General features: G+C 35.2%; 9 protein-coding genes and 1 pseudogene across 11 annotated transcripts; 8 read left to right on the top strand and 2 right to left on the bottom strand.

The window, feature by feature from the left end:
* Positions 1-39,997: 39,997 nt before the first annotated feature.
* On the bottom strand, positions 39,998-41,652 carry LOC114758896 (aspartic proteinase CDR1-like). The gene is made up of 2 exons (XM_028947999.1): positions 40,764-41,652; positions 39,998-40,546 (listed from the first exon to the last, which is right to left on the bottom strand). The coding sequence occupies exons 1-2, from the start codon at positions 41,650-41,652 to the stop codon at positions 40,125-40,127; spliced, it is 1,311 nt and encodes a 436-aa protein (XP_028803832.1). The 3' UTR covers positions 39,998-40,124.
* Positions 41,653-56,317: 14,665 nt separating this feature from the next.
* On the top strand, positions 56,318-65,040 carry LOC114758907 (histidinol-phosphate aminotransferase, chloroplastic). Its single transcript, XM_028948014.1, has 11 exons — positions 56,318-56,426; positions 59,683-59,749; positions 60,411-60,615; positions 60,930-61,013; positions 61,222-61,376; positions 61,533-61,630; positions 61,922-62,030; positions 63,173-63,330; positions 64,134-64,276; positions 64,385-64,525; positions 64,673-65,040. Exons 3-11 carry the CDS (start codon positions 60,418-60,420, stop codon positions 64,802-64,804), a joined length of 1,218 nt encoding a protein of 405 aa, XP_028803847.1. The 5' UTR covers positions 56,318-56,426; positions 59,683-59,749; positions 60,411-60,417; the 3' UTR covers positions 64,805-65,040.
* Positions 57,047-57,853, top strand: LOC114758895 (pentatricopeptide repeat-containing protein At1g05750, chloroplastic-like). The gene has a single exon (XM_028947998.1). It carries the CDS (start codon positions 57,047-57,049, stop codon positions 57,851-57,853), a length of 807 nt encoding a protein of 268 aa, XP_028803831.1.
* LOC114758894 (putative pentatricopeptide repeat-containing protein At1g68930) lies at positions 57,880-59,418 on the top strand. The gene has a single exon (XM_028947997.1). The coding sequence runs from the start codon at positions 57,880-57,882 to the stop codon at positions 59,416-59,418; it is 1,539 nt and encodes a 512-aa protein (XP_028803830.1).
* Positions 65,041-70,173: 5,133 nt separating the features above from the next.
* LOC114758906 (probable serine/threonine-protein kinase drkD) lies at positions 70,174-79,213 on the top strand. Its single transcript, XM_028948013.1, has 9 exons — positions 70,174-70,446; positions 72,156-75,112; positions 75,202-75,282; positions 76,351-76,503; positions 76,898-77,061; positions 77,369-77,516; positions 77,579-77,701; positions 78,331-78,418; positions 78,815-79,213. The coding sequence occupies exons 2-9, from the start codon at positions 72,356-72,358 to the stop codon at positions 79,006-79,008; spliced, it is 3,708 nt and encodes a 1,235-aa protein (XP_028803846.1). The 5' UTR covers positions 70,174-70,446; positions 72,156-72,355; the 3' UTR covers positions 79,009-79,213.
* Positions 79,214-82,917: 3,704 nt separating this feature from the next.
* Positions 82,918-84,510, top strand: LOC114758890 (peroxisomal 2,4-dienoyl-CoA reductase-like; annotated as a pseudogene).
* A 2,246-nt stretch (positions 84,511-86,756) lies between these two features.
* On the top strand, positions 86,757-90,146 carry LOC114758891 (peroxisomal 2,4-dienoyl-CoA reductase). The gene is made up of 5 exons (XM_028947993.1): positions 86,757-87,145; positions 87,546-87,705; positions 88,533-88,702; positions 88,777-88,999; positions 89,740-90,146. The coding sequence occupies exons 1-5, from the start codon at positions 86,816-86,818 to the stop codon at positions 89,892-89,894; spliced, it is 1,038 nt and encodes a 345-aa protein (XP_028803826.1). The 5' UTR covers positions 86,757-86,815; the 3' UTR covers positions 89,895-90,146.
* A 2,508-nt stretch (positions 90,147-92,654) lies between these two features.
* LOC114758902 (guanine nucleotide exchange factor SPIKE 1) lies at positions 92,655-110,819 on the bottom strand. 2 transcript variants are annotated; one of them, XM_028948006.1, is made up of 30 exons: positions 110,454-110,819; positions 110,180-110,342; positions 109,818-109,945; positions 109,582-109,685; positions 109,422-109,477; positions 109,188-109,285; positions 108,941-109,078; positions 107,786-108,097; positions 107,213-107,494; positions 106,449-106,616; positions 106,162-106,353; positions 106,009-106,052; positions 105,147-105,216; positions 104,493-104,654; positions 102,484-102,591; positions 102,307-102,344; positions 101,477-101,621; positions 100,364-100,490; positions 99,312-99,505; positions 98,245-98,375; positions 97,770-97,845; positions 97,494-97,604; positions 96,950-97,132; positions 96,681-96,824; positions 96,327-96,500; positions 95,783-96,130; positions 95,358-95,690; positions 94,847-95,032; positions 93,364-94,338; positions 92,655-93,198 (listed from the first exon to the last, which is right to left on the bottom strand). In XM_028948006.1, the coding sequence occupies exons 1-30, from the start codon at positions 110,511-110,513 to the stop codon at positions 92,944-92,946; spliced, it is 5,505 nt and encodes a 1,834-aa protein (XP_028803839.1). In that variant the 5' UTR covers positions 110,514-110,819; the 3' UTR covers positions 92,655-92,943. The 2 variants fall into 2 exon arrangements, with proteins under 2 accessions (XP_028803839.1, XP_028803840.1); XM_028948007.1 differs by having other exon boundaries at positions 96,687-96,824.
* An 8,084-nt stretch (positions 110,820-118,903) lies between these two features.
* LOC114758904 (phosphoglycerate kinase 3, cytosolic) lies at positions 118,904-135,798 on the top strand. 2 transcript variants are annotated; one of them, XM_028948011.1, is made up of 7 exons: positions 118,904-118,908; positions 132,336-132,538; positions 133,201-133,278; positions 133,398-133,658; positions 133,749-134,066; positions 134,413-134,571; positions 135,233-135,798. In XM_028948011.1, the coding sequence occupies exons 2-7, from the start codon at positions 132,344-132,346 to the stop codon at positions 135,425-135,427; spliced, it is 1,206 nt and encodes a 401-aa protein (XP_028803844.1). In that variant the 5' UTR covers positions 118,904-118,908; positions 132,336-132,343; the 3' UTR covers positions 135,428-135,798. The 2 variants fall into 2 exon arrangements, with proteins under 2 accessions (XP_028803844.1, XP_028803843.1); XM_028948010.1 differs by lacking the exon at positions 118,904-118,908 and adding an exon at positions 132,137-132,238.
* Positions 125,180-128,225, top strand: LOC114758903 (phosphoglycerate kinase, chloroplastic). The gene is made up of 6 exons (XM_028948009.1): positions 125,180-125,710; positions 126,269-126,346; positions 126,459-126,719; positions 126,862-127,179; positions 127,332-127,490; positions 127,781-128,225. The coding sequence occupies exons 1-6, from the start codon at positions 125,273-125,275 to the stop codon at positions 127,991-127,993; spliced, it is 1,467 nt and encodes a 488-aa protein (XP_028803842.1). The 5' UTR covers positions 125,180-125,272; the 3' UTR covers positions 127,994-128,225.
* Positions 135,799-144,179: the final 8,381 nt, after the last annotated feature.

Below are 144,179 nucleotides of genomic sequence, written 5' to 3'. Positions count from 1 at the left end.
CTTCTTTGATCCATAAAATAATTTCTCTAAACATTTTGGGTCAAAAATTAACTCATAACTATTTTTCTTGAATTTTCCAAGAAAATAACTCTTAATTCCAGAAATTAATCCTTAACTCATTTTAAGGATTTTATGCCTCAAATAATTTCTTTACCTCATGAGATAATTTCCCTAAAATTTTCTAGTTAATTAGAAACCTCTAAGTATTTTCTAAGAAAATAACCCATTTTGCTATGAAAATAGCTTTAAAATCATTTAAGCCAGTTTTTGGGGAATGAACTTTTCCAAAATATTTCTAAACCTTGAAAAATCAATATTCCATAATTTTCCCCAATTGTGATTGAGCTATTAAATAAATTTAATGAATTTTCTCTTTTCTACTCATCCTAAGTCAGAAAATTCGGAATGTTACACCATACATGAACTACCTCCATCAGAAAATACTCTTCTTGTAGGTTAGGATCATTCTTGTAGTTAAATTAAAGATATCACCCTATATTTCAATTTAAGAAAAAGATATCACCTTATAAAAATCACGGGTTAGAATCTCTCTTCTTCCCTCCATTTTCTTTTCTAACTGTTGAATTAACACATTTCAACAGTACTGAGATTTTAATTTTTATAAACTATTTTAAAAATATTTAGTGCATTTGCAAGCCATTAGAATTAAATTTTCATAGAGTTTGTAATTTATTATTTATTTATTTTTATAATTTAATATTTTAATAATTGTTTTAAAAAGATTTAAATCTCAACTATTCAAATATTAATCTAATAGTTAGAAAAAGAAAAGGGGGGAAAATGATGGGAAGGAAAGAGGATGGGTTACGAACCGATAGTAATAGATAGATACTCTTCCTGTTATATAGTTCTCATTTAATTTAGCATCGTTTTTTAAGTGTTCTTTCATTAATTCAAATGCTAGTTATTAGTCTCAGACGCTCATCGGACCCTTCCAAAAACGCGGAGTGTCTGTGTGCTGTGTGTTGGGTTTACAGTGCCTGTATTTCACTTGAGCTAGATCACCCAACTGCATGACTCATAATTAAGCATATAACCCTATCGATGGGACTTGGAGTCTACTGTTTAATTAGTACAGTCACCGGGAGCAAAAGAAACTTTTCTCTAATCTACGTCAAAGTCAATCTGATCCACGTTTCCATAAATGGAATTTCCATTTGTGGGAGACATTGCAAGGCACAGCACATCGTTGGATGCAAGAAGGAATGAGTGCTGAGGTTTTAAGGAAATGTTGGCTCCTGTAAAATGAACCTCAAAGTTTGGAACATTCTTGGTGGAGTTAACATTGGTGTAACACAGATTGAATTCAGGGTTTTGCAGTATCCACTGCTCGTAAATACTTGATCGAAGAAGTGTCAATGTTGAATCAGTCTGTTGCTTTGATCAATCTGCACTATCTGTTGACCGCAAAATAAAGATTCATATATAATATCCTATTTCAAGAATCATTTGAATTCCCAAGTTCAAGAATTTAAAACGAAAATACGCAACAACAAAAAAACATTAATCTCGAAGTAAAACAGATATATACCTTCGAGATTGAGGTGGTAAAAGGTGGGATGATTAGGATTGGTGATCATGCATGGGAGTGGACACGACCCCATTTGCTGATACGTCGGCTTCATCTCCGAATCTCAACTGAGTTGCAGCCTTTTCGTCTAAAGGAGGCAAACAGTGGGAAAATATGTGACCAATCTGACTGCCAAGTTGTGAAATTAGGGACAAATCAAAGGACCATTACCTCATCCAACAAGTCCTGCCATGTGCCTATTGAACTTCCCAAGATTGTCATGTCGGCATCCAAACACTGATTTAGGGGACGAAACAGATTTGCCATCGCTAGTACCAAAACTGATTGAATCTGTTGTCAAATCTCCCACCATGTAGCCTGATCTCCTTATAAATAAAAGTACAAACACCGACTTGAGTTTCCGCATCTATGTTGAAGCTGAGGGAGAAAAGCACAGTTTCTTGAGCCACAAGACTTAGACTTGAAAGTGCAAGATTTTGTGGGATCATATAATGACACATCTTGAAGATAGCATTAGACAAGGTGAGCATTGGACGACCCAAATCAAGTCGCTTCGTGTGTCTGCAACACTCCATCTTTCTACAGGTGGGCTACCAAGGAAGATCTTCATAAGATAGCTTCCATAGTCTGGGATTATATATATACTACCTTCGTTCCTTATTATAAGACTTGTAGTCTACAAACGAAATCTCTAAATAGGACCCGAGTTAGTATGTGTGTATGTATATATATCCGTTTGAGCCAGCTGCTCTCTTATTTCAGCTGCATTTTGGGAAGAAGATTGGGAAAACGATTGACTCGAGCCAGGGACTGATTATTTAGTGAAAGATTATGCATTTTTGAAGAACAATAAAAGTGGAGAAACACAAAGGAGGATTGATGAGTGAAGAAGGAGAGGTTGAGGGTGAATGAACGACAATGATTATGGAGCTCTCATTTTTTCCCCTTTATCTTTTTTGTTTCTTATCCAAGCTTAATACTTTTCTCCATAAATGAAGCAAGTACTAGCCTGTGTGGGTTGTGACTTGTTAATAATTAGTGTTGTCCATCGAGTGCTTTTTGTTTTCTCTTGGCTCAAACAGTTTTGTACATTGCGTACACTGTTAGATATAAGACTAAGTGGCTTCAGCTAGAAATATAGTAATATATAGAGAGAGAGGTGAGTGAGGACGGGAGGAGTTGAAAAAAAATATATGTGCGCTGCCCCCATATATTTTTCTTTCTTTTTCTTTTCATCATTAGGTTCTATATAAGATGAATGACATTTTAATATATGTTATGGATAAAAAAGATTGGTATTTCTTTAAAAAAACATAAAAGATTCAAAACTACATCATTTTTTGTCCGATATTAAAAGAAATAAGAAAAAAACAGAGTTGAAAAAAAAAAAATTAAGGGTCGTGGGGACAACAAACACCTCATATCGAAGTATGCATGTGTGGAGAAGAATGATGGATCGCGTCAAACTTTTGTGGAACTTTGTGTTTCTTTATTTCACATGTCTGCATCTTACACTCTTGACTATTATGAGTAGTTCCATTGGTTAATTAAACACCACTGGTCCTGTAACGCAATTTGAGGAACGGTAATCTAAAATTAATTTGGGACGCAGATGAAACATCGATTGGTTGAAAATGTTCTAATACAGAAGTAAGTTGTAAATTAAAAGTTTTGTTTTGTAAATAATAAAAGATAGGTCGTAAATTATTGATAAAAAAAATCAGTTAATATACGATGGGAAACTGAGTTATGAATTCCACAAATTAATTTAGTTATAAATTGAGTTAACTTGAGAAAAATAGGTTCTGATTTAAAATTTTTTACATCTCAATGGTCACGATTCACTCCAATTTAATTGATTGTTATTTACAACCGATCATCTTCCAAGATCTATATTATGCTTTGGTGACTTAGTAAACCATTTTGTTTATCAAGTATTTCTTTTTCCTTTTTCTTTTGGTGATCACGTTTATGAAGTTTTTTCTTTTCAAAACATTATTCACCCTGAAACTATCATCTGGCAAATTCGAGCAATAGATTTATAATTATCTTCACTATAGGGGTGCCATCTTCTCAGTTTCATTTTTTAAATTCTAATCTATTTCACAACTCTCTGCTGCTATATTCATTTCACTCATCTGCATCTGGACACTGTGTGTGTGTGTGTGTAGAGAGAGATTTGTATCGCTAATTAATCACTCTTTCTTCATCCCAGTTATCATCAATCAAATTAATCCTTGTTAAGCGTACGGACCACACCTCTATATATAAAAGTTCATGGCCATCTTTATGAGATTTCTCATAACCCTGGTCCCTTCCCCATTAGTTGCCTCAGAGTCCATAGGTCCATATATATTAAGATATATATATATATATATATAATTAATTACATATATATTGTGGATTTGGGGTCCCCACTGCTGACCCTCTAATATTCTTCCCCCTTCCAAATGTTATTTTTTTTGTTTCTTTTTATTATTATACTCTATATAAAATAATGAACTTTTGATATATTATGAGCCAAAAAATGGTGCAGTTTTAAGTTTTTCTATGATTAAAAAAAACTCTAAAAAAATAACTTTATATCTGACCTTTTGAAGGTCACTAACGGAGGGAGAGCTTCATGGGGCTGGTCAAGTATCTTAGAAGGAAGAGATATTTTAAAACAGAATCTCAGCTGGAGGATTGGGGATGGCAGGAGAGTGGAGGCTTGGGAGGACAGGTGGGTTGGTGAAGGTGCGTTTAAAGATTCTGTGGATAACGGTGCTACCAATTCTGAGCTGCTTGCTAGTGATATGTTAGAAAATGGCCAGTGGAAAAGAAGATTGATTGATTTGGAGAGGGAGTAGAAATGGTGAGTATTCAGTAAAAGCTGGATATAATTTTTTTGTTTTTTTGGGTGAAGAAGCTGGATATAATTTTTTAAAGAATGGAAAAAGTGGTCCCAGGAGATTGAGACTTGAGACATCTTATATGATACCTGAAGGTATATGGAATGAAATTTGGAGTTTGAAGGTTCCCTAACAAAGCTATGTTTTTACATGCATTTTTATATCTTTTGAGTAGGTTTTTGTCATTATTATTGGTCCTTAGTTGTATTATTTGAGTATAATCCATATTAGAGTGCTTTAACTTGAATTAGTGCATAATAGGGGTAAATTTATCCTAATTGCAATGGATTGATCTTTAAGGACAATTAATGCTATCTTATTCTTGAATTTTGGTTGCAGGTTTTTGGGAGATTTAAAAATGAAAATGAAAATAAGAAAAGAAAAATATAATAAAAAATAAATTAAAAAATAATAATAAAAAAGGGCCTACCCTAAAACATTCAGATTCATCATCATCTTCAGTCAGTCATGAGAAGAGACCAGTGACTGCAGAGGAGAGAACGAGAAGTCCGGGGGAGTGACAACACAATCACAACCTCCGTTATTCTCTCCGTTCGCCACTCATCTTCTTCTCCGCGTCTTCTTCCTGGTGGCAGAGAGAGGACGGTATGAAGGAGACAGAAGTGTGATGGGAAGGAGCAGACCGAGAGAGGGAGAGGGGAGACCAGAGATGGCGTGAGAGGCAGACCAGAGGAAGGTTGACGAAAATCACCATTTTCTCCACTCCCATTCATCCGATTCCTTTTTTCCATCAATCTGAATCGACCCACCATCATCATCACCATCGACTTCATCTTCTTTTGCTTCTCAGTGTGACTAAATGAACAGAAAACCAGGGAACAGAAGTGTCGCGACAGAAGCAGAGTAGTTGAACGGAAAAATCAAACCTCCACAGTCACGACTTCACCTCTCCTCTCTGTCTCTCATCAACTGAAACACATCCTTCACTGTTCTTCATGGCTGAACCAAATTGGAGCTTTGTAGGAGCTGCGGTGATGATTAGGTGTAGCTAAATCCTCCAATTCTCTAGAGCAATGTTTATGGCTTGAACTTGGAACTTCAAAAGGAAGTTTCAGCTCTTCCAATCTTTACTTCTTTCATTGTAATTGTAATTTCTAGGTCTTTAAATGAATTTTACGATGTTTAAATATGCTGTGATGATTTATATTTGTATTGAGATTGGTTGTAATTATTGAATCTTTTATTAGGATTTGATATTATGCTGTGATTAACATTAATTTCTTTATATTGTACTGATCAGACTATGTTTTGAAATTATTGTGAATATTCAGTGGTAATTCAAGGTGGCTTGGTTATTGGACTAAAATGTTAATTGCTTTTCTTTGATTCTCTTTAGCTAATTATGCTTAAACAGTTTAATTGTGAATAATTAATATTCAAGGTGGCTTGGTATTGATTATTCTAATTAGATTGAGTCTAAGGGATGGCCCTTAGAGTCTTTTGAATTTAGCTAATTAACTCCCAAATTAAATGAAGTAATAATAGTCTTAATCATTGTGCTGGAGGATTGCTTTTCCATTTACTATCACTTGTTAATTCTATTTGTTTATTTCATTCATATCCATTTTATAAACTAAAAATCCAAAAAAAATTATTTACTCATTTTGCATCCTTTTAAATTTTGCCAATTAGTGAGTTAAAAAGAAAATCAATCCCTTTCTAAGTCAATTTTCTCTCTTTTGCATACTTAGTTACTTAAGATCTTTTTGGAGGCTCCCTAAAGTGAATACAACCCGGATTGTGCACTATACTATATTAATTCAGTTAATTTTTTAAGTGGACCTAAGGTGACTAACGGTTTGTTCTTCAAATGGTGCCGTTGCCGGGGAGCCAAGAAATTGGTTTCCTAGTAACTAAGTGTCAATCTTTGGTTGACTTGGTCCCTGAGCTTTTTAGTTTTTGCATTTAGTTAGTTTTTCCATCTTTAGGTAGTTTGCGTAGGTTCATAGTTTTTCATAGCATTTTCTTATTTGCATAGAATTTTTTTTTTCAAAAATACAACCAAATATCTTGATTTTCTAGATTTTAGTTTTGGTTTTTAGTTGCAACTGCTTGAAGTTTGTTGGATTTTACATACGCATTGCGTTTAGGCATGCTGCACTAAATTTTCTGCATTTCGTTGAAACTCACTGTTCTGTTTTTCATATGCATGCTTGCTGAAATTTTGCTATCCTTGTGAGTTCTAGCTAGTGAACTTTGTTGTCGCTGTTATTGTCTGAATTTGCTGCTATATCTTGCTGTCATTTGAAGCTTCTTGCCGTCCAAAAATTGAACTCAGTTGCTGTTATAATTGCAATTAGATTTTCTGGTTTATTTTGAGCATTATCATTTTGAGTCTACTTGAAGCATTGTTGGACTTTTTGTTAAACCTTCCAGATTTGAAAGTTTCGTGAATTCTTGCATGCTTGAGCTTAGCATTTCTGTGAATTCATTACTGTCACAAGCTTTATTTCATTGTCAAAAAGTGCCGTCATTGACTCTTTGCTGTCAAATTCTGTCATTTCGCTTGCTTGGGCTATTTGGAAGAGCAAATCATTGGTTTTTGGCTAAGTTTGTTGCTGTGCTTACTGGCTTGCTTCTCTTGTGTGTTTTTATGTGCTTTGTGTGTTGGAATTTGTGTGGCCTACATCCAAAATTTGGCAAAAATCTGAGTTTTCAAAAAAATCAGTTTGCTGGAACTAAAAAAGTTTTGCCCAGAAAATTCTGAAAATTGGTATTCCAAAGGTTTTGGGCATTCTAAGAAAGACTAATAGCAAAGCTATTAGCCCCAGCAAAGTTTGGCTAAATTCAAGCTTTTTCCCAACTTTTTCTAATTTTCTTTATTTTCTGGCATTTTTTCAGATTTTTCTGTTTTCGTGTTTTTGTATTAGTTTTCTGATTTTTCTAGCTTTTTAGGATTATTTTGAGTTTCTTTAAGTTGGTTTTTTTTTGGGAAGTGCTTGGGACTCATGGCTTGGTTTAATAGCAATCATGATCTACCCTCGCATTCTCACTTTTTTGCAGGAAATAGTACATGGAATGAAGCACCTTCTAATTCAACTTGTTCTTAGGAGATTGAAGAGTTGTTACAATAGTTGGACTCCTTCCAAGCTCAGCTAGAGTCTAAAGCGCCTTCTAATTCAACATGTTCTTAAGAGATTGAAGAGTTGTTACAATAGTTGGACTCCTTCCAAGCTCAACTAGAATCTCAAATGCTTAATCACCTCTATACCCATGACCCCTCTTGGATGAACCATCCTCCACATCAATCACCTAACCCATTACTCCAACCTCACCAACCATACTTTAATCATATATCTCCACCATATACATACTACTATGAGCCACCCACTTCATATTACCAAGAGCCTTCATTCCAACCCCGTCATTGATACCTTACACCTACTTACCCTTCACATAAACATTTCTCCTCATACCATAAATCTCTACCCCAACCCCTTGTTTTGAAACCTTCTGGACTTGATGCTTTCCGTACATTACCAAACATGGATGACCAAATCCGTGATCTAAGATAGATGATAAAGCAAAAATTCAGCACAAGAAGTTATTCATGCACAAGGAAATGTACGGAAGTTCAAAGGAGATAGAAGAGCAATTAGAGGATATAGTATACTTCATCAAGGCATTTGTTGACCATGTGCTATGGAAGAGAATAGGAGGAGGAGAAGGAGCTTTATGGCTTGAAAATGTACGGGTGGGATACTTAGAGAAAGAGTCAAATGCTACCTCACTTGTGGAAAATTTTTTAAACTCTATGGCCTATATTCAATGTAATCACACAAGATTCTAAAGTGAAGCAAGAGCATCTTCAACTTTTAGAGGAGCCATCGTATACTCTAGGTAACAATGCTCCTACTCTTAAGGAGATTAACCCTCCTCTTACTATTGATATGCCTTTAGAAGCTTTTGATCATGTGAGAGATACTGAGGTAGATGATGAAATTGTCTGTGAATCCCCTTAATTGTTTGAAAATGCTAATACTCAACATGTTCCTTCTAGTGGGAGTGATTTGGATGAAGATGTTGTTTTGTGTGATGATTCCAATACCAATCAAGCTTCTCTTTGTAGTGTTGGAAGTGTTGCTATTGATAAGCATGAGAATATTAAAAATGTTAAATCTTGTTTTAGCGCCACTGTTGATGATAAGTGTGAGAATGATTATGGCCTTGAGAGTCAAATGCATGTCAATTCCATTGAGTTTGTTGATTCTAGCCTTGCTGAGAAAGATTCTGAATTTTTAATGGACAAAGTCACATGTGTTAATGAATCTTTTCAGCAAGTTTTGTCTTGTGACTTCCTCCTGACTTAGCTAGTTGTGTAAATAGTATTATTTCATTATATGATCATATTTTGCATGACTCTTCTTCTGCTTCCACTCTTTTACCTCTTGCCTCTTATAAATGTGATAGTGATGTGTTGTTCTCCAATAACTATCAATTGGATTCTCCAGTTTCCATGTCACATGAACCTAAGTGTTTTGAAACTCCAAATGATTGTTTGGCTCCTATTGATGAGAGTATCATTGACTTTCTTGGATGTGATAGATCATAAAATATTTTTACTTTATTTGAAATCTCTCCATGTCTTTATTATTAGATTTGGTACTGCTGTTGGCTTGTTTTTTGTGCAGGCGCATAATTGGAAGGGACCTCCTAGGCACCAAACATCACCATATGCTCTTGGACCTCTTCCAATTGACCCTAAGCCACTGCCAAGAAAGTGCAATCATCTAGAGCAATCCTTTTTGCTAAGCTTTATGTTTCCCATTATTGATGAGAATTTCTCTTTCAAGAGTCTAAGGCGCTTTAAGCTCAAGGTTGTCTCTTTCCTTACTTATTTTCTCTTAACTTTGTATTGATTAACTATGCTTAATTGAATTATTAAAGAGGATAAGTGTGGGGGAGCTAGTCTAGTAGAAGAGGTAGCCCTGTTTTTGTTTACTCTCCTATCAAGTCTCTTTTTCTCTTGTCATTACGTTGCCCTTGGGTTTTGCATTGAGGACAATGCAAAATTTAAGTGTGGAGGAGGGATTGTTGTTGAGTTGAGCTAAAATTTAGAAATTTTTTTAAAAAAAATTTTGCCTTTGGATTTGCTCCTATTTCCTAGGTATTGCTACTATAATTGCTCTCTTCTTTGCCTTATTGGTTATTTTTGAATTACATCGCATGATTTGAGAGTAATTCTTGCTTGAGAATTTTGCTGCTGGTTTCTGCGTCCTCCTGTTTTCACTCGCCTTAGTGTTCTGCACTACTGTGTGGGCGATTTGCTATTTTCTCTATTGCTGACTTGGTTTTTGTAATCCTAGGGCTTCTCTTTTAAAATCCTTTTCCACAATGCTTGTAAATATTGCATGGCTGAGTTTGATTGCATTTGATTTGAGTGATTTCTATTCTTAGTTGGTTAGCATAGTAGAATGCCTTTGTTGCAGTATTATTAATCTTGTTTCATAGCTTGACCCTTAAGGAGGAAACATCTTGGAGAAAGCCTTGATGGAAGGCACTACAAAAGAACAGCTAATTATCGACGGAATTAGTAATGGAATAATTTCCGTCGCTTATTTCTGATGGATTACTCACGAAAATTCTGTGGCTAAACTTAGCCACGGAATTAGCAACGGAATTCAATCCATCGCTAATTAGCCACGAAATTTTTTCCGTCAAAAAATTCTGTGGCTAAACTTTTATAATTAAAATTACCCATGGAATTAGCCACGGAATTTTTTCCATCAGAAAATTGCGTGGCTAATTTTGTGGCTAAACTTTTATAATTAAAATTACCCATGGAATTAGCCATGAAATTTTTTCTGTTAGAAAATTCCGTGGCTAAAATTTTATAATTACGATTTGCGACAGAATACTTTTCTGTGGCTAAAATATAATATTTAATATAATATAATATAATATAATAATAAATATATAATTAAATTATATATCTTATGAATATTAAATAAAAGAATTAAATTTAAAAAATATATTTTACTATTTAAAATTCAAAATTAGTGTCATTGGAAATTAATATTATATTTAAAATAATTTTTTTAAAAAATAAAGCATTATAAAATAAATAGTAAAACAAATATCTAAAAATTATTTTGTTACAAAAGTAGTTATGATTAAAATTATCATATAGTTTATTTTTAGTTTCTAATTATATTATATATGTGTGTATATATAATTATTTGTGTAAGAGAATATTATATATATTTAATTTTGCATAGTAAGTCAGTAAGTTCATTGTAGCTCAACTGGTGAAGTTGCGTGAGTGCACAAACAAGGTCTTTAGTCCGAGCCATGGAGAAGTCACTTTGAGGAGGAATTATATGGTGGCGATATGTGGCAATACAAGGTGGCATGTGAGATAGCGACACGTTGCAATAGAGATGAGGTGGTAGGAACATGTGGAGATGAGGTCGTGACACATGGCAGTAGAGTTGAGATGGCAGCGATACGTGGTGGAGGAGGTGAGGTGGCACTGACACGTGGTGGCATAAGTGAGGTGGCAATGACATGTGGTGGCGAAGGTGTGGTGGCAACGACACGTGGAGAAGAGGTGGTGACATGTGGCGGCCAAGGTGAGGTGGCATTTTAATTTTTTTTAAAAAAATATATTAGCGACAGAATTGAAATTCTGTCGGTAATTAGCAACGGAATAGGAATTCCATCACTAATTACCGACAGAATTTTGATTCTATCAATAATTAGAGACGAAAAAATTGTCAGTAATTAGCGACAGAATTGAAATTCTGTCACTAATTCTGTCAATGATTACCAATGAAATTCTTATTCCATCACTAATTCTGTCAGTAATCCAATTAGTGACAAAAAAATTAGCAACGAAACCAATTCCGTCACTAATTATGTCCGTAATTTGATTCCGTCGCTAAATAAAAATTTTATTGGTAAATTCCATTGCTAATCAGATATATTTTGGTAGTGAGGATTGTTGAGCTGTGTATTCTTTCTCACCCTATGTGATTTTCACCTAGTTTTGGTTAACCTCTTGACAAACTCAATTATTTTTATATATTTTGATATCTTTTATATGGGTTTTGTCAACTTAATTAGTCCCTTTTGACCTTAATTGATTGTTAATGGATTTAATATGTTTTATTTTGAATTATTATTTTATAGGGGCAAAATTGTCATATTTTGGTTTAATTGTGACTAATTGATTTTTGAGGACAATTAATGCTACCTTATCTTTGAATTTTGTTTGCAGGTTTTTTAGAAGATTTAAAAATAAAAATGAAAATTAAAAAAAAAAGAAAAAGAAAAATATAATGAAAAAAAAAGGGAGCAAAATGTTGCGTTTTGCTCCCCAACCTAATATACTATTATTCATCTTCTTCATCTGCGGGACACACACGAGCTGAGGAGGGAGAAAGACGCAAGCGGCGTGGAGGGAGAAGACGCTGGGCGGCGACTGAGAAGGAAAAAAACAGAGCAACACAGAGGGCGGCACCATCCATCATCTTCTTCTCCTTCTCGACGGCACCAGAGGAGAGGTGCCAGAGAGCTCGCCATTGCCGAGGGAACCAGAAGGAGTGAGACAGCGAAATCAGTTCCCTCACTGTCGAGCTTCCATGGCAAACCGTAACAGAGCTCTGATTATGGCATTTTTTATGGCAAACCAAGGCTAGATTTCATAATCTTCCAATTCAACAATAATGGCAGGAGCTTGGATCATCAAAGGGGAGTTTTAGTTGCTTTAATTTCTTACTCAATAATTGTTTAACAATTACTAGGTCTTAGGATAGTTTTTCTGATTATTGAGATAATTGTATTGCTTAATCTGATTATATTTAGAGATTATTGTGACTGGATTATTGTTTAGCATTTGACATTGGGTTGTTTATAGCTTTGATTTCAATTATGATGTTGTGGTTATGACATTTGTATTGATTTTAGAGTTAATATATTGTGATTTTCTAAGGTGGCTTGGAATTTTGGATCATATTGTCTCTTGCTAGCTATAATTCTATTATTTTGGATTTAAGAATTCTAATTAAGCATTGGTTTTTAGCATCCTTAATGCCATTTTACTATTCTGGTTGCAGTTAGTAAGTTAGGATTTTAGGAAAATATTTTGTGACAACTCGAGATGGCTCGGTTGTTGGATTAAAAGCTTAATTATAATTCTTAATTCATTGTTTTAACTCCCACATCTTTTAGAGTGATGATTGCCTGCGTTGTTGAATTGGAATTTGTGTGTTCATTTTCATTTCTTTTATCTTCATTTATTTCAATCATTTCTATATATAAAAAAAAGGGTTTTTTAATTTCAATTTAATTCAAGGCATTTAATTAGCAATTTTTCAAAATCAAATCAAAAATCCTTTTTATAATTTAGGTTACTTGCATTTATTTACTAGGGTTTAATTTCATTTTCGGCTCCTCAAAGTGAATACGACCCGGATTGTGCACTATATTGCATTAATTCGATTAATTTTTGGAGTAACCCCAAAGCGACAATTAAGGGCAGTTAACTTCAAGTGGCGTCGTTGCCGGGGAGCCAAGAAATTGGTTCCCTAGTAATTAAGTGTCAAGTAGCCTTGATTGGGGTTCATTTGTTGAGCCTTTTTAGTTTTCATTTTTGTTAGTTTTTGCATTCCCTTTAGTAATTTGCATTTATTTCTTTTGATTTTTCATAGCATTTCTTTCCTTTGCATAGAAAATTTTTCGAAAACACAACTAAATATCTTGATTTTTCATTCATTGCATTTTTCATTCTCATACACATACACTTGCATTGCATTGCATTCATTTGTTTTCTTTTGCTTAATTGCTTCTGGTTGATTGATTGTTTATGCCAAGAAAGGGTAGGTCTAAAACCCTAGTTCCTTCCAATCTTGAGCTTCAAAGTTCTTTAAGAGAAGTTAGACAAGACCAAAGGGTAGAAAGGACTAGTGAGGTTGAACTAGACAATTTAACTGATCTAGATTTGGTGGTTGACTTAGGTGACATAATGGAAACAGTTAATAATCCTAATGGTAACAACAATGGTGGTAATGACAGAGGGGGCAATGGACATAATGGGGAGCATGATAGAGTAGGAGAGAATAATGGAGATAACCCTAGAAGAAGAACCATTAGGGAAGCCACTACTTCTGATGCAAATTATGATCCTTTTAATGTTGCATGCCCTAATGTTGATGTTAATTTTGAGATTAAAGGTCCACTGCTTAATTATTTGCCTAAATTTTATGGTTTGACAGGTGAGGACCCGTACAATCATCTGAAATCTCTCTCTATGGTATGTGCTAGCATGAAGCCGGTTGGGGCTAATCTGGATGAGGTTCTTTGGAAGGTATTCCACTTGTCTCTGGAGGGCAAAGCACGAGAATGGTACATGAGCTTGCCTAGGCATATGGCAGATGCCTACCATAACTGGAACAACCTCAGAAAAGCATTCTTGGAGAAGTATTTCCCTGCTTCCCGACTTCTACATTGAGAAAAGAGATCTACTCTGCAAAGCAAGATTATGATGAGTCACTTTATGACTACTGGAACCGTTTTCAGGACTTGCTTTCTAGATGTCCACACCATCAGATTCCAGATGAGCAGTTAGTCCAATACTTTTATGATGGACTTAAGACCCAAGATAAGGGGATGTTGGATGCTGCTTCTGGGGGTTCTCTTATTGATTTAACTGCTGAGGAGGCATGGGAACTTATCAAGAAAATGGCATTGAACCATCAACAGTATAGCATCAGGGAGTCTAAAAATATCAATGCAATGCATGCTAATCCTTCTTCAGTCCACATTCCTCAATTGGACACATTCACTTCTCAAATTGCTGCTTTGACTACACAGTTGAATAAGCTTGCATCTCACACTCCCCCTACTGATACTCGGAATCCTAATTCCATGGAGATGACTGCACCTAGTTGTGAGCATTGTAACTCTGTTATGCACATCTCTGCTGCTTGCCCTCATAGATATGAGGAAGTTTCTGCCATGTATCAAGGAAGGGCCAATCAATCTAAGCAATGGAACCCATACTCAAACACATATAATGAAGGATGGAAAGCTCATCCAAATTTCCGATGGGGAGGAGGTGACAATAGGCAGGTTCAAGAGGGGTTTCAAGGGAATATGGTTCCTCAAGGGCAATCTTACTATGGAGGGTTACAAGGAGAATCTTCTAGAGCCATGTCTACCCCACAGCAATCACAGTCTAAGGATGATGAGCGGTTCTCTCGAATACTCAAGGGCATTGAGGCAATGACTGAGCACATATCTAAGTCTGAAGCTAAATCTGAAGCTAGATTTGCAGCCCTAGAGAATAGGATGGAGCAATGGGAAACTAGAACCTCTAATTTGACTTCTTATGTCACTAAGTTGTCAAATGGTGTGAGTGAACAGCAAGCTAAGGCTAGTGGTTCAATGCCTTCCAACACGGTGATAAATCCTAAATCTTTGAATGCAATTACATTGAGAAGCGGTAAGGAAATTGGTGCTAAGAAAGTGCAATTCAAAGAGATGAAGAGGATGAAGAACCGATTGATGAAGAGATAGAAGTTGAGTCTCCTCCTTCTAAAACCACTCAAGACATTCCCAAGGCCACTCAAGAGACCTCCATTCAATCCAAAGAGCCAATAGAGAAAGGATCATCTTCCAAAGGTGATGAGGTAAATATTTCTGACTTGCCTTTTCCTCATTCATATTTCATGAGTAAGAAAGTTGTTGAAAAGAAAGATAATGATGAGCTTTTTGAAATGTTTAGCAAACTTGAGGTTAATGTGCCATTACTTGATTTGATTAAGAAGATGCCTAAGTGTGCTAAGTTTCTAAAAGATCTATGTACAAACAAGAGGAAGTATAGGCATAGTGAGAGAATCCAACTGGGGTCTAGTGTTAGTGCTATCTTCAAGCCACAGCTACCTATTAAGTGTAAAGACCCGGGTTCCTACACTATTCCCTGTACCATAGGCAAAACAAACATTTCACATGCCTTACTAGACTTAGGTGCAGCCATAAATGTTATGCCTACCTCTATCTATGAGAGTTTGGGTATTCATGCCTTGAAAGACACCAGTGTTGTGCTAGGTCTAGCTGATAGGACTGTGAGACATCCTAAGGGCTTTCTTGAGGATGTTCTTGTGCAAGTGAAGGGTCTTGTGTTCCCAGCTGACTTTTATGTGCTAGATATGACTGATGAGATTAAAGCCGATAGCACTTTGATTCTAGGAAGACCTTTTCTTAGAACAGCCCAAACCATAATTAATGTGAAAGACGGGGTCATTACCATGGGCTTTGGGGACCAACAGATTACCTTCAACATTTCTGATGCTATGAGTCAAGGTTATGCAGATTGCTCTTACTTGGGTGTTAATTTGATTGATTGTGCTGTTAATGATGTTGATGATTTGCATGAATCTGAGATGCATGAACATGACTGGTATGGTGAGATTGTTGAGCATGATGATGCATTTACTTGTTTATCTACCCCTCATTCTTCTTCTTTTTGCTCATGTTATGGTGACGTGGTGTGTGTTAACTGTTTAGAAGTTGATCACCTCCTTTCCATCTCTCATGATTTTGATGCATCATCTTGTCTTAACTGTGATTCTGCCTTGAACATTACACTTGATGATAGCCTTGAGAAAGGCGAGTTTGTTGATTCTGCAGGTACTGATGATAAAGGAGCTGTTACACAAGCTACACCGGTAGCTTCTCCTTTGAGTGGTGCTGGAACATTAGAAGAGGCTAGCAACAAGCTTGCTACTGACTTAGTCACTTCTAATCCCACTCTTTCTTGTGATTTACTTGATGTTTCTGTTGATAAAATTGATACCGATCCTTCTTTTTGTAGGTCATCCAAGAATGGCACTGAGTTGGGAAGTGGAGGACATACACATCATGATGAGCTTATATCTCCTTCCCCAAGCCATATGGACATGCCGCTTGCATTGAATGCACTTGACATAAAAGAATTAGTTCCTTCTGTTGTGCAACCTCCTGATTTAGAATTGAAACCCCTCCCCTCTAATTTGAAATATGTCTTTCTTGCTGCTGATTCTAAATTGCCTGTTATTATTTCCAGTTCTTTGAGTAGTTCTGAAGAAGAAAGATTGATTTCTGTGTTGAAGAGTCATAAAGGGGCTATAGGATGGTCTTTAGGGGATATTCCAGGAATTAATCCATCAGTTTGCACACACAGGATCCTTTTGAATGAAGGGTCCAAGCCAGTTAGGCAACCACAGAGGAGACTGAATCCTCTCATTCTGGATGTGGTTAAGAAGGAAGTCTCAAAGTTGTTGAGTGCTGGGATCATCTATCCCATATCAGACAGTGAGTGGGTAAGTCCGGTACAAGTAGTACCAAAGAAGAGCGGTATCACAGTAGTGAGAAATGAAAATGATGAACTGATTCCAACTAGGGTTCAAAATGCTTGGAGAGTGTGTATAGACTATAGGAAGTTGAATGATGCTACGAGAAAGGACCACTTTCCATTACCTTTTATAGATCAGATGTTGGAAAGAATTTCAGGAAAGTCTCACTATTGTTTTCTTGACGGTTTTTCTGGCTATTTTCAGGTGCCTATCGCTCCTGAAGATCAGGACAAGACTACCTTCACATGCCCTTTTGGTACCTTTGCTTATCGAAGGATGCCATTTGGGTTGTGTAACGCTCCAGGCACCTTTCAAAGGTGCATGATGGCGATATTTAGTGATCTTCTAGAGCAAAACATGGAAGTTTTTATGGATGACTTCACTGTTTATGGTGAGAGTTTTGATGAGTGCTTGAATAGCCTAGAGCAGGCTCTTGAGAGGTGTATTGATAAGAAATTGGTTTTAAACTTTGAAAAGTGTCATTTCATGGTTGATAGAGGGATAGTCTTAGGTCACCTCATCTCTCAAAAGGGGATTGAGGTTGATAGGGCCAAAATTGAAGTTATTTCATCCCTTCCTTATCCTACTTGTTTAAAGGATTTGAGGTCTTTCTTAGGGCATGCAGGTTTCTATCGGCGCTTCATTAAGGATTTTAGTAAAGTTGCTCTGCCTCTTTCTACCTTATTGAAAAAGGATACTGAATTTAAATTTGATGATAAGTGTAGACATGCTTTTGACACTTTGAAATCTATGCTTGTTTCACCTCCTATTCTCACTGCACCTAACTGGAATTTACATTTTGAGTTGTCTTGTGATGCTTCTAACTTTGCAGTAGGTGCCATGCTTGGACAGAAGGAGGAGAAACAGTCTAGAGTCATCGCATATGCCTCCAAGACGCTTGATTCTGCTCAAGTGAATTATACCACTACGGAGAAGGAACTGTTTGCTATTATTTTTGCTTTGGATAAGTTTAGACAATATCTTATAAACTCTCGAGTGGTTGTCTTTACAGATCATGCAGCGGTTTGATACCTATTTAAGAAGCCTCAGTCTAAACCTAGACTACTGAGATGGGCTTTGCTGCTACAGGAGTTTGATATCGAGATTAGAGATAAAGCCAGAGCGGAGAATCATGTAGCTGACCACCTTAGTCGGTTACCTGAAGGCACACAGGGAGTTGACTCTTCTGATCTTGTTATTGACTTATTTCCTGATTCTGCACTTTTTGCCTTGGCTGTTCATGAGCCTTGGTACTCTAATATAGTTAATTATCTTGTCACTGACCTTGTACCTCCTTCTATGTCTAAATTTCAGATTGATAAGCTGAAGAGGGAGGCAAGATACTATATCTGGGATGCTCCAATCCTGTGGAAGCAATGCAGTGACCAGATCATCAGACGCTGTGTTCCAAACAATGAGATCCACTCTATCCTTACCTTTGCACATTCTTTATCTTGTGGGGGGCATTTTAGTGCTAATAGGACTGCTAGGAGGGTTTTAGAGTGTGGTTTTTATTGGCCTTCTCTATTTAAGGATGCTTATTCTTTCTGCAAGTCTTGTGATAAGTGTCAGAGGTTTGGGAGTTTGGGTAGGAAGCATGAGATGCCTCTAAGACCTATGCATTTTTGTGAAATCTTTGATGTGTGGGGCATGGATTTTATGGGTCCCTTCCCTTCGTCTTTTGGGTTTTCATACATATTACTTGCAGTAGATTATGTGTCTCGATGGGTAGAGGCAGTGCCAACTAGGAAAGATGATGCTTCTACTGTTGCCAAGTTTTTACGTTCTCATATCTTTTGCAGGTATGGCATTCCAAGAGCAATCATCAGTGACCAAGGAACACACTTCTGCAATAGGACCATCAAGTCTCTATTGGCTAAACATGGAGTCAATCACAAGCTGGCCACTCCTTATCACCCTCAGACGAATGGGTTAGCTGAAGTCTCTAACCGAGAAGTGAAGCGAATACTTGAGAAGATCGTGAAACCATCACGTAAAGACTGGAGTGAAAGGCTTGAGGAAGCTCTTTGGGCTTACAGGACTGCCTACAAGACCCCTATAGGCATGTCCCCCTTTCAGTTGCTCTATGGCAAGGCTTGCCATCTGCCTATGGAGATCGAGCACAAATCTTATTGGGCAATCAAGGCATGTGATGCAGATCTCGAATCTTCACTTGTCAATCGGAAGATGCAACTCCAGGAACTTGAAGAAATGAGACTTGAGTCCTACGACAATGCCAGAATCTACAAAGACAAGCTGAAAATGATTCATGACAAACAGATTCTGAGGAAGCAGTTTTATGAAGGTGACAAGGTTCTGAAGTTTAAAGCCCGGTTGAAGCTAATGCCCGGGAAGTTTGTCACCAAGTGGGAAGGTCCGTTTAGAGTTACTAAAGTATATCCCTTTGGCACGGTAGAGCTCGTAGATAAGGAAACCGGTATAACTTCACAAGTCAACGGCCATCTGCTGAAGCACTACCATGAGGATCAAAGGCCTCCCTGATCACACGGTTGTTCCCTTCCACCCTACTCTTTTACTTTCTGTTATATTGCTGGTGATATCTGTTTGCTGAGATAGTTAGGAGTAAGTGTGGGGAGGGAACTTTTCCAATAGTTGTAGTTGTAGCTGTTTATTTCTGTTTAGTAGTTGTTTGTCTTGTTTCCTCTTGATTCTGCCATCTCTTCTGATCACTTGATTTATACTTGTCTATTTTCATTTCACATTATCTTATCCTACCTCTCCCTTCTCTCGTCCTCGTGATAGTGATGTGTCGTGCTTCGATTTCAAATCGGACTTCACAACTTCCACTTCACTCGAGAGTTTGGGTTAAGATAATGTTGTTTTTCTTACATTGAGGACAATGTATTGATCAAGTATGGGGGAGGGATTGTTGTTGAGTTGTTGATCTTTCTTTTGGAAAAAAAAAATTTGCCTTTGGATTTGCTCCTGTTTCCTAAGTATTACTGCTATAATTGCTCTCTTCTCTGCCTTATTGGTTGATTTCTGAATTGCATCGCATGATTTGAGAGTGATTCTTGCTTGGGAATTTTGCTGCTAGTTTCTATGTCCTCCTGTTTTCATTCGCCTCAGTGTTCTACACTGCTGTATGGGCGAGTTGCTGTTTTCTCTGTTGCTGAATTTTGACTTTTGTAATCCTTGGGCATCTCTTTTAAAATCTTTTTGCACAATGCTTGTGAATATTGCACGGCTGAGTTTGATTGCATTTGATTTGAGTGATTTCTGTTCTTAGTTGATTAGCATAGTAGAATGCCTTTGGTGCAGTGTTATTAACTTGTTTCATAGCTTGATCCTTAAGGAGGAAACATCTTGGAGAAAGCCTTGATGGAAGGATTTTTGAGCCATGTATTCTTTCTCATCTTGTGTGATTTTCACCTAGTTTTGGTTAACCTCTAGAACTTGTCTAGATTCTTTTTCAAACTGCATTAATACCTAGATTTGTGAAGATGATAGGGGCATTCATTTCTAAACCTTTACCCAAACACAAACCACTTCATTTAACCTTTGTTCACCCCTTTGAGCCTTCACTTTCATTCCATTCATTTTTTTTAACAAGTGTTTTGCATGAGTTACATTTGGTTTTTCATTTTGAAAAGTACATCATTAATGTCTATATCTTTGCCTTCTTAGGTTTGGATGCCAAAGAGAAAAAAAAGGAAAAAAAAAGAGATAGAAAAAGGCAAGAAAGAGAAGAAAATGTTTAGAAAAAGCCAAAGAAAGAAAGTTATAAAAAAAAGAAGAGAAAATAAGTTGTAACAAAAGAATAAATTTGAAATAAGGCATTCCATGGTGGTTTGAAGAGCAAGGATTTCTGTCTCAAAAGGTTAAAATTTGCACATTGGTGTTGTTCATGATTGTACTTTAGCTCACTTTGAGTTGATACTTTATTACTCATGCATTTCACTTGTTAGTCTATTCATTCATTTGGCCTTGTTTTTCGACATTACAACCCTTCAAGTCCCCTTGATCATGAGTCTAAGGTATGTTAGTGGTGGAGATATTAGAATATCTACAAGCTTATGGTAGGTGCTAATCTAGGTGGATTGAGTGAAATTTTTCCCATTTGAGAGATGAGTGAAACACTTGTACCCTATGTGAGCTCTATTATGTTTCTCTCCCTTTATCCATGCTATGTTTCAAGTGTTAATTTCTTTGCACTGAAGTATTCTATGATTGTTGATTAATTAGGAATAAAGATTACTTGAGTTAATTGCACATTCATGCTTAGTTAATTTTATGGTTGCTTGCATTGAATCTCTCTATTGAATTCTTCTTTAATGAAGTTTTGCCCAGGAGTGCAAAAGGCTAAGTGTGGGGGAGTTGACAAACTCAATTATTTTTATATATTTTGATATCTTTTATATGGGTTTTGTCAACTTATTTAGTCCCTTTTGACCTTAATTGATTGTTAATGGATTTAATATGTTTTATTTTGAATTATTATTTTATAGGGGCAAAATTGTCATATTTTGGTTTAATTGTGACTAATTGATTTTTGAGGACAATTAATGCTACCTTATCTTTGAATTTTGTTTGCAGGTTTTTTAAAAGATTTAAAAATAAAAATTAAAATTAAAAAAAAGAAAAAGAAGAAAAAGAAGAAAAATATAATGAAAAAAAAGGGGAGCAAAATGTTGCTTTTTGCTCCCCAACCTAATATACTATTATTCATCTTCTTCATCCGCGGGACACACACGAGCTGAGGAGGGAGAAAGACGCAAGCGGCGTGGAGGGAGAAGACGCTGGGTGGCGACTGAGAAGGAAAAAAACAGAGCAACACAGAGGGCGGCACCATCCATCATCTTCTTCTCCTTCTCGACGGCACCAAAGGAGAGGTGCCAGAGAGCTCGCCATTGCTGAGGGAACCAGAAGGAGTGAGACAGCGAAATCAGTTCCCTCACCGTCGAGCTTCCATGGCAAACCGTAACAGAGCTCTGATTATGGCATTTTTTATGGCAAACCAAGGCTAGATTTCATAATCTTCCAATTCAACAATAATGGCAGGAGCTTGGATCATCAAAGGGGAGTTTTAGTTGTTTTAATTTCTTACTCAATAATTGTTTAACAATTACTAGGTCTTAGGATAGTTTTTCTGATTGTTGAGATAATTGTATTGCTTAATCTGATTATATTTAGAGATTATTGTGACTGGATTATTGTTTAGCATTTGACATTGGGCTGTTTATAGCTTTGATTTCAATTATGATGTTGTGGTTATGACATTTGTATTGATTTTAGAGTTAATATATTGTGATTTTCTAAGGTGGCTTGGAATTTTGGATCATATTGTCTCTTGCTAGCTATAATTATGTTATTTTGGATTTAAGAATTCTAATTAAGCATTGGTTTTTAGCATCCTTAATGCCATTTTACTATTCTGGTTGCAGTTAGTAAGTTAGGATTTTAGGAAAATATTTTGTGACAACTCGAGATGGCTCGGTTGTTGGATTAAAAGCTTAATTATAATTCTTAATTCATTGTTTTAACTCCCACATCTTTTAGAGTGATGATTGCCTGCGTTGTTGAATTGGAAGATTGATTTTTATCGGTGTTATTCGTGTTTTCATTTTCATTTCTTTTATCTTCATTTATTTCAATCATTTCTATATATAAAAAAAAGGGTTTTTTAATTTCAATTTAATTCAAGGCATTTAATTAGCAATTTTTCAAAATCAAATAAAAAATCCTTTTTATAATTTAGGTTACTTGCATTTATTTACTAGGGTTTAATTTCATTTTTGGCTCCTCAAAGTGAATACGACCCAGATTATGCACTATATTGCATTAATTCGATTAATTTTTGGAGTAACCCCAAAGCGACAATTAAGGGCAGTTAACTTCACCTCTAGAACTTGTCTAGATTCTTTTTCAAAGCTGCATTAATACCTAGATTTGTGAGGATGATAGGGGCATTCATTTCTAAACCTTTTACCTAGACACAGGCTACTTCATTTAACCCTTGTTCACCCCTTTGAGCCTTCACTTTTATTTCACTCATTGCTTTTTAGTAAGTGTTTTTCATTAGTTACGTTACATTTGGTTTTTCACTTTGAAAAGTACATTATTAATGTCTATGTCTTTGTCTTCTTGGGTTTGGATGCCAAAAATAAACAAAAAAAAAGAATACAAAAGAAGAAAAAGAAATAGAAAAAGGCAATAAAAAGAAGAAAATATATAGAAAAAGTCAAAGAAAGAAAGTCATAGAAAAAGAAAATAAGTTGCAACAAAAGAATAAAACTTGAAATAAAGCATTTAATGGTGGTTTAAAGAACAAGGATTTTTGTTTCAAAATTTTAAAATCTGCACATTGGTGTTCTTTCATGATTGTACTTTAGCTCACTTTGAGTTGATACTTTACTACTCATGCATTTCACTTGTTAGTTCATTTGATTCATTTGGCCTTGCTTTCCAACATTACAACCCTTCAAATCCCCTTGATCATGAGTCTAAGGTATGTTAATGGTGGAGACATTAGAATCTCTACAAGTTTATGGTAGGTGCTAATCTAGGTAGACTAAGTGAAATTTTTCCCGTTTGAGAGATGAGTGAAACACTTGCATCTTTTGTGAGCTCTGTTATGTTTCTCTTCCTTTTTCCTACTATATTTCTTGCGTTAGTTTCTTTGCACTAGAGTATTTTATGATTGTTGATTGATTAGGAATAAAGATTGCTTGAGTTAATTGCACATTCATACTTAGTCGATTTTATGTTTGCTTGCATTGAGTGTCTCTGTTGGATTCTTCACTGATATTTTGCCCAGGAGTGCAAAAGGCTAAGCGTGGGGGAGTTGACAAACCTATGTTTTTACATGCATTTTTATATCTTTCAGTGGGTTTTTGTTACTATTATTGGTCCTTTATTGCATTATTTGAGTATAATTCATATTAGAATGTTTTAACTTGAATTAGTGCATAATAGGGATAAATTTGTCATAATTGTGATTGATTGATCTTTAATGACAATTAACGCTAACTTATTCTTGAATTTTTGGTTGCAGGTTTTTGGAAGATTTAAAAATAAAAATAAAAAATATAATAAAAATAAATTAAAAAATTAATAATAGAAAAGGGTGAGCAAAACATTGTGTTTTGCTCCTACCCTAAAGCATTCAGATTCATCATCATCTGCATTCAGTCATGAGGGGAGACTACTGACGGCAGAGGAGACAACGAGAAGTCCAAGGGGAGTAATAGCACAATCACAACCTCCAGCATTCTCTCCGTCTGACACTTATCTTCTTCTCAGCATCTTCTTCTTGGTGGCAGAGAGAGGACAGTGTGAAGGAGATAGAGGCGTGATGGGAAGGAGCATACTAAGAGAGGGAGAGGGGAGACAAGCGATGGTGTGAGAGGCAGACCAGAGGAAGCTCGACAAAAATCACCATTTTCTGCACTCCCATTTGTTTGATTCCTTTTTTCCATCAATCTAAATCCATCCACCTTCATCATTACCATTGACTTCATCTTCTTCTGCTTCTCAGTGCGAGTAAATGAGCAAAAAAACCAGGGAACAGAGGCATTGTAACAAAAGCAGAGCAGTTGAATGGAAAAACCAAACCTCCATAGTCTTGACTTCGCCTCTCCTTTCTGTCTCTTATCAACTAAACACACCATTCACTGTTCTTCATGGCTGAACCAAATTGGAGCTTTATAGGAGCTGTGGTGATGATTAGGTACAACTAAATCCTCCAATTCTTTAGAGCAATGTTTATGGCTTGAACTTGGAGCTTCAAAGGAGAGTTTCAGCTCTTTCAATCTTTACTTCTTTCATTGTAATTGTGATTTCTAGGTCTTAGAATGAATTTTACAATGTTTGAATATGCTGTGATGAGTTATATTTATATTGAGATTGGTTGTAGTTGTTGAATCTTTAATTAGCATTTGACATTATGTGTGATTAACTTTACTTTCTTTATATTGTACTGATCAGACTGTGTTTTGAAATTATTGTGAATATTCAATAGTAATTCAAGGTGGTTTGGTTATTGGACTAAAAATGTTAATTGCTTTTCTTTGATTCTCTTTAGCTAATTGTGCTGAAACAGTTTAATTGTGAGTAATTAATATTAAAAGTGGCGTGGTATTGATTATTCTAATTAGACCGAGTCTAACAGATGGCCTTTGGAGTCTTTTGAATTTAGCTAACTCCCAAATTAATTGAAGTAATGATAGTTTTAATCATTGTGCTAGAGGATTGCTTTTCCATTTGCTATCACTTGTTAATTCTCTTTTTTTATTTCATTCATATCCATTTTATAAACTGAAAATTCTAAAAAATTATTTACTCAATTTGCATCCTTTTAAATTTTGTTAGTTAGTTAGGTAAAAAGAAAATCAATCCCTTTCCAAGTCAATTTTCTCTTTTTTGCATACTTAGTTACTTATTAGGGGCTCCCTAAAATGAATACGACCTAGATTGTGCACGGTACTGCATTAATTCGGTTAACTTTTGAAATGGACCTAAGGTGATTAATGGTTCATTCTTTATTCCCCCTAAAATTTAGCACTTCATTTGGAGAGCTGTGAATGGAAGTCTGGCCACTAAAGAAAGCTTATTCAAAAAGAAATGCTACAAGGATCTTATTCGCAAAATTTATGGCAGAAGTGATGAGACAATTGAGCATTGCCTGCTTCTTTGTGATTGGGTCAAAAAGATCTGGTTTGGCTCCCCCATTGGAATTGTGTTGAATGAAAGAGGCATTTCCAGACTTGATGACTGGTTTTGGAAGATGAGTGGTGAAGGCAGAAAAGGTAATGATTTTTAAAAAGCCTTGCTTCAATTTGTTGGAGTATTTGGAAAGAAATGTGCAATGTTATCTTCGAGGACATCGAGTTACAACCAGAAAGGGTCTTGAAAAGTGCTATCACTTTAGTAAATGAATTTTGGGTGGCTAAGGGAATGAAGGAGAAGGATGCTATCTTTTCTAAGGGAGAGAGGTGTGTTTGAAAGGCCCCTGAGCAAGATATCACTAAGGTGAATATTGATGGTTCTTTCAGGAATAAGGTTGGGAAGGCTAGTATTGAACTGATTTTTAGAAATGGTTTTGGTGAAGTAAAGCAACTACAGACTGAACAAGTGAAGGCTTCATCTGCTTTTATGGCTGAGGCACTTGCTGCTAGGAGGGCTTTAGACCTGATAAAGCTAAGTGGCAGTGGTAAGTTTTTAATCAAGACTGATTGTGAAGTTCTTTATAAGGCTGTGAAATGTGCTTCAAGTGATCATTGTGAATGGCAGTCCTAAATCGTAGTGGAGGACATTGTGATGGCTTTGAGATCTTTATCAGATGTCCCTTTTGGTCTAGTGTCTAGATCCTGCAATAAGGCTACAAATTGGTTGGCAGCCTCAGGCTCAGGGGGGTGTGTTTTAAAGGTTGTCCCAATCAACCTCCACCCTCTCTTGCCAAGCTTTTGTTTGATGATAGGTCTCGAAGTATTGCTGATGGTGATGCTGGGATTTGTCAGGTAAGGACTGTTATTGGCTAAGGTTTTGTCTTGTTTGGTTGTGTTGCCTTTGTTGACTTAATCTGTTCTATTTCCTTTTTTGTCTTTAGGTTGTACTCTAGGTGTTATTTGCTTTTGCTCTTGTTTCTTTTAGGTTGTACTCCAGGTCTTTTTGCTTTTTCTTTTGTGGGCTTCAACTATTGGTGACATGTAATATGTTTTTTTGGTTATTAATAATATGGACTAATGTTTTCTGGTAAAAAAATTTAATTTAGATATAAAATTTTTGAAAAATCATTAAAAAAAAATCCAAAACTACTATACCCTTTTTATGCTAGTAAGATATCAAAATTGTACTCATCTTATAGAGAATTTAATGATAAAAAGAAGCAAGAAAAAACATTTGGAAAGTAATTAAGAAAAGTTTAGGGGCAGCAAACGCCCTATATATTATTGTTGGTAGTTGAAGAGTCTCTCTACTGTTTAGTACAATGGGCTGGAGCAAAAGAAACCTTTTTCTGATCAAGATCATACTCCACGTCAAAGTCAATCTGAGCTACGTTTCCGTAAATGGAATCTCCATCTGTGGGGGACATCGTAAGGCACATCACATGGTTGGATACGAGAAGGAATAAGTGCTAAGAGGAAATATTGGCTCCTGTAAAATGAACCTCAAAGTTTGGAACATTCTCGATAGAGTTGACATTGGTGTAACACAGATTTAATTGAGTTTTGCACTATCCACTGGTCGGCTCCAATGGCTTTCTTCACCAAAGTTTCAACCTGGTTATAAATGCTTGATCGAAGAAGTGTCAATGTCGTACCAGAATCAATTATTATGTTTCTGTCACTTTCATCAATCTGCACTTTCTGTTGCCTAATGGTGATACCTGTCAACGACCATTTTACTTAGGTAATTCAAACCGCAAAATAAAGATTCATATATAACATCACTATACAACATTTAGTACAAAATACTTAAAGCTTAAAGTACTGAATTCTCCCACTTTATTATCCGATTTCAAGAATCATCTGAATTCGCAAGTTCAAAACTTTAAAATGAAAATACGCAAGAGAGAGTAACATTAATCTCAAAGTTCAACACATGCACATACCTTCAAGATTGAGATAGTAAAAGGTGGGATTATTAGGATTTGTGATCATGGGAGTGGACACAACCCCATTTGCTGATATCTTGGCTTCCTCTCAAAATCTCAACTTAGTCGCAGCCTTTGCATTGAAAGGAGGCAAACAGTAGGAAAATTGGCGACCAATCTGATTACCAAGTTGTGAAATTAGGGACAAAGGACCATTACCTAGTCCAACAACTCCTGCCATGCGCCTATTGAACTTCCCAATATTGTTATGTCCACATCCAAACACTGACTTAGGGAACGAAACAGATTGGCCATCACTAGTACCAAAACCAATTGAATCTGTAGCCAAATCTCCCACCGTGTAGGACTGATCTCCATATAAGTAAAGGTACAAACACTGATTTGAGTTTCTTGAGCTGCAAGACTCAGACTTGTAAGTGGAAGATTTTGTGGGATCAAACAATAAGACATCTTGACGGTAGCATTAAGGACAAGGTGAGCATTGGACCCAAATCAGGTCACTTTTTGTGTCTGCAACACTCCATCTTTCTACAGTGGGCTGCTAATGAAGATCTTCATAAGATAGCTTCCATTGTCTGGGATTATATTAGTTTGAGCCAGCTGCTCGCTTATTTCAGCTACATTTTGGGAAGAAGATTGGCGAAAATGATTGACTCGAGCCAGGGAACGCAATGCAGCATTTTGAACTCACCCCCACTTGGTCATTCAGGAGTTGTACAAAGGTGACAATGGCGAGTCACAGTGAATGAGATCGATGCTGAAACCTTTTGGGAGCTTATTTGTTACAGTGAATTTTTAAATAAAATTTAGTTGGAAAAAAATAACCATGGCTAATTAATTCAAAACACTCAAGAAAGATATGAATTAATTTCCACTATCCTTGAACTTCCATCGTTTCAGAAAATAGAGCATGATAGACAATCATATACAGCCTAATTTATGACGAATGAATTGACTCCAAGTCAAGTCAACCAACACATGGCATATGAATCAACTTAACAGTACATATTTGGTCTACATATAGAAGAGGGTGCCTTGTGTCTAGGAAGAGCAGTCACAAGTAACAAGTGTCGTATTTATCTTATACATCAGAAACCCTATTTTCATAGTAAATTCAGACATATTGAGAACTAGGATGGTTCTTGTACTTAAATTAACGGCATCACCGTATAAAATGACACATATTAGTAGTTACTCTTCGTCTTGACATTCTTTTACTATGCCTATGTACGTACATTTCACTTGAGATACATCAGCCAATTGCATTATTCATCAAGCGTATAACTATATTATTGGTACTTAGTTTGGATGATAAGAAAATTAGAGAGAGAGAGTTTTTATTCATAGTATTCTCTCCCCCTCTATATTTTCCTTTTTCTATTATTTTTTCATCCAAACCAGGTCATGGAATCTCTACTGTTTAGTACAATCGACAGGAGTAAAAAAGACTTTTTTCTGATGAAGATCATGCTCCACCTCAAAATCAATCTGAGCCACATTTCCATAAATGGGCATGCCATCTGTAGGAAGCATTGCAAAGCATATAACATTGTTGGATATGCAACGGAAAAAGTTCTGAGGTTTTAAGGAAAGGTTGGCTACTGTGAAATGAACCTCAAAATTTGGGAAGTTCTGGATGGAGTTAGCATTTCTGTAAGACAATTTGAATTGATCGTTCTGTAGTATGAATTGGTGGGCTCTAATGGCTTGCTTCACTAAAGCTTCAACCTGCTCATAAAAGCTTGACGGAAGTATCTTCATTGTCGTCCCAGCATCAATCATGTTCCCATTGCTTTGACCTGTCTGCACTGTCTGTTGTCCAATAGTGATACCTATGGATGAAGGGCCATTTCACACAAACAATTTAGACCATGGAACAAAGAGTCATAAAATTAAACTGCAGAATTAATGAGTGGGAACAACCTTTTTGACATGTAAATAAAGGGACAACCTCAAAGTAAAACGTAATACAAGTAGTACCTTCAAGGTTGAGGAAGTAAAACGACGACAAGGAACCAAGTTTGGCGATCAACGGAGTGGACACAACCCCATATCCTGATATGGTTGCTTCTTTCCTGAACCTTAGTTTAGTTGTGGTTGTTGGACCGTAGGGATGAAGACAATACGAGAATTTGCGACTTACTTTGCCCATTTGTGAAACTAACGACAAAGCCCCTTGATTAAGCCCAATAATCCAGCATTGTTCATGAGGCACTGTCCTATGTTGTTGTGTCCACACCCAAATACCACCTTAGGAAACGAAGCAGCTTGGCCGAAACTAACTGATTCTGTGGCCAGTTCTCCCATGGTGTATGAGTGATCCGCGTACCTATAAAAATACGTACACCGGTTCGATGTTCCACATTTAGGATACACCTGGCCTTGAACAAGAAATTAGGCAGAGCTTTACAAGGGTCTGAGCCACATGAGAGAGTCGTATAAGTGGAAGAATTTTTTGGATCAAAGAGCTATGCGTGAGGGGGGCACTGGGGACAAGGTTTGCATTGGAACCAAACAAGGCCGCTTCCTGTGTCTGAACGACCCATCTCTCTACAGGTGGAGTCCCAACAGATATCTTCATGAGGTATGTTCCATCGTTTGGGAATAGATTGGTTTCTATTAACTCATTTGTTTCAGCCATGGAAGACTGGCCAAAGCGATTCGCTCGAGGCATGGAGTGCAACGCAGCCTTTTGAACTCGCTCCCTGTGGGTCATTGAGGAGTTGTACAAAGGTGACAATGGCGAGTCACGATGAATGGGATCGATGCTGAAACAACCTTTTGGGAGCTTATTATTTCTTGCAGAGACATTAATGGAAAAGGTTGATAGAAAGAGAATAAGGGCAAAAGAGAGGTAATGATGAGAAAGCATGTTTGAAGCCAAGAATAAAACTGAGAAGATTTGATGAGCAAGGAAGGAGGTTGAGGTGCTTCTTTATATAGAAAAGTTTAGGTGATCCTTGGGTTGCAAAGCCAGAAGTCACTATCAATTAACAATTTCTCAATTTCTTTTAGATAAAAGCAATATATTTATTGATTTAACGCTTTTCTGATCGTTTTTAAGATAAAGTCGTAAAACTAACTTGACTCGAAATTATTAATTATCGTATTCGTAATTGCCTCCAATATTCTTTACCTACCTACTTACAAAATACTTTCAGCTATATTATACAATAGGGTATTTGTAAAGTGATTATATCTTTCATGCTTAATCAATTACATAGTTTTTTTTTAATTTTAATGAAGCTCCCTTAATTGTTTTTCTTCTGGAACTGCTAAACTCCTCAAAAAAATTTCTCTGCACTAAAATGAGTTGTCAATGTCTCAGAGCGCCCAGCAAGCTATACCTTCCATCTCAAATATAAAGCCTAGTAAAAGGATTTATTTTGATTCTAAATATAAAACTTCAATTCTCTTCGCCTCTTAAATTTATAACATTCTTCCTAAACTCTACCTAATAATTATACATGCCAAAGGATTTTCTGTCAAGGGAGTATTACATAGTGTAAGGGCTATCTTCAGTCACTAATATAAAATCTAGATTACCAATTTATAAAAATTAAGAAAAATAGTTCATTAATATAGTTAGTTGTAAGAAAGGAATGTTGTGTCATTGTTAATCATGTGCGTCATATTGGAGTCACTTAATGAAAACCTCTTAACCAGCACAATCAATATGGGGACTACCCACAAAAAATGAATAAATGTTAGAGATAAATTAAAGTAGATTGGAATATTATATTTAAAACCAAATTGAATTTCTGATTAATTCTTGTATTAAGAACCGGAGGTGGTATCAAATAAGGAGGTATTTTAGAATATAAGTAATACACATTTATTACAAACAACTAGTTTAACTAAATATTGCTTAATATCTATTAATTATTAATTAGTTATATAGATCTTAAATTTATGGTTGGAGAGAGTATTTGTCATGTCATTATTTTACATTTCAAATCCTTTCACTTCCTGGCCTGCATGGAACTTGAGTCTTGACTATTCCGACGTCGTTCCAAAGCTTAACTCATTTTCCACCACCTGCCAATGGCCCCATAACTCAATTTGTTGATGGCATGACTGAAAGTCTGAAAATTCCAACCTAGGCTATCGCTTTCGCTCTTAAAATTTTGTGTAAACTCAACACCAATGAAAAAGGACACATATGGACAAAATATATAAAATTTTGTGAAGAAAATTGCAGTGAGTGGTCTTCAACCAGCAGCAGGCTGCCTCCTGAAAACGACAGCTTCATGCTCATTTTCGCTGTGCAACTCTACTCATAACACCTTCGCCAATCACCACAACACCCTCTTAAGCCACGGTCTGGCCAAATTGCAGGGAAGAAGCCAACGACAATTCCAGCTTTGTCGTTTTAGACCTCTTCCTCAGTTTCATGTCCGCGCCGAACCATCCCTGCACCTATAACATAAAGAAACTGTTCAAGCCTTGTTGCGTTGGGATGGGCAGGCGGTACGATTGTGGAAGCGTGGACGAAAAGATCATGGCCAAGAATTACAAAGTGTGCGACAATCCTAAGTTGGCTTTTTTCTGGGATTTGGTGCATCCAAAGCAAGCTGCTTGGCATGCCGTTTATAATAACTTGCGTTCCGCCAATGCTCTTCAACAATCTCTTCAATACTAGCTAGCCTGATCTCTTTCCCTCATACAAATCAAATTAATAACGTTGCAGGTCTGTGTTTGTTGCCCACTTCACAGACATGTCATGTGAGTGATAATGCCAGTTCATGGACAGTATCCGTTTGGACTTGGAAATAAAACCACTGGGCTTGTTTGGATTAAGGTTTGCAAAATTGAATTTTTTTTTTTTTTTGCTGAAAGGCAAAAAAGAGGACGAAAGAAAGAAAAGAATAAACCAAAAAAAAAAAAAACCAGCACAACACCTCCTATCCCACGCCCGTCGCGAGTTGCGCAGTTTCACTACGTAGCGTACCCTTTAGAAAATCTGGTGTCGACAGCAAGGGAGTTACTCCCATCGGAGAGCTCAATGCTTTCTTGGCCAGGCGATCTGCCACGTTGTTCGTGTCCCGCCTACAGGTATTAATGGATACTTCCCACTCTCTTTCCAGTAGCTGTTGCACTTCATATAGGATCTCCAAGTTTTCGTTGCTGATAGTATCACCCTGTTTAACCCATTGGACCACCTCCTCACAGTCACTTTCCAACTCGATGACTCTGAATCCAGTATCCCAAGCGATTTTCAATCCCCAGTAAATAGCCCATAACTCAGCATTCACGCTGCTCCCTCTTCCCAAGTTCACCATAAAGCCGCTTATCCAACTCCCCTGGAAATCTCGAACCACACCTCCACATGCTGCTATCCCTGTATCACTGCTTCGTGCACCATCCACGTTGACCTTTAACGACCCCATCCTTGGTGCTTGCCATGCATCCATGTTGTTTTGGATTCCCTGAAGATTACTCATTCGTGTATCCGCCCATCTCGTACAAGCCATCGTACGAGCCTTAAAGACCAGTGGCTCCTCCGTCCTTGATTCAAACACCGTCATATTTCTACTTAGCCACAAGTTTCTGCATGCTATAGCGAACAGCCACCTCCATTCGCATTCGCCAACCCTATCCTTTCTTCTCAGATTCCACTCAACCCATCGTGGAACATCCCTAATGTGGTAAAAGCAACTAGAGAGATCCGTGGGCAGAATCAGTTGCCACCGTTGCTGAGCATGCTCACACAGACATAACACGTGATGGACCGTCTCCCTCTCTTTCTTGCAGATTGGGCATAGATCAGACGCCACCATTCCACATTCGTTTCGGTAAACATTAGTCAACAACCTGCCTCTAACCACGAGCCACAAGAATGATCGGTATCGCTGCGGCACTTTCATCTTCCAAACTTGTCTCCAGAGGCCCCTCAAGCCCCTATTACCATGGGGTACCGAGTTCTCATAAGCCGTCTTAACCGTAAAACCCCCATGACTAGACCAACGCCAGATAGGGATGTCAGAGGTAGATACCTGATTAGTCGACACTCTCCCTATCGCCCCCAACACCTGAGGTGGCAGCAGCTCTCGTATCTCAGACCATCTCCAATCACCCGACGGGGATATGAAACTCGCAATCTTCAAGTCTAGCATCTCCTCTGGGATTCTTTTTACTGCATACGTTTGGAGCTTCTCATAGTTAGGTAACCAGCAGTCAGTCCAGAACTTGACTGAGTTTCCGTTACCAATCTTCCAGCCTAGCCCACGCAAGATATTAGTCCAGTTCTTTTTAATTCCCCGCCAGGCCTGAGACCCGCTTTTTCTCTCATTAATCACCGGTATGGTATCGTTCCCACATTTGTATTTCTCGCGCATGAAACGTACCCATAGCGAGTCACGTTTCTGTATCAAGCTCCATCCTAACTTCATCATGTAGGCGTTGTTCTGTTCTCGTGCCATCCTGAACCCAAGTCCTCCCTCATCTCTTCTCTTGCAAATATCTTCCCATGCCACTAGATGAGGTTTTCGGGTTTGACTATGGTGTCCCCACAAGAAAGACCGACACTTTTTGTCGATTTCCTGACAAACAGAAGGGGGAAGGGGATTTGTTTGCATGATATAAGAAGGGATTGAGGAGGCCACCGAGGAGATAAGGGTACTTCGCCCTGCAAGGGAGAGAGACGAGGTCTTCCAACTAGTGAGCCTTTGGTCCATGCGATCTAATATGTACTGATAAGTGCGCTTCGTCACCCGTTTATGGTGCAAAGGTACCCCCAAATACCTTCCTAGATCTGATGTGAGGGTAAAACCCAAGAATTCACTTATTTCACGCTTTCTTACGTGGTTAACATTTTCTGAAAAGAAGATGCGTGATTTCGAGGCGTTTACCATCTCCCCCGACACGTCACAGAAGTCATCCAGACACGCCTTGATGGTCCCCGCCTGTTCCATATTGGCCTCGGCAAATAGAACCAGATCATGAGCAAAGAATAAATGAGAGATACTCGTACCCCTCTTGCTTAGCCTGAACGGCAGCCAGTTCCCATTAACCACTTCTGCCTGAATGAGATGAGCCAGTCTCTCGACCGCAATGACAAATAAATACGGGGATAACGGATCTCCTTGTCTCAAGCCACGTGACGGTTTGAATTTAGTGGTCAATTCACCATTCCACCTAAGTTGCATGGTGGGTGACGAAATACACTCATGTATTACATCGATCATCCAGGTGGGGAGACCTAAATCTTGCAAGCATTGGATAATGAAATTCCAATTAAGGCGATCATAGGCCTTCTCAAGGTCAATCTTTAGAGCCATGAAACCTTTCTTCCTTCTACTGCTACGCATTGAATGAATAATCTCTTGTGATAATATAATATTATCAGTACTCTGGCGTCCCTTCACGAAGCTGCTTTGGTTTGGGGATATAATCTCTGGCATAATGGCCTTCAATCTGTTCGCCAAAGTCTTCGTAACAACCTTATAGACCACATTACACAAGCTAATAGGACGGAACTCCCTAAAGGTCTCAGGTGCTTCGACTTTAGGTATGACGACAATCGCAGTATCATTAATGCTTCTTACCTGATCAGGTTGATTCATCACTAGTTGCACCACACGAACCATAGAGTTTTTAATTGTACTCCATTGACTTTGGAAGAACAAAGGATTCAACCCATCAGGCCCTGGAGATTTAAGTGGCCCCATATCAAACAAGGCATGCTTTATCTCCAGCTCTGTGACTTCAGCGTCCAATCTCTGCAACGAAGTCTCACTTAAGTTAGGGTAGGTGAACTCGAACCTCAAAGAGTGAGATGGGCTCCCTTCCTGCTGATACAACTTCTTAAAGTACTCGATTCCCACGTTCATAATCTTTTTTACATCATAGCACCACTCTCCGTTTTCAAGTCGAATTGCCTCCACTTTATTTCTCTTCCTTCTACTATTAGCCATAGAGTGGAAATAACGTGTATTACGGTCACCAAATGAGTACCAATTACACCTAGATTTCTGCAGCCACATAAGTTCCTCCTGTATAAGCAGCCTCTCTAGCTGTTTCCACTTCTCATCACGTTCAGCGAGCAACTTGCTATTAAAAGGGTCACGGGCAATGTCCCGTTCCAACCTTCCCATCGTACGAGTAATCTGCTCCTTTTGGTAGCCAATATGCCCAAATACTTCCTTCCCCCACTGTTTCACCTTAGTGGTAAATTCCGCTACTACCTCAGTCCAACTCAAACTGGTGTTCCAAGCTCCTTTCACGAAGTCTGAAAACTCCTCGTGGGTGACCCAAGGGGCAAAGAATCTGAATATATTCGATCTACTTCTTCTGTCGTTTACCTTCTCCAACGTTCTTAACAGCAGTGGCGTATGGTCCGATTTGAACTTCGGTAGATGCATGACACTAGAGCTCGGGAACTTCTGCCTCCATTCTTTGTTCATTAATGCCATGTCAATTCTGCTAAAACACCCGTTATTACTCCATGTGAACCGTGGGCCATAGAACTCCATCTCTGCCAATTCCAAGTCATCCACTAACCTTCTTAATTGCATATCTACTCCCATGGTGTTTATGTTTTTCGAAACTCGATCCCCGACATGTAACGTTGCATTAAAGTCCCCGATAATGCACCACGGCTTAGTGATATGAGTAGAAAAAGACCGAAGATCACTCTAAAGCCTATCCCGTATACATCTGTTCGGTTTCCCATACACAATCGTTAGGCATATTTCATTTGACGACCCAGCGTTAAAGATTCCATGCAACGCCTGCTCCGTCTTAGCTAGTACTTGAAAGTTAATAGTAGAGTCCCAGAAGCACCAAATGCCGCCACTGAATCCCTGGGCCTCAACCACTTCGCACTGTTCAAACTTCAAGCGTCTTGCCAATGCCCTTGCTTTTGAGCTCTGTTGTCGTGGTTCCAAAAGAGCCATAAATGCAACCCCATACTGCTTCTTGAAGTTTTGTAGTAGCCGAGGGAGAACTCGACCCCCAGCCCCTCTTACGTTCCACACAACACAATCCATAAAATCATTCGTCATGGGACCCGTAAAGCGCAACTCTAAACCTCAACAATCCATGGCCTCAACCGAGACCTCATGGTTAATGCCCAGAGCTTCATTTTCATCCGTCGTAGATAACGGGTTCTGCCTGACCATGAAACTTCTTCCTATTTCACTCCCCCGATCTCCTGGGTCATCAGGAATTGACGCCCCTAGTGCCATCATCATGGCGTTATGGGTAGGCGTACCAGGCTTTATTGGGGATCCTTGAACGAGGTCTCCCATCGTGCTGTCCTCTCCATTCATGTCCCCACGCTCCAGCCCACTGCTCAATCTCTGCCCTCCTTGCAAGTTCTCATTTAGGCCCAACTTTTCTTTGACCGACAAGTAGTGATCCATTTCCCCTGGTTGAGGGTCCGCCCTTCTCGTGATATTCGCTTTTGGGCCCAACCTTAATTCCACCGCCTTTTTCCTTAGCCCACTACCCTTTGTTTCATTGCGTCCTCCATTTGTGACTGTGTTGGTAATTTCCCCAAGTGTTGCTCGTACCTTCTTTGTGACCGGTTCAGTATTATTGCCCCACATAGAATCTTGGTTTAATATTGCAAATCGGGATCCCGAATTTTTCTCCCCGATATTTCTCCTAGTATCTCGCCTGCCATTACTCCCCCCAGAATCTCGGTTATTCCCCCTTCTTCCTCTGAACCGTTGCACGGTCATCCAATCACCGTATGGGCGGCCGTCTGTTGCCGGTTGAGATGTGGCCGGCCCTCCACTTTCTTTCTCACTTCCTCCCATCCCGTTCACGCTCGTCATGTCATGCCTACCTCCATCGTGGGAGGTCTTCCCATCGACCGACGCCGGTTGAGCTAGGTGATGACGCGGGCAATGATCTTTGTCGTGTCCATACCTCCCACAGGCAAAGCAGATAAGATGGATTCCCTCGTACTCCACCTTCTTTTCCTTTCCGTTCACAAGGAGAACAGGCAAAAGTGGTTTCTTCAGGTCCAGTTCGATACATAGCCTCGCAAACCTCCCTTTTGATTGCTTAGCGGTAGTTTTGTCCACTTTGATCACCTTCCCTATCTGACGTCCAAGGACATGTAGGAGACCCTCATCGTAGTAGTCTAAGGGAAGGCGGGAAATACGAACCCATGCAAGGATCCTATCAATAACCTCACTCTCGGGGTCGAAATCCTCCTTCCACGGTAACACAGCAAGATAATGGTCGAAAATTAGCCAAGGTCCTCCCGTTAACACGTAATCATAATCGTTCTTACTTTTGAAACGAACTGTATAGAATCCCGAACCCACATCGATCACGTCGATATTCTCCTCACTCACCCCCCAGATCCTCTGCAACTTCTCAACTAAATAGTCTTCCTTGATCATTCGGCCAAGCAACTTCACAATAACAGATCTCCTCCACTTCTTTCTCAGACGTTCCTTGGCTTCTGGTAAAATGATAACGTTCGGGCCTCGCTCCGTCTCCTCTACCCGTATCATTGATTCCCACTTCTTCCCATCCCACCATTCTTCTTCCTCACTCTCGTCCCCTCCTTCCGTATCCCCTCCCGTCTCATTTACACATGCTTCTTTGTAGGACAGCTTTTTCTGTTTCTTCCCGCTACCCTCTTCAGCCTCCGCCGCCAACGACTCCAGGTCACCTTCCTCCACACCCATCATCTCCCCTGCCATCCACTCCTCAACCCTAGGAACCATCGACAGGTCGTTAGAGAACTCACCCTCCACCTTCCTCACCTTCTTTCGACTCCGATCCATGGCATCGATTTCTTCTTTCGTCAATGGCCGTCGCTCCTCCTCCTCACCACTCGCCATCTTTTGCTAGGTAGACCGCGTCTTGCAAAATTGAATTTAACTTTACTCTAACTCTATAGTATTTAGTCAAATAAACACTATATATAAAGCATGCACTACTTATGCAACTTCTCATAGTAGTACTGTAATTGCATCTTGCAAGGTCAATAACAAGGCCAAAGCCAATGAGTGTGGATTGTAATTTATGGTTTAGTAACAAGTCAGTTTGAATACCCATTTGGTATTTGTAACCCAAAAATGTGACTTCAGGTTTAATATTTTGCCTCAAAATTAGCTTTTGAGCTTTTTTGAATTGGCTTTTGAGAATCCAAACAAATTCTAAGCAGAGTTGTGAATGGTTCCCTCCACACGAAGGAACCGGCCGGATCGTCGTGTTTTCAAAATTGTTTAGCTATGCATGAGAGTTAGTGGAGCGCATTCGGAAGGGTGATGATAATTTATACTTGTCTGATCCTATTTATTAGGCAGAAAAAAAAATTTCAATCTTATTTATAAGTCACTCAAATGAATTTTTAATGTGAATGTATTATTTTCTTTTTTATTTATTATAATGTAGATTTTTTGGGAAAGAATTATATATTAAATAGAGATAAAGTTAAAATATTGTTATATTTTAAAGAAAAATTAATACAATTTAAATTTTTTTTTGTCTGTGTAAAATATGTTGAAATTACCTATTTAATAGGACCATAAATTAACATTTTAAGCTGTTTTATGTCATTTTTACATTTCAAGTCATTTCGCTTGAGTCTTGATTATTTGCGACGTTGTTCCAAACCTTATCTATCGTCCAACCTAGTGAAACCTAGTCAACTATTATTTGACATAATCATTCACATAGCAAAATAAAGATTCATATATAATATCACTGCAAGAATTTCTATTATACTATCATGTTCCTTAGTATAAAAACTAGTTTAACTTTTAATTTAGCTCTAAATATAAGCTCTTGATCCAATTTGTCTCATATTTATCTATTTTTTAAAAAAAATTCTTATAATAGTTGTACATATTAAAAATTACTAGTTAATACACATAATTAGTAAGGATATTCTAATAAAGATAATACATATTTATTATAAATAACCAACTTAAAAAACTTTCTTAATTTACTCAAATTAGTCAACTTGTCTTATATTAAGGACCGGAGGTAGTACATTCATGTCATTTGTTTGGTATAAAATATTTAAAGCCTAATAATTTATACATGATAAATGCACGGCAAGCTATAAACTAAAATATTAAAAAAAAATACAACCTCTCATCCTTAATTAATATAAGATCTACTTAACTAATTTGGATAAATTAAAAAAATGACAATACTTACATCAAGTTTCTTATGTCCATTATATCAAGTTTTCTAATCACACATGATCATGTGTCATATATTTTTTTAAAATATTAGTATTTAATAGTGTTTAATTATAAACAAAAAAGGACACATAGTCATATGTGATTGGAGAACTTGACATAATGAATATAAGAAATTTGACTTAAGTTTTTTTTCTAAAGAAATTAGTTAAACAAATTATTTGTAAAAAATGGGTTTCTTTTAGTTAAATTATCCATATCACATTATAAAATGACAAGTATTACATACTCTTCGGTCTTGTCATTTAATTTAGTTACGTTTTTTAAGTCTTCTACATTCTCAAATACTAATTCATAATTACAGACGTTCTAACTTACATACTTCAGAAAGCACGATGTACATGCGCGCGCGCGCACACAGATATAGAGAGAGAGAGAGAGGGTTTCCATGCCTATGTTTCACTTGAGCTATGTCAGTCAAGTACATTATTCATCAAGCGTATAACTATATTTCTGGTACTTAGTTTGGATGAGAAGAAAATTAGAGAAAAGTTTTTATTCGAAGTATTCCCTCCCCCTCTATATTTTCCTTCTATTTATTTTTTTTGTCATCCGAACAGAGTCATAGAATCTCTACTGTTTAGTACAATCGACCGGAGCAAAAGAAACTTTTTTCTGATCAAGATCATGCTCCACCTCAAAGTCAATCTGAGCCACATTTCCATAAAAGGGCCTTCCATCTGTAGAAAGCATTGCAAAGCATATAACATCGTTGGATATGGGACGGAAAAGGTTTTGAGGTTTTAAGGAAAGGTTGGCTCCTGTAAAATGAACCTCAAAATTTGGGAAATTCTGGATGGAGTTAGCATTTCTGTAACACAATTTGTACGGATAGTTCTGTACTATGAATTGGTCGGCTCCAATGGCTTGCTTCACCAAAGCTTCAACCTGCTCATAAAAGCCTGATGGAAGCATTGTCAATGTCGTCCCAGAATCAATAATTATGTTCCCATTGCTTTGACCTGTCCGCACTGTCCGTTGTCCAACGGTGATACCTGTCAATGATCATTTTACTTGGATAATTCAGACCGCAAAATAAAGATTCATATATAATATCAGTACAACGTTTAGTACAAAATATTTAAAACTCAAAGTGCTGAATTCTCCCCCTTTATTATAGTATTTCAAGAATCATTTGAGCTCCTAAGTTCAAAACTTTAAAACGAAAATACACAAGAGTAACATTAATCTCAAAGTAAAACAAATATATACCTTCAAGATTGAGATAGTAAGAGGTGGGATCACCAGGATTCGTGATCATGGGAGTGGACACGACCCCATTTGCTGATATCTTGGCTTCTTCTCCAAATCTCAACTTAGTCGCAACCTTTGCGTCGAAAGGAGGCAAACAGTAGGAAAATCTGCGACCAATCTGCTTACCAAGTTGAGAAATAAGGGACAAAGGACCATTACCCAGTCCAACAAGTCCTGCCATGCGCCTATTGAATGTCCCAAGATTGTTATGTCCACATCCAAACACTGATTTAGGGAACGAAACAGATTGGCCATCACTACTACCAAAACCGATCAAATCTGTGGCCAAATCTCCCACCGTGAAAGATTGATCTACATATGCGTAACGGTACAAACACTGGTTTGAGTTTCCACATTGACGCTGAGGAAGAAGAGCACAGTTTCTTGAGCCGCAAGACTCAGTCTCGTAGGTGGAAGATTTTGTGGGATCAAACAATGAGACATCTTGATGGTAGCATTGAGGACAAGGTGAGCATTGGATCCAAATCAGGTCACTTCCTGTATCTGCAACACTCCACCTTTCTACAGGTGGGCTGCCAATGAAGATCTTCATAAGATAGCTTCCATCGTCCGGGATTATATCAGTTTGAGCCAGCTGCTCGCTTATTTCAGCTGCATTTTTGGAAGAAGATTGGCGAAAACGATTGACTCGAGCCAAGGAACGCAATGCAGCATTTTGAACTCGCTCCCAATGGGTCATTGACGAGTTGTACAAAGGTGACAATGGCGAGTCACGATGAATGAGATCGATGCTGAAACCTTTTGGGAGCTTATTTGTTGCAGTGACATTGCACAAAGTTGAAAGATACAAGAGGACAAGGCCCAGGAAGAGTGAAAGGTTATGCATATTTGAAGAAGAGTAATGGTGGAGAAACACAAAGGAGAACTGATGGGTGAAGAAGGAGATGCTGAGGTGATTATATTTACAGACAAGTTTGCGTGATCTTTGGGTTACATATTACGCCCTTCCTTCTACAAACCGAAAAAAGAAATATATAAATAATTATGCTGACTGTGATTATGAGAATATTCAAGTCAATGACAGGAACTCCTGAATGAGCGCCCGTGATTATGGAGCTCTCATTTTTATATTTTTCAGGTTTCATATCCAAATCCAAGCCTAATACTTTTCTGCAGAAATAAAGCAAGTTGGGCTGTGACTTGTTAATAATTAGTGTTTGTCGATGGAGTTCTCTTTGTTTTCTTTTTGCTCAACATGTTTTGCAGATTGCGTACACAGTTGTTAGATATAGGACTAAGCGATAGATATAAGTATAGAGAGATATATAGAGAGAGAGATGAGTGAGGAAGGAGCTTGTAAAAAATATGCGTGCAAATGTAGGATTTGCTCAAATTGTTTTTGTTGTTTTCATCGTTTAGTTTTTACGTAAAACGAGTGGCATTTTAATATTTTGTTAATAAAAAATAACATTTCTTTTAAAAAATCGTTAAAAATTTAAAACTATATCAATTTTTGTTATCTATAAGATACTAAAATATCACTCATCTTGTGCAGGAAAAAATTAAAGGGATACGCAACAAGTTGCGCTAGACACCCTAAATCGAAGTATAAGCAGGTGTGAACAAGAATGATGGATGGTGCAAAACATTTTCTAGAAACTTGACTTGCCAGTCCTTCCAATGCTTAATTTTGTAGAATGATGGATCGTGTAAAACACTTTGGGAAACTTTGTGTTTCTTTATCTCACATGTCTGCATCTTACACTTTTGACCAATGTTTTAAAAGCCGGACCAGAAATTGAACTGGAAAGAAGAGCGGTTCACGGCTCTCATGGTTCAACCAGTTGGATCGACAGTTGAACCGGAACATAATAATTAAATAAAAATAATATTATACTTCCTTAAATCTTATATATAAGAAATTTTTGTGGGGATGAAGGTCCATGCCACATTAACAGTAATACCGTATTTGAAATTTTTTATATATATTTTTATTTTTGTTTCTATTAATTATTGGTATGCTCACCTTATCCCTTAAATAAGAATGATTTTAGAGGATAAATTACATATTTTATATATTTTAATCATATAATAATCATTAGTAATTACAATATTATAACGTAAATATTTTTTATAGCCTTTTTAATGTATAGTATAGTAAATCTTTGACTTTTGCAATTTGTACCAGTAGATATAACTTTATCTCACAATTAATTTAATTTTTTCCCTTGAAAAATAACGTTAAAAAAGGTTTAACTAATACTCATTTATAGCACACGTCATCCTTGGTAAATCTAGCTTTGCTTGTTGGCGCCAAAACCCAAAAAAAAAAAAAAAAACTGCCCCTGCGTATACGAAACACGCTTCTCTATCTCAACTCCCGAGGTTTTATTTTCTTTTCTCCCCTACTTCATTCCATTACTTGCACGTCGTCTTCTTTTCTTCATTGTAGATTAGGAAGGTTTTATTTACAGTCCAGATTTGCAAATCGTCGGGCATCCAAGATGAGCTTCTTATCTTCTTCTAGCCTCGCAACCGTCTCCATGGCTATTCTTGAAAAACCCGTTTTGACTACTATGAGTAGTTTCCAATGCTTGATTTCACACCACTGGTCCCACAACGCAATTCGAGGGTTGGTACGGTATAGTTGATTAATGAGCAGTGAAAATTCTGAACTTTGCTTTCATTTCCCACTTAAAAGACAAATAACGGAAATCGGTCACAGATCGATTGGTTGAAAAATGTTCTAATTTAGAAGAAGTTGTAAATGAAAAATATTGAATAATTTGTAAATAATAAAAGATGAGTAGTAAATTATTGACTAAAAAATCAGTTAATATATGATGAGAAGTTGATTCATAAATTCCACAAATTAATTTAGTTATAAATTGAGTTAACAGGAGAAAAATAGGTTTTGATTTAAATATTGTTTTACATCTCATCTGTCACGATTCACTTCAGTTTAATTAATTGGTATTTACAACTGATAATCTTCCCTTGATAAAAGAGAAAAAAACTGATGATCATCTTCCAAGATTTATAATTATACTTTGTTTTAGTAAAACATTTTGTTTATCATTTTTTTTTCTTTTCATTTTTCTTTTGGTGGCATGTTTATCTAGTTTTTTCTTTTTAAAACATTATGCAACTTGAAACTAATCATCCGGCTAATTGGAGAAATTTATTTATAGTTATCTTCATTATGTAATCTTCTGAGTTTCTTTTTTTAAATTTCAATCTATAATTCTCTGCTGCTTTATTCATTTCGCTCATCTGCATCTGGACTCTATATATATATATATAGAGAGAGAGACTTATATCGCTAATTGCACTTTTTTTCCCAATTATCCCCAATCAAACTAATCCACGTTAAGTGTCCGAAACCTATTTAATGATATTATAGCCATTTTATTCAACAGGGAATACTATACAAGTTAAGAGTTTTTTTTTTCTTTAACGAGTTATATAAGAATTGTTAAAAAAATGTATCATAATATAAAATAAATTTTGAGTTGATTCCCAAGTCAATCATCTTAAAGCCTAAGTAATTTTTTAGTTTTGACTCCCAAGTCAATCATCTTAAAGCCTAAGTAATTTTTTAGTTTTGACTCCCAAGTCAATCATCTTAAAGCCTAAGTAATTTTTTTATTTTTGACCAAAAAAAGCCAAAGTAATGACTAACGACCAATCTATTCCAAGTCAAGTCAATCAATGCGGCCAAGGAAATCTTATTTTTTTAAATAAATAAATATATCTGCGTTATGCCTAAGGCATTGTAAAAAGTAAAAAAAAGACCATGAAAATTGCAAAATCACAAGTCAGGGCCTGTTACAAGTCTTGTATAGGTTTTGACGACAATGTAACAGCAAATGACAACAAATATCTGACAAAATACCTTATTTCCACTTTCACAATTTCTACAGTATTTTTTGTGATTTTTCCTTGTAAAAATCTTCTTACATGATTCCACTTATAATTCTAATAACAATTAAAATGTTAGCTAAAATATACTTTTGGTTTTTTAACTTTATATAAGGTTTTAATTTAGTTTTTTAATTTTAAAAAGTATATTTTTAGTCCTTTAATTTTAAAACTGTTAACAAAAAAATAATAATATTGAGATCTTAAATATTAATAAAAAATTTTAAATATTAAAATATTAAGTTTAATTCTCAAAACAATCATGATTGTTACAAAAAAAAGAGTTAAAACTGATAATTTTAAGATTAAAGGACCAAAAATATACTTTTTAAAATTAAGAGACCAAACTAAAACTTTTTATAAAGTTGAGAAATGAAATATACACCTTAGGGAATACTTAGGGTATACGCAACGCACGTTTTCAGGGTTAAGTTCATTATTAATTTTGTTTCTTCTTCTCAAACTGCTAGACTCCTTGAAAGAAAATCTTTGTAATAAAATATGAAACTCAATTTATAGTGTAAATTACACCACAAAATGGATCTTATATTTAGAACCGGATGAATATAAAAATGAAATCTTTGTTATGTCATTTTCCATTTCAAATCATTTCACTTGTCTTGTGCGACTTCGTCATTCCAAAGCTTATGTATTAATCTTCCACAAATCTCAGTGGCCCATAATTTGTTGGATGGCATTCCAACCACGGAGGCTTGATTTCTCTCTTTAAATTTTGTATTGAGTGTTGACTAAAGACTAATCAAAATATGTAGATAAGGACCGATTGAGTTGGATTTAATGGAAAGAACTAATCCCTTATAATATAGCGAATTATTGTTCGAATCAACGCTAAGAGAGATGCTTACATTTAGTGCATGACAATGCTTTGAACAGAATTATGTCTAATAAGATGATGCACATGTGCCTAACAACAAAAAAAACAAAAGGGAAGAATATAATGAGAATGTGGCTAAAACGTATTGGTGTTTTCTTAAAGATATTGATTTTTCTAAATTATTTACAATAATCCCTTAAAACAATATCGTTTATTGAATTGATATAAAATGTTTTCCTTAAAAATAATTTGTATTTAGATAATATTAATTTTCCGTAACAATTTTTTCTAAATGATTTACAATCCCTTCAAGACTTCACAAAAAGTCTAAATTATTATGTTAATAATAATTTGTTCTTTAAATTAGATGCTTTGATTGTATTGCTGTCTAAAATTAGTGGGATTTGCAACACCTCACTTTTATATACTAATAGGATCATTTTAACGTCTGTGAATCACTAACGCAAGGTTTCCGTCCTGGGAAAAGACAGGGAAATTTTTTTTTTATCTTTCCTTTAACATCAGAATCCGTTGATCAAATATTTCAAAGCTTTAGATAACTGATGAGTGATCCAATATCAACCCTGCTTTCAACTTAATCTATTATCATCTAAAATAATTTCATACTATACAATCTTATAATATTATATTAAAAATAAAGCAACGCTCTTGGTTGACAGCATATACGTGCACCTGGCAATGCTCACCTCCTTCTTCTAAAGGATACAAAATAATATTTCCATAAAGCAAGTAAAGTTACTTGCCCGAATATTTTACTATACAATTTACAGAATTATAACAGGTATCTCTGCTCTTCAATCAGCCCACCTTCTTCTTAAATAACCTCCTTGTCCTTCTAGCTACTAGCCTTCACTGTTCATCATAAATTGGGGGTGAGATTCCGAAGAATCCCCGTAGTAGTAATTTCCATCAAACAAATGTGCAGATCACGTAAAGCATGCAAAACAAGCCAAAGTGGAACATAACCTTGCAAGCTAATGCAATTAAGCATTTATGCGCAATGACAGATAGACAAGCTGATTAAATAATGCGCAAATAATTGGCAATCACTGCCGCGCAAATAATTGGCAATCACTGCCCCATATCTATTAGACAAGCTGAATAAATAATGCGCAAATAATTGGCAATCACTGCCCCATGTCTATCAGCTGCACATGATCACGGCTAAATAATCCATGCAAGGAATTAAGGATTACATGTTCTCATGCTTTTTGAATAGCAATATGGCACAAACAGACATGCAGCAATCATACACAAGTGTAAGGGAGGAAAGAACTACTACCTGGTCCGCATCCCTCCAAATCAAACCTTACCGTTCTCCTTTCTTTCTACTTCTTGGTGGGCTTGAGCAGATATAAAAACCTATCATATTAGTAAGGATAGATTAACGCTTGATCCAACTATAATTCATAAATTAAATAGCTCACTTAACGTCCTAGATCTTCTTCAATCTCTACCTTTACTTAGTAGTTGGTCATCATGGATTGTTTTTCTTATTCAACTATTCTTTTGGGAAGGCTTCCTTTCTTATCTCAACCCATATAGTTACTTTGCTTAGTAACTGGTCATCTTGGTCACAAATACTATTTCTATTTATTATATTTTAAGGACAACGTCGTGTCCTCCATTCAAAACCCCATGCTCAAGCCTTCAGTTCGCAACCCATAGTACCAAATTCCAACTTAACAATCCATTATTTTATTATTCACTGACTATATTCCTTAAACATTACTTAGCAACAAATCTGGAAATTTTCCAGATTCACTCTCACATATTTAATAGGATTAATCACCCTTGTTTCAACGACAATCCCTATGAAACTCAAATATACTTTCTCTATTCAGCTCCTCATTCAAATCTGGAAATTTTCCACCTTACAACAATAATTAAATCTTCATTTTATTGCTTCTAAATATAACTTAGAACATCCTTAATTCAAAGCTTAATCAATTTAAGTTCTTCCTAACATCCCAATATTTCAGTTCCCATGTTTAGAAGCTAAACTCATTTTTTTTTCATAAATATAAATTCTTGCTTTGAGAGTCATAAACCAGAAACTCAAATACATCCAACCAACCTCATTATTTTAATATTTCATGAACCAATTCGGCCTCTCTTGACAGCAACAATGTACATATAACAAACATATATGGATATATATGTATATATAGAGAGAGACATAATAACTATATTTTAATCATCCTTCCATTAGACCCCACGGCTTAAAATCCTCATGAACAACAATTTCAGACTTAAGGTTTGCTACTCCCAACGTCCACTAGTCAATGCCCACGACAATCGAGTATATATTCCTACATATATATACTTTCCAAAACCTCATTCTAAACAACCATGGCATCCGAGCGGGTATAAACGTATGTATCTCTTTTTGTATAGCTTAATTATTCTAGCATTTAAGCGTTCCATTTCCCTCAATTATCCTAAAACTCACACAGTAGCTTCAAGAAACTAACGGCCTGTCTTGGTATGTGTAAAACAAACTAAAAATCAACATGCAACTTCATATTCATATATTACATGTTTCTTCTCTCTTAATACCTCAAACCCGATGCCTTTTAACCCAGAAATGCCATGCTCTGTTCGGAAATCATGAAACAGAGGTAATAGTAACGTGTAAGCTGGAAGATTAACGCTAAGCACTTCCATCTTCTCACAAAACGCGATTCCATCACCTATCCTCCACTTTCCCTCACTTCCTCTCACTAGAACTCCAACTCCAGTGACTCAAAACTTGATATCTAACCATCATTTGCAGAAAACAACAATAGAAGAGTGCTTAGGAGGCTCACCTTGTCTGATTAATCGGCTTGCATGTAACTAAAACACCTCCGATCACTCCTCCAGCTCCGCCATGCTCTGCTTCTCTCGTGCTCTCTCTCTCGCCCTCCTTCTCTCTCTGTTTCAAGACTCGGGCGGTAATGGAATGGGGAAGAAAGTGAATTCTGATGGTTATAAGGATGGAGCAACACGTGGGTGTGCATGTGGCTGATTGTCTTGACCATTTTGCCCTTCACAATAAACGTTGTCTTCACTTTGATCCTTTCTATATTTTTCTGAACCTAGAGAATAAACACAGAAATTACTCCACCACGTTTTATATGGATTTTCCTTATCCATTAGCTTTTGTGACCCTGAAAATAATTTCTCAAAAAATTTTAGGTCAAAAATTAACTCATAACTATTTTTCTTGAATTTTCCAAGAAAATAACACTTAATTCCAGAAATTAATCCTTAACCCATTTTAAGGATTTTATGCCTCAAATATCTTCTTCACTATCTCAAATGATCATCCTAAAATTTTCAGATTAAACATAAATCTCTAAGTATTTTTCCATAATTTTCAGAGAAAATAAATCATTTTTCTCTTAAAATTATCTATTAAAAATATTTAAGCTATTTTTGGGGAAATACCTTTTCCAATATGTCTCTAAATCTTAAAAATCAATATTCCATAATTTTCCCCACTTTATTTTGCAAATAAATAATTTTAATGAATTTCTCTCTTTTCTGCTCATCTTAAATCATAAAATTCGGGGTGTTACAGGATTATTTCTGTACTATTAAAATAAGTCAATTATTTAAACAGATTAATTTTTGCATTTTTTTTCTTGAAATATTTTGTTAAAATCATTTTTCTGTATTCTGAGTAATTCTGAAAAAAGGGAGGGAACATTGAACATAATTAAACAAAGGTGAACTTTTGTTTTACCTAACTAGCATTCTCAAAGAAAATATCCAAGGAATTAGCATTGCAAAAAAGAGTTCATTGTAGAGTAAATATGCAAGAGTGTAAAGAACATTAACTTTATCGATAAAATGTGGATATTGAAATGAATAAAGCTCAATATTATATTATTTTTAATAAATACTCGTTACGCTTATATTGCAAAATAGAAAAACGAATTTCGGATTCAGTGAAAGTGTGAAATTTGTCAATTGGGAATTCTTTCTTTTCTGTTCTTTTCTTTTCTTTTTTTAAGGAGGGTTAAGAAAATAGCCTCGTTATCTCAAAGTATATCAACTAATTTTACCCAAAAAAAAAGTATATAAACTACTGTTATGATTAAAAAGAAAAGGAAAAATATATCACAATACAAAATAAATTTTGACTACAACTTAATTAAGTTAGAAGTCCGTATTGCTTTAGAGGAAAGTACGATTATCTAACTCCATTACTTAGAGATTTTGAGACGATCAAATACAGTTATGATTAATAAAGAGTTGACTCCAAAGTCAATCAACTTATAGCCTAAGTAATTAACGACTAATGACCAATTAAAGAGTTGACTCCAAAGTCAATCAACTTATAGCCTAAGTAATTAATGACTAATGACCAATTTACTGCACGTCAACCATCAATATAGCCAAGGAAATCTAATTTTTTTAATAAATATAGTAAACGCCTCCCTAACACATTTGTAAAAATCTGCTTACGTAATTCCACAAATTACAATAATGGTGGTAATTAATAATTAAAATTCTTTGATATTAATATTTAGGGCTTCACGGTTTACGTTCATTATTGGCGCTGAAGCTAATTACAACGAGATGTTTTGAGGTAAAATAAAAATTATGAGAAATAAGATTGCATAGAAGTGAGAAATATTCCTATATATATCGTAGTGAAATTCCAAATTTCACAGTAGATTTAGACGCGCTGAGGATTTAGTTAACAAAGATAACAGATGTATGACATATACCAAAGTCTCTAAAACCAACATATAAGTAAGGACCTTTAAGATTAATTTGCTATAGAAAATAAAACAAGGAATAGCAAAGTAAACGTAGGGTTTACAAAACCAAAGTTTATTATTCATCAAACACGCACACGACTCCTACTCCATGTATATATACTACCTCCAATATCTTATAATTAGGACCGGAGATAGTGTGTGTATATAGACAGTGCTCTCGGGTCTCTACTGTTTAATACAATCGACGGGAGCAAAAAAAACTTTTTTCTGATCAAGATCATGCTCCACCTCAAAATCAATCTGAGCCACATTTCCGTAAATGGGCGTTCCGTCTGTAGGGAGCATTGCAAAGCATATAACATCATTGGATATGAGACTGAAAAAGTTCTGAGGTTTTAAGGAAAGGTTGGCTCCTGTAAAATGAACCTCAAAATTTGGGAAGTTCTGGATGGAGTTAGCATTGTTGTAACACAATTTGTATGGATCCTCCTGTACTATGAATTGGTCAGCTCCAATGGCTTACTTCACCAAAGCTTCAACCTGGTCATAAAAGCTTGACGGAAGTATCGTCAATGTCGTCCTAGAATCAATCACTATGTTCCCATTGCTTTCACCTGTCTGCACCGTCTGCTGTCCAACAGTGATACCTGTCGATGAATGGCCATTTCACACAAACAATTTAGACCGGGGAACAATTCAAGAGTTTAAACTCATAACTTGAAATGAAAATAAACTAATAACCTCAGAGTAAAACATAATACAAGTAGTACCTTCAAGGTTGAGGAAGTAAAACGAAGACAAGGAACCAGGTTGTGATCAACGGAGTGGACACAACCCCATTTCCTGAGATGGATGCTTCTTCCCCAAACCTTAGTTTAGTTGTGGTCTTTGAACTGTGAGGAGGCAGGCAATAGGAGAATTTGCAACCAACGTTACCCATTTGTGAAACTAACGACAAAGAACCTTGACCAAGCCCAACAAGTCCTGCGTTGTTCATGTTGGATCCTCCGTTGTTGTGTCCACACCCAAACACCGTCTTAGGAAACGAAGCAGCTTGGCCGAAACTAACTGATTCTGCGCTCAGTTCTCCCATGGTGTATGACTTATCCCTATACGAATAAAAATACGTACACTCATTTGATGTTCCACATTTAGGATACAGTTGGCCTTGCACGTTGACTGGGGGCAGAGCTTTACAAGGGTCTGAGCCACATAAGAAGGGCGCGTTCTGAGGATAGCACTGAGGACAAGGCGAACGCTGGAACCAAATAAGGTCGCTTCCGGTGTCTGCAAGTGCCCACCTCTCTACAGGTGGAGTCCCAACAGATATCTTTATGAGATAACTTGCATCGTTCCGAGTGGGTCATGGAGGAGCGCCAAAGCGATTAGCTCTGGATAGGGAGCGCGGCGCGACGTTCTGAGCTCGCTCCGAGTGGGTCATGGAGGAGTTGAAGAACGGTGATAATGGCGAGTCACGATGAATGAGGTCGATGCTGAAACCTTTTGGGAGCTTATTATTTGTTGCAGAGACATTAACGAAAAAGGTGGAAAGAAAGAGAATAAGAGTGAAAGTGAGTGAATGAGGCAGCATTTTGAAGAATGCTAGAAAAACCCAAAGGATATGCCACTGAGAAGATTTGATGTGCAAAGAAGGGGCTTGAGGTTCTGTATATAGAAAAGTTAGGTTGATTTTAGGGCTACAGTGGACACGGATTTGCGTGATTTCTCGGTAATGGCCTGCATAGATTCATATTGCTATATTATCTCTCATAAATGTATACCATATAATAGTCCAGTTTGCCTCCAAATTATATTAGTTCACATATCATCTGTATGTCAAACTAAGAGATTTTGTTGTTTAATTATAAATTTGAAACTAAAATATCACTGTTTCTTTCCTTCTCTGCATGCGTTGGGAGTGTCAGCTGCCCCATAATTTTGGGCTCTTTCATAGATATTTTTTGAACTTTTTTTACCATTAGATTCTATATAAAATGAGTGATATTTTGATATATTATTTGTAAAAATGATTTAGTTTTCAATTTTTTTTTACAATTTTTCAAAAATTTAATACTCAAATTTTCTTTTTAACTAAGAGTATTAAATCTTTAAAAAAAATTGACAAAAAATTTGAAAACTAAACTATTTTTTGCAAATAAAATATCAAAATGTCACTCATTTTATGTAGAATCTAATGATAAAAATAAGCTAAAAAATATTTGAAAAGAGCCCTAAAATTAAGGGGCAGCTGACACCCCGGCTCCATATATCTATGGAGAGAAGAGACTCACATTTATTGGTCTCTCCTACGAAGAAAGCCAATCATGCTGTGGACGTTTCCTTGTGGAGGTGGTTGGGTTATAGAAAGAGCTGAGGAAATTAAACAGGAATAATAAATGAGCGAGGAAGGAACATGAAGGAAAAGAAGTGTGAACAAAAGACATGTTTGACGAATATTGGCAGAGAGAAACTGAGAAAAACGAGTAGAGGAAATTGAGAACCAAGAAAATAGGAACAGTTCGATGAGTGAGGAAGGAGTATGGGGTAGAAAAGAATTCCTGGAGAATAGTAGGAAACACCACCAAACCAAGTAATAAATGGGAATAGATGAGTGTGAAAAGAAAATGGATGTTTGAGAAACGCAAGAGAAATAGGAATAGCTGGATAAGCTTTTATAATAGAATGGAGTTTGCTTTGCGTGATTTTTGGGTTAGAAAGTTTGCATTAACGTATCCCATGGGCACATCATAGAACTAGAAAATAGGTTTGCGTTATCTTTGGGTTATACAGGTCTAGCTAAGTCATTGTCATTATCATTTTCAATAATCCAATCAAACATAAACTTAGAGAGCAATACTTATTTTTAATTTTGGATGATATGCAAATATAATTATCATGTTCCATCAAATTAAACTCATTTGCATTCATATTTTTATTCTCATTCTCTTTTTTATTGTTCACATTTCCATTAGAAATAATCCCGTGTAACCAAATAAAGCCTATGTGGGAGAATCTAATTGAATATAAAATTTTACATTAAGTAATCAATATATTGTATTAATTCATATTATTATTAGTATATATTTTCTTTTTTGTAAGACTAGTGATGAGTTTAATTTCCCTTGCTCACCAGTTTTTTTCCTTATTCATAAACATTATTTTGGCCTTGAATGACGCATCATCAATTAAAATAAATTTGGGTTAAGATGCAAATTTTTTTTGAAGTTTTTATTCAAAAGTGTTAGGCATCTGCCTCGAAAATTTAAAATTGTAGCAATATTGCTTCTACTAAAATTTTATTTTATTCATGTTAACAAACACAAAATGAAATGAAAATATGAATTAATTACTGATTGAAGTCATTGCGATATCCAAAATGAAATTACAATTAGAACAAACTTTTTATCACCAATAAGAATTGGTCTACTTAATAAAGAGTTAGCTCATAACTCACAAGATCGTGAATTCAAATCACATTGCTAATGTGAGGACCTTGTTAGTGGCGGATCTATAAGTATCTTTGTAAGCACTTCTTGATTCTGGAAATATGCCCTAGCACTAATAAGCATCCAAAACCAACTCACCAAGAATTTTTGTATTAAAAAAAGAACAAACCTTTCATCACTCCTCCCTTGAAGTTATGAATGGTGATGCACAAAATTAAGGAAGACAAAACCTCAATTCAACCATCTTTATAGATTTTAGGGTCACCAACCAACTAGATGGTTAACACTAACAACTGAATGATCATTATTCAATAGCTAACATAATTCAAATTTCCGGAAATTCATAAAAATATAAAGCTACAAACCTTTTTCGGCTGCATTACATATATCATACGCGTAATCTAGTTAACAAGTTGAAACATTATATTTTCTTCTTTATTCTTAAATTTGATACTAAAATATCACTTTTCCTCTCTCTTTATTGATTGAGAGTTTTGCTGTAGTCTAAGTTCAAAGGCTTTCTTCAACTTGTTAAAGCCTAAAACCGTCACTATATACATGTTGATCTGCAAATAATTTGCTTTGCAAAGAAGCCAATCACACTAGCTACGATAAACGTATGTGAAGGGGAATTAGAGAAAGAGAAAATAGGAGTAAATGAATGGGGAAGGAGCATGGGGGAAATTAACAAGTGTGAAAGTTAAGAGATACGTTTGAAGAATGGTAGGAAAAAACAAAACGAAAGAAAAAAGGAGCAATAAAGGAAAAGGATGTGCGAAAGAAAGTGCGCATGTTTGTTTTATCGAAGAAGGAGCTTGACTTTGAAGAAAGAACGTGAAACATAATACTCACTTGTACAAAGTTTGGGAAGTTACATAATCTGGATGATAAAGGTATTTTCTGTAACACAATTTAAATGGAGAGTTTTGTACTATTGATTGCTACGTATTTCGCCAAATTAAGCTTCAACCTGCTCATCATAATAAAAGCTTGATTTAAAAAATGCCAACGTTGTCCCAGCATCAGTTATCATATCTGGATTGTTTCGACCTTGATCTGTACGCTGTTTTTTTGTCCAAACAGTGATACCTGCGAACAACCATTTCAATTATTACTAGACAATTTAGACCATGAAATAAATAGTCATATATAATTTCACTGCATTATTAAGAGACTTCAATTACGATGATTTGCACGAATTATAATTGTGTTCTTGAGACTACAATTGCGATTTTCAGCAGCTGGTAACATAGGTTGCAATCACATGGGACTCTCATATCAGTGTTTCAGGTTACTGGCACTCAATCCTACCTAGTTTGTTCATATATTATTTATATGTAAAAATTTAATTTTTGCACGAATTTGATTTTTCCACAAACACATTTCCTGGTAAAGACGACCAAGAATAAAGGAAACTCTTCCTCCTGTGTCTTGAAAAAATAAATGTGATGCCTGGCAATGTGTGTGGAAGTCGTTCTTGGTGAGATCGATTTTCATGTAAATTAATTAAACTCATTCAAGTTGTGAAGGATTTTAAGTATGGTATTTAAGTAAATATTTTTCATACTACTGCGGCATCTCAATAATTTTTTCTGTTCAAAGCATATCTGTTAAAAAGCCCTCTTGATCGCTATTCCGTCTTTCTCTCTCTTCAATTCTACAAGTGCTTTCTCCTCCTTCCCTGCTTCCACTTTTGTTTCTTGTTTTATATGAATGAGAATGGAATGAATGGAGTAGGAGGCAGGTAAGGTTACCAAATCTCGAAATCCACGGCATCGCAGAATGTTCATTCGACAAAGCCGTATATAGGTGAATTCGCTTCTAATTTTGTTTTTGTTTTTTGTTTTCCTCTTTCAGTGTCTCATGGAGGTAGGTGAAGGTTTCTCTTTTGTTTGTGATCCTGCATTCCTTTTGGACACTGTTTCCTCTCATGGTGGAGGTTTCTTTGTGAAGTTTCACACTTCACAGTTTTTGTTTATTCCATCTCTCTCTGTCTCTGTTTCTTGTATCTCCAGAAGAATTAAGAAAGAACTCTTCCCTTTCTCCATTATTGAGCCTTTTGTTTTTGCACATACAGTTAGGGTCTATTTTGTGATGGTATAACATAATCGGATCATTTAAATCAATAGCATGCAGAACATTACACTCCTCGTACTAATTTCTTTTCATTATTATTTTTTTAAAATTTAAGAACACAAGATATTAGAAAAATTATCCAAAAAAATTTCGTCACAAAATTTATTGTCTAATGTTACATGCAAGTCTTTTTCGACTGTATGTAGCATATTTTCATCAGTATACAAATATCTTCCATTTTTCGCTGATGTTTTACATATATAATCAGAAAAAGGCATGGTCATTAAAAATAAGTTACACCTATATTATACCTTTAAATAAATCTTAAGTATCTTCTTTAGACAATCAATTTAATAATGAGGGTTTTTTTTTAACAATTTTCTTAAGCACATTTCATACCTCCATTTTCTCCCACGGGGCTTTATCAATGGCATGATCGTAATTATGATTGCTAGGGAAATAGGGGCGAATGTGCTGAGGCCCCTTTTTTTTTTTTTTTTTGCCTCCTCGGGCCGGGCAAGACAGGCCTACGACACTTTCGCTTCATCCTCCGCTTGCCTGTTCACGGACGCGCCGCTCTAGCCTCTGCTGCTCTGTCTCCGGCGAGTTTGACCTTTGCAGAGCCGTGGATCTCCGTCGATTCAGTGTAAGCATCAAGCTTGTCATTCTGCTTATTGGGCCTGTGCTATGGATGTTCTGTTCACTTCTCTTTTTCTAATATAAACTGGGCACTTTGAAAATCTCTGTTGGTTGGTTTCTTCTTGTTCGTAATCATCCCCAAATAACTTTTTGGTTTTATATCAAGTTCCCTTTTTTATGCTGCTGAAGAGAGTCGTTTGCTTTATGATACACATTCCGATAAAGCAGGCAAAATAATTTGCTTTAACGATGCACATTCTGAGAAGCAGGCAAAGTGCCTATCTGTTTGTGTGATTTCGTGGTCCGAAGTTTTGTTTATTACTAGTGCCCATCAATTTCTAATAGGAATATTATGATTATTATGATGGTTAGTGGATTATGTATCTCATTGTGAATGACCGGCTATTATTTTTGTAATTCTGTTCATATCTTTGTTTCTGCTATTGAGTGTGAGGATTTTGATGTTAAATTTACTATCATATTCTATGTAAAATGTGTGATCTTTCGCTGATTTACTGAAGTTGGACGTCATTTTACGCAATAAAGGGGCACGGAGAAGTGGTTATGTATATATTAAATTCAAAATTTCTGAGTTTTCCAAACCACGCATGCAACCAGCTCAAATTGATGCAATTTGCTCGTTGTGTTCAAACCATCGCGAATTCTTGTCAAACTTTGTTCCGTTCAAATCAGTTTCTAAAGGAGCTCTCAAAATCTGGCCAAATTGATGAAGCCCGGATAGTGTTTGATAGTCTGCCAGAACGGGATGAGTACACTTGGAATACTATGATAGCTGCTTATTTTAGTTCAGGAAGGCTAGCTGAAGCAAGAAAGGTTTTTGACGATATTCCTTGTAAAAGTTCTATCACTTGGTCATGCCTTATTTCTGGATATTGTCAATATGGGTATGGATATGAAGTTTTTGATTTGTTTCAGCAAATGAGGTTGGAGGGTCAAAACCCCAGCCAATACACTTTAGCAAGTATACTAAGGGTATGTTCAATGTTAGGGCTGATCCAAAGTGGGGAATTGATCCATGGGTATGTGTTAAAGTCTGGATTAGAATCTAATGTATATGTTTTGACTAGCCTTGTTGATGTGTATGCCAAGTGCAAGCGCATATCAGAAGCAGAATATCTCTTCAAGTTCTTGCCTAACAGTAGAGAAAATCATGTTCTTTGGACATCTATGCTTAGTGGTTATGCTCATAATGGGGATGGTCACAAGGCAATTGAGTTTTTCCGTGATATGCACAAAGAAGGGGTTGAATTGAATCATTTTACATTTCCAAGCATATTGACAGCATGTTCTGCTGTTTCATCTCAATGTTTTGGGGAACAGGTGCATGGTTGCATTGTTCAGAGTGGTTTTGGGACCAACATATATGTTCAAAGCGTTCACTGGTTAATATGTATGCAAAATGCGGAGACCTGAACAGTGCTAAAAAAGTATTGGAAGCTATGGAGGTTGATGATGTTGTTTCATGGAACTCCATGATAGTTGGGTGTGCGAGGCATGGGTTTGAAGATGAAGCTCTCCTTTTGTTCAAAAAAATGCATGCGAGAAATATGAAGATTGATAATTATACATTTCCATCTGTCCTAAATTGTTGCATAATGGGCAGTATAGATGCAAAGTCTGTTCACTGTTTGGCAATCAAGTGCGGATTTGAGAATTATCAGCTTGTTGGCAATGCCCTTGTTGACATGTATGCCAAAATTGGAGACTTGAATTGTGCATATGTGGTGTTCAATCAAATGCAGGAGAAGGACGTTGTCTCATGGACTTCCCTTGTGACTGGTTATGCGCACAATGGATCCCATGAAGAATCCCTGAAGATGTTTTCTGACATGAGAATTGTTGGAATAAAACCTGACCAGTTTGTTGTTGCTAGTGTTCTGAGTGCCTGTGCAGAACTGACTGTTCTAGAATTTGGGAAACAAGTGCATTCAGATTTTATTAAATCTGGCCTTCAATCATCACTGTCGGTAGAAAACTCACTTGTGGCCTTGTACGCAAAATGTGGATGCTTAGATGATGCCAATTGCATATTTGACTCTATGCAAACACGGGATGTAGTTACTTGGACAGCTCTTATTGTTGGTTATGCACAAAACGGTAAAGGAATGGACTCTTTGATGTTTTATAATGCAATGATTTCAAGTGGCACAAAACCAGATTTTATCACATTTATTGGTTTATTATTTGCTTGTAGCCATGCTGGACTTGTAAACGATGGTCGCATGTACTTCCAACAAATGAATAAGGTTTATGGAATAAAACCTGGTCCTCCACACTATGCCTGCATGATTGATCTCTACGGGCGTTCAGGAATGCTTAATGAGGCTAAAGAATTGTTAAATAAAATGGATGTCAAACCAGATGCAACTGTGTGGAAGGCACTGCTTGCTGCGTGTAGAGTTCATGGAGACATAGAATTGGGACAGATGGCAGCCCAAAACCTTTTTGAGTTGGAACCCATGAATGCTATGCCTTATGTTCTGTTGTCTAACATGTATTCTGCTGCTCACAAATGGGATGATGCTGCAAAAATTCGGAAGTTGATGAAATCAAAGGGAATAGTTAAAGAGCCAGGGTGCAGTTGGGTTGAGGTAAACAGCAGAATTCATATCTTCCTATCTGAAGACAGAGGGCATCCTAGAACGGTTGAGATATATGCCAAAATAGATGAAATAATAATAAGAATCAAGGAGGCTGGCTATGTTCCAGATATGAATTTTGCTTTGCATGACATGGAGAGGGAGGGAAAGGAGATTGGGCTTGCTTATCACAGTGAGAAGCTGGCTGTTGCTTTTGGACTTATTGCTTCACCAGCAGGTGCACCAATTCGAATTTTTAAGAATATCCGAGTTTGTGGGGATTGCCATACTGCTATGAAATACATATCAAGAGTCTTCCTTTGTCATATCGTTTTGAGGGATTCAAATTGTTTTCATCATTTTAAAGAAGGACAATGCTCTTGTGGAGATTATTGGTAGAATATCGTTGTATTCTTGAAGGTCCCTTTGTCAGGCACGAGGAGAATAAAGCATCATATATTTAGGGGGGAAGATTGATATAAAAGAGTTGAAGTATGTGCGGGGTTCACTTTTCTTTGTATCTACTCCCTATAATCTCTCTATCTCTGACAAGTTCTAGATTCTAGTCATATGCTTCACAAAATTTGCTCTGTAGATTTCTTTCTTTTGCACTGTTAACATCAAGTGTCATCTTAGCATCGAATGTTTACATATTTGTCACAGGTATGGAAATCAGGTGCAGCAATTAAAATTTGCCTCAAATTCAGTTGAGTGAAGAACAAATCAGCAGGTAGTGCTGTCCTTGACCTTGGCTAAGTTCAATTTTCACTGATTTGGTGGATTTTGGGAGTGGATTGGAAACTTATAAAATATGGAGGATTAACAGTGACATTTACATATTTGAGGGCTTTTTCTGAAAATTCTAAAATTATATGGACTTAATTTAAAATCAATAAAAAATATAGGACTAAATATCTTTTTTTCTTTTTTTCTTTTGGCTATGTAAAAAATCAAGCTATATAATCTCAATCACACTTCTATTATTACTGTTTACTGCTAATAATTTTCTTTTTTTCTTTGGCGAAAGAATCCAAAAATTATTTTTATTTATATAGTGTTATTCTTTTTTATTTTTCATTCCATTCTAATTAGATGTTTCCATCGCCCTCTTATTAATATCTGAAATTATTCGATTGATGTTATCTGACATAAACTTAATGAAAATGATGAATCCTATGACAAAAAGCAATTTTGGACATTTTACTGACACTCAAGTTAAAGAACTACCTTTTTTGTACAGGAAAAAAAAAGAAGAAAAAGAACATAATCCATTAGCTTTTGGCAACTTTTGAAAATGAAGAATCTGTTCTGGCACAAGTTTTTTTTCCTATCCAATTCATTTCTATATTCCTTGTCTGTGAAGCTCTTCTTATGGAGTTAACATTATGCAGGTATTAAATGGGGGTTATTGATTTGTGCAACACTACTACTTTTCGGCTCTCATCACTACCTACTTGTTCATTTGGGAGGAATCAGAAGTTTGTGGCAATGGCCTCCACCATTCCTGTAGAAAAAGTCAATAAATTAACTGGTGACACCTTTATTAGGGAGCATCTCAGGAAGTTGTCCCCTTACCAGCCCATTTTGCCATTTGAGGTCGCTCTTATCATCTCATCAAACTCCATTTCTACCTGACTATAGCCACAATGGCATCTCTCTTAAAAGTGCACTGGATAGTTATTAAATTATTTCCAAATGTTTTAGCTTTGGGTTCCACAGTTGGGCTTTTTAGCACACTCTTTGAATCATTACTTTGGATTAGAAATATATTTGTTAATGCTCCACAATAATTTTATTCTAATTTGATGTCAGGGTTTGATATCAGAGCCCAAGTTCACTGTACAATTGCAAAGACCCTGTTCATTGCACTGCATTTCAATTTATTAACGAATGAAGGCATGTTGCTGTAGGTTTTATCTTCTCGTCTTGGGCGAAAACCTGAGGATATTATCAAGTTAGATGCAAATGAAAACCCTTATGGTCCTCCTCCAGAGGCAAGCTCTAATACTTGTCTTTTCACTTTCATGGTATTGAATGTTGGGTATGATAATAAACAATGACAGTAAGGATAAAAATTATAGTTCAACTTTTGAATGTTTATAAGATTTTGATGCTGAAGTTTGTTTTTGGGCTGCGTCAGGACTTGTCTGAGCATTTCATCTATATGTTATTTTCTGACCAAACTATCAAAGTTTCTGACAGGTTTTGGAAGCCTTAGGATCAATAAGATTCCCTTATGTCTATCCTGACCCAGAAAGCCGTAGATTGCGTGCAGCCCTGGCCCAAGATTCAGGCATTGAGTCAGAATATATTCTTGCAGGGTGTGGTGCAGATGAGCTCATTGATCTGATCATGCGGTATGGAACATAACCTTTTTGTGGTCTAACAAGCGTCAAATTATTATTCACTGTCTTAAACGTCTGCTTAGGATGACTTAATGACTGAAAATTATTCCCTTTTGTTTTTCCTTTTTTATCCTTTGAGTTTTTATACAAGGTTTGTGTATGACGCAGTTGTGTGCTGGATCCTGGAGACAAGATTGTGGATTGTCCTCCAACCTTTACCATGTATGAGTTTGATGCTGCAGTTAATGGGGCACTTGTTGTCAAAGGCAAGAATGCTATTTCCTCCAAGCAACCTATATTATGTTGTAAATATATTCCTATCTAAAGATTAGAAATCCGTTCATACCTGATGAAGAAAATCAGAGATTCTCAAACACATTGAACCATAGATTGTAAATTTATTTAATCTCTTGACTAGACAAGTAAGAAAACTTCATCTCTTGATGTGTAGAATGACATATTTTAGTATACTAATTGTAAACATTTTTGTTACCAGCTCAGTGTGCTTTGATTTTCATGTCGGATGTGCTAAACCTTCTGTGTTGTTTATGCTGCAGTTCCGAGGAGGGAAGATTTCAGCCTGGATGTAAAACGCATAGCAGAGGTTGTTAAACAAGAGAAACCCAAATGTATATTCTTAACGTCACCAAACAATCCAGATGGAAGGTAACTATTGAGTTGTCTTTGCTCATTTTGTGCATGCTTGTGCTGTTTGATTATTTTTCCATTGTGATTTCCTTCATTAGAGCTCATAATCAACAAATTTAGGTATTATTAGAATGTTTGGAATCTTTACGCCCAAAAAAAAAAAAGTTTGGAATCTGATTCGAAGTGTCTCATTAAGATTTCAGGTATTTTGCATAGTCCTAGTCAATAGTCATTCACTTTATAAAATACTCTTCTGGTCCTATTTATAGGGTAAAGAGAGAAGATTTTTTTTGTTTTACTTGTAAGGTACTAAGAGAAATTTTTTATATGATTGTACAATTTTGTCCTTTATTTATTATTATGTTGACTTTGTTTATATGAGGTATAATGGATAATAAATAGAGATAAAGTTGAAAAGTTGTTGAATTTTAAATGAGAGTTGATAAAGTTCAAGGTTTTTCTTAATTTGTATGAAACATGTTGAAAGTAACTTATAAATACGACCAGAAGAGTAGTGCGTGGTGTTGTAGTGGGCTCTCAGAATTTGTATGACTTTGGTGCTATAATTTGGTTTTATCGTCATCGTCGTCATCATCATTATTATTATAGTTTTCGTTTCCACTAATTAGAACATAATTCAGGCTAGTTTGAACTTTATTACATCATTGTATGGCTACTTTTCCTCGGATAAGTTGTTTGGAATTTGTGTATGGAATCTTGATTTGTGTTTGCCCAAAATGTTTATCAATTCTTGTTGATTTGGTATAATGGTTTGGAAAGAAAAATAAAATGGCGGTTTTAAGGCTTTACGGAGATTTTGTTGGTGTATTTGATTGGAAAGAAATACTAGGATGCATATGCAACTCTAAATAACTTGTAGGAAAGGATCTGTTCTCTTTTGGAGTATTGGAGTCTCCTTGCCTTGTATGTATAGAAATTGCGCTTTGTCATTTTCTTTGATCATTTTCCCCCAATTTTTTGGGCTTTTCTTTTTGAGGCTGTCTTATTATTACCCTCCTTTGTAATTCTATTCCTATCTAGTAACTTTTTTCTTTTCTATCAAATAAGTAAATGATTAAATATGTACTGAGATTTTCTTTCTTTCAATTTTCCATTGGTTTGAAGTTATTTATTTTTGGTTGCTTTTGATTGCGCAACAGTATAATTGATGATGAAGTTCTCTTAAAGATACTTGATCTTCCCATACTAGTGGTGCTGGATGAAGCGTACATTGAGTTTTCTGGAATTGAGTCGAAGATGAGTTGGGTGAAGAAATTTGAGAATTTGATTGTTCTTCGGACATTTAGCAAAAGAGCTGGTACATTAATGCTTTTTTCCCCCCATTTTATAGGTTACTTTTTGATTGGAGCTCGCATTTTACCTTCACTCTTTTTGTTATAATTTTGATCTTCCTTTACTTATACAAGAAATTTATGCTCTTAGTATACAAAAAATCTAGGTAAACTGAACATATGGAGTCTGATTCCCCCCCTTGTTCTTGTAGCCATTACTCAATAGTTATCTCTCTTTTTATTGCTCTTCTAAACTAGGGGTAGGAGGGTCATTTCCACCCTTGCAAAAATCACTTTTATTCTTTTTTTCCCTTTCTACTTATTTCCATTGAGTATCAAATGGGCCCTTTGCAATAGGATGGAGGACTCTTGTGGTCTTGTCAAAAGTCATTGTCTTATGTTCCCCAATAATGCACAGATGCACAAATGAGGGCTTTTGTTTGAAGATTTTGGTAGCTTTCGCTCCAGATACGGTCAAGTGGTTTGTCCGATTACAACATATTGCTTTAGGTGTACGTGGATAGAGAAGGGGAAGACTGTGATAGACCTAAGTTCACAGTAACACCAATTAAAAAGTGGAAAGAAATCTATATTCATGGGTGACATAACGGAAAATATACTCTATTATTTTGGTGAAAGAATTTTTATCGCAAGCATTAATGATGTTAAAAAAAAATTTTGTATTATGATATCCCATCTGTGGATACGATGTTGAATAGTTTTGTTATTTTTGATATGGTAAATTCTTATGAAATGACTATTTATTCTTGTCTCAATTTGAATTCTGAGCCATTAAATGCTGAAGTTCCAAAACGAATAACTGTTTCAGGTTTGGCTGGACTTCGTGTGGGATATGGAGCTTTTCCTTTGAGTATAATTGAGTATTTATGGAGAGCAAAGCAACCTTATAATGTATCTGTTGCTGCTGAAATTTCTGCATGTGCAGCGTTACAGAACCCTATCTATCTAGAGGTAAATTCCTAATGATTTTGAGAGCAAAACTTATATGTTGTTTGTGTGACTAAATGATCACGGCCTCCAATTGAAACCCAAATCTAACCAATCCACTGTGACATCCAGAATGTTAAAAATGCTTTGGTCAAAGAAAGAGAAAGGCTTTATGACCTTTTGAAGGAAGTTCCATTCCTCCGACCATTTCCAAGCCATTCTAACTTCATTCTTTGTGAGGTTACTTCTGGAATGAACGCCAAGAAGCTAAAGGTACCTTCCTATCTATTGGTTCTTTGCTCTTTTGCCAATCATATATACATATATACAGATATATATATATAGTCCTTGAATCATGCAATCTTGTATGCTATTGTTTATTGGGGACTTGGATTAGATTTTGAATCATGTGAAATGTAGGAGGACCTTGCACAAATGGGTGTGATGATTCGCCATTATGACAAGAAAGAGCTGAAGGGTTATGTTCGTGTGTCTGTTGGGAAGCCCGAACACACAGGTATCCTAATGGAGTGCCTTAGAAAACTATCCTGACCCTTGTCTCCAGAACCCTGTTGGAAATTTAACATCATTAGTTGACTCTGGTTTCTTCAGATGTTATCATGTCCGCGACGAAGTTGGACTTAATATGGTTTGCCTTTCTTAATTTTAGCAATTAATTGAAATTATCATGAGAACAAAAGACAGGCCCAGTCTTAATATATTTGGCCCAAAAGTGAGGGGAACTGGACACAAACAGTGTTTTGCATTGGACAATTTTTCTTGGCCCAGATTTTCTCCATTTACAAAGTAAGCACAGAAAGGTGTATCTACCTTTCAATCTGATCCTTTATCCCTAAGATTTCAATATCTTCGTTTTTGTTAACAATTTTCAAGTTAAATGACTAAATGCATGTTTTTTAAAATTAAAGGGACTAAATTGAAACTGTGTCAAAGTTAAAGGACTGAATAATATAATTATGAGGTGTGAGCTCTTACGGAGCAAAGTTTTGTGTTTTTCTCCCTCCCCAGGAAAGTGTCAGCGGGTAAATGGAGTTTTATGCAAGTTTATTGGAAAATAAATTAAAGAAGGAAAATGACATTTAAAGTTAGATAAAGGTTGATATAGATTGGTACATGAAAGGTCCATGAAAATCATTGTTGGTCTTGTCTTCATATAACTTGAGGAATATGCCTTTCAGAAAATTCCAAATGATTTGCTGAAATTGTTAAGAAACTGGCCCAAGAAAATGACATTTTTTGTATAAAAGAAACGGAACCGATTTGAACTCCATTTTCTGATTGTGACCCCTCCAAAGCTATTTATAGTTATTTAAAACTAAATATTACTTTTCTGGTTTTTAATATAAGGCCTATTTAACTAATTTGGTTATATTAAAAAAGTTAGGTAAATTAGTTAATTATAAGAAATATGACATGTTTTTCTTAAAATACCATAATTTTTTTTTAATATCTTCCCTCCCTTTTTAACTTAATCTATGGTTCAGGGAATATCTACAAGGGTAATTTTTAAAAAAAATGATAAATATGAGAAATAGGTCTTATATTTAAGATCAAAATTAACTCAATAATTAAGTCTTATATTAAAAATCAGAAAAGTATTAGAAATAAAGACACATTATGAGAATAAGGTCATTTACCTGGGCCCAAACAAAATGGTCACTTTCTATACACTCCTCTTATCCTAATTAAGTGTTAGTCCAAATGGAAGAGATTTGTGTATGTTAAATATCATGTCCTAGGTTAAATCCTTAGGGCGGTGTGTATGGAAAAAAACATTATTGGGAGGAGTTCCCGCTACAGCACTTGACAGTACTCCGAGATATTAGTCTCTTACCATTTGAGTGAAAGGAACCCTGGGCAACCAAAAAAAAAATTATTTGGGTGGAGGAAGTATATTTTTAATGTAAATCACCACATTAAATTTATTTTATTCATAATTTTACTCCTAATTTATTATTCTTTGTATTATTATTTTCTTGGAAAGTAAATATATTAAATATAAGTAAAATTAAAAAGTTATTAAATTTCAAGATATAATTATTTTTTATTATTTCAGTAAAATATGTTATAAGTGATTTATCATTACGATCATATGAGTAATCTTCATTATCTTATCCTTATTTTTATAATGCTTATTTTTTTAAAGTTATATGAGCTCTTGTAGAGCAAAGTTTTGTGTTTTTATAATGCTTTTTTAACCACATTATTTACAATTTATTTATAAGTAGTGCGATTTGTTACAAATTTTATATTATATGTTAATATTTTTATACTAGTTTTACCATCATATATTGATTAATGATTAATCAACTGGCACAGGCACATAAGCAAAGTCAAATTCATTAAAAAGGTGTGGGGAACCATGAATCCCTCGAGAAAATTAATTAAAGTATCTTCTTTGCTATAGTGCGTGCCATGCCGACCCAAATTAGGAAGAGAATTAGCATGTTGCAAATTTTTAGTTCTTGATCAAAGATTCCTCTTTATGTACATTTCACAAATTTAATTTTTAAAAAAATAATAAATATAAAAGACTAAATGAATTAATATTTTATATTTAAGAATCAATTTAACTCCAACCAGCTCCTATATAATGACAGAAAAGAAGTATTATTTTTTTAATTTTATATTAGTTTTTGAAATAGTAAAGTTAGATATCGCTTGCATTGCAAGAGATGTAGCCACTTGAGAATGAGGACCACCTAGAAAACTATAAGAACCGTCCATTTTGACACACAATGCAAGTGGGGGAAAAAAAAAGGCATTGGAACCTTCCTCTTTCTCTTTATCTAAAAGTTGATTGCCTCCAAAAGAGAAAAGGACTAATAAAAATAAAACAGAAACTCAAAAAATAATTTTATCCATATAAAAAAGGCTTTTATATTTACTAACTAAAATCATTTATAATATTAACCACAATTAAATTGAGCAGAAAAGATTTAATACCCTTTAAACAAAAAATATTAAATTCTTTTTGCCACCCAAAACATATTAAATTTAGGTCTTATAATTGGGGGAAATATATCAGGAAACCTATATGTATTTTGAGTTTGACAATTTTTAAATATGGATCAATTACTTGTATTAAATATTACTTAAATACTTGTCACAAAATTATTATTTAATGGTGATTATAACACTTAATTTTAATACTCATATTTGTCGGCAAAAAATATTAATACTCATATTATAAGTCTTATCTTCACGGACGACAAGATAATGCATTTATAATGTTGTGACTCTAATGAAGTTATGACATATTTAATCACTTTAAAGAAAAAAAAAAAAACCAAAAACTCTTCCGGTTGACCACGTTGTTATTGTAGTTTACCTAATCTCTCATTCGCCCAAAAAAATTCTCTTAATTAAATGGGAAAAATACATTTGTTGTGAAATATGCTACTGTCTTAATATAAGATCTAAGTATAAACTCTCAATCTACTTTGTCTGTCATATTTATCTATTATCTTTTAAAATAACCTTTGTAGTAGTTGCACATATTAAAAATTTTGTTTAATACATATGATTAGTAAGGGTATTTTAAAAAACTTAACACCTATTTATTATAAATAACTAACGTAACTAACTTTTTAATCTACTCAAATTAATCAATTAACTTATATATTAAATATCAAATGTAGTATTATATTAGGAATGGGAATAAAAGCGAGTGATTTTGAAAGTGACTTCAAAAGATGAGTATGTGCATTTGTTGTGGTTCAAAATTGAGGGGCAATTGAAAAAATTAACAACATTCACGCCAAACTTTTGCCAAACTGTAAATACAAAAGAAGACGGAAACAATTTTCAAACCTAGTTGAATACTTTATGGGGGAAAAAAAGAATATTATGAAATGAGAAAGCTACCTGATTTGGTCGGTTAGACTTGGACCCATTACTTTGATAGTTGACTAAATAATATTTTTAAAATATTTTATTAATTCATATCTCATATTTTTTTATTTAAAAAAGTATCCTTAAATTTTTTGAAATTTAAAATGGAGATTGGCGTTTGCATTCAGAGGATAAATTACAAAGCGAAGATGCTAAAGCCATCAAGTGAGTCCTATTCCCATGGCGTGTTTGGTTCCTTGTTTGAACCTAACCCTGCCCAAAATGTTTGAATTTGAGTTGAGGATGTTTGCTAATTGAAAAATAGTTTCATTAAAAGAAATATATAAAGTTTTGAACTATTATATTGATATATTTGTAAAAATTTATATTTGTTTAATATTTTGAATGATCAATATATTAAATTAAATTAAATATATATAATAAAATACACTTTTGGTAAAACGGTAGGATTTTTTTTATCCAAACCCTAAATTACGTGGTATCTATCTAAGCATAATGATACCAAGTGCAACATTTATCTGAAATCAATAATTAATGCCGACTAGTCACAATAATGTTCCATCACATCCCTATATACTAGTATTATAATTATGATTCCATAAATACATGAGTCAAGGTCAAAATTAATATGGATAATGGACAGCCTCTTCTATGCTCTATTAAAATCGCTTTCCTTATCATTGTTTTGATTAATCAAATAGAATGTTAGAAAAAGTGACACGCATTTTTTATATAAATAACAAACTTAATCAAATTTTTTTAAAATTTGTTAAATTAGTTAATTAGATTTTATATTTAAAATTTGAGAGGATATTGAGCTAACTTAGCTCCAACGCTAAGGAAGATTTGACATACACACCAGCTCATCGTGGTGAAGATGATAGGATCCATTCAAGAGAGTTAGAAGAGAAAAGAATAGAAGTAGAGTTTTTATTTGATGCTGGATGCATTTAAAAAATACTTCAAAATATTGGATGTACCTAAAAAATATTTCAAAATATTAGATATACCACAAAATACTTTAAGATATTAAATGCATCTAAGAAAATATTTTAGGATGTTAAATACATAGCACCCTAAAAACTAACAAGGTTAACTAAACCTGTCTCATGAAAATAAGTTAAAACTCTAGTCTCTAAGTCCTCTTCCTTATTGAGAGGAGGGATAAAATTTTCCTTCCCTTTCTTATTTTTTTAACCAAACATTATTAATAAGGGAAGGGAAGTAAAATCTCTTCCCTCCATATCCTTTCAATCAAATAGGTTCTAAAATATCTCTCTCTTAACAAAATTATTCAATACGAAAAATAAAAAGAATGAGAAAAAAATGTAAAATTAATGAAAGTAATTTATAAAAAATATTAAATGATGAAGAGAAAGAAAATTGAGATTTGGTAGCAAAATTTTTTTTCTCAATTAAGTATTATATTTAGAAGCAGGAGATTAACTCATCAATTAATTTAGTCTCTTAATTAAAAGCTAAGTAATCCTACAATTTTCTTCACAATGTGATTTAAAAAAAAAACAGTTGATTTCTTCTTCAAGCTTCCTAGAGGCAACAGCAAGTTGGGATGCGGTGAATATCTTATATGATGAAATAGCAACTTGAGAACGTGAAGAAACCATAACTAAGCATGCTCAATCAAGTGGTTAAATGGTTGCTTTCATTTGGGCAAATTTCAATTTCATGATTGCAAATTTTTTAAACCAAATTTTCAGAGTCCTAATCATTGATTTTTTTTCACTGCAAAAATCTTGTGGAAGTTTTTTGGTCCGGTGTCATGTATAAGAAATTTGTTATAATTGTGATTGGCATGAAGGATTGAATTAACAGTAAGGATCCTTCCTATCCAAATTCCAAACTTTCTTAAAGCTCAAGTTAAGGGCAGTGGCTTGCTGCGCCCGTATGGTGGAAGGGGAGGGAAACCAAACGCGGTATTTCAGTAAGAACGTCAAATTATGAGGGGTATTTTGGGAAATGTAATATTTTCTTTCTCTCGTTTGACTAAATGCAGACAGGGAAATATTAATGGCACAGCCGAGAAGGGCGACGCTACTGGGAAAGATAGAGGGAGGGGAAGAGGGAGGGTGAGAGAGCCATCATTCTCTTCTGGAAGGTTTCAAGTTGATGCAGACTGAGAGAAATGTTGATGCATGAAAGTGAGAGAGGATAATAACGTTTGAATTTTTGTTTTGGCTTTGGCATTGTCTTTGTTGCGGAACTGCAGAAATGGCTCTTCCTCTGAGAGCATCATGAGAAATCTAGCGGCAGCTACGACCTAGAACAATGGGAAAGAAAAAAATTTGTTCTTTCATCAGGTAGCTTTGGTCACTGTAATATTCTGTTTTCTTTTGCTGGTTTTGCGATCTTCGCGCTTTTTGCTATTGACGCCCTTTGCTTCAATGTGAAGTTTACCTGCTATCCGTGTCTACGGTGCTCTTGTTGGCAGTAGTTAGAATCAGAACCCTAGACTGGTAAACTTGAATTTATGGAATTAAGATGGAGATAAGTGGAAGATCATTATATATTTGGAGTTTCTCGGTGACTCTAGATTGCCCAATTGGCTAATCCAAATATTTCTTTAGTTGGTGCTAAATTTTCCTTTGCTGTTAGAATAATGATTAATAAATATGCCACATTCTATGGTTGTTATTGTTTTCGACTTAATGACTAAGTGAAATTGTTCTTGAAATAAATTATTTCGACCATATGTGACTACCATTTAGCTCATTAAATTCCGTTTCCAGGATTACACTTGCACATTAGATGTGTGCCATTTATTTATAAATGAACTCTTTCTAGATTTTTTCCCCTCAGACATCTGCCTGCTTCAATGTCTCAATGATGCATAAATGTGAGTTCCATTAATCTTACAAGTTATATGATGGCGTTGATTTTTGGGAATCCCATCTGTTCTGTTTTCATTCAACTAATCTATTATTAATACTGCAAAAGTTTGTAGCTTCTACCTGGCATTACTTAAGCACACTCACGAGTCATAATCCAAAGTCTGATTAGATAATCTATATGATGGTTTAATGAAAGATTACTAAAATGTTGTTGCGCTTATTAGATTTAGAAAAGGAAATGAGTGGAAAAGATTTGGTGAAGAAAGAACTACGAAGGATATGACAACTACCTGCCACGTGTATGATTTCAGAGTGCCCCATACCTCCTCCTCCTCATTGTCATCACCACCACCAACACCGTTATTATGGTTGCATATATTTGATAGCCACTGATATCATATAACTTCCAGTAATAAATTTTTAAACAATAACTTGATTTAAAAAGAACAATTCTTCTTAGGCTTCTTAAGTTCTCTTTCCTCTGGACAGTGCTACTTACTGAGTAATGTGTATTTTATTAAACACAAACTGTTTATTCCATTTTGTTCTTTTCCATTCTTTCCTTTTTCCTTTGTTTTTTTTTTTGGCTTCTATTTGGCCTCGGGATGGGGTGAGGGTTTTAGCTATGGGAGTGCTTCGGTACTTCTCATCATCTTTAATAATGCGGTAAATGTTATATTTATTCTGTTCATTAAAAAGTAGCTGTACAGGTCAGTCCCAGGCGAAAATGATTTGTAATTTTAGTCTCACATGGATATCTTAATACTGATTTATGACTATCTTAATAATGGATTATGAATCTTGAGGTATTGTATCCAATTTCTCATTTGTACTCCGACACCCCATTTACATAATAGCCCTGAGTTGTTTGCAAAATGGAACCGGTCTACTGCCCAGAAAACAACTGAGTTTCAAAATTCAAAGTTGTTAATGATATGCTTTAATAATTTTATGGTAATGATTATAGATCTAGGTTCCTTATATAGGCTTTTAGCAAGTAGGAACATTAGTATTTCTCAAATAATTTTATTAAATTTTCTCATTCTGTAGTTTAACATTCATACTTGATTACAGATGCATCATTTATCTGTTTCCATCAGCAACATCATTTGCATATTAACTCCCCCCCCCCCCCCCCAAAAAAAAAAAATCTTGTCTTAATTTCCTTGCGTTCCCAGGGCAATTGCTTCAGAGTCAAGTTGTGCTTTGGAAGAAAATTAGGCAGGTGTTGAGAATTTCTAATGTTGCTGATGCCCTTTTACTATTCATTATGACGAACTGAAACTGCTCAGTCACTGAAAATCTGGAACTTCCTTGTGGTTTGTCCTCTTAATGAACTTTTATTGAAAAAAATGATGATCTGATTCAATGCAATGCCATGGAACCGGGAAATGAGGAATTGCAGCCAGCACCACCATTAGTAATGCAGGACCATCTGGATGCCATGCATACCAATGGAAGGTCTTCTGACCTTAGTACATCAGATGTTAAGCCTGTTCTTAATTACTCCATACAGACTGGTGAGGAATTCGCTCTTGAGTTTATGCGAGACAGGGTGAATCTTGGGAAGCCTGGATTTCCAAATGCTGGTGATCCCAGTTGTGCATCAGGTTATATAAAATTGAAAGACATTCTAGGTATCAGTCATGCCGGATCTGAAAGTGGGTCAGATATCTCTATGCTTTCAATTGTTGAAAAGGGTCCAAAAGAGTATGATAAAAAGAACTTGTCATTACCTGAAGACAGAAGCAATTATGGGTCAATTAGATCATTACCAAAATCTTCATTCAATCAGGACAATAGTCGATTTGTGTGTGGTTATACCTCTTTTGGAGGCTCTGATAACTCTTCAAATACAATGAAAATTCTTTGCAGCTTTGGTGGTAGAATATTGCCTCGGCCAAGTGATGGAAAGCTAAGGTATGTTGGAGGTGAAACACGCATGATCCGCTTAAGAAAAGACATATCTTGGCAGGGGCTGATGCATAAAACATTGTCAATCTATAATCAGGCTCATATACTTAAATATCAACTTCCTGGGGAAGAGCTTGATGCTTTGGTATCAGTGTCATCTGATGAGGATTTGCAGAATATGATGGAGGAATGTAATCATCTGGATGATAGAGAAGGATCACAAAAGCTTAGGATGTTTTTGTTTTCGATGAATGATTTAGAGGATGCTCAGTTTGGTCTCAATGGCCTGAGTGATGATTCTGAGATCCAGTTTGTTATTGCTGTCAATGGCATGGACTTAGAATCAAGAAACAACTCAACACTTCTTGGTATGAGCTCCTCAGCAAATAATTTACATGAATTGTACAGGCACAATAATGACAGGGAGACTAGTGGAATTGCCATAGGAACTGTAGGTACCAGCAATGCTCCCCTGACCAGTAAAATTGTTTCATCATTAACTCTCCAGTCATCCCAGCCAATGCCACAAACTTTATCAAATGGTTATGAAACCCATCCACAGTTTTATGGTGATCAGATGGTACTCCATGGGGAAACCATTAGTCAGTATCCAATTCATCAAGACCTTAATCTTTCCCACAACCCTGCTTTTCGAGAGGCTCCCACTACCATTCCTCCTCATGGGATGATTAATCTACCTAGGATTTTAAATGAGGGCCGTTTACCTAGTGGATTACCAGTTCAGAATTCCAAAATACTGGCAATGCCAGTGGCCGACATAGGTGGTACTTCAGTCCAACAGGGAAGTGACCCTGAGAAAGTTTTAGCCATGCAAACACCATCTGCTGTTCCTTCTCAACCGTTTTATGGCTGCTTGAAAAATAATTTTCCTGAGTCTACCATAGCTGTTACTTTACAAGAGGGGCATATGTCTTCATCACCTTCAGCCAAACAAGACTCACAACAGGATAGCCAAGAGTCGTCTTCTACAGCTAGCAGTGCGTTTGTTCCTGCTTATGTTGATTCCCATTCCAAACCATATGATTTGAGTGGTATTCACCCTCCTCCACTTCCAAAGAGAGTGTACTATTCAGAAAGTACTCCCAGAGAGCGAGTTGAGACACTGAATCGTTCCTCAAAGTCAGATGATACCCAGGGGTCTCAATTTCTTGTGTCAGATTTAATTTCTGATATCAACCCACAGGGTTCAGTTGCAGAATCTGGTGACAACATGCACAATGGAAATCTAGCCAGTCGTCCTGAGGAATTGAACAGTGCAGCAAAGCCCTTGCATGCAGATCTCCACACTGTTGATAATGGATTTGCCAGACCGCCAATGCATGTGCCTAGTGCAAGCGGTCAGTCAAAATTTAAGCTATCAGAACATGTAAACCCTGAATTGAAGCAGGTATTGCCAAACAATAAGTCAAGTAAAGATGTAGTTAATGAAGATCAGTTTAATAAGTTGGAAGCTGAAAGTCATTTTAAAGATAACCATGAGGGGCCTCTGCTGGATGAAAACAAAAACAGTACTCTGCAGCAGCTTCCTTCTGTTAGTCGTCACGATGATCCAGCATCTAAATTTCCGGAGATTAATTGGGGTGACACCTCTACAAAGGAGACCAATGATGATTGTGTGACACAAGCACTACCTGTTTCTTCTGCTGAGAACCCGGCTGAGGATGTTTATCAAGATTTACCCTCCAACGTTGTTTCCAAGCAAGCACAAGGTCTTCTTATTGATATTGATGATCGATTTCCCCGTGAATGGCTTTCAGATATGTACTCTAAAGCAGCACTTGCAGAAGATTCATCCTGTCTACTTCCGCTAACCAAGGATGGAATTAGTGTAAGCATAGCCATGGAAAATCATGAACCTAAAGCATGGTCATATTTTCATAAATTGGCACAAGAAGGGCTTGATAATGTGTCTCTTATTGACCGGGACCATCTTGATTTTTCACCTGCACCAGGAAATGAAGCCGGGAATGATAAAATTCACCTGATTACACCTGTAATGACTGATAGAGTTTCTTTACATCATGTGGAACCCCACCCCAACCTTGGTGAAGAAAATCAGAGAGAATTGCATGGAATGATTGGAGCTGAAACAGCTGAACTGCAGTCAAATCATGGGCACCAGTCCCAAGTTAAGGAAACTGAAAGCATGCAGTTTGATGCTATGATGGGAAACATAAGAGCTCAAGAATCTGAATTTGAGGTATGCTTCTGATGACCTTTTGGTTTGAGAATCTGTTCAGATCTGCGTTTCTTCTGACACAATTTTTGTCCCCCATGGCTTCAACCTAGGACGTGAGTGTTGAAAAACAAAACAGTAGTCCACCACCTCTTGATGATCCTTTAGGAGATGTTGATATCAGTACCTTGCAGGTATGATGCTTGTATATATTTTTTTTTCAGTTTGATGTTGGTCTTTTTTTCTTTTTCAATTTTTGCTTCCTTTTCTTTACCCCCAGTGGTATAAAGAATGCTTTATTAAGAAAGTATTTATGTACTTTGATTTCAAGGGTGTTCACTTATCAGATTGCAGAAGTTTAGGATCAGCTCATTTGCATGAATGATGTAAATATAGGTCCGCCACTCAATAATGTACATTCATGATGGATTTAATGTTTAGTTAATATATTATACCAGGAATTTTAGTTTCTTTGCTCTGGATGGAACCTATTATGTGGAAATGCAAGCCTGAAACAGTGTCAAGCTCCCTAAATGGGAAAAAAAAAAACACTATGAATTAATAGTTTCATTGGTCTCCTTTGAGGATTACTTGCATGATAGATGAAGGGACAGTTTATGATCATGTTGATAGATTGATCCCCCGTAGCAGTCATCAAATCATCTTTCTGAAAACATGTAGAAATAGTTTTTTTAATTCACGATTTTATGTTCTTTGAAATGTTATTCTAGGAGTGATTTGTTAGCTGTGTCATAATATATTTTCAATTCTCATTCTTCCTGCTTTAACTCCTACTAGCACAATCCTAATTTTTTTGAGGGGAAAAAAAACTGTTTACAGTCCTCTGATCATTATTCATCACAACGGTATTCAAACACGTTTATAGATCTATTCTTAATCATTTCTTCCGTCATGTAGTTGAGGGGACAATGTTCCAAGTAGTTTTGAGGCAAGCCTTAATTTTCCATTTTGGTTTTGCAAGGGTCAAAGTTTAGACCACTTGATCATAGAGGTACTGATACATTGTCAGGGAACACTTTAACGCTAAAGTTTAAGATGTTAAGTAAAGATGAATAAATAGTTCTATTATAATATCTAACAAATCTCAGTAGATTGATGGACCTTGCGTTCCTTTTTTGGGGGGTTTGAAGTGTTAGATATCATTTATGGGCCTATAACTCTTGACCAATTGCTTTTGTGAAATGTTTTGTAGCTGGATTGGTAGGTCCTCAATGTTTTTCATTACATGGTGGAATTTATAGGTAATAAAGAATGAAGATCTTGAAGAGTTGAGGGAACTAGGTTCTGGTACCTTCGGGACTGTTTATCATGGAAAATGGAGGGGGACAGATGTTGCCATCAAAAGAATCAAGAAAAGCTGCTTCACCGGTCGATCATCTGAACAAGAGAGACTGGTAATTTATCAGCATAGAATGTGCCAATTATTTATTTATTACTCCTCCGGTCCTAATTATAAGACCCAATTGACTTATTTGAGGAGATTAAGGAAGTAAGTTAAGTTGGTTATTTATAATAAATAAGTGTTGTTATTCCTAAAATATCCTTACTAATTAAGTATATTGGCTAAAACTATCATTATTAGAAGGATTATCTTGAAAAAAAATGCATAAATATAAGAGAGAAAATGGATTGGGTCTTATAATTAGGACCAAATAAAAAGTCAAATTGGGTCTTATAATAAGGACCGGAGGAGTATTTTTTAAAGACGTCCTATTGAAAAATCTTTCCATCTCACAAACTCTTGATTATAGAATTAATGATATGGATATATTTCCTTCCTTCTTCTAGACTGTAGAGTTTTGGCGGGAAGCTGACATACTTTCCAAACTTCATCATCCAAATGTGGTGGCATTTTATGGTGTGGTCCAGGATGGACCAGGTGGAACGATGGCCACTGTTACTGAATTCATGGTGGATGGTTCTCTTAGGCATGTATTACTTCGCAAGGATAGGTAAAGAATTTCTACCAAGTTTTTTCTACATGTAAATTGAGTAATTAACTTATTTAGATTATTTCATTTGAGGTTGAGGCTTGCTCCTGCCTTATATTTGCTAAGTAATAGGCATGTGCTAATAAAAACTTTCTGTTTTTGATAGAAGGCATGATGATCTCCTATTTGTTTTGGATATAGTTTCAAATTAGGAGGCTGTCTGAGCCATAGGCACCAAAGTGTTAATCATGTCAAAGTGGTCAAGTGATGGATTTGAAGTTGCCAGGCTGGTTTTTCTCTAAGGATTTTAACATAATTTTGATTGCAGGCATCTTGATCGTAGGAAGAGGCTGATCATTGCCATGGATGCAGCTTTTGGAATGGAATATTTGCACTCAAAAAATATTGTGCATTTTGACTTAAAATGTGACAATTTGCTTGTGAACATGAAAGATCCTCTACGGCCAATCTGCAAGGTACTCATGCGGTGATCATTATCTCAACTGTGCTGAGAAGATTAACAAATTTCCTCTTCCAGGTTGGAGATTTTGGGTTGTCAAAAATCAAAAGAAATACCCTGGTCTCTGGTGGTGTGCGAGGGACCTTGCCTTGGATGGCGCCAGAGCTGTTGAATGGCAGCAGCAACAAAGTCTCAGAAAAGGTAAATTATTAATCGGTCACTTGTGCAATGTCCAGTTTATGGAAGCTACGTTAGGCCTAAGCTTGTTTGGGTTGTGCAATGTCCAGTTTATGGAAGCTAGTTAGGCCTAAGCTTGTTTGTGTCAGATTACATGTGTATCAAGTTTTTTTCTGGTAGTTTTCTTTGTTTGCAAGACTTGAACCTGGAATATTAATTTTTATTTAGGGGACTTAGGTGTCAATATCACTGGAACCAATAACTATTGATCCTTAGAAAAGGTATTTTAACTGAGCAATTGAGTTGTAGTGATCTCTTATCTAGATGTTAAATAGTTGCTATCTCACATGATGAAATTCTCCTATTAGTCAAACTCATTCTCTGGTATTCAGGACTCACCCTTCCCTATGACCATCGATTGGTGCTCAACTCCTCTGTGTGTGTGTGTGTGTGTGTGTTTTTTTTTTTTTGGGAGCATCCTTATTCTCCTATTTATTCTCTCATTACATTTGGAAATCTTGCTTTTGGGTGTGCTATGATTTTTCATCTCTTAATAATCATCACGAATGAAGCCCTGGAAGCTAATGTTTTCTTAATGGCCATCTTTATTTCTCTTGCAAATGATGTTTGATGAATTGCTTTTTGATCTGTAGGTTGATGTGTTCTCCTTTGGCATAGTTTTATGGGAGATTCTAACGGGTGAGGAGCCGTATGCCAATATGCACTATGGTGCAATTATAGGTATGATGATTTTTGTCTTCTTTCGTTTATCAATAGTAAAGCCTCAGCTTAAATTTTGCTGCATCCTTCTTAATTGGTTTCCTGCGTCTTTGTCAAAAGCTTAAAGTCACAAATTTTTTGAACTTCGCTAAACATAATGCTCGACAGCTAAAGAACAAACCAGAGACAACTTATGACGACAAGTTTTGAAGGAATCATTTTCAAAAATCAATCTGGATCTCTTACATTCATAAAAGTGAATTAGCATTTGAACACAGTTACATTCTTTTGTGTTATTATCTTCTATACATGTCACATACAGAATCCAATTGGTATATTCGAACACATTAATGATGACAGATATAAACAACTTCCGAAATAGTATGTTAGTATGTTAGTAAAGTTCTGTCTCTGCAGGTGGGATAGTAAACAACACATTACGGCCAACAATCCCAAGTTATTGTGATTTGGAATGGAGAACACTAATGGAGCAATGTTGGGCACCTAATCCTGCAGCCCGGCCATCCTTCACCGAAATTGCTAGTCGCTTGCGTGTAATGTTGGCAGCAGCTAGTCAATCCAAAGCACAAGGCCACAAGGCAGCTAAATGATTTTAAAAGAGATACTCATGCTGGATTTCCTTCCCCATTCTATACATTATGCCCGTTAATACTGTCAAATTAATTCATTGGATGATACCCCGTTTAAGCAAATATTTATACCAGGGGTGGTGAGAATCTTATAGGTTTTGTCTATTTATTTTCTTTTATCTTATAGTACACTGGGCAAATTTATTGTTGTATATGTACTGCTACAGAAATGTTTATTTTTGAAACGTAAGTTGCATGTATTAATTCAAATAATTATAAACAGAAATGCTAGTTGCAAACTGAGAGTTAAATTTAAAATTTAAATATGTTATTTTTATTTGAGACATCTAAGTTTGCAGTTGCTTGAATAAATATTTACTCCTTATTTTTCAGAAAAATTTGTGTGATCTTAATTTCTTGACTATCATTAATGAACACTGTTGCGACTTAATTTTTTTTCCCAGAATGTTGGGACTTAATTATTATTATTCTCCCTTTAAAAAAAAAAAATACATGCACCTCAAGATCCTAAAATCTAAATACCTAATTCTTTTTGACATCAAATCTAAATGCATAATTGAAGGTTGTAGATACATGAATCGTAATTATAATAACTAAGGGAATATTAAATTACTGTATACTACCTCCGGTCCTTAATATGGAAAACTAACTCAGGATTTATATGGAGGTGTTTGGATGACACCAAACTATGGTTTGGAGAATAGCTTCTGCAGAATAACTTATAGGGAGAATAGATTTTGTAAAAAAGTAATTCTAATAAAGTGAGAATGTTTGGATAGTTGTTATCAGAAGTACTTTTTATATGTACAAATTACTAAAAAGGACATAAGTTATGTGATAATTACATAAAAGATAGATTTTATAATATGTTTGAATTTAAAGAAATAAATTTATTGATAATATTTTTTTACTAACATAAGTAATAATAATATATAAGAAAATATAATTAATAAATAATTAATATGTGTATATATATATTTATAAAACATAATATATGTTAATAGAAAAATAATTTTGTCCTATTCACTAATTAAATATGTTGTAGAAACTGACGGACTCTCCAACAGCATAGAAAATTGATGGAGACCATTATATTATACAGGATGCTTTTTTTTTTTCTTTTAGTCTTCTCTTTTCTGAACAGCGAAGGACGAAGGCGGAATAAAAAGTGAGGAATGAATTATTAGGGGCTGCTTTGTCATATACGATTTGATCCACACCAACGACCAGAAAATTGGAGCAAAAAGCAAATTGAAGCTGCTTCATCTGAATTCATGGTTTTGGGGTCCAAAACCATAGTTTCAGATTTTTTCTCCCTGTTTGGCTGACTTATTCCCCAAACCATGATTTGGGGAGACACCCAAACAGGCTCTAAATCATCTGATAATCTTTCTATTCTTATTATAAAAACTATTTAATTAATTTTGGTAAACTAAAAAAATTAACCAAATTAATTATAATATATATGATCTGATTTTCCTAAAACATCTTTTCATAATATTAAATTATATATTAATTTATAAGTTAAATAAAATATTTTGAGAAAAAAATAATAAATAGAAAAGACAAGATAAATTGAAATCTTATATATAATTATATAAATTAACTCCAAAACTATTTCTTACGTTTTTTTTTTTTTTTTTTTTTTGATGAGTAAACTATTTCTTACGTTAAAAAGTCACAATTGTGGTACAACTAAGAATTCAAATCCAATGACCTCTACCTTTGTTGGAATAACGACCCAGCATTTTCTGATCAGCACATGATTAGCATGCCCCTCCTGCCTGCTCTTCTCAATGCCAAATCTTGAACATGTAAAATCACGTGTGTCACGTGTCTCTTCCAACCCATATCCTTCCCACACTGGAATCACTCATTCAGAATTGGAATTTGAAAAATAAATGTTGCATTAGTAGTGTGATTTACTATAAATTTTAAACTTTCTAACTTTTTGCCAACAAATTTTAGACTTTGTATTAATTGAACATTAATATGCGTAAATGCAAATGTCAACAATTAGATACAATGAACGTTTTTCCTGGAAAAAAAAAAACCAGAGTTTAAACCAACATTTTAGTATAAAATTTGATTAGTATAGTAACGGTTAAAAAATTTAAATAGGATAATAAATATTTTTAAAAATTTAAAATTAAAATTCTTACAATGAAAAGTAATAACAACGTCATTCAAAGTTTTACGTGTATATATTTTAAAATTATAAAATAAAATTATTTTATAGGCATTTATACTTCTTAATTTTTAATTTGGTAACTGTGTTTTTTTCTTAGTTAAATATTTCAATTTTTTCTATTAGTATCATTAATTTCTATAACTTTGCTCTATTAGCACCATGAGCTCTTATACATGAACTGCCAACAAAGCAAAATTAAAGTACATGTAAAATGGGTTTCCCAAATTATAAATTACTCCTCCGGTCCTTAATATAAGACCAATTTAACTAATTTGATTAAATTAAGAAAGTTAGGTAAATTAGTTAATTACAAGAAAAGTGACACATTTTTCCTAAAACATCATAATCATCTTTCTTAATACTCCCTCCTTTTTCTATTTAATTATGGTTGAGAGAGTATCCACAGGGTAATTTAGAGAAAATTGATAAATATGAGAAATGAGTCTTATATTTAGGATTAAAACCAACTCAAGAATTGAATCCTATATTAAGGACCAGAGGAGTAGTATGTTTATAATTTGGAAAAAGAAATTACATATGCATAGTACATACACTGAAACATCTTAACTCTGCATTAAAAACAAAAGATTGCAAGAATGCAATATACTCCCCCGGTTTTAAATATAAGACCCATTTTGTGATGTATTTTACACCACAAAATGAGTCTTACATTTAGGACCAAAAGAGTAATATTAAAAAACAAAGGGAAAGAAAATGTAAACCAATACGAAAGTACTTATACCAAAAGTGGAAAAGCGTTGGTTGGCTACCACTGCACGACAGGAATGGAAGAAAATGACGGGGCAGCTTTTGGTGTTGCCTCTGTCCATTTTCATTGTCTTCCACACGTATTCATCAGAGTGAGCTGAAAGCTCAACCAGAGAAGCCTATGACCATGGAGTCAACGTTCAAGCCCGATATACTGAAAATAAGGTTGTTCTTCTCACAGGTACTATATTTCTTAAGTTTCACAGCCTTTACTTTTCTCTTAGTACGCAGAACTATTCTTGTTCTTCTTTAAAGTTGTGTAAATAGTATGTCGTGCAATTCAATGGAAGTGATCTTGAGATGCATTTGTTTACCCATTGATGTCTTAAATGCTTCTGTCGATAAAATCAAGTACCAACTTGAAATTATCGTTGTTTTCCACTGTACTACGATTACTGGAGAATATGACGTTACGGAGAGGCTGTATTGAATGTACTGAAAATCTATTAAGTACCCGAAGATAGAAGATGCTTTAGCAAGCTTTAAAACTGATATATAACACTACTTTTAGACATAACCTGTGATTCACATCATTGAAAACCTATGATTGCTTAAAGAAGGCATCCTTCAAAAGAAAAGATGCTTAGGTAGATGCGTAAGTTCTAATTGAGCAGTTACACCACAAGGTAAGGCGTTATGAATCCTACGTTGGAAAATTTTACAAGTGTTGTGGAGTTTATAACTTCAAGAGGTTCTCCTTCTTAATAAGCTAATTTTTTAGGATTGGTTATGCTTATCATATTGGCGCTTTCAATGAAAGTCGGCCAGTGGAGCCACATGGGTCCCACATTAGGGAATCTCTTCCTCCTAATAGGCTATTTTTTTAGGATTGGACTCTCTTCTTAGGTTTATACTCATCGCATAAGGTTTGGAACATGATGCAGCCAATTTTAAATATACTAAATAGAGCGAGATGCAGGTAGTGATCAGATGTAAATCTTTTTGCAGTTATGGATATTAACTCGGTGGCCACGTTTACAATGTGCCATGAAGCATTAAAATATCTCAAGAAAGGAGGACAAGGAAGAAGCTCTTCTGGTGAGGGAACAATATTAAACATCAGTGCTACCGCTCATTATACAGCTTTTCGGTATCAAACTCATGTCTCTGCAGCTAAGATCTGTAGCATGTTGTCTAGCTATTGAACATCATGTATATGTACTTGCATTCAACCTCAAAATTTTTCCTCTCCAATAGGCGGCTGTTGATGCTGTTACCAGAAACTTGGCTCTAGAATGGGGAACAATATTAGGGTCAATGGGATTGCACCCGGTCCTATTGGTGACACTCCTGGCATGAGCAAACTGGATCCTCAGGAAAATTTAAAAAAAAAAAAACAGAGATCACATGGGGGATAACTAGGATATTGCCATGGCTGCTCTCTACCTAGTGTCTGATGCGGGTAAGTTTGTTTATGTCCGAGTATTTACAATTAGTGTTTCAAAATTATTTATGTTTTGCTTTATGGGAGATAATGTTTATTTTTTGGTTGGGGTATATTTTCTTGGAAAAATTCCAAAAAAGTGACTGTTGAATTTCGAAATGATAAATCAGGAATTACTACAAAAATATGTTGTTATTTGCTTTGTAAATGTAGTCATTTTCTTTATAAGTGTAGTAACCAATACTGATTTGTCATTTTGAAATTCAACAGTCATTTTTTTGGATTTTTCCTATTTTCTTTGTATTCATTGCAGTGCTTTTCAATCAAATTCTCTGCTCTTGTTTTCCACATCTTTTTAAGCATCAACCAGAATCATTAGATGTATTTAGATTTTAGAGTGTTGTTATTTTTCTTTATCTTCTTTCTCGCAACCCGCTAGCTCTGGACTACATAATCAAGGATTGGTGCAACATATCTTAGAATAGAGAGCATGCAGTTTAGACCATATGCAACAGATGCAATGCATTAAGATTGTTACTTAACCTGAAAGGCATTCAACGTTTTCAACCAATGCAGGGATTGGCATTTTTTCCAGCTGAGATGACTTACTTTCTTTGTTTGCTTGTTTACTAGCTCTTCTCCTTCGGCATCCTGTTTTCTTGTCTCTGTGCTTGTAATATCATGTTTGTCCAGTTTAATGCATTCGATTATATTGAGGGAACTGAACTGACAAATTCATTGGAATGGGATTTTTCTCGATCAAAAATTGTTATAATAATTGAGTCTTGCCTTTTTCTTTCCTTAAAATTTGCAATCGCCCAAATTAATTGGAGCCATTTGGTATGCAGAATGAAAACAAATAGGAAGGAGGGAATGAAAAATAACTCTTGTTTCCCTAAATAAAATAATAATGAAGATACAGTCACCATTGAATAATGATAATCTATTTACACTAGAAAATCACATCGTTTCCTTATATTTAAATTTGTTTGTTCATAAAAACTTGACGTCCATTCAAATTCTTGAAGGAAAATTTGTCAATGGTACCACTCTGATAGTTGATGGAGGACCATGGCTGGGCAAGAAGGCAGTGACGCTGGTTTCCCGAGCAGTAGAAAGAAGGATTCAACCAGCTAGTGTTCCAAAAAGCAAGTTGTGAAAATGAAACTTCATTTTCTACGAACCTGCAGATTTATTTCTTTTTACAGATTACTCCCTCTGTTTCTTATTATAAGAGACGAATAACCGAATTACGTTGATAAAAAAAGCAGTTAAAATTAGTTAAGAACAATCAATGTGTAAAAAGTATATTTTTTTTTCCAAAAGTGCCCTCATTAATAAGAAGAGAGAGCATGAGAGAGAACAATTAAATTATTAAAAGAAAGAGAAGTGGGAGGGAGAGAGAGTGTGAGTTAGAGACAATAAATATGAGTAAAATAGAAAATCAACACAAAAAAGTAGAGACAACTTTTAAGTGTTTCTTATATATAGGAACATGCTATAAACATTAAATGTCTCTTATAATAAGAAACGGAACGAGTACTATGGAGTTTTCCTATACTCATTGTGCGAATATTAATTCTCCTGTTTGTACTGAGAAGCTTTCATATTGTTTTGATCTTTCTGTAGAACAATAATTTATAGTCGTGGCTGGTTTTTGTATGCAAGATCACCTGTCCTTCAATTAGTAAACATAATGTTTCATTATCTTCTACGTATAATATAATGACTCTAAAGTACCTTTGAAAAAGGCTGAATAAGGGATCAAGTAGTAATTTATAGCGCAAGGTGAGACATGCCACTTTGGGTGCAAGCAATAAGTAGGTAAGAAATATGTTTTATTTCCGAGCATGTCCTTACAGTAAGTTAAAAAAATTTGAAACAGAACGTATTGAGAAATATAAAAAGAGAGTGTGATAAAAGAAAGAGAATAAATAATTAATGATAAAATTTTTTAAAAAAATATTAATGTGAATCGATGTGTGTTAATTTTTCTAGAATATTTTTTTTAATTATGTGCACTGTAATCAATAGAAATACTTCAAAAAAAAATTATAATTTGAAAAACAAAGTCTTATAACAATAAAATGAACACTTTGGGTGTGTTTAAGGGGTGTTTGGATGATAACCCAAACTATGGTTTGGGAAAAAATCACCCAAACACCCTTAAAAAAACCAAAACCATGGTTTTGGGAAAAGCAAAAATTTTTTGCTTTTGGAAAAAAAAAAGGAGAGTGTGAGAGCCTATAGGATATGTATCTTGTTTTTTTTTTATAAACATTTTTTTATAAATATATTTAATCTTATATCTTATAAATATATATACATATTAATTATTTATTAATTATATTATCTTATGTATTATTAATTATGTTAATAAAAATATATTATAACAATTTTATTCCTTCAAATTAAAATATATCATAAATATATTTTTTTTGTAATTATCATATTAACTTATGCCTTTTTTAGTAATTTGCACATGTAAAAAGTGCCTCTGGTAACAACTATCCAGACACTCTCACTTCTCAAAATCACTTTTTCACAAAATCTATTCTTTAAAAAATCTATTCTCCCCAGAAGCTATTCTCCAGAAGCTATTCTCCAAACAGGTTTAATTATATCCAAACACCCCCTAAAATTGCGTTTAGAATTGCGTTTCAATCTTGAAAAGATGCTTTTAGCCTGCTTTTGTCTATTTATTATGTTTGGAATAGCTTAAAATAAATGAAATATAAAAATATAATTAATTAATTGTTAGTATGTATATACTACCTCCCGTCCTTATTATAAGACCCTGTTTGACTTTTTGTTTGGTCCTAATTATAAGACCCCAATCCATTTTCTCTCTCATATTTATGCATTTTTTCTAAGATAATCCTTCTAATAATGATAGTTCTAGCCAATATACTTAATTAGCAAGGATATTTTAGGAATGATAACACTTATTTATTACAAATAACTAACTTAACTTACTTTCTTAATCTCCTCAAATAAGTCAACTGGGTCTTATAATTAGGACCGGAGGTAGTATATATTTAAAAAATATAATACTAAAATGCTTTTGGAAAAAATGATTATTTTTTTGGGGGCCAAATACTGTTGTGAGAAGGAGCGAAGCCGAAGAATTTTCCTAAAGAAAAGAGAGGAAGCTTTTGATTCAATTCTTATGGGTATTTTTGTCAAATATTGTTGGGCAACTTCTCACGAGACATAATTATTAAGGACCATTTTTTCACTCCCAGAATTTGTGAAAAATTTGGATGTTTGGATGAGATCTAGACCAAACCAAAACGTAGGGCCCAAAAGAATTTTTTTCAGATTCCCTAACTGGCCCTCGTATTCCACGAATCACTGTTAAGAAGTTGTTTTACGAGTTATTTGAGCACGAAGTAGGAATAATTTAGAAGTGGAAAACGGTTGGTTGGCTGCCACCACACGACAGGGATGGAAGAAAATGACGAATGGTCTCTGAAATTAACGGAGCAGCTTTTGGTGTTTGTGTTTGGAAGGAGTTAGTGTTGCCTCAGTGCCGCTGTCCACTTTCATTGGCTTCCACACGTATTCATCAGAGCGAGCTGAAAGGTCAACCAGAGATACCTATGGCCACGCTCTCAACGTTCAAGCCCGATATACTGAAAGGCAAGGTTGCTCTTCTCACAGGAGGCGGCTCCGGAATTGGCTTCGAAATTTCCGCTCAATTTGGCAAACATGGTGCTTCTGTTGCCATCATGGGTCGACGCAAGCAAGTTCTCGATTCTGCTGTTTCTGCTCTCCGCTCACTTGGAATTCCGGTAATCTATCTTTTTATGCTATTTGTTTTCGTCTTCCATCACTGGCCTTAGACGTTGTACTTTCTTATTCTTGAACTGATCGTATTCCTCTTGTTTATGGACCCGCAAGTTTGACATTTCCTGCTCCGAAGTTTTTGAAAACTTCATAATATATGTGGTATGATTTTTCCAGCTCTGACCTAATGTTCATTAAGGACAAGGGGTATGATTTTTCCAGCTCTGAGCGAATGTTCATTTAGGACAAGGGGACCTGTAGTGTAACTTGATTTCTAGGTGTATTCATTACTGTTCTGCATTTTGTTGATTTTTGCCAATGTGTGTAGCTTATTAGTAATATAATACGTAGAATAATAGCTCATCAATGACTTTTCACTTGTATTGATCCTTTTGTTTTACTTAGGCTGTTGGTTTTGAGGGGGATGTTCGTAAGCAAGAAGATGCGAAAAGAGTTGTGGAGTCAACTTATAACCACTTTGGAAGGATCGACATTCTTGTGAATGCTGCAGCTGGAAACTTTTTAGTAGCAGCTGAGGATCTGTCTCCTAAAGGATTCCAAACAGGTACTGTATTTCTTATGTTTCACGGCCTTTATTTTTCTTCTCTAAAGCTCTGTAAATGGTATGTGGTCCGATTCATTGGAAGTGATTTTGAGATGCAGTTGTTTACCCTTTGATGTCTTAGAAGTTTCTGTCTATCATGACAAAAAGGAGGATGAGCAGAAGACAAAAGACCCTCATCCTCCCGTCCCAAATGTTCAGCCATTTCCTATCTCCCGTCTTCTTTTTTTCTTTTCTTTTCTTCCTCTTACTAAATTAATTTTAGAAGTTGCTGGTAAATTTCATAATGAAGTCAGCTTGAGTTTGACAATGCGGAAGGCGTAATAGGCGCTGTTGTCTCTGTCGTTAAGAGAAATACACTTGGAGAAACGTTAAAGACATTAATACGTTTAAGTCAGCTTACCATATGGTCACATTTCATAATGAAAACTGAAACTTATTTTCATGATACTTCAATACAATCAAGAACCAATGTGAAATTATCGTTGTTTTCCACTATCACTATGATTATTGGAGAATATTACCACAAGGAGAGGCTGCATTGAATGTACTGAAAATCCATGAAAATAAAACAGTTTAAGAATATTTACAACCTGCCATTATGCATGATTCACGGAATCCCCAAGATAGAATATGCTTTAGCAAGCTTTAAAATTCACATAAAACACTACTTTTAGACATAATATGTGGTTCACATCATTGAAAACCTATGATTGCTTAAAGAAGGAATCCATATAAAAAGTGCTTAGGTAGATGATGCAGCCAGTTTTTAAATATACCAAGTAGAGTAAGGCGCAGGAAGTAGTGATCAGATGTAAATTTTGTTGCAGTTATGGATATTGACTCTGTCGGCACATTTACAATGTGCCATGAAGCATTAAAATATCTCAAGAAAGGAGGACAAGGAAGAAGCTCTTCTGGTGGGGGAACAATATTAAACATTAGTGCTACCTTGCATTATACAGCTTCTTGGTATCAAATCCATGTCTCTGCAGCTAAGGTCTGTAGCATGTTTTCTAGATATTGAACATCATATGTACTTGCATTGAACTTCAAAATTTTCCTCTCCAATAGGCAGCTGTTGACGCTGTTACCAGAAACTTAGCTCTAGAATGGGGAACAGACTATGATATTAGGGTCAATGGGATTGCACCCGGTCCTATTGGTGACACTCCTGGCATGAGTAAACTTGATCCTGAGGAAATAAAAAACAAAACCAGAGATCACATGCCGTTGTTCAAAATCGGGGATAAATGGGATATTGCCATGGCTGCTCTCTACCTTGTGTCAGATGCAGGTAAGTTTGTATATTCCCAAGTATTTAAATCAGTGTTTCAAAATTATTAATGTTTTGCTTTATGGGGGAAAAATGTTTTTGTTTTTTGTTGGGGTATGTGTTCTCTGTATTCATTGCAGTCCTTTTGAATCAAATGTTGTGCTCTTGCATTCCACATCTTTTTTAAACATCAACCAGAATCATCATTTGTATTTAGATTTAGGAGTGTTATAATTTTTCTTCATCTTCTTTCTCACAACCGACTAGTGCTGGACTACATAATCAAGGATTGTTGCAACGTATGGTCAGATATAGAGCATTTAGTTCAGTCCATGTTCAACAGGTGCGATTCATTAAATTTGTTACTTAACCTGAAAGGCATTCAACTTTTCATCCAATGCAGGGATTGGCATTCTTTTTCCAGCTAAGATAATTTCTATGTTTGCTTGTTTAGAAGCGCTTCTCCTTTGGCTTCAAGTTACTTGTAATATCACATTCGTCCGGTTTAATGCAGTCGATCCTATTGAGGGAACTGAACTTACAAATAAAATATAATTCCTTTCCCTTGAAGTTACCGCTGGGGCTTGTTATACTGACAAAGTAGTGAAGTATTAACAGTGTGTATTGTTATTCTAGCCTTCTAGGCATTCATTCGCTCATTTCCTTATCTGTTTTTCTTAGTCCACGAAATCATAGCATTTCCTTACTTACTTTCTATGTCTATGTTCATGAAAACTTGACATCCGTTCAAATTCGTGAAGGAAAATTTGTCAATGGTACCACTCTGATAGTTGATGGAGGACTATGGCTGAGCAGACCTCGTCATCTTCCCAAGGAGGCGGTGAAGCAGGTTTCCAGAGCAGTAGAAAAGAGGTCCAGAATTCAACCAGTTGCTGTTCCAAAAAGCAAGTTGTGAGAATGAGACTTCACTTTCTACGAACCTGCAAATTTATTTCTTTTTACAGATTATGACTGGAATTTTCCTATACTCATTGTGGGAATATTAGCTCTCCTGCTTGCACTGAGAAGCTTTCGTATTGTTTTGATCTTTCTGTAGAACAGTAATTTATAGTCGTGGCTAGTTTTTGTATGCAGGATTACCTGTCCTTCAATTAATAAACATAATGCGTCCTTTTATAGACAATAATTTTAAGCTGAACATTTTCAATCATATATTTTGCTAAGGATGTTTTTTAATGATAAACTACTTGCTATTATCTTCTGTATATAATATCATGACTCTAAAATACCTTATAGTGCTGAATAAGGGACCAAGTAGTAACTTACAGCACAAGGTGAGACATCTTTCAACGCCTTGTACCATTGGCGAAGTCTTTCACTTGAAAAAACATGTGGCATGTAGTCAGTATTGGGAACTCATTCTAATAATTAAGTCTCTATTTAGGCAAATTTATTCAAAATGCATAATTACATATATGCCCATCAAACTCTTGACAAATGAAAAGCACTCTCTGGCTTTATCATAAATATGGAGGTAATTCCTGCCGCAGTAACATGTCTGGATAACGGCTGTTTTAGCTGAATGCAGAAGGGGTGATTCTCATAATTGCAATGCATTTCGGAGATTGTATTGATCATACAATAACCAAACATCATTATCCTTTATAGGGAATGCTAAAGTAACCTGAATGAAATATAATCACTTGATTCTTGATGCGAGTCAATGCAACTAATAAGATTCCCATGTGGACAGTAGTCACCACATCCAATTAGGATACTTATGTAAAATTGAATTAAGAACCAAAGCAGTGGAAACAAAGGTTATGCTGTTAGAAATGTAGGGGCTAGGGCAGGAGAGGCAGGTATCATTAAAAATAATCAAATATTTTATTGGTGTTACATGACAAATAGGTAATAACAAGATCCATACGCAAATACATGAAGATGACGAAGCAAAATAGTCAAATTCTTATTAGTGTTAGGCTTCACAAGCCTTACGAGTAAAAAAAAAATAAGGGGATTGCAGTAAAGATGCAACAAGGATGATTGTGAATTTTGAGAATCGAAAATATAATAAAACCATATAAAATATGGATTTTGCAATTGTATTAAAAGCATAAGGGGACACAGCATAATAATAAATTTTTGGGACCTATATGCTAATAAATTTTTAAGGAAAAATTAGGGTTATGTATTCATTCACAAACATTTTACTTCATATTTAAGATCAAATCAAATCCTATGATAAATACATAATTAGTCCATCTATGTAACATCCGACAACTTAATTAAGTAAATTAAAGGTTAATAACCATCATGTGGCATCTAATTAATAAAATTATTAACAATATGGGTCATTAAGATAAATTATTTTTCTGCAGAAATCGACATTTAGGAGTAAATATAAAAATCCATTGCTAAGAGGTCCTGCAAAAGTTCTAATTTTGTGGGCAAATATGAAAAATATTGGCAAACAAATCCTTCTGTGAAGTTTTAAATAAAAATAAAATACATTAATCTTAGTTCTTCGTCACTTTGGTTCAGTTTCGGCTGAGTGTTGCTTCGAGGTTGAGCTCGGTATCTTGAAGATTGATTGGTCAGTTAAAATTACGAGGTTGAAATATCTGATTAAACAAGGGTGTTAATGGATAGGAGCTGGAAGAGGATTAAAGAAATTAGAATTTTATAGTTGCCTTCGACTGTGTTAATATAATCCTTATATGGACTAATTTTAGATTTCTGATGGGTAGGAACATTTTAAATTTTGAAGTCTCATTGCCCATCTCTTTTGCACGGTTTTTCGCCATGGCCTTCTTATCAAAAAAGAGAAAAACACACTTGGAACTATTTTGAGGTTAAAAATATAACTAATATAGCGTCCACAAGACTGTAATTTCAATATATCGTTACATTGTTGAAGTAAGGATTACTAAATGTTTTGTTTCAAATTGTTATATTTGTAAAAAATAATGTGTTCAAATACCCCAAGTTCCATTTGATACAGAGTATTGAAAATAAAAGATAGAGATTAGAATTGGGATTTAGAAAATCTATTAAAAGAGTGGCTAGCATGAAATATTACTTGTTACATAGAATTAGGTAAATCTTTAAAAATGGGATTGGGAAATACTACTTCCTCTCACAATATTTTCCAATCCTACATACATAGATTTGTTTAATCCCATATATCAAGCAATACTCATACCAAACACTCTTTAATTCTAAATCTCAATTTCAATCCTTATCATTTATTTTCAATACTTTGTACTAAACGGAATCCAAAAGTACGCACATAAAAGCACCCAGCACCTGAATTTTTTTTTTTTTGGGCCTCTTATATGTCATAAAAGTTTTATTTCATAACATTTTTACCCTGAACCATTAGTTCTTTGTTGAGTTTAGCCTTTAAAAACACTGATCAAATCACATAATTTAATAGTCAAATTTAACAATAAATAATAATCAGTGCATTTTTTCTATGAAAATAAATTTTCAAAACATATAAGAGCCAAAGAAAATCTTTCGTTATTAATACTTTCAAAATATTTAAACACCTTATCCCTATTTCTAATTTTAAAGGTTTTTTTCAGTAATTTTTAGATTTTCCAGTTAACAAATTTAGGTAGATTATATTAGGTTTGATACCCATATCTTCATGGTATTCCAATTGATGTGGATTCAAGACTCGTGAGAACCTATACGAGCCAGATGAGAGATAGCTAAATCGCTTGAAATAATATTTTATACAGGAACATGTGAAAATTAACCCGCACCCAAAACCAAATGAGTAAGAAAACCAAGACATCATACACAAATGAGATGATTGGTTTTTCAGAATTGGGTGGCTCGCATATTCCTAAACATACGAACCCTGATGCGGGGATTAAACATTAGCAACAAGAATTGAGGGACAAAAGAGGAAACAATAAGATTGATATGAACACGTTATGAAATCAAGGCTATAAGATAGAAGAAGAAAACAATAATGCACCCAGTTGAGGTTGTCAAAGCTCTGAGAGGATGGCAGGGATGTAATGTGATAATTCTGCAGTCAGGGACTGGAATCCATTCACGAGCTGCGTGTGGAAATCCTGATCTTCCTCCCCAATCAATCTGAAGTGTACCCGGATAGCTCGCTTGCACACGGCCATGAACTCGAGAAGGGCAGCAATGAGTTGCTGCAGTTCCTGGGATCGCAACCTTGTTGCAGGCTCACCAGATAAGAAGGCCGTGCAGACACTCAGGACTCCACTGTTCACCTGCACATATGCAGCATCAGTCAGCCGTGTGCGAAGTCATAGCAGGATTAAAACTTGAGTATCAATGTACATGTTTATAGCAAACTAACAATTTGATCTTGGAATTGTAAACGTGAGCGCCTAAGTTACTCCTAGAAAAGAATAAGAATTAATGCTGCAACGTACTTGTACTGCAACACTGCCTTGAAGGATTCTCTGCAGACTTTGAAGTCGTGGGAGTTGATCCCCTTCAGAACTCCGAGGTTCTTCGAGTTCATTTCTTAATGCCGCTGTCCTTGTTTCAATCATTCCAATTGCATTCTCTACTGGGGAAAACTCTAGAGATTCAGATTTGATTACCACTAACCTATTTACCAAAGCAGGGAAAGATCCCTCGGTCTGAAGGACAGTGCGTCTCTTCCACTGGTCTTCTAATCCACCTTGAGTCTTGCCATTTTTTGTGAATGGGGTATCAAACAAGAAGCGGTCAAATACTCGTGCCCGGACACTTCCAGTAGAAAGAGAAAAGATTCTCTCCCTCCTGCTTCCCAAATCCTCATCTTCCATGACTGGATCAACTGCAGTAATCTGCAGGTAGCAGACTCCTGGCTGTAATTCTTCTGCCTTCACCTGTCTAGAATCTGGAATAATGTGCAAAGTGTGATTGCCATCCATTCTAGTCTCGTATATGTGACTAAGTTTCTCCATTATGTCACCTAGTCGCACATCCCGTGGCTCACGATACACATACTCATTTTTGTCAAGTTTTCCAAACCTATCTCCATAGAATCCAACCCTATAGTATGTTGCATCAGTGAAAGGAATTGGACTAGATTCCTGTTCAAGTATTGACTCATAGATATTGGTAAGCATTGTGTGACATTTAGCAAGCTGTCCATAAGCTCTCCTGCTTTTGTAAACCGGGATTACAAGTTCCAGAATGCTTGCGCAAAAGTGAAAAAGCTCAGCTTGTGAGAAAAGCTTGTTAGCAAGCTGCAGGTACTTTACTGCAGAGTCAACAGTCAGTTTTGAAGCACCATAGCCCTCTACCTCAGCAGCAGACGCCTCAGAAGTGATTTCACTGCTAACCATGGGACATATTTTCCGTAAAGCAGCCACATGGTCTTTGCTCCAAACACCATCATTTCTGGCAACAAGGGCCTGCATGAAATTTGATCAGCAAATAACCGAAAAAGGCTTGTAGTACTAGATAAATATACAATCATATAATAGGAAAGATAGATATCCATTGACTTGGAAAAGCAGAGTTAAACAAAAGTTCTTTTAGTTAGCAGGCCATACTGAAACGTACTGCTTGCCACTTGGCTGATAGCTGTGACTAAAATAACATTTCTGCAAGCTTTAAGAAATAGAGATATAGAAAGAGGCATGTAGAACCTTCAAATTCTCTAAGAGTTTAATATTAATTGTTGGAACCATCAGCTAACAACCACTTAAGGGGAAAAAAGAACATACACAAAGAAGAATGACTTGAACCTTAAAAATTAATCATCAGCCAAAAACATATGATCTTTTATGTTGGAAAAGCACATTGACATAGAATATACCTGAGCCCTAAAAAAAACACTGAAATATTGCAACACTATTTTATGCTGCCTCCAAAAATTTTAATGCTGCAACATGTATGCAATAATAAACAAGTGTTTACCTGCATTACAACACCAGCAACAGCTACAGCACACTGAGCAGCTTCAGCCCAAGACTGCATTTCCTGATGTGCATCACATAGATGCAGTAACCACATTATGTGAAGATCAGGCACAGGGGCAAAGGCCATAGCAAGTTTGTAGAAGCTTTCCGAAGCAGCATATCTATCCATAGTCATCACAGGGGCCTGGAAAAAAGTAGATTATTTCTAAAATGAAGCCACAAACGAGTTGTACTAATCAGAACCCAAGATTCTTTCAGTTCACGGATTAGTCAGGTTTAATAAACACAAGAACAGAAAGAATCTCCACAACAATCATTCGATTCTGCAAAAATAAACAATGCAAGCAATATCCATTCCATAAAGATTAGGAAAGAAGTTGAATCAGAGATTCAATTAGTAAATCTACCAAACATTAGAACATAACAGCCAAGTCCAGATAGAGAATTGCATAAATTGTGAACATGATCTCACTATGATGCGGGCCAAAGATGTTGCACAAACTACTTACCAATAATGCATGCTCCAAGCTAGCATCAAGAGCCAAAAGAAGACATTCAGAGAGATATTTCACTTCTGACCATGACCACTTGCTCTCCGCAAATTTTTCAGGTATGGCCACAAGAGCACTCTCAGGTAGCCCGCACTCCATCAACAGGCTAACACTTTTAGTTTCATCTGCCATTTCACCTAGAGATTTTCTCAGTCTCCGTGCCTCACCACTCTCTTCTAGACTTCCATCAGACCTCATCTGAGTAACTTGCACATCAGACATTAGCTCTGATAATGTGATAATCAACATGACCCTCAACCTTGCTGTTTGCATAAAGTAATGAAATGAACTCTGTACAAGTTGGAAAGAGACATTACAAAGTATAAATCAGTGTGAAATAAACCAACAAAAATGTAACAGTCCTTCAAAGTCAGAAAACATACCCTCACAAGTATCTGGAGTCCAACAACTGCCCTATTCCTGATGTTTTCATTTCGAAAAACTGCAAGCCTAAGTAGATGGAAAGTAACTTGCTTCAGAAAACGATCATTTTCCCTTGCCATCAGAGTTGCCCCATGTAAATCAAACATACTGTTGAAAACAGCAAAGAAAGCTTTCCAGAAAGCCAGTGATTGATTTCGGGATAAAAGGCTCATGAATATAGCTGTGATGCAATCAAGTTTTCCATAGTCAGTAGCAATTTTGTGGGATGCTGCCATTTTTGAAAACTTCTCAGCCGCTTCCAGAACCTGAAGACTAACAGAAGCACTCAAATTTTCCTCCCAGAGTTCCTGCAGGAGAGGGGAGGGATGTATGAGCAATCCAATACAAGTGAAAACATAAACCAAGGACCACAAATGGAAGTTTACTACATTCATTAAGTGTAAAAGATTAACCACCACGTGACATCCTTTTCCTTTTGCAAATTCCAGCATAGATAAGAACAAAATGTCAAAAATTACACTTGAGTCAATGAAGTAAGAGTACCAATTTCTGCCTCAAAAGTGGGTGCAAAGATTCTCTAAGTGCTTGAGCAGAAGCTCCAATCCTAGAAGATTGTGCCTGAGCAAGAGCTTCTCTTAAGGAGTATGGCTGGCTGGGGGAACTTAACTGGGAATTCACTCTCTGCCATAAATATCCATTATCAGGAGTTCCCTGAGGCTGCAGTACAAAAATTTAAGACAGCAACACAGGAAATGTTATTGCCCAAGCTAAACATACTAAACAAGACAAGAATAATAAGAGCTTCAAATCAAGCAATAAAGTACAAGACACAGATTATACAGGATAACTTTGTCAGCATTTCAAGAGTTAATACTAGCCAAGCAGCAGTAGACTCACTCTTACTTCCTGTCTTGAAGCCTCAGACAAATAGTTGTTAATTGCAGGAGAAAGTCTATCAGAGTACTTAGGAGAAGCAGGTGCTTCCCCCACGGGGTTGCGAGAACTGGAGCCTAGTAGCATACCATCAGCAGGTTTTTTGTGCTGCAAAATAGTAAGTGTTAAAAGAAAAATAATGACAGAAATATGATTCTATCCAGAAAAGAAAATAGGGGCATAAATCAATAGTCTGTATCATTAAATATGTATAAGAGTTCATAAAGTGTAACCTCAAAAAGAAGTAAGCATTCCTCCAGAAGCTTGAAGAACAATCTAGTTCTGGCAATGCTTTGCTGCCACGCTTTAACAAGGGAGTCATCATCAAGGTTGCGAACAATTTGCAAAATTACAATCAAAACTTCACGTTTTTCAATTGAACTAAGGTTGTAGTAGACTGGCATTTCATCTAGTATCTGTCAAGACCAACAAAACAAAACAAAAAAAGTTATAAAAAATTAAAGTCTAGAAACCAAAATACAAGAGTGACATGATTTTATATATACTTTTGATAACATAATTTATCACATGATTTAATTTCATAACATCATAGTTTCCACTTTTTGGCAGCTTATTGGCATCTCTGGCCATGCTGACCCAAACTTTGGTAGAGCAGTAACGTTTGGATTAGTTCAGACAATAGAGTTAAGATAAAGAATTCAGAGGAAAGAATTATAATTCTCCTGATTGAATTCGGAAATGCAAAACTCGAGAGATTTCAATTAAGACAAAGGACGTTCTGGCCCACGCAAATTAAATTAAAAATAATTTAAATACCTGTCCAATAAGAGGGAAGTATAACTGAGCAATATACAATTTATCTTCAGGCTTTTGGTATCTGACATCAAATTCATGCTTGCACAAGAGCACCACCAGGATTCTTGCTGCCTATAGATGCATACACAAGGGTGATAAATTCTAACAAAAACAATATGAAAGAACAGTTCATTTGATGTCAATTAAGAAGGAAAGTAAAGAACCAAAATATACATAACTGTTTTGAGCGCAAAAGCAAATGGATATTACTCCAACTATTCTGATAGTTTAACTGACCTTTGCACGTAGAGATAAATCTTCATGATCCCAGGTAAGAAACAGTTCTTGTATTAAGACAGATGAAAGGTAGTTCCTAGAAAAAGGAAAAGAGAATGAGTCAAATATGCCAGTCGCCTTATTCATATATACAATTTACCCAAGTTCATACAGATTTAACCATTCACAGATTTGACAACATCCTAATCGAGACATTACTCTAGGCTCAGAATTATTGTTGGGCTTCGACCACCTAGTCCCTAAAATGCATCTTAATTTCAAAGGATTTTGACAGCATTGAGAAACAGCAGCATACAATCAGACAAGATTCCAAGTACTGCAATCATGACTACCTAAGACTGAGAGGAGCACACAACGGATACATAGTTCAAAAACTGAGCCAAAAAAGTCACAGCACAAATTTATGAGAAAGTCCACACAGGTGCCACGGTTGACTGCATTAGATACGAGAATACTCAAATTTCCAATGAAGTACCTATCTGAAGGGTCTCTCCCAGGCATTTCCACAAAAAGATCATGGTCACATACAATTTGTAGAAATGTGAGCTTGCACTCATGAAGAACAGAAAGGCATACTCCAGAGAATTTATCAAGATACAGAGATACCTGCAATGGACAAAAAACATTGCGCTAAGTCTAGAGAATCACAGAATAGGAAAATTTGGGGGTGGGGGACACCAAAACATGACTACACTTTCCATTACTTTAAGTAATGCTTCTTAAACCATTACTTTTGTCTTCATAAGTATACAAACATTCAATTTTACTTCACAATAAAGAAAGTTTACTAGATCCACTTATAGGAGTAGCTTATTTGGTGCCAATTGTTAGCTTCAATCTATAGCACAGAACTCATCTTTAGGAATTGACCTTTGCCGAGTAGAACTGGCAGACTGCTTCAATCATGCCAAGCCGAGATAAGGCAGAGTAGCGAAAGAGTTGTCTCAGTTTACATGCAGAGTTAAAATACCAACGGGATACTAATGATGAAATAGGCTCATGGTACGTGCTATAACATTTTTCCACAATAACCAATCATATATTATACAACATTTACATAAAGCGTGAAAAAAACTGTTGCAGTTATTCCATATTCATATCAAATATTTCACAGATGTCCAAGGATGATAAATTAGTGTGCAGGGAAAAGGTGCAATAACATCTGAATGTGAATGAGGATACGTTATTTTATCATACTTTATGATTACTTCATAGGCGTCTCCATCATGCAAGGCTGATTGAGAGTAAAACAACTTGTCAACATAAATACTCATAAAGGTATTAATTACTCATACAGTGCATGCTCACAAGTCTTAACATAACGACTGTTATGTGATAAAACTTTTTTTCTAGCTTTCAATACCAAGGTAATCCAGTGTTATAAGCCTGTGTTGTAATATGTCAAAAACAAAGCCCATCTATACAAAGGTTACTCATCTAAGGTTCAAAGAGAGTAGAAGTCATACATGAACAAAATATGACTACACTAATATAATAGCCACACCAAAAGGGGATGGATATAGAATTTAGCATAAAGCATACCAACTCGAAAACTTGCCGAGGCTCAATAATGGACAAAAGATCATAACAAAAGAATGCCAAACTACTGTTCAAGCGCTTTGCCAGGCTTAGCCCCTTCTTACAGCGTTCATGCACCTCGGTCAGAAGACAATCATACAACTGCATTATACATCTGAATACACCTTCTTTCAACTGCATAGGCGGGATATCTTCACCTTATGAACATAAAGGAAACACTGTGAGAACAAAATTCATGTTATAGCCAATAAAATTAAAAAAAAAAAAAATGAAAGCAAAGCCGTGCTACAAGTTGATGTTATTAACATTAAGTTTAAATAACATAAAATATTTGTTGGAATATAAAATATTTTCGAATTTTTCACATTAACGATCACCAAGAAAAGGAAAAAATAATATAAAAGGACAGAGTTCTATATTACCAAATAAGTTCACCCAATGTTAGGATTTAGTATTTATTGCATTACAACCAAAACGGGAGTGGAACTGATACAAATAGACCTTTGGGGTTCAAACTTCAGAACATAGGCTAAGTTCACACAAGTGACATAAACAAAAACACACATTAATTAGAAAGAAACAATATGATTTATTAAGTCACACGAGCCCAATAGAATATGATATTTATCTGCCAAATCAATAGTGGAGGTCCATATCTTGCACATCAATCCTCCTTATAACTACCCCAAAAGGTACTCAGGATCCAAAAAGGGTTACAGCACTTTAATAAGCAGTCCTGGCTCAGATCCAGGAGATATAAGTATAAGAGAAGGCTTTTATCTCACGTTGCGTAACAGTGCTTCTTTAAGTGCTCATGAGGGTTTCTAAACAAGCATTAAAATATCTAACATTTGACAAAGAGCACATACTGAAGGAAAGAAAATAGTTTATTAAGCATTCTAATGCATATATACGAGAAAAGAGGATAAGAACCCTACCTTTGTGCAATTGTTAGACGAAGGTACAAGAGATAATAACATAATTCAAATCAAAGTAACAAGATATGGAGAATTAAATATTTAACTAAGGCTGTCCATTTCCTTTATAGGAAGTACCTATTGGAAGACTGTGATAGAAGAGACGAGCCTTCTCCAATGCCATAGATTTAACAATAAGTTCAAGGAAGAACCATGCCATGGCCAAAACATCATCATATACAGGTCCAACACGGTACCCTTTAGCCTGCACAATTGACTCTTTCAATTAAGAAGCTGGAACAGAGAACTAAGGAATACATGTGAAATAAGCACGCCAACAAAAATGATTTTGGTCACTATTACATGCCTTGAGCACTCAATGCATTCTAGCAATGACATACAAGAATAAATTAAAATTCAAGATTCAATAGCATACAGTAAAATTCTTTTAAATTAGTCAACACTGATTTCAATAAAGTGATGCTAGAGTTGAAAGGAAGAGAGCAATATGAAAAAGTTTGGAGGCTTTAGTTTTCAACCATTAACTTCACCTTTATTTTATAACACTAAGAGGCAAACACAATAGCTCCCAAATATTCCTGTATAACAACTCAGTACCTTGACTCTAGCAATCAACTAATTAACCACCTAATAATCAGCCTGGTAGTTTTTAAGGAAAATCTGAATTCTTGAGTATTCAAAATTGATACCATGTCATGAATGCGTTTGCATTACAGACCCTAGCTATTTCAAGAGTACAATTCCCTTATTTCCTTTCAGTTTCACCTTAATCATAAAGGCCTCTCTTCTATTTTGGACACCAATTCCCTTCTACTTTTGATACAATATCACAGAGACCTTAGCTATTTTAAGAGTGCAATTCCTTATTTCCTTTCAGTTTCACCTTAATCATAGAGGCTTCTCTTCTATTTTGGAAACCAACATTATAGTTCAACCTATTAACACCATTACGAATATTCCTAAGAGATTATAAAAACTAAATAAGTTCATACATGATATTCTCTTAACCAACATCTACTAAATAAATAAGTTCATGTAGATTTTCAAAATAGAAAAAGAGATCTTTGTAACGAGAGTAAAATAGAGGAAAAGTCAATGTATTGACTATTATTTTAATTATTACAATCCTTGATTATTTATACTATATCATGACTACGAAATTGATACAACATTTACATCACAGTATGTCAATAATATAGAAATTTCAAAATGAGAAAGAATGCACAATACCTTGCTTCGCGCCAAGCTTCCCCAAACAGTAGATAATCCAGGATATACTGGTGGTTGACGACCACCAAAGTCATCAAACGCATAATCAACATAATTGACTAAAAAATGATTTCTTTCAGCATCGTCAACTGACTCCTGCTGCACCCTGCAAAATACGCTTATACATATTACACTGCCAGCCAACCAATCAAGTAACGTCCAAGCACTCATTAGTCATCATCATTCTCCTAAATCCAGTGCTTATATTGTCTTTTCATTTTCTTGTTTTGATGGGAAGCAAATAAATGAAATGTAGTTGGAAATACAAAAAAAAAAAGCAAACGATTGACTAAAATCATATCATGCCAAGATGGCTTTGACGAAGTACATGTGGCATGCAGGACTCCCCAGTCAGGGCTATGCCCAAAACAACACAGAAGAAACAGATTCCCCCAACTTGACCAGTTCTCAAATGATGGAAGAGTATGACAGGTTAGCAATTTAGCATGAGTATGCAAGAATCAGTAGCTAGTCTTGCTACGGGCAACTCCAAGGAATTACGAAGACAACACATTTAGACTTCCAAAAATATCCCCTCTGGATGTTTTCCGGATAAGTTTCTCTTCTTAAAAAATAAAAAGAAACAATTAGAAGCAGACCACATTTTGAAGCTTTTCATACTTCTCTAAGAAAAGATGTGTTGCCATGTATTATCTTAGGCACAAAATATGAAATGTAAAAATATCTATATTCCAAATGAACAATCTACTTAAAGAAGGTGCATGTGAGGATTCAGAGGGAACGAAAAAACCCAGAGGGGAAAAGGAAAGGAAAAAAATAAAAAGACAAACCTGGTAACAATGTTAACCATGGCCCTGAAAGCTGCAACCTGCAGCACCAGTGAAAAGGTGAATGTAGCAAAAGTAGAAAGCCACTGATGCAAACGAAAAGAGGGTAGAGAGAGCTGGACCCCAAAGTACAATTCTAATACTAAAAGGGGAAAGAGTAACAACAGTAAATAAGTCAACCTGGAGTGTTTCTCCACCATTGCCTATGAGATGAAGCAGCATATTCAGAATTGGGTGAAGAAACTGAAGTAAAGCAGTGGAATCAACATTCTTCAAGCTATTAATAGCCTGCAGTCAAGAATAACTAAATATCAACCAGGTCGTCCAGTAACAGATACCGCACCACACATCTAAAAGACTAGGTGCACATTAAATAAACAGCTAGCGCTGAAAATGATTAGTAAACTGTAAGCATATGTATATAGAACGTAAATATCCTCCCCAAAAGTTTAAAAAAGAGTTTGCTAAAACACAAACTTCCAAAAATGCTGCTGATATCTGTGCCGTAAATATCTTATTAGGGGTAACTCAGTGTAATATAAATACTTACGGGTTAGGTATAGTAGGTAGTTACAAGTCAGTTAGGATATAGCCATTAGTCATCTACTGTAGAACCTATGTTGAACCTCTAATAACAGTGCATATTCACTCTATAGCTCACTCTCTCTTCCTGTGTTTCCCTCTCCTCTCTCTTTTTGCCTCTCTTTTCCCTCATCTTCATCTTTTCTTCCACAACTCTATACCAGCTGCCCTCCTTTGTTTACACATAACTTGCTCGTCCAAATAACATCTAATATTTTAAGATAAAAGAGCTTCCACTAGATGCAGTTAGTAAACAATAAAGGAGCACAACATGAAAACCAATAAAACAAGAACACACATAGATAACAATAAACACAAGCCTTCTGGCTCCTCTGCATGTCCACTAAGGAACTCCATCAAAACTAGCCACACAACCATCATCAAAGTCAAGGTATATAGATAACGTTATCATAGCAAGTCTATGAACAAAAGTTTCCCTTCAAGAGTATTTTTATGAGTACAGAAGCAAAGGAAATGAAGGATCAAATGATGATTTTCCAACATATTTGGATATTTAAAATGAACGAAGGAAAGGAAAAGGTGGTACATGAAAAAAAATGATCGATATAAAATATCTTTGCAACTTGACACGTTGATTTATGAAATTTAAATGAATTACGTATTTTTAATATTATTAATACACATTTCAAAATAGCAAATCCTTCTTTCTCCCTTCAATATATAATTGTTTCATGATATAAGAAACAAATTTTCATAATGAGACGTCTTTATTTTAGATCATACAATTAATTGGACCAAATTCTCTCTCATTACAAGGGATGGATTGGATACACTTGGCAAACAAAATCAATATATCAATCAGCATCAGCAATATATTTTATAGCAAGACACACTATTCATAAGCCATGCATGATGTAAGCTACTTCACAGTTCCATGCTAAGCATGGGCCCCACAATCTAGTTAGGAAAATTTCTTTTATGATTAGGATAGTCACAAACTCATGGATACGAACCACCCTCTAAAAAGATTTATATGAAGTGTAATATAGTCATTGAAACTTTTCCACATCAATATTTCATTTCTTTCTTGCTTGATGATCATATTCAGAACTTCCATAAACTAGGGCGTACTGCACATTTTAAGTGTGTTTTTTCAACAGGAAATCGCAGAACTTCTGTAAACCAGAGCATACAGGACATTCTGACGTTTTTCCAAGAAGAAATCAATGACCTGTAAACAAACCAGATGAATAATTGTACCAATTGATCCCCACCTAAACCGATCGGGCATTAGTACAGCACGCTAAGATAGATAAGGTCATATTTCTGAAATTCATCCAACTAAACATTGACCAAGCCAGGAAGATTTTAAAATCATACGAGTCTATTAAGCTGAGACAACATGAAAACTCATAATCTTACTGATGTCAAATTCAAAGTGTGATAGACCGCATATCTACACTATAACATCTCGGGTAACAGGCCCAACTTAAAAAAAAAAAAAAAAAAAAAGCGACACTAATTTGCTAAATCAAGTGGGGGGAAATGTAAGAAGAATGGAATCATTTAATCCAGGAATGAACAATCAACATAATCAATAAACAAGATACAAATGAATACAAAATAAAGCTAAACAAGAATGATACCTCCAGAAGTTCAGAACCCCAAGGTGGGCTTGTTCGAAGCGTGTGTCTATCATATTCAAGAAAGAAATCCCTAATGCGTTCATTGACGGGGTATAAAGATGAGCAAAGCCTTAAACGTAATTTGAAGACATTTTTTCCATCTTCCAAATAATCCAATCTCTCCTATCAGAAAACCAAAAAAAATAAAAGATCAATGACTGAAATTCAAGTTTAACAATTGAAACTAATCCAAAGCCACAGGCCTACTTAAAAAGTATAAAATAGCCACTAATCACAACATCAGATGAAGGTCAAATTTCATAATAAGAACCAGACAAAACAAGACTCAGGAATGTGTGAAGCAACTGATAATGAGAAAATTTTGGAAATATAGACAGCAAGGTTCCAGAAAGAAATCTACTGATTGATGCATATATGATATGTGTGTTGATGCATATGAGCCAAAAAAAATCTTCTCGTGTCCCAGAAAAACACAGAAAGTAGCATTATTTCAACATCCCAGCCAGTGTAATTCAGAGCAACTAGAAAGAGAGAGAGCGCCAACAAAGACAGGAACAAGCAAAAATGAGAGGGAGACAAAAAGGCGAACACATAGGACATGAATGATGATTGTCAGGTAATAAAGGTAGCACAACACTGAAATGATAGACATACCCTTCCTGTATCCTGGAGATAATGGGGAATCAGCTCTTTCATAATTGATAGAGATATTTCAGATCGCAGCCTGTATAAAACCCCAACAAGTTCAGTTTCCATATGCCAACTTAAAAGCCTATGTATTGGAGGCCTAAGAAAAACATCCTACTATACAAATGGCCAATTGCAGAATTTAGGTCAAAACCAATTGATCATATTCTGTTGTTAGAAGAAGAAAGAGGAAATGCAAGGAGCATCATAGGGAAAATATTAAATTTTGGAGAGAAACCAAAATCAGAAAGGTAGGCATAATAATGATAGAAAATGCTATTTGTATCAATGCAGTATATATTGACGATATGTTACATCAGAAGAAAAACTTTCGCATAGTATATACAATTAGGTACTTCACAGTCTTGCACTCAAAATTCTTATCAGTGAACTTAGCTTCTCCCGGTAATCAACCTCAAGTTTTCTTAAATATCATTTGTTGAGCTTCAATTAGGGAACAAATGAACTCACACATAAAAGTCAGATTTAGTAAATCAAGGTAAGTGGACTCATTTACTCACATTGACAGTGACACTACGAAAAATGAGAGTGTGTTTTCACGTGTGTGTGTGTCTCAAGTTCCAGTTTATGATCGACTAGGCCAAAACACAACAAAATGTTAGGAGCATAAGATCATGTAAATCTTTGAAATCAGTCAGAGGTAACATTTAAGACGCAAACTTCATACAGCATTATGCATTATTTCACCATAATGCCACCCACAAACTCACTAAATCGCCATTAACAAGACTTGGGGCCGCAAAAATTAATAAACTTTGAAGTCTAAACATGGGCAGAAGATCAGAATTATCAAAAGTAAGCCACATACTGAGCATGTGAAGATAACGGAAGTGCCGCATATCCAATCACCACCTAGAAAAGATTCACCACAGCAATCAATTACAGCATCAGAGTAAATAAATCATGCCACAGAGTTCATGAATGAAACAAGCAGTAAAGCAAGATGCATAATAAAACTTACTGGTTTTGGAGCTTCTAATTTTGTCTGCAGATCAACATGAAAGAAAGTAAATAAAAGGTGGTGTGTTGGTGTCCACATAGCAGGGAGGGAAAGTTTGATTTCATCATGGTAACAAGCCATTCTAGCCCCAGCAGCAACTTGGGTGTGAGCCCACTTCTGTAGCGGAGCACCAGGATCCCTAGGATACATTGCCTGGGCAGATTAGTCACACACAAGAAACAAGTCAGATCAGAGCTAAGAAAATATGGCATAATAACAAGACTAAGAAACAAAATGAAAAACATTACCTCCAATGGCTGTTTACGAAGATCACCATCATCCTCTCTAAGTTCAACCCGTATGAACAAATTTTTCTTCCTACCCAAACTTACAGTCAACGGATACACATACAGACAGTGAAACAGTTGCAAAAAAGGCTCGTTTCTCGTTGTAGTGCGAAAGTCAAAAGCATGGAACTATAAGTCAATCATATAGAGCGCATTAGAAAAAACATGGCATACCCAAATGAAATCATATCAGATATGTCAGCTAAAAAGCCATATCAAGCACCACTTTCTTAGCCAAGTAATAAATATACTTCCAAGATTCAAGAGCCCCTCAAGTGGCTAATAAGTGGCATTTTCATATTCATGACTCTCAACTCCCGTATGCATGGCAGACAAATACATTTGGGTGTGAATTTCCATCAGCAAATCTTACTTTACCTTGAGAAATGAACTTTAGCCTATGATTTGTCCGATTTTACATAATTCCACAATGTAAAACACTTTTATGTGAGGAAGAGTTACAGATTACTATTAGCAACTGTGTTCTCATTATTCACTCATATACGATACAAACCATAATAACACTATAGAATCATAATCTGGATCATGTGCTCTCAATATCTACAATTATCCTTGTATAGAATCTAAAGAAGACACAGGCTGAAATTCAGTCAAGAATATGATGCGCCTGAGAGACTTGATTGTAACTGTACAGAAGAAAACTAATTATCACAATATTAAGGCAATTATAGACTGCAACTTGATCAAGATCCATCTATACTTACATCATCAGAATTAAAATCTGGATTCCCATGTATATTTGTTCCATTTCCAGAGGCTTCTTTCCCATCATGGGAATTCCATTTCGAGATACTACCCTGAGGATCATCAAAACCATCACTAGGGTGTTTTCCAGATGAAGACTCTGCAATATGATCGCTTGGGTCCACAGAGTCATTGGTACCAATTTCTGACATGTTTTCCATTTCAGCTTGGGAAATCTGGTGCTTCTCTATTTCCAGTCTCAAAACACCTTTAACAGGTTTATGCACTTTACGTTTGGGGTCCTAAACATTTGTTAAGAAAAACCAATCACCGAAACGAGAAATTTAGAGGAAACCAAAAAGTATTAGAGGAAATCATTATAGTAATGTATTACAACATAATTATTTAATCATTATAGAGCATTGAACAGGTCTTCTAATGACAAGAGAAACAATATACTTCATATAATTCTACAAATTCATTAACAAACGTTTAGTGACCAACTTCAGCCAGAATTAGTAATTAATTTCGTCACTTAGAGTAGAAACAAAGTCTCCATCAATGAAACCTGAAGCATGTGATAGGCAACTCACCAGAAGTGATTCCTCAGTGTAGCTTTCTTTGACTTTGTCTAAGTTTGAAATCTCAACCATGACAGAATTTACACTCGAATAACCCAGCTTTCCATCTAGAGAGATTTTTGCACTAGTCTCAAAAACACCTTCATGGGAACTTGAACCAGAAACACTTGGAGCAAGAGGGCTGCTTGGGGAAGCAGGCCCTACCGAAGCTGCACCAGCATTGTTATCAAATAATGATACCATGGCCCATGCGAAGGACTCTTTGTAAGGCATGATTTGAGACCACACCTGCAATTTTTGCTTCTCTCTATCAGTCAAGTGACCCTGTCCATATGGATTGAAAGTTAGAACCAAAACAAATTTTCAGAAGATACAACATTGTATGCGGGGTACCAAAGCTGGGAATCCCCAAGAACTAATATTCACAGGCATCCTCAATCAGCAAGGCACCATTCAGTGGATATCATTTATTTCTAAGAAATTATTCAAGTCTAAATGCAACTTCCATAAGCTATCCTATTTCCTTTTCTTTTGTTAAAAACAGCCGTCAGGAAAGAGTACATCTCATCATTCAACAATTTGCAAAAGAAGTAGTACATAAACCATGCAACTTCAAGTTAACACTTTTCTTACCCTGTTCAAGACCTCAAGTCTTCTTTTTCTATCTTCGTGAAGAATTAAAAAATACGTAGTTAATGAAGTGTTTAGTGTAGGAAGAGAATACGTATAATAGCTTATATCAATTTATAATTTATAATTTATGATGTATCAAAGGTATGTTTATCAGAAAATCAGGACATATAAGTGTAAATCTTACCCCCACAATAGTGTTTTATCACAACCATTTTAGCTGTTGAGTCATTACAGATATTTGATGTTTAAGTTCACTTGAAGTTGTTCAGGCTGCCTATGAATAGGCCTACTGCCAGATTTACGAAATTCTTCCTAATGAATTATTATTGAACTTTAAGTGTCGTTGACTTTTTTTTTTTTTAAAATGTATTCTCCCTATTTCTTTGCTCTACTGCATCCATAACATGCTGATTCAAAGGGGGCACTAAAGTCCACGCTAATCAAGAAAAACAGGAAAAGCAGCTCAAAAGTCCAGGCTAAATAAGAAGACTAGAATAACAAATGTGCTCAGGGAAGAAAGGAGTGAGCACATACTGATTCTTTTCGTGAATAAACAGATGAAGTGACCCCGCCTTCTTCTGTAGCATGTCTCTCCAACTGGATTAGCAAACAAACTGATGCTGATGGAGCATCTAGATAGAAAACCCCATGACGTCCATATGAACTCTTGGTCTGCAAATGGTAAGAAAGAAAATGGTCATCCCCCTATCAAAATAACCAGTTTACTTTATGAAAATTATTTGTACACGAAGTTAGAAATGGTAAGTATAACATAGCTTACATCCTGCATTTCTGTCGGTAGGACACGAAAGTAAAAGTCTTCTGACAATTTTTCTCTTCTCTCCCTATTGTATAAGCTAATTGTACCATAAAAGGGCTCTACAAGACGGAGCATAAGTTAGAAACTTCGAATCTGTTTTCCGTAAGAAATACTGCGAGGTAGCACTGTAGCAGTACAATAAGCATGCAATTTATCTAGTTATCCCACCAATATCAAGAGCATAATAATACTCACCAACTAATCCCACTTGAAATTGTAAAGACTGGACTTTTATTGAAATTTTCATTCCACTGAGATGCACAGCAAAAGAGACGGGGCAAAACAAAAATCGGTCAGATCATGAAAAAGTTAACCAAAACATTGTGAAAATATTCCATTTGTGAGCCTGTCATACTGTGATATGGGAGTTTCTGGTATCCGTTGTCCAAGTATCAACGACCTCTCATTTTCCCAATCAAATGCTGGCTCATAAGCTGGAAGGGGAGATTGACCAAAGTGCTGCATATCAAGTATCAAATGAACACCGTCAATGTTGATTTTGATTTCAATAGAAGATGAGCCCCAAAGTCTAAAGTAGTCCAGAGCCATAATTATTCAACAGAATTATAGCAGGAGCTAAACCATGACAACCTTGGGAACACCTGAAGGCTGTGTGTCAGCATCCGCAGCTTCCATGAACTGCCTTCCTGACGTACTTGGAATGTCATCTTCAGTAATATCTTCGGCCTTGGCTCGCCTTGCACCAGCAAGACACATTTCTGTGTATGGAACTAAAGTAAGAACTTTACCCGCATAACAGCTAAACGCACACCATTCCCAGTAGGTAATTACCCACCGAGATGCCATTCATGTTACACAGTGAATACACCATCGTTCTGGACACCGTTTTACAATTATTAATGTACCAATAAGAGGACATTCCTAAATGCCTTTTCATTATAATCAGGTTAACAAAAACAATAGCAACCACTACATTGTGGAAAAAGCAATACCAGTCTCAATATCAGTATCAGGGCCTTCATATATCTGATTCTGAAACGACAACGGACCCACACTCTCATAGTGCCCATACTTGTTCTCATCCTTAACCCAATCTGTTGTATAGCAGTGAACCAATTCATTGAGGTGCGGCCATTGCTCCAAATTTTCGTCAAACTGCATTCCCGGGTAAAACAATAAAATAAAATAAAATGTTCACAAAATGCCCAAACCCACATTGGGTACTTTACTCAAACACATGGAGAGCCAAAAGGAAACACATTGTACCTTGTTCTGCCACCGAGTGGTGGCGGGAGTAGAATCCCGCCGTGGGCGAAGATGAAGCATCGCAGATCTAGGGTTTTACTTGACTCGTGGTTCTGCACTTCCAATTGAAGAAGACGACTAATGGGTCTCCTTCAAATGCTAGATTTCCCTACAATTTCCAACCTCTTCTGGATCTAGAAGCAGAATAGAAAGCATTTGCAAAGACAAGAGCTTCAGAGAGGAAAACACAGGCGAAAAGAGAGGAAGCAGAAACGAATGCAGCAGAATGAGTAGAGCCCAGCACAGTAAACAAGTCAAAAGAAGTCCAAAGAGAGAAAACGCCAAACGAAAGTTCATATGAGCACAGATGCTGTTGTGCTGTGTGCCTCTGTAATCGGACCCCATGTATTAGTATTGCGAAACACTAAATATTATATTTTTAGTGAGATTTTTCATTTTCTTTTGCAATCTCTCTTTCTTCCAGCTCTTTTCAGCAGCTTTTTTGGCTTCTAAGAAAAGCAATTATGGTGCTCTTGCCTTTTAACTAATTTTTTTCACAATAATCTTATTTTAATTTTTGTGTCTCCAACCAATGCTGCTTCATCTACCTGCGAAAAGATTGGTCCAGCACAAACAAATTATTTCCTTTATGATTAATTAAAGATAGGAGGCATTAATTTAATAGTATCAGAGCAAATTCCACTTTTGTTTTCTATAGGCTATTATCACAAAGCAAACATCTATTCAATAAGAAAAGTAGGCATGAATTATTTATTACCCTTAATATAATGTTTAATTTGAGAGTTAATATTAACCTTATATATAAGACTTATTTTGTATATTTATCAATTTTTTAAATTAACTCTATTGATATTTTCTCAATAATAATCAAATAAGAGATAAAAGAAGAGAATTAAGAAAGATAATTAGGGTGTTTTACAAAAAAAAATATATCAAATTAATTAATTTAACCAACATCTTTAATGTACTCAAATTAGTTAATTAAATGTTACATTAAGGACCATATGAGTATTTAATTTAAATAAGAATGACTCTTTTTTCCTTAAAATGTTAGTTTTATTTTGTTATAAATATTTTAAGTATTGATTTTGTTTTCAAGATGATTAAACGCGTATTTAATTAGGCAAACAACATGATTATCAATATGTCACATACATGACTTGTTCAGTGTTTAGGATTGTAATGTAGTGCTTTGATAATCTACTGTTGAAGTACTCTCCATCCTAAATATAAAAATTAAATAACTAATTTGTAAAAATTAGAAAATAAAATTACTTAAATTAATTATTTATAAACTAAATTAAGATTTTATATTTATAATAAAGCAAACGTTTGTGATAACTCTTATATATAGGTCGACAAGCATGTACAAGCATCTAACAAAGTTAGATTTGCAAGGAGATTTATTTTTTTCAACTCTATTTTTCTCTTAATGATATGGATTTTCCATTAGTAGTAATAAAGGCTAAGCTTCAAACTTGAAAACTTATTATAATAAAGTGCATTGTTGAATTTTAAATGCTACAATACAAAGTTGATAAATTATGCAACAAAATATTTAAATTAATTTCTTCATAATACATTGGTTATGTTATACAGATCGAATCAGCACAGGCAAATATGGGCTGCTTCTGTGCTAGGAAAGTATCTTAAAGGCAATAACAGAGGATTTACATTATTTCATCTCAAAGTGTTTTTTCCTCTTCTATTTCTTATGTTTATTTATTTCGTCTGTTGCTGCATAGGACATGTTTTTTTTTCATTACTTCTGTTATATATTTTTTTAAAAAAATAAATCTATTTCTATTTAATTTTCACTCCCAAAAATTGTTTTTTAATTTTATTTTCAGTGAATTAAGCGCATAAACATATATTATAAAATTTATGTTTATTAAAATTTGCTTTTTATTAATACTATCCAAACAAGTTTTATCCAAATATAAATTATGTTAATGCTCTAATAACTTTTTATTTTCTTAAACTTCAGCTCATAAACTCTAATTTGAGCAAATGAAATGTTATAAGTCTTAAAATTTAATCACACACTAGATATTTTTTCACATTCTCAGGGTAATAGGGAAATAAATTGTTCAACAACGCGGGACGGTGATTATTCAATGTGTCGGACAAAAACTAAGGTACATACGAGAGAAACTTCCATTAGAATAAGAATAAGAATAAGAATATAATAAAATCACCAAGTACAAGCTTTTTTTTTTTAATTTTCTTTTTGCCAGCACCAAGGACGAGATTGAAGATAAACATTAATGAATCTTGGGGCCAAAACAATTTTTTAAAAAAAAAGGTACTCTTCTGACGAGGTATCGTGTGTTCAACTCAAAATGCATTAATATTTTTTCACCCACATATTTTTGAATTTATCTAAATTTTTAGTTGGGAGGCAGGCTTGATAATGTATTAGTATTACTTCCTTTTCAGTATTAAGTCATAATGATTATTTTATTATTTTTTTATTTTGCTAATTTATATTCTTTTTAAGGTAAAAGATGTCCTATAACTAGATTGACTTTGCCTAGGATAAAGATTAGCAAAAATCATATTTATTTTGACCAAATGATCATTATATCTATTAATTCTGTAATCTATAAATATCAAATACGCACTTGAATTTTTTTTGAAAATATTAAAATGCTTATTGTTATAGATTTAGATTCACTAATTTTATAAATTCAACCAAAAATAAAATCAAATTAAAATGGTCTATGTATAATTATACATATTTGTAATATTTAATAACAATTAATACTATTTTGTCGGTTAAATAAGAATTCAAATATATTATAAATTACATTTCTATGTTTTTTTATAATAAAAAATGTATACCTTAAGTAGGTGACAGAGATTGATCATGCAAGCAAGGTCCAATACCTAATTTCATGCCTCACAAAAACATGTATTTGTGTCCTATTCTTAATTTGAGAATTTTATTAGTAAATAAATTGTAACTATTTCTTATAAGCACTAGAATGAATACATGCTTTTAACTTTTTAAAAGAAATTAATTTTTTCACTTAAAAATGTGAGTGTTCCTATAGCCAATAATAAAATAAATGACTTTGTAAAGGTTATTTTAATTTTTAAGCTTAACAAACTCTCTTGATTATAATTCAATTTTTTTCAAAAAAGAAAAGCATTTTAGAACTTAAATATGGGGTAGATTTATTGGATAGCAGTTATTAGGGGGTGGTTTATGTGTAGCTTTCTTAATATAAGGAACCGGTGAGTGATATGAAAGTGGTATGACCTAATGTTAACTTCACCATTTGAGCTAGACCACTGAACTGCACCTTTAATTAATATTCTTGTCCTATTTGCACTTGTCAAAGTCAACACATACCTACTCATTTTTCTCCCTTTTTAAGTATTTTTAATCACAATGTAATCAATCTAATATGAAAATTTAATTAACTCTATTCATGTTATTTCATCATATTATTATTCAAGCCATACTTATTCTGTCAGCCATATATATATATATATATATATATATATTGTAATTACTTATCTATCAAGTGATAAAAGTTATGTCCCTTTTATACATTTATTTGTTTCATTAAATGCTTCAAATTTATGACACCCTTGTTTTTTTGACCGGCCAAATTTATGACATCCTATTCATAGGAAAGCTAGCAAGTCACATCTCCTATATGATCCTAACTAATGTACTTTTGACAAGACCCAAATTTTTTTATGAGCTCAGTTAAATTTGCCGGTTGTTCTTCTAGAATTAATTAAATCCATTGATTTTGATCTTTGCTTTCTCCAAATATTTGGATTTAAAATTCAGTTTTCTAGCTAGTTAAAGACGTGCAACAATTACCCACACAAAGATCTACCATACATGTATAAAGTTATGGAATCATTAAAGAACAGGAAGGGATTAATGTGGACCTTTTCTTATGGGAAATATTCTATTATGAAATCCTTTCACCCTTTATATGTTTATTAATAAAATCACCCTTTTTTCTTTTATTGATCTTAACCGTTAAAATTTTCCCAAAAATGCAAGTGCAAGACACCTATAAAGACGAAAAAGCATATACATATATATATATATATATATAAAAAAAGAAATTAAGTTAATTGATTACCATATCCTCATTGCATAGCTTTACAGACAAGACAAGCAGCAATAGTAAGATTGAAGTCATGATCCATCCAAGGAAGCTGTCATGCCATGATCTGGTCCTTCACACTTACAAGTTAAACCCCACATGTTTTTGTCTTTAGCTGACTCAGTAACAGTAAAAATACCTCAACAAATATATACATCCCACCAAACCAATTACCAAACAGAATGTTTTCTCTAATTAATCATTCAAGATTTGACTTCAGTTGAAATTCTCATGTTATATCAGCCTATAGGTATTTAGAGTATTCACTACTTTTCCACCACATAAGACCAAGACAGCATATCAGAAAAACCAGTAAATTACCTTTCTTGTTTTGAAAAGCTTTTTAATCACTATGAGCTACATATTAAAGGTCAATTCTTTTAGTAATACTTCTTGTTATGATTTATACTGTGAATACACATATATAAGATAGACAGCTTTTAATTTTAGAAACAGGATTCAAGACATCTCACTCAGCACTAAGAGCAAAAGAAAATAATAAGCTTATACTTAAATGTTCGCTTAGCTTTGCAGCAACTCGTCATGATCTCGATGGATAAGTTAAGTTTAATGTAGAAATCCTGGGTGTTAGTAGTATGCTGCCTGCGTTTGTTAGTTAGCTTCTGTTATAAGTAGTTAGCATTGTTAGAAGTTAGTTAGATAGACTTAGATCTGATGGATAAGTTTCACTTGGTGTAGAGTCTAAGTGCACAGCACTATGTTTGAGCAAGTAAAGAATACTGATTTATATATATTCTTCTTACTCTGCCTTCTTCTACAACATGTCAATTCTTTTTTTTCTCTATGGCTATCTGACTAAGTTAGATTCGAGCATTGTCGTGTCTAATTAGGAGTAGCTCTCCCAAAAGCGAGCAACATATGCTTCTACATATTTGACATTGAAAAGCCTTCTATATGTTCACTATGTTCTGTGGTAATTGATGATCACTCCACATTGTACAAAAATGGATGTTTTTGGTGTTACTTCTCATAGTGGAAGCGCTTTTAATTTGCTTCAACGTGAATAATGAGTTTCCTTGTTCTATCTCATATGAGAACTTTCATGGTTGAAGCTTATATTGAACCTGCCAAGTTGCAGGTATCAAAGTATGTATATATTAATAGTTGTTGGTCGTCTTCTTTTTCTCTGTAATATTATGTACTAATATTTCATTTTAATACTATTGATCATTTTACCAAAAACAAATATCAAAGTATGCTTTTAAAGGTTGGTTTTGCCTTCCACCTGGTTCAAGCACCATAATGAAATAAAGATGAAGAAAGAAAATAAATTTAGTGGTTTGGAGACGCATTAGCCGAGAGTTAGATTGATGAGCATGATGATTTCTTCCTCATTTTATTATCCATCAACATCATACAATTCACTCCTTTGATATATTGAAATACTCTCTATATTACCCCTCGTCTTTGGGTTCAGATGGCAAAGGGGTCGGACATTTTCACAACATGGAGGGGGTTCAATGCTAGAGTTAGTTGAGGCACTAGGGGAGGCATGTTCACAGCTTAGTGAAACTAAGGGATTCCTACCAATTGGGTCAGATAAAAAAAGGCTTGCTTGTCATGCTTCCGTACTCGTAGGGACAAGCCCCAGTAGATCATGAGTTAGTTTCCCTACCCTTGGATCATAGGTAAGCCCGACCCCCTTCCTAAAATTTTTCCTTTGTTTCACTGAAAAAAATACTCTTTGTGTTTGCATCATCACCATCTTTAGATAAATTATTTTGAATGATAGTACTATAAACAACGCATAGTAGTATAGTAGCACTTGATACACTAGCAACTCCCATGAAATGGGTCCAATGTCCAGTTGTGAAATTCTTGAAAAAAAGATGATGAATTAAAATAAAGTTGCTACACTAAAAACTAGGTGTAAAAAGACCATCCAAACTAACTCAGTGGATAAATTAGAAATACAAAAACAAAATAGCATTTGGACTAGAAAAGGTTATTGCATTATGGTAAGGACATAATTGAACAAATCGAGCAATTTCAAATTGACGTAACATGAAACTAATTAATCCGAAAAGCATCGTATAGATTAATAAAGTAAAATGACCAAGTTCGACCGACTATTTTATTCTAATTATTTTATATGCACTAGTCTATCAAACTTGGTCGAATGCTTGTTCTCGTTTAGCATATGTAAGTCGTAATACATTTCATCATTTCATCGATGTGGGGCAAACTTTTTAAGTTAGTTGATGATTGATGCCTAATAAAACACTTGCTTTTTATTGAGTATAAACATTAATTCTTGTATTAACATCTACAATGGAAATATAATGGATTAGATACTTTCACAATGCTTTGTGTTAGTCAACCTTATCAACTTGAAGAAGATATACATGTGGGAACAGAAATGTTGTCCTAGATGTAAAAGAGAAAAAATGTTTGTGCAGGTTCTTATTGCCCCAACCCTCAACATTTTGACAAAAACATGTGTATGTTTTTTTTAAGCTATTGACTTCTTGGTTGTTGCTACTTAAGCAGAAAAATTAGTTCTAATATCGTAGTATTGAACCTTCAATATGGCAAAATACTTAAAAAGGCCATGATGAATCATTTAATTATCAGTTTGCACCTTTGCCTTCTAAATTGAAGTTCTAATTCCCTCTACTTTTTAGCTACTCCTATGACCTTTATACTTGCTTTCTCAAAATAATGTGCAGATTTATCTTATAATCAGATGAGTCATTGTTGCAAAAATAACTCAAAATGAATACCTCATACATTCCCCCAAAAAAAGAGTGGTGTTATTTGTAATTTGTGAGTTATACAATTTTGTTTCTACTGCATGCCAATGATACAATTAATTAAGGATCATTAATAACTTGTAAAAAATAGATTCGTCATGTAATTTGAATTTTGAAAAACTAAAAGAATAAATGATACTAAGACGACATTTTTCACGGAAGAGCAAAATGACCAAGTTCGACCGACTATTTTATTCTATATATATCTTCTACCAGTCTATCAAACTTGGTCGAATGCTTGGCTTTATTTGGCATATATAAGTCCTGACACATTTAGTTATCTATCGATGTGGGACAAACTTTTTAAGTTAACTAACGCCTATCGTCTGTTAAAACACTTACTTTTTATTAAGCTTTAATATTACTTTTTTTAATTGTCATTTACAATAGAAATACAATATTAGATTAAATATTTTGCATGTATCAAGAGAAATGAAGGATCCCATGAGATTAATCTTGAGGTTTTATCCAATACCAAAACTTTAAGCTGGATGATGCTTTAAATGGCATATATGATTACTTTTCTTTCTTCTATTGAAGCAAAGTAGATTTTTGCCCCTGAATTATAGCCCAGAAATAGAAACAAACAAAAGAGAATACATAACAAGATACTTTCTAATCATGTAAGCTGGTGAAAGAACGACAAACAGAGATACAATCAAGAAAGAAATATAGCCATCAATATAAGCAATGTGGTCTGCACTATAACATATACTCCATCTGCTAAACCAGTCCGGCTTCTTTGAAGATTTTTCTATGCAAATCATTTAACAGATTCAACTAGAAGCTTGTTTTCATCTCTTTTGACCAATCAATAAAAGCTTGTTTCTAAAATTTGAGAGCTAATATGGGGCTAATATGGGAGAACAAAATGGCCAAGTTCAATGGTTTTTAAGAAGAAATAACATAAGCACGTATTCTTGTATTTGGTTTCTTTTTCTTTTTTGGTATCAAACCACTAACTATCTGGAAGTCGCAGTGGATTTTGACTAATCTAGATTGAGCTGGAAAGTATTACAAAATCATCAAAACTCTTACAAAAAGTATATAATGCAGCTACATGCCCAAGACTCAAGCTCGTATGAAATGTTTCATACCGTTTTTAGGTAACAACTAGAGTCACCTTTCCTACACGATGCGCGGGAAGCTTATTCTTTGAAATGAGAAGAGACATTCCTTGCAAGGATACGAGAGGACTTGCATCTAGGAAAAATGGCTATATACTCCTCCGGTCCTTAATATAAGACCCAATTATTGAGTTGGTTTTGGTCCTAAATATAAGACCCATTTCTCATATTTATCAGTTTTCTCTAAATTACCCCTATAAATACTCCCTCAACCATAATCAAGTAAAAGAGGAAGAGGGGGTATTAAGAAAAATGATTATGGTGTTTTAGGAAAAATATGTCACATTTTTTATAATTAACTAATTTACCTAACTTCCTTAATCTAATCAAATTAGTTAAATGGGTCTTATATTAAGGACCGGAGGAGTATTATATTATTACATAATACCAATGATTGTGGTGAGAGTTGAAGAATTGAGTCATAATACTTGAAAAAACAATGTCAGTAGTCCCACAATGCCAATACTCCCTCCTGATCTTTTTTTTTTTTTTTATGCTACAAATAATCAAATTACATAGGTTAAGAAGACGGTTAAAATTTGATAAAGGCAATAAATATAAAATGTACTTTTTCCAAATATACTATTATTTACAAAGAGGGTGAGTGAAAAAGAGAGAGAATGAGTGATAAAATATACGAGAGAAAATGTGTGCAAAATAACTAATGCAGAGATATATAATTAATAAGGAATAAAAGTTTTAAAAAAAGCATATTAAAATTTTAGACACCACCAAAGTGTAACTCATTAAAAAAAAATTGTAACTTTTGGTAGTCCTTAGGAGGGGTGTTCATGAGGTCTAATAACCTAGTGTGCTTGCTTGAACCAAAAAATACCAAGTTTAGCTCAAAATAAGCAGCCTGAAGAAAAAGTAAGTATTTTTGGGTCGGGCTAATTACAAGTAAGACTAGGGCATGGGCATGGCATATAGCTCTGTCCATTTGGCCCTGCCTGAAATATATATGATTATTTATATTATAATATATATATTTTTGCCAGAATTATATAGTGCAATATTAATATATTATATTTTAATACCCAAAATGAACATTACTCTCTTGTGATACTAAACACTCTACATTTTTAAAGTGTTAGTTTTTTTTAAGATATACCACTGTTTTTAACTTTTTTTGAATTACCTTGCTATGTACGATAGTTGTCTCTTAACTTTTTCAGGTTGATATTAATTCATATATCATGAAATTATACTAATTATACTAATTTGAATGTGATATACACATCACTATAAATTATAGAAAAACTGATAAAAAAAGAAGTTGAAAATAATTAAATATCAAATAAGGAATGTCAACAAAAATTTGTTGACATTTGCAAATTTAGTGTTGTCAATATTAAATAAAGTGTTGTTACCAAACTTGATTTGAGATTTAGTAATTTTCAACTTCTTTTTTTACCATTTTTTCTAAATTATATTAAACCATAAGTTAATAATATAATTGAACTGTTAATATGGCTTGTATTTTTCTTTTATGTTTCTTCATTTTCTTAATTTTGTGGAGATTGATGCAAATCATTTGCACGTTAATGTTTTAATTACAATTTTTTATTGTCTTGTTTTTAATAAATTATGAATGTTGTTTAATTCTTAAAGGACGGTTATTTTTTCAAGACATATGGTCATATTTAAAATTTTAAGACTCAAGCTGTAAATTTGGACAAAGAAAGCCCTCCTTGCTCAACCTGGATTATTTTAACCTAAAATAACTAGGACTTTTATCAGATAGGATTGGATGATGGGCTACATTTTACAGTTTGCTCAGCCTTTGAGCTGGGTACCAGGCAGAGATCCGTGAGGAGTAAGAGAACATGAGAATATCTAGTTAAGATAGAACAAAACACCTATTTTGTTTTCTCCGTGAAATGGATCGCTTCAATTTATCCTTTAGCCACCTCCCCCGCGTCTGTGGGCTAACAAGAGGACCAGAGCCCAGATTTATTCGTTAGTCTGAAAATTAAAAAAAGGGCCCAAACACCCAAAGTCCCAATTGGCCAATATTGGATTCCAGTACATCTGATGACCACACATATAATTCCTCAAACTGCTAAGCCGCCTCCTCGCCGTCGCTTCTTCCGCCGTTGTGCGAGAGTGGTTGGCGCTGGCGAACATCACTTCGTCTTCCTCCTCCTCCCCCCTCAGTCTCTTCACCAGGACCTCCGAATCAACCTCTACAGTCACCTTCCGGTAGGGGTGGAAACAGGCCAGGCGGCCTGTCAGGGGCCTATGGCCTGGCCTGGCCTGTTTCCCAAAAAAAATAGGTTCAGACCTGTTTGAAAGCCTGTTTAGTTAAACAGGCCAGGTTTAGGCTTTTTAAAAAGCCTGTTAGGCTGGCCTGGGCTTGTCAGAAATTTATAATCATAATATATGAAAAAGTTAATTAATGCTATTATTGTTAATGTACTCTTTTAATTTATTTTTTAATTTTAATATATAGTTAATAGCTTAATCTTTTCTTAGATTTTGAAGTTTAGATGACAAGTGAAGATAAAAATATAATTTAAAATAATAATATTAATAAATAATGTGATTTTTAAATCTTAAAAATATAAAGAAAATAGGAAAGAAAAATTTTGTTCCAAGAATGATAAATTAACTAACTTACGTATTATGTTAATTTAAGTATGATACCCTCTTTATTCATTATAAAATTAGTATTTTTTTTCCTCTTTATTTATTTGTCTTAATTTTAATTTTTTGTGTGTACTTAAACGTAGTCTTATTTCAAATTTTAACATATAATTACAATTAGTTTCCAATAATATTCTTATAAATTATAATTAAGATTTAAAATAGTACTTATGATACTAAAATTTAAATAAAAGACAAGACTAAAAATTAAATTATTATGTACGTTTTTTTATCTTAGCTTTTTTAAAAAAGTTAATTATTATAATTTGAATTTTTTAAAAATACAGGCCTTTTAACAGGTTTCAGACCAGGCCAGGTCTTTATACAGGCCAGGCTCAGGCTGAAAAGTAAGCCTGTAACAGGCCACAGGCCAGGCTCAGGCCAATAGGCTCCAAAACAGGCCTGGCCTGTTAAGAGCAAAGCCTGGCCTAGCCTGGCCTGTTTCCACCCTTACCTTCCGGCAACCACCATGCAAGTTCCTTCGCATCCCAACTCTCCGCCTCTAACGCCGCACCCCCACATCCGGAATCTGGACTTTCCTTTGCATAATCCCAAATTGTCCTCACAACGGCCGGCGTGTTCTCATCTAAAGCACCGGCGTTGAAGGTTGTAATATTCCTCTGCTTCCAGAATGACCAGCATCCTACCCTCAAGACTATTCTCCTAGGTATGCTTTCATTCCTTTTTGTGTGTGTGTATATTTGAGCTCTAGTTCTCGTGTATATATAAATTCATTTGCGAATTTGACTACGCTTTTATCGGTTAATCAATTCAAGTTCAATTGTTTTTTTTTATTGGGATCTATGAAAACTTAAATGTTTTTGGGATACATTCAAACGCTAAATGTTTCAACTTTCAATAATGTCCGCATCGAGTTTTCTCAGAATTAGGGAAAAAAAAAAAAAGGTGTGGATCAAGCTTGCCCACTGTGCCTCCCTCTTACGCAGAGCTAGAGGCCGCTCTGCATCGCATGCATCAGCCTCAGCAAGTACTTGAGCCCATGTAAATCTGAGCATAGCCCATGCCCGACGGAACTCGAATGACCAGCTCTGTGATGAAGACAAGTGAACCCATTAACACGGCCAACGATCCACGCAGCTAATTTATCAGGATTGATTTCGATATTATATGGTCTTTGTATGGTAAATAAGTTTCCGATGTGGTACTTTGTATCATGATCGTCTTGATATTTGTTTATTGGAATGAATGGGAACTGGAGGGAGTTGTGAGCTTGTCATATTGATAAAGCCTGGCAAGTTGAAAATGACAAAGAAGCGCAAAGTACTAATCCATTTTATAAAATTATGTTATTGTCATGAACTACACGACAATTACGATGTGTTTCCGGACAATAACTTGTAGTTCATATCAACCAATCAAATAGGACCGTACCGTTACATCTAGCCTCAATGCTTTATGAAAAAAACTAGAAGTAGGTAATGAAGGTAGTGTTGATGTTGCTTAATCAACAAATTATATATGATTTGCTCATTCCTCTACATAATTAAACTTGTATTCGTCTAATGTTTTAAGGCGCAGAACAGTATCACATGGCTAAAGTAGAAAGTTTGACTTCATATACGTTTTTAAGTTGTAAGAAAGTATTGTATCTCTTCAATTATCCCATCTTCAAAATGTTCAACACTATTATAATAATTATTGCCTCAAGCAAGGTAACACATTATTTTCTTGATTCTTAGCTTCATCGTGTAAATGAGACCATCTTCACAAATACACACCACTGAACACTGTCGTTAAACCTTGTAATTGCCTTTGTTCTCATGCAATGTTCAAATAAGATAAGGACTAAATTTACATCCACTTTAATTTATTCTCGTATATCTAGAGGCTGCTAATTTTTCTCCCAAAAATTGAATGCTGATTCATTTTTATCTTTTGATCTTATCAAACTTTATCAGGGATTCTTGTAAGAAGGATAGCAGTAGCTTATTCAAATGGAAGCCCTTAAGAGAAAGATGTGTGAGATTAGATATTGATGGATCGATTCTAATTAATGGGGAAGGTGATTGTGGGGGAATCACGAAGGATTATAAAGAAGATGGGATCATGGGTTTTTGTTGTAAGTTGGGAGTTTATTTGCCAGCCATTTCACAACTTCTTGGAATCATAAAGGGGCTTGAGATCTGCTGGTACAAAGGTTTTGCGTTTTGTAGAGGTATATCGTGATTGTGTTGAAGCCATAAACATCGTCACAAGGGACTTACAGAAATCATCCTTTTGAAGATATGTTTGGGAAGTTATTAACAGAGAGAGCGGCAAATGCCTGTAAATTATGTATATAGGGCCAATGTTGATGGTAACTCTGTAGCCAACATTACTCATGATTTGGATACCATTTTTTATATATTTAATTACCTTGATCTTGTTGTAGTTAGATGTAGGATGATGATAGGATTTTAGAAAATTCTTCGTCTGTTTTGTAACTCATTTTTATCCGATGAAGTTTCTCAGTTTATGTTCCAAAAAAGATCAGCTAGCTCAAATGAATAATCTTCAGTGCTTGTATTATTGAGAAGCCTGCTAAAGCATCAAATGAAAATTCACATTGAGGGTCTAAAATAAAATACTAGAAGGTCTTGAAGATCATGCCATCTGAGAACAACGAATCAGATTATTTTCAAACGCCAATTTCAGATTTATGGTGAGCCAGAGAAGAAACCAATTATGAGAGAGAATAAACGAGGATAGAAGAAATAAAAGCGGTCGTCTGGCTTTAGTTTGATCGATTTATTAATGTTTTCAAAGGGAATAACGCAAACGCCCAAGATCCCAAGTATTTTTCCCATAGCCTGTATAGTAGGGGCGTGGGACGTCATATTTTTGATTCACTGGACAAGGAAAAGGAGAAAATGGAGTATTCATGAACGTAACACGGGATGTCAAGAATTATAGGCTCCCTTCTCAACTTGGTAATAATCAGAAGCAGGCAAAAAAGGAAAAATGCAGAAGTGGAAGGAAAAAGATAGCGGGGACCTCCTACTGCCCTTTCATCATCCAGAGCGGGAGACCTCAGTACGAGGCCTTTATGCACCAAGGTCACCACCTTGAGGAGCCCATAAATCTGGTTGCCCGATGAACTCAAACTCCGAATTCAAAGGCAGATCATTTAACCTTACTGAGATCCGCATTGCTGGTCTAGTGGTTGACTCTTTCTATTATAAATGTTATAGAGTATGAAAAACCAAGCGGTGTGGGACTTCAGTCCATCAGAATAAAGTTTAAGCTTATCTCCTTAACTTCCTCATCTATGTCTCTCAGGTTAGACAACAATATAAATAATACTCTTTCGGTCCTAAATATAAATCTTATTTATATTTAGGATCGGAGGGAGTATTTAGATCTCTTATTACTGCTCTCAAAATCAGAATAAAGATCACAAATGCCTTATATATAATGCATATTCTGTTCCATTTTATTTTTTCAATTTTTCACAATGATAGAAGATTCAAATTCTCAAAATATTCTCCAGATTATTATAACCTTATTAAAAATAATTTCTTCAATTTTCATGTAATACTATTTATTTACTATATTTTATTTTAACTATAATTTTTGAGATGCAAGGGATGGTGTGATCAAATTCCATCTTGATCAACTTTACCCCAAATTATCATAGTTGTTGATCCTAGAGTTTTGGCTGAGTCGGCATTTAAAAGAAACTCACAGATATAAAAGTCATTTGACAATATTTGTAAATCCCACTTTGGTACCTATATTTGGATTGGCATTTATCATACTAAGGGTAATGATAGGGTTTCGAATTTTTGATGGTATTTTATTCAAAATTTCCTTAATTTATATGTACATTATTAAAATGGGGTGGAAAAAGAGAACAAAGCAGGCTTAGTAGAGAGAAAGTGAAGCGAAACACGGGCTTGATAACCTGTGAAAGAATGGAACGTCATGAACCTCTCCTCAGCGATAAGAGTAATCTTGGAAATCCCAAATACACCCAATCGTTCCCTTGTGTTCTACGTCCACATCTTCTTCCTATTCCTTTCTTCCCTTTCGCTTCTTCTCTGTCTGTCCTTTGTACACTGTTTTTCCCATCCACATAAGCCTCCTCCTTCTCTCTCCTCTCTCCGAGTCTCTCCACAAGACCACAAGCTTCACCAATGGCCTCAGCTAACGCTCTATCTACCCTCTCTCTCCTCCCATCCACCAATTCATCAACCTCCAGCTCCTCCACCGTTCGCTCATCACTTCACATCTCACCCTCTTCCTCCTCCTCCTTGCGCCTCCGCGCCGGCAATCTTCGCCGCCTCGGATTCTCCGCTGCCGACCCACTGTTTGCTTTCCATGTGGCTTCAAGAGTTCGATCAATGGGTGCATCTGGGAAGGGAGTGAGAGGGGTGGTGTCGATGGCGAAGAAGAGTGTTGGTGATTTGACTGAGGCTGACTTGAAGGGTAAGAAGGTGTTTGTGAGGGCTGATTTGAATGTGCCTTTGGACGACAATCAGAACATCACTGATGACACCAGGATTCGCGCTGCGATTCCCACGATCAAGCATTTGATTCAGAAGGGAGCTAAAGTCCTTCTTTCCAGCCATCTGGTATGCATTTAATGGGAATTTAGTAGACTGTTTAATCACTTTTTGTGTCTCTAATTTTTTCCCGAATGCGTTTCTCTGAATTTTGCAGTGCTCCGGCACCCGAAACCCTTCTCTTTAAGAACCCTTTCAGATTTTTCTTTTGCTTAAGTGTGTAGTTGTACTAGTGTAAATCAAAGCGTAAACTAGTGGATAGATACTGAAAGGACCAAAGAAAGACAATGTTATTGTCTGGAAGTCACAAAGTTGCTGTTCCTAGTCTTGGATGATGTGATAATACTAAAACTGCTCATTTCCACCTGTGATGAACCCAAGCCTTTTCAGTTGACATAAGAACTTTATTATATTGTTGATGACATTGGTAGTAGACCTGGGGATATAAAAGTTAAATTATTTAGATTAAATGGTTTTTTAATATTGGTGTGCGCTTATTACTTTAGTGTGTTGATCTGCAGAATCACTGCTGCTTTTTTTGTCCCCCCTCCCCTGTTTATTTTCTTGGCAATCTGTGGTTTCAACGTGTAACTTAAATCATTGTGATCTTTTGGAATGAAATTTCAGGGACGTCCAAAAGGTGTCACTCCCAAGTTCAGCTTGGCGCCTCTTGTTCCCCGTCTCTCAGAACTCCTTGGCATTCAGGTATGCTCATGTCCTATGGAGAAGCTGAGAAGGGACAAGGAAGAGATCAATTTCTAAATATTGTATTCTTAGTTGATTTCTGAAATATTTTTTTGGTCCTTTCCTATTACAGGTTGTCAAGGCTGATGACTGTATTGGCCCTGAGGTAGAAAAGTTAGTGGCCTCCCTTCCTGAAGGAGGCGTTCTTCTGCTAGAAAATGTGAGGTTCTACAAGGAGGAAGAGAAAAATGAGCCAGAATTTGCAAAGAAACTTGCCTCTTTGGCTGATCTTTATGTTAATGATGCATTTGGTACTGCACATAGAGCACATGCATCAACCGAGGGGGTCACTAAATACTTGAAGCCTTCTGTTGCTGGTTTCCTTTTGCAAAAGGTGGGTTTTTCTCTCTCTTCTTCTAGAATTCAAGTCAAAAAGTATCAATAAAGATCAGCCAAAAAAAAAAAAATATGAATGAGGATTATCATGTGTGGGTTTGATATGAAGCCGAACCTTATTGTATCTTGTCATGTTTCAGGAACTGGACTACCTTGTTGGGGCAGTATCAAGCCCCAAAAGGCCATTTGCTGCCATTGTGGGTGGTTCAAAGGTCTCATCCAAAATTGGAGTTATTGAATCGCTTTTAGAAAAATGTGACATACTGCTTCTTGGTGGAGGTATGATCTTCACATTTTACAAGGCACAGGGTCTCTCAGTCGGTGCATCCCTTGTAGAGGAAGATAAATTGGATCTTGCTACGTCACTCCTCGCCAAAGCGAAGGCAAAGGGTGTGAATCTCTTGTTACCCAGTGATGTGGTGATTGCAGACAAATTTGCTCCTGATGCAAACAGCAAGGTTTGTTTTCTAAGCTCACTAATATAGATGCTATTTTCCTCAGTCCTATAGGCGATCATTGCCATCATTAGTTACAGACGTTTGTCGTCTACTATCAAAATCTTCTGATCCAAAGCTTTTGGATAATCATTTCCATTCTTGTATCATTGCAGATTGTGCCAGCATCTGCTATCCCTGATGGCTGGATGGGATTGGATATTGGACCAGACTCGATTAAATCATTCAACGAAGCTTTGGACACTACCAAAACCATCATATGGAATGGTCCCATGGGAGTGTTTGAGTTTGACAAGTTTGCTGTTGGCACAGAGGTATGCAAGGATACTTGCACAAGGAGTTCAGTTTATACTCTAATGCTTTTGTCTGCTTGCTGTCAAATTTACATACATGTTCTAAAATCTAAGAGTTCAGATGCAACCTGGTTCAATGTCAGTCATTGTCCCCACTCAACTTCGTAGAATAGAGTTTCAGGAAGATGTCTGCCCTAAAACCCACTTCGTGTGTTATAAGCATGGCACTTAATCTTCCTAAAGTGAAGATTCAGATTGCAACTGCAGTTACTGCAATATCTCATTATTTTATTTGGTGCCCCATCTTACAGGCCATTGCTAAGAAGCTAGCAGACCTCAGTGGAAAGGGAGTGACAACCATCATTGGAGGAGGAGATTCTGTTGCAGCCGTTGAGAAAGTTGGAGTTGCCAGCGTGATGAGCCACATTTCTACTGGTGGAGGTGCCAGTTTGGAGTTGTTGGAAGGCAAAGAGCTTCCTGGTGTCCTAGCTCTTGATGAAGCCGGCACACCAGTTGCTGCGTAAGACAATTTTCAGTTTCGAAAGTTTTCCCAACCCATCTTCATGTCATTGTTCTTACAGAGGCTTGTAATAGAGCATTATATTGTAGGATCCTGCCCGGTTGCCTTGTGTAAATTGTATAATGTTATGCTTCTTGAGTTCTTTGCTTCCAGCACAAGTTGCGTTAATTTAACTGTAACCCAGGCGGAGAGCCATAGAAGATTCAAATAAATTGATGAGTTGCCTACCTCAAGTTTCTTGCATCTAGTTTTCATTCCATGTCACTCTGAATATTAAGCAACTGTTGCTTGGATTTTGATTCGAATCTAGCATGAGGCCGGACAAGTGTGATTGACTGCTTTCCGAGATAGATAGATGGATACAATCTCTTGAAAATATACAAACTTAAGCAATTGTTGATAAATATATAGCCATGTGAAGACATTTTTCAGCGAGATTTCCATTACATCTAATATGATCATGTCTCTCTATTTATGACTGACCAAATTTGTCTTACATCGGGAAGACCATGTTTATCCAATGTTGCATGGGACTCTATTCGAGTTATCATGCTGAGAGTCAGTGGAAAGTGCAGTTTCTTGTATATTTATATAATTCGAAAGAAATAAAGGAACATATCAAAAGGTGAAGGTAAATATTGTATTTTATTTTGTAAATGCAGGATTGTATGATGATAGAAGAATCAATCAAATTAAATTATTAAAAGCCAATGCTACGTGTGAGAATCCAGTGTTGGAGGAGAAAAAAATCTGATCGAATACTTGAAGAGATGGGAGCCACTATCTCTCTCAGCCACACAAAAACTCACAATCCCTGTCATAGATATAAACCTTTCATGTGTCTGTGATTTGATTTTACCCCTTCCATGCTTCTAAGCCACAAAACTGCGTCCCCAGCTGTGTCCAAATACAAAAACCAAGATCTGTGGTCCAGCTGGTGCACAGGATGGCAAGTTTGCTCCCTCTCCATCATTTGTGTGCCCTCCTTTTCTCTTCTTCTTTTGAATTACAAAAGCAGATAGACAGATTATAAGCGGTATTGAATTTTCAACCTCCCACTTGTAGGAGAGTATAGATGTTTTACAATGCAAATGTAATTTAAGCATTATTTAATAAAAATGTTAGCATCTTTTTAACTTGATGTTTTTTATTTTTCGGCGAAAGACTTGACATTGTGTTATTCACTTCTACCAATGAACATAGCTTATTTGCATTGTGTTCAGGCGCTCCAAGTTGTAGTTCTGCCAGGATCATCGTTTCTTCGTCAAAAATTTGCTTCTCCAACCAACAACTTAGGTAAATTTCGGATTAATTTTTTTAACCAAAAACTGATTAAGTAATTTAAATATTCTATAATCACAAAAAAAACAGGATTTAATATTTTTTAAGAAAATAAATATAGAGGGGATAAATATGATCTATATATTGGCAAAAAGGAATTTGTTGGATACATAATCATGGGCTTTTTTTTTTTTTTCAAGCATATCACTCTGTTCCTAGCATGTACTCCCACTACGTAGTTGCAAAAATTCAATTTAATTGCAAAACTTCATAATTTAATTTGAAATAATTTATTGTACTTTAAAAGAATCTACTCAAAAAGTGCAGTCAAACTTAGTCATAATTAAAATATATGTCTTTGTGAAGAGTGAACTTAAAAAAAAAATTGAAGATTTGAAATGGCATCCAAATAAAGAAAAAATTTGAGTATAATAATCACATCGACGTGTTTTCCTTGGAACCCGAATAAAGTGAGCCACTAGCAAAAACCTAATCCCCTGGCTGTTTGATTTCCTTTGACTTTTGTAAATATTTTTTTAATGGAAAAGTGTGTGTGTGTGTGTGTATAAAACAAATTTATTTATTAAAAATCAGATAACTTATGAATAACATTAATTTGAATTTTTGAGACTCCAGGATTTTTTTTTGTATTTTCTATTATTTATAGCTATTATTTTTGACATAAGGCAGCAATCATGCGGTTTATTATTATTTTTTCTACATTATATATAGCTCTCTGAATTCTAAGTTATGTGCAGATAATGTTATTAACTCTTAGTGAGTGAAAAAATGCCACCCAAAATAAAATCTCATCGACTCTTAATACCTGAAAATAAATTCTTTCACCTATAAACGAGATATATTTTATAATATTTATTTTTTTAATTTATTTTTCATCTCATTCTTATTCTAGAACATTCACAAATTGAAAAATATTTTTTTTGGCCAAAAAACACATTGAAAAAAAATTCAAAGCCATCCATTATGTGAGTTTCTTTCCTATTTTAATACTATTGAAAGTTTGAAACAGGTCTCATACCCGTTACGAATATTCTTTGTAATATGACTAATATCCTCTTTTTCCATCATCTGCGGGTCCCATTCGATCCGGTTTAATTTATTGTTTCTTTGTGGATTCTTATTTCTCTAACAAGCCTACTAACAAAAATTAATCCAACTAATAAAAAAGTGAACTGAAAATAATGAAATTATAAGGTCAAATCTTAATACCAATGTGATTATTTTATTAATAAATTTTCTATAAATATTTCTATAAACATTTTGAATTGATCTACTTCACCTTTTCTTTTATTTTAGAAAAACTCATTCGCGCGGGCATGCATGATGAGATCATATGGATAGTTGGACTTTAGCTGCTTCTTCTTCTTCTTCTTTCTGCCAGCTTTTTTAAGTTGAAAATCTTTTGAGGAGGTATTTGGAATACTTTTTGAAAAATGATTTTATGGGTTCCAGATAAATATGTGATGAGAATTTCTCAACTTACATAAAAGTATCTTTTTTAAGCAACCATGAGGGTTACCAAACACCATGTTCAAAAATAGTTATAACCATGTTTCATGTAAATCGAGATAAAACTTCTTTTACATGCTTATTTTATATTTTGTAAATTATAGTTGAAAAGCTATTTAGAAGTTATTTCAAACAGATATAGATAGGTAAAACACTCATATATTTTATATAATATTTAAAATTTTCAATTAAATAAAAATCTAAGGAGAATCACTATGCGATCCCAAAAAAAATTAAATTACTAAAAACCTCATAACAAGTGAATAACAAGTTTCAATGTTTTTGAAATAATAATAAGACACATGACGCTTGTTTGTCGTTAAAAATTTGTAGGGTTATTATACTCTTTTTGGGAACCTCAATAATTCCTCTTCATAATCTTAATAATATTTTTATCTTTTAAAATTTTGACTTGATTTTGATTTTGGTTCTTAAAATCTTGTTTCAAGAACAAAAAAATCTTTAGGCGAATCAAAATAAAGTAAGTTTCCGAATAAAAACTAGCCTTAATTTCAAAGACCAAAATAAAAAGAGTAGTTTGGTTATTTTGAATTACAACAAATTATAAAAAGATTCATCAAAAACACATAATAAAAAGATAACTGACCTCATTATATAAAAGCAACGTAAAATTATAATAACAAATATTCTAATAATTTTTCAATGGAAACCAACATTCTTATTGAATCGAAATGGAATAAAATTTGATAGAATTGCACATGAGGGCTTAATCTTGCTTCTGCTTCAAATTGTGCCTGTGTCTGTGTACATTCAGATTAATATAACTTCTTACAATTTTTATAAATACACTAATTTCTTTTTATTTTTTTATTTTTAATGTTGTCTAGCACTTTTATCACGCCAAAGTGTTATTTGAATAGAAAATTCACTAGATAGTGTTTATATACACTTTTTCTTTAAGTTATTTAACAAGGACATAATGAATATTTATTTTATTCTAATAACTCGAAGAAAAAAATAATTATACATTTGGTAATTTATCGATTGAGATACTAATTTTTATTATTACAAAGTACTGATGGATAATTGGAAACTATGACATGCATGTAATAAAAAAATAAGATAATTTTCAAAGTAATTGTTAATTCCTTTTGATTTCAAAAAATAATAAAAAAATTTCATCGTTAAATTCTATTCCCCCTCAATACCAGGGAAACTTTTTGGCTTCAGTTTGGTCCCCTGATTTGTTTGCGCCCACCGAGTTGAGTTGGTGCGCTCTGGAATCGGCTCGTGGTTCGCGAACGTTGAAGAGTCACTCACGTGTCTGGCTCAGCTCTCCTCCTTTTCGCACCCTTCACGCTAATTACGCTTTGTCTTCTGTCTATAAATATTCTGGAACTTTCCCTAACCTTCTTGTTTTTGCTTGATCTCTCACTCTGAAAACTTCACTTCTTCATTTCTGTTCTGCATTTGTTCCGTAAGTTTCTCTATTCTAAATCTGATATTTAGGGACAGGTTTTGTGTTTTTTTTTTTAATCTCTGATCGGTATGGCTTTTGGGTTTTCGATTTGAAGGTATTTCAATGGCGACCAAGAGGAGCGTGAGCACCTTGAAGGAGGCTGATTTGAAGGGCAAGAAGGTATTTGTGAGAGTGGATCTGAACGTGCCTCTGGATGATAACTCCAACATCACCGATGACACCAGAGTTCGTGCTGCTGTGCCCACTATTAAGTACTTGATGGGTTATGGCGCCAAGGTCATCCTTTCCAGTCACCTGGTATGCTTCGACATTCATCAGTTTTTTCGTCAGATTCTTAGATTGTTGTGGGTATCTATGCCTGTGATTCTTTCTTTTGATGTATAAAGATTTTGATTTATATTTCCGCTTATGTGCTATCACTATTTTCGATCATTTTTTCTAATTCGACTTCTGTTTCGGTGGTTGCGATCCCCATGATATTTTTCTGCTTGTAGTGATTCATATGAGATTGCTTTCTTGTATCGCTTGATGAATCCTCAGCCCGTTTTCCCTTTAATCTCTCAGCAGTACTTGATCTATATAATCTGAGATCTACGAGTGCATAGAGAACTTGATAGTGTGTTTTGTGGTAATTGTCATCGTTCTAGTAAGTGTCAACTGAATGCAGGGTTGAGGGTGCAACATGCATGAGCTTTTGCAATATTGGGTTTGGACTGAAAGTAAAACACGAGAAAATGGCCATGTTAAATTCTTATTTACATTAGTATCTATGCCATGTAGGCTTACGTGATCTCTATTCTATTCTATTTCTTGCCTTTTTTTAATATTTCTTAATTATTAATGTGATATTAACCGCCAACTATTTTTACTTCCACGAATATGGTATACGGTGATCTCCCTGAATTGCTGCTTCATTTGTAACTCGTGAAATGATTTTGCCATGCAAATTCTGTATCCAGGGACGTCCCAAGGGTGTGACACCTAAATACAGTTTGAAGCCTCTTGTACCTAGGCTTTCTGAACTGCTCGGAGTTGAGGTGTGCCTTCTTCACCGCTCCATTAGTTTTTGGATTTTCTTTCTTTTCTATAAATATAGTAGTAATCTTATTATCCGGGCATCCTTTATAATGATCCTGTCCGTTTCTCTTTGTAATAGGTTAAAATGGCAAATGACTGCATTGGGGAGGAAGTGGAAAAATTGGCTGCTCAACTTCCAGAAGGTGGTGTCTTGCTTCTTGAGAATGTAAGGTTCTACAAGGAGGAAGAGAAGAATGATCCTGAGTTTGCAAAGAAGTTAGCTTCTCTTGCTGATCTCTATGTAAACGATGCATTTGGCACTGCCCACAGAGCTCATGCATCTACAGAAGGAGTTGCTAAATACTTGAAGCCCTCTGTTGCTGGATTTCTTATGCAGAAGGTATGTAAATGTTATGCAGTGACTATTAATAGCATCATCTGCTGGGCAAGTTATGGTTGAATTGATTTGTAACGTATTTAATTATTTCAGGAACTTGATTATCTAGTTGGAGCTGTGGCCAACCCCAAGAAGCCATTTGCAGCTATCGTGGGTGGGTCAAAGGTGTCTACCAAGATTACTGTTATTGAATCCTTGTTGGAGAAGGTTCAAATTCTCTTGCTCGGTGGAGGAATGATCTTCACATTTTACAAGGCCCAGGGTCATTCAGTTGGATCATCTCTTGTGGAGGAAGAACAGCTTCATCTTGCAACTTCACTTCTTGAAAAGGCCAAGGCTAAAGGTGTCTCTCTATTGCTTCCAACTGATGTGGTCGTAGCTGACAAGTTTGCTGCTGATGCTAACAGCAAGGTACTTGTGCTTTTATCCAACCGCAACCATGTCCTTGCACGCTTGCAAAACACTACATTTATAAACTTTATGTATGAACTGACACTATATTTGTACAATCATCTGCACCGCTTTGATAGCTACATTGTCTGAAGTAATGAAATTATGGATGAATCTTCTGTTTTGAAACACAATGATAATGGGAGTTGGTGTCTTGTAAATCATTCTTGGAAACCTTAGCAAGACACCGCCTTTAGGAACTCTTCAACTGCATTGTCAGCTTCTTTTTGGAATTTGTATTATCTAAATTATCTAAATTTGGTCAAAGTGGTGCTTAAATACCGAAGTTTTGTTTGTATGCATGCAGGTTGTCCCAGCATCAGGCATCCCAGATGGATGGATGGGATTGGATATTGGACCTGATTCTATCAAAACATTTAGTGAGACTCTGGATAAGACGCAGACCATCATCTGGAATGGACCTATGGGTGTTTTTGAGTTTGAGAAGTTTGCAAAAGGAACAGAGGTATGGATACTGCACATTTAGGGTATGGTTTGGGGGGGGGGGGGGTTCATTGAAACTTCTATCGTGTTTGAGTTATTGATAAAGAAGGGGAGGAGAACAATGAACAATTTTCAGTGAAAACATTCCAAAATACTCCACAGTCCATCTTTTTATACTTCCCCCCGGTTTGAGGGACATTTTGAAATCTCTCCACGCAAGGGGAAGGAAAGTTATCACCCAGTCATCCATTCCTTTATTTCTCTTTCATTTTCTTTGGATTTCTTCCTTCCCCTGTCGTCCTAACTTCTAAAAACTTATTCCAGGGTCAACTATATTTTTTATATTGGACACCTCACTCTGCAACGTTCATTCCCACATCTTGTTTTACTGATTCAGTTGAATTTCATTTAAGCCTAGCTACTGACCTTAACATTGCTTTACATACTTTCACTCTATTTTTTCCGTGTTTGTGAACTTGATTCCTTCAAAACTTGCTTGTCTGGTCACCTGTACATCACGAGGAACATTTGAGACAAACTCTAAAGTTTGCTAGGTTGATATTTTAATATTTGATATTTGGCGGACCAAACTAGATGGGCCAAGCCAACAATAAACTAGGAAGTCAGGCTGCTTGAAATAAGGTCAAATAAACAAGCACTGAAGGCTATTCTCTTCTGCGCAGGCCGTAGCCAAGAAATTGGCTGAGCTGACTGGCAAGGGTGTAACAACCATCATCGGAGGAGGCGACTCAGTTGCGGCGGTAGAGAAGGCCGGTCTGGCTGACAAGATGAGCCACATTTCCACTGGTGGTGGTGCAAGCTTAGAACTTCTTGAGGGGAAATCACTCCCCGGAGTGCTTGCCCTCGATGACGCTTGAGCAAAAAGGAGTGTGATTTGACCAGCTCTCGGTGTATTTTGTGCTGTATTATGGTTGGTGTTTCAACCAACAATGGAGGTAGTTGCTCTTGTAGAGGCAAATACAGGATAGGCCTCAGAATAAAGAGGTTTTGCGAGGTCCTTGGTGATGCATTGCTCTCAGTTCAATTTTTCCCAGGGCGTAATGTTAATGTTCAAAGCTTCTGTTTGTTTAATTAGTCTGCGTTCTTCTGGCATCAGCCAGCAGGCAACGAAAAGTTTTCTCCAGTTACTATGTATTTTATATTCCCAGTTAATCTGGTCTTGAATATTATATCATAACTTAAAATAATTCAAGTCTTCATAAACTGCGTGAATGAAAATATAGAATCATCAACTGGTATTTATAATACGAGTTGATTATTAGTATGATGATAAAATTTATGGTGGGATGTATTATTTAAAAATCATGGAAATGGCAACTCAATTTTGAATGGGCTAATTTTGATAAAGTAATTAGAAATTTTGTGGATATATTTTTTTGTCGCCATGAAATAATGCGATGTTAGAAACAATTTTACTCATAATTTTTTTTTTTTTTTTTTTGCATTTTTGGTTTGAATGTCATCTTGATCATGTGTTTTGGTGCATTAAATGGGAAAAAAAAACGAAGGGTAAAATGGTAACAAAAATCATGGGTTTCATTTTGGGCAATCCTGGAGACTAAATGCAGGGTACTTTTTTTTTTTTTTTTAATAACCTTACTCGTCGCGTTATAAAGACTAGTCTAAGGACTAGTCTCTTCTGAGTTCTGACCCAGGCCTCAGTGGGCAGTGGCTTTTTTCTCCTTACAAAAAAGAGGACTCGGGAAGAAAAGAAATTGATTATTATTTAATATAAGAATCAGTTTGATTTTTAATTTATTTATAAATATAATATTTTAATTTATTTTATCTATTATATTTATTTATTTTTTAAAGTAATTTTTGTAATAATCGCATATATTAAATGTTTCATCAAATGATAATTCTAAATTAATGCGCACAAGTATATTTTTAAAAAAAGTATCACCTATTTATTATAAATAACTAATTTAATAAAATTTTTAAATCTATTTAAATTAATTAATTAGTTCATATTTTAAGGATAGGAGGTATTATATTTTTGTTATGAAAGAAAGAATTGATTATTTTTCTTTTCTCAGCTTATTATGAATTGATTACTCAGCCACGAAGGAGGTGTTTGGCTCTCTCTCCAAACCATGGTTTGGAAAAAAATTTACCAAACACCCCTCAAAAATTTGAACCCATGGTTTTGGCCCTCCAAAACCTTGGTTTCGGATAAGGGACAGAAGAGCTGCTTTTGAGCTGCTTTAATAATTGATCGTTGGTGGGCTCAGGGAATATTACATAAAAGCAGGCATCAATTATTTCCTTCCTCCTTTACTCTACCTAGCTCCATCCTACAGCCTTCACTGTCGGTGCTTCGCAAAATATATTATTTACTTGGTGTCCGCGGATCCTACTTCTGCAAACATATTTTTTGTTAATCATATTTTCTGAAATAATTAATCATATTTTTTGTTGGCAAAATAAATTATTTTACAAAAAACATATTTACTTATTTTATTAATATATATACGCTTTAATTTTTTTATTTATATTATTTATGTCTTATTTATTATGTTGCCAAAATATATATTATTAACAAATTTATTACTTCAAATAAGCATATATTATGAAATATATCTTATATGTAATTATCATGTAAACTTATGTCCTTTTTAGTAGTTTCTACATATAAAAAAGCACTTCTGACAATAAAAATCCAAACACTCTCACCTTATCAAATCACTTTTTCAAAAAACCTATTCTTTCAAGATCTATTCTCTCCAGAAGCTATTCTTCAAACTATGATTTGGCTTCATCCAAACACCCCTGAAGTCATGAGGGAACCAATATATGGGCCTAAAGTGGACCAAAGTTGTGGGCTTAATAACCTTATACTCTAACTAATGCATGCTTTTGGCCCAAAAAAGTAGGGCATGCCGTACTGTTGGGCTATTTCCTTATATGAACACAATATGTGGGACAGGGTTTTAAATGGGCCCACATTCGATGCTTAGGGGTGAGTATTGCATTTTCATTTCATGAGAAGTTTCTATTGGACATTTAATTATTTATACCTGAGAAACTTCTTGTTGTACATATATCAGAGAGAATATTCAGTTGGACTTATTAATACTACCTTCGGTCCTTAATATAACAGCTATTTGATTAATTTGAGTACATTAAAAAAAGGGTTAGGAGTCAAAAATACTCATGAACTTGTACTAAATGTTCACCCAACACCATGAACTTTCTTTGGGCTAAAAAGTACCTATCTAAGTTTAAAAATGTGTCAATTATGACATTGTTGTGAAAGTCAGGAAATGTCTATTAAGTTTTTTGTTATCCTGCCAGGGTGGTGTACAGGTATGAAATAACACATGATTGACATGGCTGATGGGAATGTGTTAATGTCTCTGTTGCTCTCCATTAACACCGACAACTACCCAACTCCAAGCAATAAATCTAGGGAGGTTGAAACTGAATTTGCAAATATGAGGAAAGAATGAGAAGGTAAGTGGGGAGAGATGGCGTCTTCTTCAATGACAACCACAGGAAGAAGTAGAAGACGCATGGCGCTATTAAGGAAGGCGACTCATGAGTTGGACTACGTAGGACCCAAGAGATGCTGCCACCATAATGTTGTAGCTTCGAGATGGATAGTGTGGATTGAAGGAAACCCGGGCCAAAGGTTTTATGGATGTTGAAGATACTACCAAGTAACATGGTTCTTGTTTTTTTTACTGGTCATTAGCATTTGAGTGTTGTGGCTATTGAGTTGTGACACTGGAGACTATTATTGATAGGATGGGGGCTGTGGATTCTTCGCTTGGCATGATGATGATTTGGGTGAGAGGGCAAACCTTGTCATAAAGGAGCTTCTAGATGAGATAGATAAGTTATATGATGAGAATGTTATGCTTCGACAAGGAAAGGATGGTGACAGGTTATATGAAGAGTTAGCAACAATCCATGGTAAGGTGAGAAAGCTTAAAGAGAGAGATGAAAACTATGAGAAAGAACAAAGGAAAGGGCAGATGAAGTTCAGATTGGTGATGGTGACATTGGTGTTAACATGGGTGTACATTTTTGTACTGTGTGTGGGAAGATAAAACCTAAAAGAAAGGGATGGAATTATTATGTTGTGTAGTTGATTAGTTGTGGTAGTGGGTTATGGTTTTTGTGTAGTTGCTTAGCCATGGTAACGTTATACAATGCTTGGTTATTAGAAATTGAAATTAAAATAGATGGAGGCAGGTGTTTTTTAGATGTTGGCATCATGGGATTATGTAGTGGATAAGGATAAGTCCCTATTCTTCAAAAAACAAACTAGAGAAATAAGGGGAAGCGAAAAAAAGACATGATAAAAGCTTATAAATTGACCATTATGCGATTAAAAGTGAAACAAATATAAAAGAAGATAGGACAACAAAGAAAAAAAGAAAAATGCTCATTAGTATTGAACAGCTTCAGTTGATTGATTATCAATCAATTTGACAATACTAATGACAAACCAATTCCCAAAATACATAAGAACACACAAAATGTGGAGACCAATTCAACATAAACACTGCGATGATTTACCAAATGAACTTAAGGTGCCAAAATATATAAGGTAGCAAGAAGTAGTTCCCAAAATACATTTCTAAGTACATAAGCCCAATTCAAAGTTGTCCCCAGAATACATTCCTAAATATATAAGCTACATCATAGCATAATCTTTTTTGCCTTGTCTTTGGTTTGCAAAATCATGGCTTGTCTCTTTGCCAATAGCTGCGAAGCTGTAATAGAAGGTTGTCCCCTCCACTGCAAAATTGGTGGTTTGACTGGCAGATTGAGAGTACTAGGAACACTAAGCTGAATTCTCCTAGTTCCTTGTCTTGTACTTGAGCTTCAAACCCTAGACTTCTTCAATTCTCTCTCATTCGGCATGGGGAATCTTGTGGTTGTGTCTACATGGTTATGCACATTTTCTTATGTAGTACCCTCCTCAAGGACAATTTTCAAACTTAAGCCAGGCTGCATAAATGAAAAATGTCAAAAACTATCAAGTTTGGGCCCTGAATTCAAATGCTACAAAGAAAATAGGCATACTCACATTATGCATAGTTCTTCCTATGTTGCCATCAATTCTAACACCCATCCCATATTGAACTCTTGACTTGATTCTCCCACTTCTGCGTGGGGGCTGCTTAGCTTCATGGCACAAATTGCATGTTGAGTTTTGGGATCTAATTTATCATGTCACATCGCACAAATCGCATATTGGCATGGGATTCCCGTTAAATCCCATGTCCTGCAGGTGCACATGTTCCTTGCTAAGTAAACTGTGTGTCTGTCTTGTCCCTCACTAACCTCATAGTCGTCATCTATATTAAAATGCACTCTACACTAAGAAGCTAGGTACCTATAAGCCTTAAACAATTCTAAGCACTTGGGACTATGATCATTCTTCCACTTCCTAACAATGTTCTCACTCTTAGCCCACTTGCCCATCATTTTAATCTAATTACATTAAATATTCTAATAACAAGAAGGTATCTATAGTTATGAATCCAAGCATTCAGTGGCTCGCTAATATTGTTATCAACCATCTAACACTTCTACATGTGAAAAAAGCTCTTACCTATGCTCTGGGATTGTAAGTAGAGAGAGCAAGAGCTACTGGTTTACTCAATTGGCTGAGAGCCTTCATGTGGTCTTTAAACTCTTTCTCAAACGTGCTCCATGTACAAGTAAAGAACTTTTTTTAAGTTTATTTTTCCTCCAGCTCCAGTTTGTGTATATGTGTCTTGTACAAAGCCTATATTCAACTCGTGAGAAGACATCTGTGACTACTTGACATAAGTCTTGAAAAAGAGTTTGAGATAGACTAATAAGTTTAATTAGTTAAGCTTAAAAAACAACTGTTCATTAAAAAAAATCTTAAAACAGAAACCAATGAAGTGAACTAATAACACAATTTTACTTCCTTGCCTTTTGCATATCAGACATCAATGTGATTCTCTCACCACCATCTAGATCTAGAGATCTTTGAAGCTATTGTAAAATCAGGTCCAGTTACTCCTACTCTTCTTTTGGGTCAGACCAAATGCTAAGGGGAACATTTGATCTTTTCCATCGATTGCTACTGTAACTAACAGCATTCCCCTTGCTTTCTATTTCAAGAACATGCCATCTACACCAATGAAAGGCTGGCAACCTTTTCTCTATCCAACCTGCGACATAACATCATGATCAATTGTTGTCACAAAAAAGAAACCAAATAGAAAACGATATAACATACCCATATTTGGGTTAACTATTCCTTGGAAGCATTGAAGCATAAGTACATCTTGCAAGAAACCCTTCTACCTTGCTCTAATGCCTCATTAGTCAACTCGACACTAACATTTGTGCCCGGGTTTGACTTGAGTACTTCATTATGGTAAGCCTTTGGCTTTGCAAACTCATCTTTATAACTTCCTTCCATCTCCTTCATTATTTTCCTCTTGGCCCTCTTGTATTTTTGAATGCTCAGATGCACCTTTAACTCTATCTCAACCTCCTTCTTCATCTCACTAATATTAAATTTAGGCATTTCTTGCACTTTCTCCTTGAAGTGTTGAGCCAGCCATGTAACAGAAGCCCTTGGGTTCTTATATACCTGAGCATAACTATGTTCATAGCATAGTGGTTTTACTTGAAAGCTGACACCCAATCTATCCCTAGAAGCATACAACACAAATAGTCAACTGTCCTCATACACCACTTTAAAAACCTTCCTATCATTTCGGGCTACCCATAAGTTAAGCCCTATCTTTATGGTGTACCTATCCACTTTACTCTTCAACTCCTCCTTGTCTAGGAAAGTCATGCCTAGGGGCCTACTCCTTGGCCCTTCACTTTCCTCTTGACCCAAGACTTGTTCTATCGGCCTATTATCACTAAGAAGGCCAATTTCTGCCTCCTCATCATCAATGTCACTTTCCATAGATATTTCACCCAATTCAAAATCATCATACACACTCTCTTCCGTATCAGAACTCACACTTTCAACCACATAATTCTCATCATCATTATCCTCTTCCTCGCTCCTATTAGACTCATTATCATTATTTTCATCATCACATTCAGTCTCATCCTCTTTCTCATATTTCTCAATCATTTTGCATTTTCCTTTATCATTACCAACAACTAGGTCATCTTCTAAACTAACTACACAGTCATCTGATAAACCAGTCACAGGATTATCTTCAACACTAAAATCAACTTGATCTTCTAAACCAACATCAGGGTTATCATCTCTAACATCAATTACCTCTTGCTCTTCTATTTCCTGAACCACAGTTTCACCTCTCTCATTATGAGCTCTCTCGTTTTCATGTGGTTGGGAACATGCTTCCCTACTCAGCAAGAAATGAGGACTAATGCCTCATCTCTCATTACGCACCATCTCATTAAACAAAGAGTATAACCTATATATTCCCAAACCATATTGCTTCTACTATGCTCCTAGGGGAATAATTTTGTCATGCTAGCCGTCACAAAAGAAAGGGAATTGACATACTTAGCACTATTGAAAATTAGAGAAAAAGTTGAATTTTAGTGTAGAAAAATTTCAGATTAGAGAAGGCATCGAATTTCAAACTTTTGAGAGAAGAAGGCATCAAAGGTTTCTTATCTTGCATCCTTTTTGCTACTATGGAATTGCTATGTTCTCTAACAATCTTATTAATATATATTTTCATATATATTAAAATGGGGTCATATGTTGGTGGTTGTTGTTATTATTATATATTGCATATAACTGAAATTTAAAGTGGGTTTAGATGGGTTTTGTTTTTTCATTTAGCTTGTTAATGTTATTATTTGAGTAAGCTATAACTCGTATTTATATTTTTGTTTAAAGAATGGTATTTGAAAAATGATAATTTTTTTCTACATATTTGGAGTTCATAGAAAATTTCAAATTCGTATTGATGGTATTTTTTAAATTGTGATATTTTATTGTATATAGGAACCAAATAATGGAAAATGAATTTAAACTCAAAATAGGGAGAGAGTTTGAAAGGTTAGATGAAGCATAGAACTTTTGGATTGAATATGGGAGCAAAATTGGATTTGGAGTTAGAAAGTATAATGGAAAGAAAAGTAAAAAAGATGGTTTCATTATTACATATAGATATGTGTGTTGTAAGGAAAGTATTCAAAAAAAGATAGAAGAGAGACAATCGTTTTTAGATATCAGCCTCAGATAAAAACCAATTGCGAGACAAGAAATGTTGTATCTCGTATAGATGAAAAGTTCAAAATCACCAAGTTTAATGAAGAATGCAATCACCCTCTTCATACATAAGAAATAATGCACTTGTTACCATCACAGAAAAATTTATCAGAAGTTTAGGCTCATAAAGTATATATTGCAGAAAAATTTGGGCTTGAACCTAAAGAAGCTTTTGACTTAAGGAGTACATATGTTGGTGTTCAAGAAAATCTTGATCATACCATGACAGATGCAAGAAACTACTTGATGAAGAAAAGGCAAAAGCATATAAAGTTTGGAGAGGTGGGATGTCTTTTTAAATTTTCTCAAAAATAAATTGCTGAAAATCCTTCATTTTATCACGAATACCGATTGGATATGAAACAACAGGTTACCAATGTGTTTTGGACAGATGCTCATCTGTTAAAAGATTATGTACATTTTGGTGAGGTTGTATCACTAGACATGGCATATAGTACAAACAGAGATCATCAACCCTTTGCACTTTTTCTCGGTTTTAACCACCATAGAAGTATGGTTATTTTCAAAGCAGTGTTGTTGTATGATGAGACCATTGAGTCTTTAGCTAGCTGTTGGAAACTTTCTTGGATGCTCATACACAAAACAAGCCTCAAATAGTGTTTACTGACCTAGAGCATTAAGTAAAGTACTTCATAAACAAGACATTATTTGTGTACTTGGCATTTATTACAAAATGGCATTAAACACCTTGGAACTTGATGAAAGAAGGTTCACACTTTTTTACTGACTTTAAAAAATATATGTTTGATTATATCCACGTGGATAAGTTTGAAAAAGCATCGAGTGAATTATTATCTTCTTAAAATATCCATGAAAATGGATGGTTAAACTCCACTTACAACATTAAGGAGAAATGAGTCAAGTGTTATATGAAAAATGCCTTTACACTAAGCATGAGAAGCACACAAGTTAGTGAAAGTACTAATACTGAGGTGACGAGACGTACAAAGCCAAAATTAGATATCAATCGATTCTTCAAGACGTTCGATAAAGTTATAGAGAAGAAATGATTTAAAGAGTTACAACTTGAGTATGAATCTTGACAAAAGATACCGAGGATGATCAATCAAAGTGCACCTATCTTGCACCAATTTGTGCGCCACTGCTTTTCACATGTTCCAAGAATAATAGGACCTCCAGTTCTCTGTAAAATCAGTTGAACGAGATGAGAAAGAATCATTGTTTGTATATATAGCCCATATGATAGACGAAGGAGGGGATTGGAGAATTGAGTTTAACCCTGAGACACATGATATTTGTTGTAGTTGTCAAAAATTTAAGACCACTAGCATACTGTGTTGCCATGCATTGAAAGCATATGAGTCCAAAGATGTAAGAGTTATGCCTAAATAATATATTCTCAAGCGTAGGACCAAGGA

The sequence above is a fragment of the Neltuma alba genome, unplaced genomic scaffold (genome assembly GCF_004799145.2).
Source record: "Neltuma alba isolate B1F8T4 unplaced genomic scaffold, ASM479914v2 tig00010772_pilon, whole genome shotgun sequence".
In the NCBI taxonomy this organism is placed as follows: Eukaryota; Viridiplantae; Streptophyta; class Magnoliopsida; order Fabales; family Fabaceae; genus Neltuma; species Neltuma alba.
The sequence above is the reverse complement of the archived record's forward strand: the minus strand, read 5'-3'. Positions and strand labels throughout refer to the sequence as shown.

Excerpts from the sequence above, each read along its gene's own strand:
- LOC114758906 (XM_028948013.1), top strand. The coding sequence starts at position 72,356 with ATGGAACCGGGAAATGAGGAATTGCAGCCAGCACCACCATTAGTAATG. Across the intron at positions 77,702-78,330 it reads GCAACAAAGTCTCAGAAAAG|GTTGATGTGTTCTCCTTTGG; the intron begins GTAAATTATTAA and ends TTTGATCTGTAG. Across the intron at positions 78,419-78,814 it reads GCACTATGGTGCAATTATAG|GTGGGATAGTAAACAACACA; the intron begins GTATGATGATTT and ends CTGTCTCTGCAG.
- LOC114758903 (XM_028948009.1), top strand. The coding sequence starts at position 125,273 with ATGGCCTCAGCTAACGCTCTATCTACCCTCTCTCTCCTCCCATCCACC. Across the intron at positions 126,347-126,458 it reads CAGAACTCCTTGGCATTCAG|GTTGTCAAGGCTGATGACTG; the intron begins GTATGCTCATGT and ends TTCCTATTACAG. Across the intron at positions 127,180-127,331 it reads CTCCTGATGCAAACAGCAAG|ATTGTGCCAGCATCTGCTAT; the intron begins GTTTGTTTTCTA and ends GTATCATTGCAG.
- LOC114758904 (XM_028948011.1), top strand. The coding sequence starts at position 132,344 with ATGGCGACCAAGAGGAGCGTGAGCACCTTGAAGGAGGCTGATTTGAAG. Across the intron at positions 132,539-133,200 it reads TCATCCTTTCCAGTCACCTG|GGACGTCCCAAGGGTGTGAC; the intron begins GTATGCTTCGAC and ends TTCTGTATCCAG. Across the intron at positions 133,279-133,397 it reads CTGAACTGCTCGGAGTTGAG|GTTAAAATGGCAAATGACTG; the intron begins GTGTGCCTTCTT and ends TCTTTGTAATAG.
- LOC114758891 (XM_028947993.1), top strand. The coding sequence starts at position 86,816 with ATGGTCTCTGAAATTAACGGAGCAGCTTTTGGTGTTTGTGTTTGGAAG. Across the intron at positions 87,146-87,545 it reads TCCGCTCACTTGGAATTCCG|GCTGTTGGTTTTGAGGGGGA; the intron begins GTAATCTATCTT and ends TGTTTTACTTAG. Across the intron at positions 88,703-88,776 it reads TCCATGTCTCTGCAGCTAAG|GCAGCTGTTGACGCTGTTAC; the intron begins GTCTGTAGCATG and ends CCTCTCCAATAG.
- LOC114758894 (XM_028947997.1), top strand. The coding sequence starts at position 57,880 with ATGGAGGTTGATGATGTTGTTTCATGGAACTCCATGATAGTTGGGTGT.
- LOC114758895 (XM_028947998.1), top strand. The coding sequence starts at position 57,047 with ATGCAATTTGCTCGTTGTGTTCAAACCATCGCGAATTCTTGTCAAACT.
- LOC114758896 (XM_028947999.1), bottom strand. The coding sequence starts at position 41,652 with ATGCATAACCTTTCACTCTTCCTGGGCCTTGTCCTCTTGTATCTTTCA. Across the intron at positions 40,547-40,763 it reads TTACTATCTCAATCTTGAAG|GTATCACCGTTGGACAACGG; the intron begins GTATATATTTGT and ends GATCATTGACAG.
- LOC114758907 (XM_028948014.1), top strand. The coding sequence starts at position 60,418 with ATGGGGGTTATTGATTTGTGCAACACTACTACTTTTCGGCTCTCATCA. Across the intron at positions 60,616-60,929 it reads AGCCCATTTTGCCATTTGAG|GTTTTATCTTCTCGTCTTGG; the intron begins GTCGCTCTTATC and ends ATGTTGCTGTAG. Across the intron at positions 64,526-64,672 it reads TGAACGCCAAGAAGCTAAAG|GAGGACCTTGCACAAATGGG; the intron begins GTACCTTCCTAT and ends TGTGAAATGTAG.
- LOC114758902 (XM_028948006.1), bottom strand. The coding sequence starts at position 110,513 with ATGCTTCATCTTCGCCCACGGCGGGATTCTACTCCCGCCACCACTCGG. Across the intron at positions 106,354-106,448 it reads TTCGTAAACAGCCATTGGAG|GCAATGTATCCTAGGGATCC; the intron begins GTAATGTTTTTC and ends TAATCTGCCCAG. Across the intron at positions 97,846-98,244 it reads GGGAGAGACCCTTCAGATAG|GAACTACCTTTCATCTGTCT; the intron begins GTACTTCATTGG and ends TCCTTTTTCTAG.